This window comes from Glycine max, chromosome 6 (assembly GCF_000004515.6).
Source record: "Glycine max cultivar Williams 82 chromosome 6, Glycine_max_v4.0, whole genome shotgun sequence".
NCBI classification, from domain to species: Eukaryota; Viridiplantae; Streptophyta; class Magnoliopsida; order Fabales; family Fabaceae; genus Glycine; species Glycine max.
In genome coordinates, this window is record NC_038242.2 from 8183942 (window position 1) to 8328120 (window position 144179).

The 144179-nt window shown below is 30.9% G+C and overlaps 13 protein-coding genes and 1 pseudogene across 16 annotated transcripts; 5 read left to right on the forward strand and 9 right to left on the reverse strand.

The window, feature by feature from the left end:
- Positions 1 to 7102: 7102 nt before the first annotated feature.
- LOC100811162 (transcription factor MYB93) lies at positions 7103 to 8784 on the reverse strand. The gene is made up of 3 exons (XM_003527855.4): positions 8588 to 8784; positions 8343 to 8472; positions 7103 to 8146 (listed from the first exon to the last, which is right to left on the reverse strand). Exons 1-3 carry the CDS (start codon positions 8718 to 8720, stop codon positions 7390 to 7392), a joined length of 1020 nt encoding a protein of 339 aa, XP_003527903.1. The 5' UTR covers positions 8721 to 8784; the 3' UTR covers positions 7103 to 7389.
- Positions 8785 to 19869: 11085 nt separating this feature from the next.
- On the forward strand, positions 19870 to 23519 carry LOC100798370 (protein DETOXIFICATION 12). The gene is made up of 7 exons (XM_003526535.5): positions 19870 to 20201; positions 21554 to 22098; positions 22215 to 22301; positions 22441 to 22497; positions 22618 to 22856; positions 22937 to 23142; positions 23284 to 23519. The coding sequence occupies exons 1-7, from the start codon at positions 19956 to 19958 to the stop codon at positions 23344 to 23346; spliced, it is 1443 nt and encodes a 480-aa protein (XP_003526583.2). The 5' UTR covers positions 19870 to 19955; the 3' UTR covers positions 23347 to 23519.
- Positions 23520 to 25461: 1942 nt separating this feature from the next.
- LOC100526918 (signal peptidase complex-like protein DTM1) lies at positions 25462 to 26537 on the forward strand. The gene is made up of 2 exons (XM_003526536.5): positions 25462 to 25900; positions 26241 to 26537. The coding sequence occupies exons 1-2, from the start codon at positions 25653 to 25655 to the stop codon at positions 26326 to 26328; spliced, it is 336 nt and encodes a 111-aa protein (XP_003526584.1). The 5' UTR covers positions 25462 to 25652; the 3' UTR covers positions 26329 to 26537.
- Positions 26538 to 31865: 5328 nt separating this feature from the next.
- Positions 31866 to 35547, reverse strand: LOC100812227 (probable mitochondrial adenine nucleotide transporter BTL3). The gene is made up of 4 exons (XM_006581476.4): positions 34908 to 35547; positions 34535 to 34838; positions 32991 to 33458; positions 31866 to 32329 (listed from the first exon to the last, which is right to left on the reverse strand). Exons 1-4 carry the CDS (start codon positions 35315 to 35317, stop codon positions 32261 to 32263), a joined length of 1251 nt encoding a protein of 416 aa, XP_006581539.1. The 5' UTR covers positions 35318 to 35547; the 3' UTR covers positions 31866 to 32260.
- Positions 35548 to 40330: 4783 nt separating this feature from the next.
- On the reverse strand, positions 40331 to 41611 carry LOC102666313 (uncharacterized). Its single transcript, XM_006581477.4, has 2 exons — positions 41256 to 41611; positions 40331 to 41158 (listed from the first exon to the last, which is right to left on the reverse strand). Exons 1-2 carry the CDS (start codon positions 41478 to 41480, stop codon positions 40694 to 40696), a joined length of 690 nt encoding a protein of 229 aa, XP_006581540.1. The 5' UTR covers positions 41481 to 41611; the 3' UTR covers positions 40331 to 40693.
- Positions 41612 to 55806: 14195 nt separating this feature from the next.
- On the reverse strand, positions 55807 to 61182 carry LOC100799418 (sugar transport protein 5). Its single transcript, XM_003526537.5, has 4 exons — positions 60923 to 61182; positions 59189 to 59508; positions 57383 to 58012; positions 55807 to 56492 (listed from the first exon to the last, which is right to left on the reverse strand). Exons 1-4 carry the CDS (start codon positions 61059 to 61061, stop codon positions 56052 to 56054), a joined length of 1530 nt encoding a protein of 509 aa, XP_003526585.1. The 5' UTR covers positions 61062 to 61182; the 3' UTR covers positions 55807 to 56051.
- A 2875-nt stretch (positions 61183 to 64057) lies between these two features.
- On the reverse strand, positions 64058 to 68492 carry LOC100812771 (sugar transport protein 5-like; annotated as a pseudogene).
- Positions 68493 to 72679: 4187 nt separating this feature from the next.
- Positions 72680 to 75994, reverse strand: LOC100813309 (putative pumilio homolog 10). Its single transcript, XM_003527859.5, has 5 exons — positions 74676 to 75994; positions 74397 to 74559; positions 73490 to 73653; positions 72877 to 73132; positions 72680 to 72784 (listed from the first exon to the last, which is right to left on the reverse strand). Exons 1-5 carry the CDS (start codon positions 75992 to 75994, stop codon positions 72680 to 72682), a joined length of 2007 nt encoding a protein of 668 aa, XP_003527907.1.
- Positions 75995 to 79512: 3518 nt separating this feature from the next.
- On the reverse strand, positions 79513 to 82747 carry LOC100799950 (uncharacterized). 4 transcript variants are annotated; one of them, XM_041016387.1, is made up of 8 exons: positions 82597 to 82636; positions 82398 to 82465; positions 82137 to 82275; positions 81953 to 82026; positions 80924 to 81050; positions 80548 to 80820; positions 79748 to 80002; positions 79513 to 79622 (listed from the first exon to the last, which is right to left on the reverse strand). In XM_041016387.1, the coding sequence occupies exons 3-8, from the start codon at positions 82254 to 82256 to the stop codon at positions 79614 to 79616; spliced, it is 858 nt and encodes a 285-aa protein (XP_040872321.1). In that variant the 5' UTR covers positions 82257 to 82275; positions 82398 to 82465; positions 82597 to 82636; the 3' UTR covers positions 79513 to 79613. The 4 variants fall into 4 exon arrangements, with proteins under 4 accessions (XP_040872321.1, XP_014631808.1, XP_040872322.1 ...); XM_014776322.3 differs by having other exon boundaries at positions 79513 to 80002; positions 82137 to 82282; positions 82597 to 82747; XM_041016388.1 differs by having other exon boundaries at positions 79513 to 80002; positions 82597 to 82642.
- A 6133-nt stretch (positions 82748 to 88880) lies between these two features.
- On the forward strand, positions 88881 to 92509 carry LOC100813846 (uncharacterized methyltransferase At1g78140, chloroplastic; the record flags this gene model as incomplete). Its single annotated transcript, XM_014776937.3, has 7 exons — positions 88881 to 88970; positions 89429 to 89622; positions 89763 to 89874; positions 90314 to 90421; positions 90943 to 91084; positions 91281 to 91379; positions 92144 to 92509. Coding segments are annotated over 5 exons (645 nt in total), but the record flags the coding sequence as incomplete, so codon positions are not given.
- A 3064-nt stretch (positions 92510 to 95573) lies between these two features.
- LOC102666797 (uncharacterized) lies at positions 95574 to 97455 on the forward strand. Its single transcript, XM_014776938.2, has 2 exons — positions 95574 to 95917; positions 96012 to 97455. The coding sequence occupies exon 2, from the start codon at positions 96014 to 96016 to the stop codon at positions 97037 to 97039; it is 1026 nt and encodes a 341-aa protein (XP_014632424.1). The 5' UTR covers positions 95574 to 95917; positions 96012 to 96013; the 3' UTR covers positions 97040 to 97455.
- Positions 97456 to 100366: 2911 nt separating this feature from the next.
- On the reverse strand, positions 100367 to 102190 carry LOC102666924 (protein CLEC16A homolog). The gene has a single exon (XM_014776323.3). The coding sequence runs from the start codon at positions 101690 to 101692 to the stop codon at positions 100646 to 100648; it is 1047 nt and encodes a 348-aa protein (XP_014631809.2). The 5' UTR covers positions 101693 to 102190; the 3' UTR covers positions 100367 to 100645.
- A 19537-nt stretch (positions 102191 to 121727) lies between these two features.
- On the forward strand, positions 121728 to 125809 carry LOC100814381 (TPR repeat-containing thioredoxin TTL1). Its single transcript, XM_003527861.5, has 7 exons — positions 121728 to 123044; positions 123135 to 123327; positions 123586 to 123758; positions 124334 to 124667; positions 124758 to 124962; positions 125051 to 125151; positions 125247 to 125809. The coding sequence occupies exons 1-7, from the start codon at positions 122107 to 122109 to the stop codon at positions 125397 to 125399; spliced, it is 2097 nt and encodes a 698-aa protein (XP_003527909.1). The 5' UTR covers positions 121728 to 122106; the 3' UTR covers positions 125400 to 125809.
- A 5211-nt stretch (positions 125810 to 131020) lies between these two features.
- LOC100814916 (uncharacterized) lies at positions 131021 to 132624 on the reverse strand. Its single transcript, XM_003527862.5, has one exon. It carries the CDS (start codon positions 132412 to 132414, stop codon positions 131353 to 131355), a length of 1062 nt encoding a protein of 353 aa, XP_003527910.1. The 5' UTR covers positions 132415 to 132624; the 3' UTR covers positions 131021 to 131352.
- Between the last annotated feature and the right edge of the window lie 11555 nt (positions 132625 to 144179).

Consider the following 144179-nt stretch of genomic DNA (forward strand, 5'->3'; position numbering starts at 1 on the left):
ATTTTATAATTTTAAATAAAAAATTAAAAAATCTCATAAAACTATAGAAGTAAAAGTGGTAAAAAAATAGTTTTAGTAACTCTCTCAAGTAAATTATAGAGTTTTTTTTTAGAGAGGAGTGTCTTTAAGATTATTTTTTTAAAATGAGAGTGTTTTTAGATTTTTTTAAAAAAAATTATGTCTTTCAATCTATTAATTTTTATTTACTTGTTTTTTTAGAAAAATTACGTTAGTAATCAATATCTTAAAAATACTGTAAGAAAAACAAGTTATAATTTAGTAAATTACTCCTTTTAAAGTGGTGTACCAGTATCTTAACACATTATAAACATTTGTTAACATATACTCACTTATTTAAAAAAGATGTAAGTTTTTAGAAGAAATAAGTTAATAAGTTACTGAGTGGGTGTATTTTAAAATGATTATAATTATAAATTGCTAATATATATATATATATAATTATTTTCTTACAAAAAAAATTTGCTCGTGTTTTCCTTTAAAACAAATAAGTAGGTCTATGGTGCTAAATTCACACTTAATAAGATAAACATATTTTAGGATATAGTAAATGTAATATTTTTAGGATAGTAATTAATTCTAATAATTTTCTGTTATATAAGCTAAATAATTTTAATGTTTATTTATTTTTATTAAAAGGTAGTTTTCAAATTAGAATTGTCCGCAAAAAAATTGAAGAGGAATTGTCAAATTTGAACGACACCAAATACAAAGTTGGTAGTGACATATATTTTGGGTGGGTGTGCGTGTGAATGGAATCTGAGTTAAGAGGAACAAAGGCCCACAAGAAGGGGGAAAAGGCCTAAACCGAGTAGTCGGCTAATCCATATCTGATAAGTGATATCTCTGAGGCTTGTCGACTTGTTCTGTTGTTCCTTCCTAACGCCCTAGTCCCTAGTCCCTAGCTTTATATTCAAAGTACCCACTTGAGCTATCAAGGAAAAACTCCACCATTCTTGTTAATTAAAATGGAAGAGAAAATTAAGTTAAAGAAGAAGACCTTAGACCTCAACTAGAAATAGTGGAAAATGACCTTAGAATCAGATACGACTAATATTGATTGATAATGATCAAAACATATGTTAATGATATCTATCCCTTCACAGATATTTTCAAAACTGAACCGGAAATTTAATCAACGACACTGTCAAACTATAATTTAATTAATTGATTAAATTAGATCTAGGAAAGTTGTCTTAATGGTGGGGTTAAAGTAGTATTTATGAGATTATAGATTTTATTCTTATTATAATTATTATACACATAAAAAAAATACTGGTTGAATTTGTGGTGCAATAACTATTGAATGTAATCATATTCAAATTAAAAATATAATTGATTATATATATATATGGGAAATATGTTACATGAAAGTGATATGATTAAATATCAAACATATAATTAAACATAAAAGATTAAGATTTAATGTCATGCGATCGTTTAAAATCTTTTTAAAATATTATATGATTTTTTTATATTAAATCACCATGATTCGTGTATACTTATATGATTTGAATCTAATTTTTTTATTTTTATATAAGATATTTTTTTTTCTAAGATATATGTGTGAATAGTAATATATATACACGGCTATGAACTTCAACTATGGTCTTTTTTAAGTATTTAGTAATAACATGTTAAAAAAGTTAATAGTACTAATAATATATATTAAATTATGAAATTAAGAAAGCCTAGTTTTTCTTCTTCTTTTTGGTCAACGTTTATATTTATTTTTGTCCCCTAAAAGCGAATCTATTGTTTTCAAATTTGTCAAATCCATCCACGCATATTATGTAATAGATACTACTGCTACGAGTGCTGTGTATGGCCATTAATAGAAGCTATCATGAAAATATCATATATGGTTTGTCTACAAATAAGCTGATCCTCCATATTATGCAAGGTGTCGGTAAGAAGAAGCCATGATGGAGGGGGCCTCTTGCCCTCTAGCGTGGTTGTAAAAGGTTTTTTTTTTTGGACAAAATTGTAAGAGGAATATTCATTTCCTACTGCCTCTGCATGTCTACCATTCAGTGAAACTACACAACACAGCCAAAGAAACGATAGTAAAATACTACTACTTAATGTTGTAAAAAGGAAAATTTGAAGTTTGAACTCACATATTCTTGTATATAGATTGTATGAATAGAAATAAGAAAGATGGAAATAAAAGATAAAAGAACAGAAAAAAAATTATAGTTATATATCTATTATAAATAATTTATAACAAAAAAAACTACAATAAAAAATGTGACAAGAAATAAGGAGAAATAAAAAAATGAAGTTAAAACTGAGAGAGAAAAAAATACTAGTAAATTAATAATAACCCACGTTGTAAAATACGATTGATTGAAGACGTAGGAAGTACAAATGTGAGACAGCATCTTCTATCAGTAACACATGACATGCAGAGAAGAAATGACTATCTATAACAATCAATAATAAGAAGGTGGTTGCAGAATGGTTTTGTTGCATAGAGTATGTGATTTGATTCAATACCGGAGAGAGCGACAACGACGCGGCAGGCAAAGTATTTGTTCTCTATGAAGGAAACCAGTTTCAACAATTTTAACATTTTGCTTTAAGTACGATATCCAATATCATATATTATTCGTATTAATTAGCACTAGTATTAGAACTTAAATGTACGTTCATCGGATTAACTCCCTCTCCAATCATTATATATGTAGGCTAATAAATGCTATAAAATTTCACTTATTTAGTATATGTTGGATAAAATTAGTTAGAAGCTATGCATAACTGAAAATTGATAATTAAAGTTGAAAAATTAATTTATTTAATTATAAATATTTGATAAATTTAGTTGTTAAAGTAATTTAAAATTATATACCGACATAAATAATATATTTAAAAAATAATAAAAAATTGAATAAATATTTGAAGAATAAAAATGAAATAAAATATAAAAAAATAATATTTAGTATTTTAAAAAATATTATTTCAATTAATGTTTAAAAAATATTAGAAGTTACTAAAAAATATTAAAATTATTTTAAAAAATTTGTTTACGGAACAGTTTAACGAACTTCTCAACTAATAAAAAAATTAAAAAATAATTAAAATGACTTGCTCAACTTAGTCTAATTTTAAGAAAATGCTCGTCCTAATACGTACGTACGTAGCTCTAGCTAATTAGAAAGATAGTTCCTATATATAACCATGATTAACCTTAGCAAGTTAATTACTAGCATATTAGCTTTCCTTGTGTATTTTAATTAATTAAGTTTTATTCCTGCTTTGAAGCCTATCAGGTGGGTTTGGAAAAGTGTAGGCGATTCAGGTAACACTTACTCCATATTCGTTCTTAGGCAATTCGGAGATAATGATAGTTTAGTAATTTTTTACTTCAAAAATTGTGATAATGATAGTTTATTTCATTTTTTTATTTGTAGTATTATTTTCTTAATATGCGTATTATTGTACACCCCCAATAAGTAATATGCATAGTCTAAACATATCAACTATCTTAACCAGTTTTCAGACTCGACTTTAATCAGAGTCAGAGGAATTAAACATGAGATAAGAAAATGAAAAAAAAAAGATAGAGAAATTATTTTTTTATAGTAAGTTAGTACCAACATTTTTGTAAACATGAGATAAGAAAATGAAAAAAAGAAAAGAAATATAAGATAAAATAAGTAACGTGATACAGATAGATAAAAAAATGTTATAAATAATATTTCATACAAACTTATTGTATGAATAATATAATTCAAATAAATAAAATATAAAAAGATTACATTAACAATGGTAACTCAAATAAAAATAAACAAATAGATAACTAATATTAAAAACAATATTTTAATAAATTTATATTATTTTAATTGTGGATAAATGATAAAAAAAAAATCATATAATTGAAGTATTTGTTTTTTACAATTTTCTTTATTCTAGAACGTAGTGGCTAACAAATATAATCATAATAAGTGTCGATGTGTCAGTGGACAAGATAACATTGACATAGCTAGAGGAGGATTATTGATAACAAATGTAGCACATGCCATGTGGTCCTTCTTGGGTCGTACGGTGTCGATCTGTATATATACAACATGCATGTATTTTGTCAATAGTAATACAACAAGCAAGAATGATGACCCTAATCCCTTTCCCACGTGCACTCTTCCAGACACGCAAATTATGAAAATAAAGATGAATTATTGGAGATAAAGATAGAGTGAGTGGTGACGGGTGAGAGAATGTCGCAGCTTTTTCATCAAAATGGTTTAATTTTTTTAATTAATTATCAAAATGGATAAATTTTTAAAAATTATAAAAAAATAATAAGTCATGTCTTAAAAAAAACCACTTCATATAAAAGAAAATCATATTTTAAAACATGACTTTCCAAACTTTTTTATTTTATTTAAATAATTTGTAACTGTTAAAAGCCACAAATTGCTTTTAAGTTGCCTTGGACTTAACCTTGTCATGAGATTAACAAACAATTACTTTTAAGTTGTTAACTTTAAACATATATTCTCTGCAAAAGTCTCCAATACTTTTGAAAATGCATTTTCAAAATTAACTAACATAATTCTGAAAATGCATTTCTGGTAGGATTTTTTTTTCTTTGTATCTTACGCCTTCATCGATCCATAAATATATGCAAATAAAAAATACCCAAATCATACCCACTTCGCTGGAAATATATGTGAACCACATGCACCTTCGGCACGTCAAGAGCACTCAACTAAGGAGAAAAGAGAAAGAACGTAGCAAGGAAGTTATAGACAATTTGGAAATATTTAAAATTATGTGCAAAAAGTATTTATGGGTGCAGGAAGTAATTCACGATTAAACATAGCTTCCCATGTCAGCCCAATGCTACTATTAAGCCGTTATCAATATCTTTCGGGTCATATAGATCAAATTTAAGTAAGAATATGCGAAAGGAATGCAAAATTATAACCAAAAAACAAAATTAATTGCTTAGTGTAAAAGAAGTCACATGAGTTAATAAAAAAATAATTCTTAAAAATATTTTTATTTTATTTATTGATAAATGTTAGCAATTATGTTATGTTAGTGTGTGAGGACTTAAACTCAATTTTTTCATCAATCTAACCCTTATGTCTCTTTTTCAATCACCAAATCATCTTATAACTCTCCTTAAAATTAAAAATACTTTTATTTAAGAGTGAAAATTTTGATTTTTATAATACAAAGATAGATAATTGGTAATGTAAGGACCAAAAACACACTACATATGTAAAGATATAAAGATAGATAATTAATTATATAGTATTTTTATTTTTTTTTCACTTCCAAGAGAAACTGTTTACGAAATTTTCATGACAAATCCCAATTAAAAAAAAAAACAAATACTCTATAACACATGGATCTATAAGTTTGGTATAATACCACATAACTACGAGAATGGCTGTGCTTATTATGAATATGATTGTTCTAACTACCTTCTTTACATCATTTTCTTCATTGATGTTGCCACTCGCAGGACAGACATCGCTTCCAAGGCGTTACCACTATTTTTTTATTATACAATAATTGCCTATGTTTGTATATGCCATAATCCCCATCAACCAAACAGCAGCAGGGGTTTAGACGTTAAATTTTTTTATTTAAATTAACATAATTGCAATGACATAAGAATCTTTAAGTGGTACACAACGTATGGGGTAGGATTAGGTGGTGAAAATTTTCCCTACACTTAAAAATTAGGAGAGTATTGGAGGCGAACAAACCTAACCACATTGTGATTTTCTTTGCTACTTTGACAACCATGTGCCAAACTAGACCTCAATCAATCGAATTATTCAAGAGCCTTTGACAAGGCACACTCCAAAAAGGTACGATTAGTTTAATTACAAGTCCACTAGTAGTGCATTGACATCTGTTAGACATCAACTTCATTGCGAAGACTTTGTAATCTAAGCCACATTTTTTATTTCTCTTCCTCAAGGCTTAGCAGTCAACTTCTTAATGGAGAAGGAATCAAATCTAACTGCTCACGAGGAAAATTAATAAAGGACTTGTTTTACTACCTTTTAAGCAGCCATTTCCCTTTGTGATGGTTTCGGGTTTTGCTGCAATTTCAAAGATTTCCCAATGTAACTTGGATAAGCCATCATTAATTTACTGATTAATGTCTAATTAGTTTCTTCCCAAATGAAACCTCCCACTTGCTGTGTGGAAAGTTAGGGTGCTGCTTACGAAATAATATTTGGGGTGCTTAGGTCTTCTCAAGGTGTTTTTTTTTTTTTTTTTTTCTGGTACTCTTTAGGCTTAACACATTTTTTTCAAAGCAACGGGGATGAAATTTTCTCTGGAGATGACAACGAGCAGAAAAGCATTTTACAAAAGCTTCTTTTGTAGATTAGACTAGGAGATAATAATGTATTACTGCAATATCCTATTCCTAATGCTATTATACCTTTTCTGCGTACATATAAGAAGAACATACATTGAAAAAAAATGAACTAATTTATTAGATGGCCGGAGACGTACTATCTGTCTTAAATTATCTCAGAACATAACATATTTACACTCCAGATAAGGATATTTCCTTATTATCTAGCCGCATTACGGACCAAGCTCTTTTATGTTATGAATTGTTGACTGGTCGTAGTGTGGACTTGTTTGTTGATTTACGAGAGATTGAGACCTCAGATCTGTTTTGTGTATTCTGGTTTGAGAACATGCTTGAATTTTTGTCCCGTAAGTTGGAGAAACAATTCGTAAAACTTGTTTTTAATTTAATAGAAAAAAAATTAGCTTTTGCTCCACACCTGGAGCCTGGAGTACTAGTAATGAATGTGGACAGTGTTAGCTAGTCCATAATATAATGGCTATTCATGCTTGGTAATTCGGTAAGCATATGCTTAGTTATTCAAAGTGGAGTATATGGATAAATCATAAACAAAATTCACGGTTCTTTTCTGCAAGCAAGCTTATAGTCTAGATCTTCGGGTCTCATACTCTTCCTACACCATTTTTGGATTTTTTAAGTTTTCCCCTTCTTTTCCTTAAATAATTTACTTCGAAGCAAAATTATTCACCAAGCACTTCAACATACATTAAACTAACAAATGAAACGAAAAAAATATAAAATAAAAAACGTAAAAACAAATTTTATTTGAGCAAAGAAAATTTAGATATATAACTGCTGAAAACGATACTGTCATAGTGACATTCAAACTAGCTCGATGAAACTGTCCCGGAGTTATGTACAAAACATGTATTGATACGTGAATACGTATATATGTAAAAGGGCATATATATATCTATATGTACCTATACTAGAGCATATATATGGGCTAATTAATTAAGTGGCAAGAAGCAAACAAGGCATAACATGCACACACCATAATGGGACCTCTTTCAAATTAAATACTAAGATAGCTCATGCAAGATGGGGTCCTCAAAAAGTAGTTCGGACCAATAAGAAGAGGGTCCTCCTCCATAGCTAGAAGTGCTGCTGCTGGCATCTCCTGGATTGTTAGCTGAGGTCCCTATTGCATTTGGAGGAGTAATAGATGGAATAATCCAGGAAGAGTCAAGATCAAGCGTGTGATCCCCTTGACTTATGATTGCAAAGTTAGTACCTTGACCAATCTCACTATTCAAACATGATTGAGAGCTGAAAGAGACTTGTGGCTCTAAAAGGTGATGAGGTAGCACGTTTGGGTGGTGGAGTGGTTGAGAGCTAACAATGCCATGAGACAATGAGGCAGCAGGAGTATCATCAGCTGGTTGCAACATGACTGGATTCTCTTTCACATTGGAGATTGAGTTCAACAAACTGAAAGCTGCAGGTTCCATGTTGGTGGTGGCACTTTGGTCATAGGACTTGTTGGTGCTCAAGGAGTTTGAGGATCGGATTAGATAATGAAGGTATTGAAGCTTTGCCAGATGGACTGCCTCTGCTTGCAACCTTACAGCATGTTCATCCAATGTCTGATGGTCCATGAGGTCTGTCATGTTGGCCAAAGCTAGCAGATAAGGCAAGGTGGAAACAAGGTCAGTTCTAGGCTGGTGAGTCATTGGATCAAAGCCCATCTGAATCAGCTTTTTCTTTAAGTGAGTGTTCCAGAAATTCTTTATCTCATTGTCTGTCCTGCCTGGAAGGTGGGTTGCTATTGCTGACCATCTATTAAAGAAGTTATGTTCATATAAAAGTAATTAGTAATAATTATTAAAAAAAATATATACAATACAAAAACATAACTGGAACCTAAAAAACAAAAGAAGGAAGTCACAACAGTGCAAATAATCATGATTTGAGTAGGTTAAATTTGCAAGGAAAAAACTTAATGTAGAAAAAGGAGTTGTGGCAAGGAAAGTACTTGTTTCCAAGGATGGAATGGAGATGCAGAATTGTTTGCTCCTCTTCTTGAGAAAACTTCCCCCTCTTGATATCAGGCCTTAAATAGTTAGTCCACCTTAGCCTACAACTTTTTCCACATCTATTGAGACCTGCAAAAATAGCAAGAAAAATAGATGAATGAAGAAACGCTGAAAAGAGAGAACTATATAGTTGCTGCAACATATATAACTATAAATTAATTAAACCAGAGATTAATCCACAAACCAGCTAACTTAGGGAGGGCTCTCCAACTTCCATGGCCATGTTTCTGAATGTGTTGGACTAGTTTCTGATCTTCTTCGGGAGTCCAGGGACCTTTCTTAAGGCCATTCTCATCGCAGCATGGGGATCTTCCCATTATTGTGTGCTATTAGCTAGGTCAAAAGCTATTATCCTTTCCTCTGTTTACCACTTACCACCAAATTAAAACTGGGGGCTGGAGCATACTATTTATATATGCATTCTCATTGCTTTCTTCTGGTCCTTAATTATCTGGATTAAAATAACATTTCGCAATCTTTATTAGGACGATAAAAGATTTGACACTCCCATCTAGTTAGTGTGGAAACAACAAAATGTCTCGTACCTTGACAAGATTGCCCTTCAAGCAATGAACTCAAACGACGGTACCATTTTACTAATTAGATAGTCATGTATAAATGACAAAAAATGTTTTATGGACACAAAGTGTGTTGTTTGACACAGTGAGTGAGAGAGATAAAAGAGAGTATAGGTACCATGATAAATATACAGAATAAATTACACTAACTCTTAACAGATTCGTCAATTTTTGTTTTCTTTTTTCTACGCTTATATTAATCTCTTAATTGTTTTAAAAAAATATTGCATAAAACACTTTTCATATATTACACCAACTTTCTATAATTATTTGAAAAATGTTACATACTGTGCTTCTCATGGGAAGTTACCTTGAACATAAAAAAGTAGTTATATGCAAATTTTAAAAACTTAAGAAGGTGTATGCTCTAATATATACGGTGGCAGGAATTTGAGAACTTGAACTTAATCCTTTAATTTTTGTTTTGCAGGAGAGACAAAATTCAGAATCTAATATTAAAAATGCTGGGAGAGACTTTATATATATTTCATCACTTCTTATAAATGCTGGTATTGTTTTGTATTTTGAATTATTTAAATGAACTGCTAATTAATTTAATTGTATTCTACGATTTATCAGTAAATATACATTATTTGCAAACATCACTTTATACGCAATCTTTTCAGTTTTTACTTATACGTGCGTGGTAAATGATTGAGGTTATTTTAGACCTGTTTTTTTTAGAGGATTTTAGACCTGGTTCAATTGCTTCAGTTTTTTTTTTTTTTTGTGGAAATTCAATTACTTCAGTTTCGTACTATACGGAGTATAAAATGATTTTTTCTTGTTAATCAGTATAGCTATTTAGAGCAATAAATGTTTCCTTCGGTAGGCTTCCCATCTCTCTGTAAATTTTGAAAGTGAATACTGAATAGAATATACTGTAATATTTGTCCAAGCAATAATCAGGACAATTTGGTAATTATGGACTAGACATTTTTTTAGTTTCCATTAATATGGCACCAAAGTATCGTTAAAAGGACGAACTGCCAAATTAGATTACGTAACACGTGGCGACTGAATCCTTGTCGGAGGAACCCCTCCCATGCACGCAAAGAGGAGGCTGTTTCCCTATTTCGTCATGGTTTGCATGGTATCAAAAGACTCACGTCCTCTCTTCTTGGATTTCATGCCCCTTAAAGAATCATTCTCACTCAACAATAACATGTAAAACAATCTCGGAATTATATAATAATTGTTGTAAATCCAACTATGTACTGTACTAATAATGCTCAGTACAAGTTCTATACATGCACACACACATAAATAGAACAGTAAAATACTCTCTCGCTGTTATTTTGTACTATATATAATATATTAATTTCTTTTTGTTTTTTAACAGATATATATATATATTCCACACAAAACTATTTTCTTTAAAGTGTGGTTTAATTTGCTATTTTGTAAGAAACTAATTCTTTTATCAGACAGAATCCTATTTTGTATATTTTTAGTATACCAACCTAAATAACTAATAAAACAATAAAAAAATTATATATTATGGACTTTCATAACATCCTCATTCAAACTCATTAATGTGTGTACTGTGTATCTATGTACACGTACATAAACAATAAGCGCTCGCGATGCGCGCGGTATAAATATTTGAAATATTCAAATATTTATTCTTCTTGTGATCAGGAAATAAAACTGCACAAAAGTTAAAATTAAAATGAAAAAGTAAGAAAGAAAATAAGAAGACGTAAAAAAGAACAAGAAAATAAGACAATGAAAAAGGAGTGAAAAGCATTACGCACAAAAGTTAATACTGCACGCTTATAATTCATGTCTTGTATTTTAACTAATTAAATTAATTAAAGAAAAAAAATTATTCCATATTTTATATATAAAAAAGATATTATGAAATATGTAAGATCGGCATTTCTTGATTAGTTTTAATGTTCTGGTTAAAATACATTTATAATGTAATCATCACCATTCACCATATCAGAAGACACTCAATCGCACACCAAATCACATATGCATGTGTGTCTGGGTCAAATTGAGACGTAAAATATTATAGGCACATGATACACGACTTTATCTGAATATCTAAACAGGTAAACAAAAAAATCTACGCAAGTTGTTGAAAATAGTTATAGCTATATGGATAAATAAACTATATGAGTGAAAGAGCCTCGAGGTTAAAAGTCAGGACAAATCAAATGTACTGGTACAGAATACAGATAGCTGAATGCCTGAAAAGGACATAAAGGATGTGACTCCTTTGACTCGGAGGGTGGTGCAGTTGGAGACGTGAAGGAGAATTTGGTGCAGCAAACGCCCAATTTAATTTCTTTTTAACCCTTAAGACATTCTTTGCACGGTTGAGAAACCTTCAATGGCGTTTGTTGGAGATTTGTCCTCATGCACCCTGTTTTGTTGCAAATTTTCTTGGCCATGGTATAGGATCTTACACTCTAAAGCCGATACAGAGTAAAAGGTTATCGCTTAGTACAAACTAAGTGTTTCAAACGTTGGATAAAATGTGCAAATATGAAATATATATACACCTTATTTGTATCAACCAAAGTCTCACGATGCTTCTATAATGACACGCATTTACCTTGTATATATTTTAGAGCAGTAGCTCTGTATGTAGTTGGCTTAATATAATTGGCTCCTTATTTGTGTCAGACCCATTATTAATTTAATTTAATTAGGAAAATCATATAGGTTGTCAAGAATCAAACTTTAAATATGTCAACTGGTGACCCCATGTTGCTTCACACATAAGCCATACATTTTCAAACCTAAAATCTATTCAGTTTAATTATTAAGTGTCGACATCTATATGGAGAACCAAAGGGAGTTCACTAGAGAGACTATTTTTTCTTCTTTAACACATATTTCCTTCCCAATTTCTTGTTTATGTGTCACAAACCTCATTGTCTTTAACCCCTTGTAAATGCATTTGTTAGTTAACGATTCATACACTCAAAGACATTGATCTTTCAGCCAAAGGATCCTGTCGGGGACCATTTCTCAGAAGAGAAGGGACCAGTGATGTAAGATCAACTTTATAGTTTCAATATAATATCATCTTTTATTTCAGTGTCAGCTAAACAACTGATTTGCTTGCTGTAATGGGTTTCCAACCAATTCTTCCATAAAACGTTAAAAACAACTTCGAGGCCACCCACTTGGCTTATACTACCACAATTGCCACGAACCTATGTGTCTTTGTCCCCTGTAAAGGGCATTCTAAACTGACTTGAAGGACACTCTTCCAACTGAATGATCCGTATCTCTTTCCTTCTAATGCCTTGCAAAGGCTACGGTTGGTTAATTTGGTCAGAGACGCCATGGAAAGTTACTAATTAATGCAACTACGCTGAAAAAGACCCGCCATTAATTATTATAAAAATACATTAGACATGTGATTCTTTTTAGGAATATATATGTAAAGCTTAAATTTAAGTACGGGCTCTAAATTATAGTAATTTCTAACAAGATTTAGTGAGGGAAAAAAAAAACTTGATGGCATGAAAATGTAGATAATGTGTTTGAGTTACTAATATTTCTTGCTAGTTGTACCTACAGAGGGGTTCCTTGGTAATTTTCCTCCTACTCCGAATGCTGATTCTGTATGCCAAGGATAGGCTTTCCTTGCTCTCAATTTGTTAAGTACTCGACAGGTGAGAGATATTGGAAAAGGTATTCTGACGTTCAAGTTAATTATCAAACCAATGAGATAAACAGACGCAAACACAATGACTGAAAGTGAACAGTTGTTTTTATCTAGAGAATCTAATCATTTGTATACATAACTTAATGGGTCAAGGGATGCATGAGCCTTATTTGTGATTACTATCTCTGTAATCTGATTTTTTTTAGGTATACTAAGATAATTATTAGTTAATAAATCCAAAGTTGACTATATTTTAATGTGAGTTTTTATGTTATATTTATGTATTTTGATATATTTTATTTGGCAAAACTTATAGTTTGATAAAAGTTTGTGAAAAATAGGTGTTTAAGAGACTTTATGTGAAAAAAAGTTAAAAATCTTCTATTTTTGGAGTCAATTAGATGATCACGATCATGCTAATTTTATACAATCACGATAATTCTATATGTATGCGATAATTTTGTATGCTTGTGATCTACTTGCATCACGTATCACTTAAAGATTGGAAGGGTCCCATGTCAGATTTAAATCCTAATTAATGAATAAGATTAAGAGATACTTAATTTTTTAATTAAGGAAATATAGAAGGAGGATTTTCGCAAAACATTGTAAATAAGGAATGAGAGGAGAACTTCACATGAAATAATTGTGGTCTAAACCTATAAGGATTTTTTATTTCTTTTATCTCTAATAATGTTATATTGTATGTTGTTTAATTATTCTATGACTATGGTTGATTAAACCTCTTAGAATTTGGACTGGGATATAGTTATACTCATGTATTCTAATTCTTCTTTTGAATAAAGTTATTCGATGTTATTCAGTTAATTGTATCTTTCTATCACTTCCACTTTTATATTGGAATTAATCATTATGATTATTAGTTAATTGAATGTTTGTGACCACCTTCTCATAATTAACTGACCTATAGTGGATTTCAACATCGGTTCTTATAATCGATGTTAAAAATGATCTACTTTTAACAATGATTGTTTCCACATCGGTTCAAAATCGATATTGGATATCCAAAATAACCGATATTAAAAGCGCTTTAGTGCATGAATTCCCTTTTTACAATCTTCTTTGTTGTTCATCTTTAACCTTAAATTAAATCCCTAATGATCAATGCAGGATTGATTCAGGGAAAAGAGTATTCTCAGACCTTGACATAGGTTGATAATTGAAATAAGAGGTGTTAGGCGATTAATTAATAACTGAGAGTTTTTAATTAAAATAAGAATTAGGGGAAAAACAATACATCTGAAACCATAATCCAAAACACTTCTCTTCATACATATCTTTTCTTGAAATTGTTGTCTATCTTTGTTTTTATTGTTTTGAATGCAAACACAAGCAATCTTTAACTTAAGATAAAAATATAAAATTATTTAGTTGATGTAATTTATATTATTTGAGAACACAATTAATCTCTAAGATATGATATCCAAACTTTAGAGTCTATTATTTTTACTTTTACTACGTACCATACATCTCCTCTTAACAAATACATATTTTAAGCATCATTATTAGTTTGTCTTAATGTGTGATTCTTAAATGGGCCAAGTCTATATGGGCTGAGATGTTCCTAGCCTATTAAGAGTACCTTCAGTATGGGCTGAGATGGTTTTGATATTTGGTGAACCCAGGAATATTCAAGCATTCGGCCATATTGGTATATTAGTCTAATCTATGCCATGAAATAAAAAAGATGATGCATGTGATCAATGATGCAATGTAATAAGATGAAACATATATAAGGAAATAATGAATGTCAATTTGATATTTGTTGCGTTGGGGTGTTGATAAACTATCACTCTTCAAGAAATCAAAATCACCATTTAATATTTTCCTTATTCTATGGCAACGTGAAATTGGTGAAGGCAACTCAAAATAGGTTTTCTGACCAATATGAATACTCTCTCTCTTACAAATTCCCATAATACACCACTTTAAATTCTTTTTTTTTAATCTATACTTGTTTTGTATACAGGTAGGAAGTTGAGTTTCCTTTATTTTTTAAATTTAAATTATTAAAAAATATAAATATTATATTATATAAATATATTTTTAATTGGTTTTAAAATTATTTTTTTATTAAATTATTTTTTTAAAATTCTTTAAAGAGAAATATATAGATAAAAAAATAAAAAAATTGGATAAAATTATAGTATAATTTTTTAGTTAGTTTGTATGTAATTTTATAGTTAAATTTATGTGCTATTGATATTTTTTTTTGTTATGTTCGTTAATTAAAAAATAAAAAAATTAGTTAGTAGTATTAAAACAAATTGAAAAACACAGTGAAAAAATAATTGATACATATGTCTAATACAATAGACATAAAATTTAAAAGTGTGGTAACTAAGATGATAGCCAAGAATAATGAAACATATTAAAAAATACAATTGCAACGCAAATATGACAAAATTAATGATTTGAAATATGTTATGCATGATACATGTCTTCTTTTATTTCAGTTACTGGTTTGTTAAAAATAACCAAAATTTCTATTGGACAGAATCGTTTCCAATAGTTGGATCATGCTAACACCTTTAACATGTCTTCGTCATTTTTCAATTTTGTTATTTCATATTCAATTAAATTTTTTTAATACTTAGCATGACCTGATTGTCGAAAGAATAATCGTTTGATCAATTGTGATTCGTGAATTCCATAAGGGGGAACCCCTATAGGTGCAACTTGCTTGATTAAATCCTTGAGTTTGTCCATGTTATATCCCAAAGGAATGTCAAATCTTATTGGATTTGTTCCAGTAAAGGAGTAACCCAAAAACCCACCTTGATGTAGTATGTTTCATTTCCCGTTGTAATACATAATTGCATCATGAGTAGGAGTGATTAATGTAGCATACGTCCATGATGATTTTCAGAGTGAAAAAAGAGATTATGAGTTGTCTATTTCATGTCAGTTTTGTTGGTGAGACATTTAATTTTTTAGGGACGTGTATAAATTATAGAGCGTTGTCAATTTGGACTGTGATTTTTTCCTTGTAATTAATGCAGCAAACGTCCATGATAATTTTCAGAATAAAAAAAGAGATTATGAATTATCTGTTTCATGTCAGTTTTGCTAGTGAAACATTTAATTTTTTAGAGACGTGTGCAAATTGTAGAGTGTTGTCAATTTGGACTATGATTTTTCTCTTGTAATTAATGCAGCAGACGTCCATGATAATTTTCAAAATGAAAAAAAAGATTATGAGTTGTCAATTTCATGCTAGTTTTACTTATGAGACATTTAATTTTTAGAGACGTATGCAAATTGTAGAGTGTTGTTAATTTGAAGGAGTAATTTTTCCCTTGTAATTAATGCAACAGATGCCCATGATAATTTTCAGAGTGAAAAAGGATATTATGAATTGTCCATTTTATGTCAATTTTGCTGGTGAGACATTTAATTTTTTGAAACAATGTAATGTAAATTGCAAAGTATTGTGAATTTCGACAGTTATGTTACCATGCCACCTACTACAGTAGAAGTGGGTAAATTGAAAATTATTAACTTAAATTTAAACAAAAAATTTATTTCATTACGTAAAGTGATAACTGAACATGGACATAAGACACTATATGAAAACCTCAAAGTAGAAATAATTAAGACATGAATGATCCGTAAATTACCAATCCCGTTTGAATATTGTTTCGTGGGATGAAGACATGTTACTTCCTTCGGGCCCGAAAGAGGAGTCAGTACTATCATGGTTTTTTTTCCAATAAGTCTCGTATTCATCTGATAAGTCCTTAAGATTGGAGATTGAGTCATGTTGGTTGCTTGATGGGTTATTATTGTCACAGATTATGGCAAATAACTTCACAAATGGTAGTGATGGGTTGTTGTAAAAAATATTAAACATTTGTCGAACATCAACATCATCTCGCAGAATAAAGGATGTGTACATATAATATTGTCCCGACTTAAATATAGGGCACCAAAAGTGGAGATGTTGGATATGTTGTTGTGGTTCAATGTTAGTTTTTGGTGAACAAGTTCAAACAATTGTGTAAAGGTTATGACCTTGTTGACCATGAAAGTTTTTGTGTTGTTACTAACGAAGGTGGTGTCCTCATCAGTGTTACAGATTTGACCGTTGTAGTAAATATAAACATATGCAGTTGGGTGACACATTGTGATAGGGATTGAGATGAAAATTTGAAAGTGTTACAAATGTCTTTAGCTTTAGTGATATTTATAGAATTTGCTTATAGTTGGGTGAGTCACTAACTGTGCATTTAGATGAACGGGTAAATACACACTTAAATATATTTGTAAGGGTCCATAATGTGCAAATTGCAGAGTGTTACTGGTGAGACATCATTTTTAATTAAATCTAATGACATACATAAATTATATTTAGTAAAATAATAATATTAAATTTTTTAATTTTTTTACTAAAATAAATATATTATTAGACAAAATTTAGTTGGCCAAATCCGACTCTCAACCTGCAAAACAAAGTGTAGATTGGGAAAAAGAATTTGAAATGGTGTATTATGAGAATTTATAAGAGAGAGAGTATGCATATTCATCAGAAAACCACTCAAAATCGCATGCCTAGGGGACAAGAGCTCAATCAAATTCCAACGCTAGCCCAAGACCTTTACCAAGTATGGTGAATTTCCAAACCATGGACCGCCATTATATGAGGCCCAAAATGTCATGAATTGAAAGTCCTGTAATAGTTAATTAGGACGGTAGACCAACAAAGAAACATTAACTTGGATGGGCTCTGCTTTGTAGAGCTTCCAGGGTTTCAACTTTCAAGATCAAGGAAAAAAAATTTAAACAAGCGGAAAGAAACAACTGGTTCCCTGGGAAGGTAATTGTTTTTATTTTATTTTATAAGGGAGGGTAATTGGTATTGGCTATGGTTTAAATAGGATAGTATAATATATGTTCTCATACTCACATTTGAAAATTTTTTTATCAATGGTACGAATACACAATTTACATATTATTAGTGTAATTTTCTTTTAAAAAATTAAGGAGATCAAACTTTTAATTAAATTTAAAATATAATACAAATATTATGTTGGTATGGATACAGTTGGGGTGTTATAATGGCCATTCCCTACTATACAATTATATGATTAATTTTTATTTTTTGCTGAATAAGATTTTATGATTAATTACTCATACGTGGAACTAAACTTATTTGATAGACAAGTATTTTATTCATCATTAATAAAATAATTTTTACTCATACGTGATACCCGTGCGCGCAGCAAACCCACATGGCGATTTTTTTTTTTTTGAATATGGCGACATGCTTTTAATGGAATTGGAAGGAGAAATTATTGTTAATCTGAGTTGTCTCGGTCGTGAATTTTATTATTATTATTTTTCATAATTTATATCCTGTAAGCATGCAATACTTTCTTTCAAATTGTAACACAAGAAACGTGCAGAATTTTTTTTTCTTTTCATCGTTTTCCATTCTTTCAATTTTATTTATGAAGTAAACTTGTAAATTGTGATATTATAATATTATATAAATTATTTAATAGTATATGATATAAATATATGTTTAACTATTAATAATTTAAGTACGATGGAATTGATAAATTATAAACTAATAGCTTCACTTATTTAATAAAGATAAGATTAGTAATGAAAGAAATAAAAAGGCCGAGCACCTAACTCTTTAATTAACCGCCAATTAGTTGACTTTCTTGGCAAGTCTATCACGACAATAATTGTTGCGATGCATGGTTACTGATCATTGTTAGTCGTCACACCACTCTTTATGTCTAGTGAAGCTTACGCGGCGTGAGGCTCGCACATCACATGCATTGGTTGCAACTTGAACTCACTCTTATCATTCTATATATATGGATGATAGATGAAAAGGCCATTGACCTCTCCTTAACCTGCCATTTATAAGTACTCACCTTACCAATTACCATATCAACCAGCTACGCATAATCTCAAACATTCTAATTAGAATGTTTGAGATTTCGTAGGTACACACACATCCTCCTCCGACTACGAAACACAAAGACTATACAAATCTCCCAACATTCGAGGACTGCAACAAGAGCCTCCCCCCTTCAGGACCCTAGTCACCGAATACTCACAAGATTCATTTTAGAAAGAAAAACAATCAAAAAGTAAAAATAAAATAAAAATTTTAAAGACATAAAAATCATATTTATAAAAGTTAAAATTATATTTTATTATCAAATAAGCATTTACCTACTCATTGCTCATTATTTATTTTTGTTATCAGCAAGATTTAAATTTAAGAATTTACTTAAAGAATTGAGTTCGATGTCATTCGGATCCAGAAATGTTCAGAATCGAACCAAATCGAGACTAAAACTGCATATCAATCCAAAAAACTGCAAACCCTGGAAAAACTGAAGAACATAGGTTTGATTTGGTTTTTTTGTTTTTCTGAAACTACGCAATTCAATTAGGTTTCAATTTGACACACGAAAATCAAATTAAACTGAACCACTCTCATTAGTTTGATATATGACTCATATTAATCATATACATCTACAACAATATAGCTTTAAACTTACGTGAAATCACAATACTTACACTCAATTTAAATTTAATACTAAAATACTTAATATTTAGTCTCTCACTCTTCCCTTTCTCGTGGAACCACAATATTGCTTTTGACCATCTAGTATTTTGTTGTTGGAGATAGTTATTATTCAGTTTTTGTTTAATTATAATAAATTTTTTAAGCAATTTTTTAATACTCACTAGCAAAATTTTCAAACTGCAAAAATCAAACTGAACCAAACTATCAAAGATTGATTTGGTTTGGATGAGATTTCAAAATTAATCTAAATCGAATAAAATCACATGGATCGCACTTAATTTTCTTATTTGATTCAAATTAATTTTAAACTAAAATTATATCACTGCAAACAGCACCGCTACTCGAACCAACCATTGGAAGAAAAAATGAATATAAATGACATAGCGTATGATTCTTCGGTGAGTCTTAGCATGGATACGTGTTAAGTTTCCTCGTGGATGGAGATAACTAAATTGCGCGGTATGGAGTTATAAGTTGTTTATAACTAGGACGAATGTATCCTCTGCGTTGACTTGTTATCTATTGAATAATTGAGTTAAAATAACCAACAACTACAACTTGCTAGTACTTGTTATCAAGCGTTGAGTATTTAATTAAAATTATATATGAACGGCTCTAGATCGAGGCATCGATGGACACAATTCCATTTTGTCCCTGCTATATATATAATGGAGAGGCAGCGCAGAAGTTCTTTCATACAGACTCAGATATTTTTTACATTACACTCTTTGTCTCGATTGGGTTGTTAGTAGTAATAAGAAAGAAAAGTATGGAAGAGAATCTATTAGTATTAGCAAAAGGAAGTGGGGAGGAGCAGAAAGTTGCATGGGAAGGTTTGGGTGAGGAAATGAAGAGGATGATTGACATAGCAGGGCCTATGGTGGTTGTGACCGCTTCCCAGCGTTTGTTGCAGGTTGTGTCCGTCATGATGGTTGGTCACCTCAACGATGACCTCTTTCTCTCCAGCGCCGCCTTAGCCATCTCTCTTACTGCTGTCACGGGTTTCAGTTTTCTTGTAAGCTATATACTCAATCTTATGTTGTTTTACTCCAATGCTAAATTTGTTTTTTCCTGTAAAATTAATAAGGTATAGATTTCGTTGCTGTAAAAATTTTCATTTGATTTCGCTTCTCACAAAATTAAAATATATCAAGTTAGATTTGATTGACTTTCATACCTACATGACACTCTCATTCATATGCTATCAGTCTCTCATTGGTGCATGCATTTGTTACTCTCCTTGTGATTTATGGACAAATTGCAAAAGAAAACGCTGTAATTTTAAAAATAATAAAAAGTGAAGAGAAACGGGTGGTCCACCATCTCTGCTCTCTGCGCCGTCTTCTTCAGTACCACCACCTCCTTGTCCACCACCTTCATGGCGTAGAATTAGGTGTCGTTGTCACCGTCGTGGCAGAGGCAACAGAGGTAGACGGTGCCGATGCGGCGGAGGATGGCAGAGTAGGCGAAGTCGGAGGAGCGATGCGGCTTCACGAAGAGGCTCTCCGGGGAAGAGGAGGAGGGAGAGACAACTAAAGTTGGTGTTGCAAGCAATTTCGTTGCTCATTGATGTCCGTTGAGTGGAGGAATTCATAGTCTCTGATTTCATCCTAGAATCGCGTCCACCAACTCTCTCCATTAGCCTCCTGGAACCGCACCACGGCTCATAGAAATTATAAAGGTTGAAGTAAGAGAGAGAAAGAGAGAGAGAGAGGAGGAGGAGGAGGAGGAGGCATTTTTGGAGAAGGAAGGTTATGTGGTATTTATGGGAAAGGTGTGGTGGCAAAGGAATATTGTGTCGAATTGACAATTGGGACCGAACGTGTGTGGGAGGAAATGAGAGTGGGGTGAATTCTGGGGTGGGATCGAAGGTTACTCCATTTTGTTCCAGCTATGGTGGTTGAAGTTTGAAGAAGATGAGGAAGGTTAGGGAAAAGGGATTTAAAATTTTTGACAATTTCGGAGAGGGGTGGGGGTTTCAAAGCGGGAATTGTGACCTTTTTTTTTTTAAAAAAAAAAACTTAAGGATAGTAGCCGATAATTGGATCATTGTAGGAATTAAACATAGGCATGAAAGTCAATCAAGTCTAATTCCGGAAAAAATAATATTTTAATTTTAGAAGGATAAAAGCATATGAAAATTTTTACTGGAATAAAATTCATATTTTGATAATTTTATCTAGACAGAAAATATATTTTAACATTTATATATTATGTTTTGGTTGCATTTCTCATTACTTAACATCAATCTAGAGTGTTGATTAAGTTTATCTTTATCAACTATTTTTCACATGTTAGCTTGTTCAAAATCATCATTATTTTATTCTCCGAAAACTTAGTGCATTCTTAATTTGCACATGTTAATAGATGGGAATGGCTAGTGGACTGGAAACTATTTGTGGACAAGCTTATGGAGCTCAACAACATAAAAAAATTGGAGTGCAAACATACACTGCTATATTCGCTCTCACATTCGTTTGTCTTCCCTTCACTTTTCTTTGGATCAACATGGAAAAGATACTAGTTTTCATAGGTCAGGACCCTCTAATTGCAAAAGAAGCAGGAAAATTCATAATTTGGCTTATTCCAGCACTTTTTGCATATGCAATTCTACAACCATTAGTTAGATATTTTCAAATGCAAAGTTTGCTTCTTCCCATGCTTATGACATCTTGTGTCACTCTATGTGTCCACATACCCCTTTGTTGGGTTTTGGTGTTCAAGACTAGACTGAATAATGTTGGTGGAGCATTAGCAATGAGTATTTCAACATGGTCAAATGTGATTTTTCTTGGATTATACATGAGATACTCTCCTAGATGTGCAAAAACTCGTGCACCCATTTCTATGGAATTGTTCCAAGGACTTCGGGAGTTCTTTCGCTTTGCTATACCTTCTGCAGTGATGATTTGGTGATTTATCCTTCTGTCCACTTGAAGTTGTATATATTCATTTTATGAAATTATAAATTTCTTCCTTTTCCAAAAAACAATGGTATAATGTATTTTTTTTTTCATGTTGATTGCAGCCTTGAATGGTGGTCATTTGAGTTGATTATCTTGTTGTCTGGGCTGTTACTAAATCCACAACTTGAAACTTCTGTTTTATCCATTTGGTATGTTTGCTTCATTTTTTTTTCTTTTCAACATGTAAGACTTTTCTGGCCCTCCTTGCACTGCAACTCACGACCTAACAATTTTATGAGATTTTGTAAATTAATGTGGTCAAGCTAATTCTTCATCATTTTTCTACAGTCTTAACACCACTTCAATTCTCTATGCAATACCTTTTGGAATTGGTGCTGCAGCAAGGTGACATCATAAACATGTTATTTCTAAATATTTTACATGTCGTAAGCTATGTGTCTATCTACCTTAATTTGCACATATACCTAAACTAATTTAATCATCCATTTTCCTCTATGATTGTAGCACAAGGATTTCAAATGAATTAGGAGCGGGGAATCCACATGGTGCCTGTGTTTCTGTGTTGGCTGCAATATCTTTTGCAATCATTGAGACAACTGTAGTTAGCGGAACCCTCTTTGCTTGTCGCCATGTTTTTGGTTATGTTTTTAGCAATGAGAAGGAAGTTGTAGATTATGTCACTGTCATGGCTCCTTTGGTTTGCATATCGGTTATACTTGACAACATACAAGGTGTTCTCGCAGGTAAACTTTCTTCTTGTCTATTTACATTTTATATTGAAGAGAATTATTCTCTCAATTTGATTTACAATTCTTTGGCTTAGGGGTTGCTAGAGGTTGTGGATGGCAACATATAGGGGTTTATGTCAATATAGGAGCATTTTACCTATGCGGGATTCCAATGGCTATCTTATTATCATTTTTTGCAAAAATGAGAGGAAAAGGACTTTGGATTGGTGTACAAGTTGGTTCTTTTGCTCAATGTGTTCTACTTTCTACCATAACAAGTTGCATAAATTGGGAACAACAGGTATTTATCATTTAAAAGGACAATAAAATATGGAATACTTTGTCTGGCTACAATTTTTTATTTTGCTTGATAAAGTTGAATACCTTACTGGGGGTACCGCTCTAGGCATTTTATTTCGATTGCGTGGTCTTGCTAATGCAGACAATCAAGGCAAGAAAGAGATTATTTGGTAGTGAATTTTCAGCAGACGATAGACTGATATGAGAAGCCCATGATCAAAGGCCCATTCTCTAATGATGGTGACAGCTTTCCATGAGTGAGTCAAGTGGGAACTCAATCTTCATTGGCAGTTTGAAAGTAATGCTTGATGATATTTTGACTTTTTTCTTTATCTTATTGTTGTTGTTTCTCGTTAAAATAAAATAAAAATGAATATATGGAAAGCCTCTGAAATAAATGCATAATTTTTTAGAGACCAAAAAGAATCTTGAAGTGTAAAACTAAAATGCAATTTTGAAAGTCATTTTAGCTCCATTCAATAATTTTTTTTATATAAGAACTATTGAATTCGATACTCTAATATTATGAATGATACGCAAAATCGTCATTTCTTTTTAATGTTTTATTTTCTGGAATGAGTATTCATTTGTTTGTAAAATAGTAAAAGAAAATCAAGTCTCAAAATTTTATAAAGAAGTATTCATTTGTTGTCATAAAAAATTCTGATCCAAATGATTCAAAGTGGCAAGGCCAATATTGTATTGGGACTCGAGTGCTTCAATGTAAAAGAGTCTAAAAATATTGTAATTGTACATAAACAAAAAAGACTTAATACATATTTAGTTTATAGTTAAAAATAGTATGAAATGTGTTCTCATACAAATCTAACAAATATAAGCAAAACAAATTTAAAAGTAAGGGTCCTAATTTGTTGATAAAATTACTTTTATCTTAAAAGTAATTTTACAACTGTAAATCAAACATGTTAGAATATGTTTGCATAAAAGTTGAACTCAACCCAAAGGAACGTTTATCTAACGACCCAACCAAAGGATAGTCTTACTTTTTTCATTTTCTGCATATAGGAAAGTGTGGACGTTTAGAAAACAAATTTGTTTGCTCGTCAACAAAAATGTTGTGTGTAATTAGATGGCCTTTCCATCCAACCAAATGACAATTCATCTCCCTCCTACTTTTTTGCATTTGAAAACAAACTCTTAAGCCAAATCGCCAGAACTACATATTAAAGATTGATTTTATAATCTTGTAAACAAAATATACAATGCAAATAGAAGATTATTTCATCGAGTAAACGACGAGTCGTCAACTTGAAGCGTTTTTTTACCTGATAAAACCAAGTGGACAAGTCAGCATATATGAAAACATACATGTCACAACAAGCCCACCACAAAATAAGTGCATTCATACTTAACTATTTTACTACTGCTTATTTATACTAATTAAAAAAGCAAACCTAAAAAAAAAAATGCAAACTTCAGACTCCACAATAAAAAAATGCAAGAATCTTATCACGATATCTTACAAGTAACGACCATAAATATCAAGATCATATTAGTTCTTCAACACCAAAAAGATGTGTTGTTCTATATTTGCATTCTCAATGTTAGTGTGTTTATTACTCACTGGTCTCATTATAATTATTGTCCTGAGTTTACACATACAAAATAAAATTAATAAATAATTAAAAAATTAATTTTATAAAATTAATTTTGTTAGTATAAACTTATTTTTAATTTTTATTGTTCATATCATCGATATTATAAAAATATAATTAAAAAAATAATTTTACATTAAAAACTTAGAATGATAATTATTTTGAAACTATTTTTTTACATAACAATTATTATGAGACGGATGAAATACTTAAACTTATTAAATCTGACTAATCAGTCTTTTTAGAATATTAATTAAAAAATTAAAAGGATGAAATATTTATCATAGACATCATAGAAAAAGTTATAAAGAATATAATTTCATGTAAAAAAAAATATTTTGGTTATTTAACCAATAACTAGGGGCAAGTTAACATTTGCAAAACTTAGTTAGTTAACTACCACTTCATTCCTGGCCTTGATTACATTTTCATAGGAAAACAAACAATTTATTAAATTAAAGAATCATGATACTAACAATTACAACAACAAACCCAAAGACAGAAATTGTGAATTTTCTCACGTAAATAACAGTGTCCGAGAAAGTGCAGACATGAGCATTTAGCAAGAAGCAATATAATAGTATTAGGACCCGTCAAAAGGGCAAGTGGAGTGAGGAAAGGACATTAAAGAGAACATTTAGAGAGTAGAGGGAGCGTTGGGATTTCATTTAAAGCTGATACGCCTAACCAAAGATTAGCTCACACGCTAGTGTTGCCGTAAATCGCATAGTATAGTATGGAGTATGGACCCTCCCTTCATTTAACCATTTACCAACTTGAATGAAAATCTAATCCCAATCTCAAGTCTCTCCAAAACCAAGTTTTAGTTAGAGACTTAAGACTCTCCTCTATCTAACTTTGGCGGTGGCATTCACCACACACTCACTGACTCAGCATGGCAAACGACGCCGCTCTGAGAAGCTCTCTGCTGTGGCTGGCAGCAGTTATATTGGTGGTTGGAATATGCACCCACTCTTTGAAGAAGATGATGACCACCTATGTCTTGGGTGTTCTTGGGATTGCTGCTGTGCTTCTTCCTGATTGGGATTACTTCAACCGTGATTTCTCTCGTTGGCCTTATCCTGTCACTTCTGAGGAAAGGGCCAATTCTTCTCTTCATGCCCAAGGATCTGGTTTTCTAAGGTGCCCTCCCCTTCACTCTTTCATCAATACATGTAATATTATCCTATACATTCTATATGTTTTCCCCTAGGTTTGATTTCGATTAATCACTTAACAGCAAAGAAATTCATTTTTTTTTCTAATTATTTCACTTTTGAAAGGATCTACTCTATCATGTTGGGCGTATTATTATTTTAGGTCATAAGATTGGTTAGTCATAGCCCATAGGATAGGTGTTGAGAGAGGCTGATTAAATTAGTCAAGATTTGTCTAACTCTAACCTGACTTGACCTATGTATTAATTACTTGAATAATATATAAATATATAGATGAATGTTAATTGAATAATTTGACACTACAGGTTTGCGAATTCTCCTCTTAGGGTGATTGGTTATAGCGTGGTTTATGGATATGCCATGTACAAATGGTGGGAGTATGTGTCAACCTAACGAATGATCGACGAGTTTAATTGTTTAGCGCAGCAGCAACGTAACTGTTGGTTCCTCTGAATCCCAATTTTAGCTGTAAGCTTAATTTTTTTGTTGATTTAATTTGGAGGAATATCAGTGATTGATTGCCGAAGAGGTGCTTCGTTTTTCTGCGGAGTAGGAAATCAAAAGGGATGACGAAAATAAGTTCATCCCCTTTTGCGTCTTTTGATTAATTAGTATTTAGTAATGCTAATTAAGGAATCCTCTCTGTAATCCCAACTAGCTAGCGCTACATTTTGAACATAAAAGATAAACGCATTTTAAAAAATATACCGTAAAATCAAATATAATGTTTTAAAGTTATTTTGATGTTTGTAAAAACATTTTCATGTGATAAACGATGACGATGCGACGTGATTAGACGGAGTCTAGACATCATGACTTTTTTTTATTTTATTCTATAATATAGACATATTACTTTTCTTGTCGAGTACTACATGCTTTAAAAATCGATTAAATGTCAGGGCATCAAAATATAGTCACACAAAATATTTCTCAAAATTTTGATGATTAAATATTTGTTTTTGGCTGACAAAATATTTTTTAGTTATTTAGCATAAATTGAGGGTGCGACAAGTGTAAAAGTACCCCTTGATGAGGTATAGTCCTTTAGATATTGCCTTACCGCATGTTGTTTTCTTGTGAACATGAATGGTTGTTAACAGAGGAGCTTATTTATTTTTAATTAGTTTTGGAATTTTCAATAGGCCATTTATTTAAATTTAAATTTCATTATTTTTTCTATTAAACTTTAATGAAATTAACACTTGATAATATGTAAAATAAAATCCAAGTCAATTTAACTTATTAACAAAATATATCAATATTAATATTATCTAAGAGAAACATAGAATTAAAGAAATAAAAAATAAAAAATTAAGCATATTTTACATATTTTGTTTTAAAATAATATAAATATAATCATATTATATAAAATATTAATGATTAAGTTAAAAAAAATTATTAATATATAATTGTTAAGAAAATAAACATTTTTGTAGCGACAGCCAACTTAAACGGATTGTAATTTGTAAACATCCCAAGAAACACGAGCAATGCTATTTTTTTTTACCAATAATACTTTGGTTTTTATATAAGAGAGATAAGAAAACAAAAGAGAAAATTATAAAACAAATAATATAATAGAAATAAAGAAAGAAAAAAAGGAAGTTTTTTGTTATTACGAGAAAGAGAGAATGAGATTTTTTTTTATCACGTTGTGGATGTGTGAAAACGAGAAAACTTGTAATGTGTTAGAAGTTAGAATATTGGGTTTTGTCTAGTGAGTATGTTGTGTGAACATGATAATGGATACGAGAGTTAGGAAAACAAAAAAAGTTAGTATGAGAAGGAAAAAAATGTGCATTGAGCATTTTCTAATTTTAATTATAAGAAATTGGTGTAATTAAAGGTAAGAAAACAAGAATCTTCCAATTCATATTTACAGAATGCATTTATCTTTTGGATGAACCGAAAATATATATCTCTTAATCAAAAGTTACAAATTAATCTTTTGAAGTATCGAAATTCAATTAAAAAATGATAAATAATTGTTTTGATTTTTGAATGCAAAAAATTAATAATAATTTAATTTTTGAAAAATAAAAATTCTAATTTAGTCATGTGTAAAAATGTAACAATTACATGTGTATAATTTTATGATAAATTAATTCTTAAATTTTACCACGAAATTGATTTTTGAAAAATAAAACTTAATTTTTTTACTGAAAAAATACAACTTAATCTAAAATGAATATTTGAATATTATAACTTAATTATAAAACAGACTCACATAACTTACAAAAAATTTTATTCTTTCAGAAAAAACAAATTGTTATCAATTTACATATTAAGAGACAAAGTGGTCATTTACACAATAAAAAAATTAAATTCTGATCACAAATACTTTTCCATGCATAAAAATTTGACAACTATATATACTTTGATAATGCATTTGTGTAATCGTGCTGGGTGTTATTAGTAATAACTATCAAAATGTTTGTTATACTTTTACACATTCAAAGCATTTAATGAGAAAAAACACTTAATAAATATTGAAGAAAATAGCAGGCACTAGTGCCACAGTATTTCAGATACAGTACCTCATAAGTTATCATTATCTTAATGCCAACATTTGGGGTAGGGGTGGTAACTTTCAATGCTGGCAGTTTTCCAATCCATCGTCCAGCCTACAAATCATGTGCTAGTTAATTGAAATGAATAACATGCTCGAGTTTACAGTATACTTATAGTGCTACCTTATATTTTATTCAGTTAAGTTCTTTATTCATGATTAGATATGATGGAATAAAATAGAAAAATATTTTATTAGGTTATAGCAAGTTGTATTGTATAACAATAGGATGTGATTATCTTATTCTACTGCTTATTTAATTTGTCAGTGTATCATATCTTTTTATTTTAAGAAAACCAAGTTAGAAAATAATATTGTAAGACAATATCTCTCTCTATACAATCACAATATATATACACAATACTATATATATAAAAAAATCAAATTATATCGATATAATTCTATTAAAATTATATTCAGTCAAAATTGTTAATAAATAATGATCTTATGGCTTTTATTAACTATATATATGTTAATTTTTTAACAAATTTTAATTATTCAATTATATCATTTGATTTCATTTAATTTATTATTTGACTGATTTAACTTTTTGCTTTAATTATTTACAAAAAATACTAACAAATTAATTTTTAGTAATAAATAGTAGTAACAATATTAGATTTAAAATATTTAAATTATTCAAATGAATTTTTTTTATTCAAACAATATATATTAAAACAAATTTCATATTTTCTTGGATTTTATATATAAATTCCTTTCTTATATTTAATTATATAAATTATTACAAAGCAATTTGTTAATTTAAATAATTATAATATTTTAAAACTGATGTTATAATATATAATTTAAGAATTTATATAATTAAGCATAAACTTAAATTTAAATATTAAATTGAAAAATATATTAACATAGATTTTTTTATTCTCAAACTTATATAGTTGTTGCCGATAGGCTAGCTAATATGACTTTTAGCATTTTTGAAACTTACCGGATGGAAGAGATTCCATCTCAAATCTCTATTTTCTATTTTTTTTTTTAGTACATGGTATAAGGACAGATTTTGTTCATTCTTTTTTTATAATGTATTACTTTTCATTTAAAAAATATTATTATATACTTTTTAATCATTTAGTTATACACATACATAAATTAAAATTAAATATTTAAATCAACAGATTAATCTGTTCAAGAAAGTTAATTTGTTGATTAATTTTATAAATAATTATAAAAAACAATTAAGTAATCAATTAAATCAAATCATATGATATGATTGATTAAATAAAATTAACTAATTGACTATCACAAAAATACGTCAAAGTTACTCTATAAATCAAGATATTAAAAGTCGTAAGATCATTATCTATTAAAAGTTTAGATTTGATGTAACTTTTATAGGATTACATTCCGGTATAATTTAATGTCTCTTTATATATATATATATATATATATATATATATATATATATATATTAAAATTAAATTAAGAGATTCTTTTTTTTAAAAAATATATTAATTTAACGAAAGATTAATTTTATTACTCGAACGTAATTTATATATTATTCTATGTCAAATACAAGACACGATAACAAAAGTCCTGATTTGTTAGAGGCACTAAATACTGTATAGGATTAAAAGCTATTCTACATTTATCCTATCTTGGTTTTATCTTACTCTTATATCTTATTGTATTAAGATGCTTTAAAGTGAACTCCAACCCAAGACTTTGTGAGCCAACCCAACTCATGGGTTAAATGAATTGCAAAAATATTGACTCACTTTTTTCGTTGGTTGATTAGACTTGGCTCACTCTATCAATAAGTTAGGCCAATCCGTGATAACCGATTTTTATTTTCAATTTTTTTTCCTTCTCTGTTTTTATTTCTTATTATGAGTTTGTTTTTATAAATCAGTATGTTGTTGGATTTGTTATGTTATATTGGCTTAAATATATATTTTTATTTTGGTAGTTGTATTTTTTTAAAAATGTTTATGGAGTTCATTTTTTTTCTTAATCCTTGTCATTAAAAAGTGTCATCATCCAAATGTCACGTTAACAAGAACTAAAAATAAATATAAAAAATTCTGAAAACATAGTAAAATATTTGTAAGAAAAGAAATATTTAAATCTTAAATTAAATATTAATATAAAATAAATACATTATATACATATCTAAAAGTCTTAATATGAAATAACCATTTAAAGGTAGAAATATGGTAGGGTTTGATATGCTTGAGTTTGCCTTGGTTTAGAATTACAAAAGTTTGGTTTGGTATGTTGACTTGTTACGGACTAATTTTCAAGGATTGTTATGCCCTATTTGAAGGTCTAAATAAGTCTAAATTTATTTTAAAAGGTTTTACATAAACAGCAACTGTAACATTTGAACGCTTTAACTTGGCTTAGGCTTAAAAGGTATTCAAGCCTTATGGGTTTGTAAAAAATATTTTACAGATTAATGATCTATGTAAGATTCAAACATTTAACTTTAAGGTTATTAACATGACACTCTAACTAATTAAACTAATAAATTAATTATGCTACAAAATAATTAATATCGTTATATATAACACTAAAATTTCTAATATATATTTAATAAATATGTAAATTTACATAATAAATTTTGTAACAATTAATTTTAATCTAATAATTAATTTGTTTACATATATAAATTTTTATGAAACTATTTGATTTAAAATTTATATATATATAAAATATATTATTAGATCAAAATTAATTATAATAAAATCAAAATAAATTATTTAAAAGGTTGATTATGTATTATGGATTCAGTTACGGATTATGTAAACTTACAAATTATAAATTCGTATGTTTACCATAAACTTACGGGTTGCAAATCCGTAAGCTTATTCTTATGGATTACGAATCCATATCAACTTTACGAAAAGACAATATTGGAATTACCTATATTGTATTAGGTGTACCAACAATTTGACCGGTGCACAGAGCAATTGCCTGTTTCCAAATTCTTCAGGCACCATTGACAAGTTCCTTTCTCAAGAGGAACTTTTCTTCTCAAGTTAGGGAGCATGCAGTGAATTATAACATCCTCCCTGCCTTCACTTTCACATGAAAGAGCCACTTAAAAACCAAAATTGAGAAAGTCACTTATTCTAAACACTTCTTTCTCCCGTACATAGCAGTGCATTTTGATGGCAGCTAATAACTAGCTGAAAACCACCACAGCGGCAGTTTTTAACTTTCTTGATCGGAGTATATACACTGCAATCAACCACACAAATGAAGAAGTTTTCAATGGCTCACATAAAGCAGTGAGAGATCTCTTTCCAGATTTGGATAAACCTTTTTGATCAAAACCCATAATAACGTGCACTCACAAGTAGATGATCTAGTTAGGTGTCATGCACGCAATGCACAAGAATAATTGATAAGCTACGTTTCGGGTAGTAACTTATAAGTAATTGGACTTTGCTTGTACACCCCATGATAATGATCAAGAATTACTGCCAAATTGAAAGAAAAAAAAAACTAACAAAATTGTGTAAACCTAATGAGAATAGGATTCAAGATCTGGGAGTATCTAAATAAATTTATTTTCACTTTGCAGACTTGAAGCCTGGGTATATTGACTGTAGAGTCAATTAAAAAATTCTGTTACTACTGTGATCAGTTGTACGGGATAGCAGACCTGAATTATCCTTTCACCCTCAAAGGCAGACATCAAATATGATTACCATTCTGTAACTATTTTAGCTGTTTGCCCGTAAATCATGCCGCATCTTCTTAGCAGTATATACCTGGGAATCTGTTCATTGCCTACTCCACTTTCAGAACAATCTTCATGAACTCATAGACAAAGAAACTTATGGAAGCTGAAGGAAGCACCTGAACATAGGAAATTAAAATATGAAATTTATTAAACTTCTATGATCAATAAAAAGCAACCTTAAGCAGTATGGAAATCAAAAAGGAAAAAAAAAATGGCAGATGAGTTGTTATAATTTATAAGCTATATGAAAATAATGAAAGCAAACATGTATTAAATATCTAAATTTAACACTGAGGAAGGAAATCTTAAAGCAGCATAGATTTTTTTCGTTATGGTCCAATCCCTAATCTACACCTCCACAATAAACAGATAAACTGGTTTCAGTTTTGACATATTCAACCTACTGCCTACATCATGCACATGGAGTATTACAGTGGTAAATAATCCTAATAAAAATTGTAAAAACATTTTATATGCAAGACATTGCTTTGTTGAAAGAATTAGAGAAGGATGATGTACAAGCAAATCCAACTTACATAGTACAATGAAAAATGGAATTTAGATTATGTGAGGAAACAGAAACATCCCCCTCTAGATCCCTTAATCTATATCAATATTCTGTACATTAGAAACTTTAAGCATTTCTAATTTAGCAAATCATTATATGATGAATTGATTGAAAACCAGAACACAAGACTCCTGATACCTAGAGAGGGGACTCCAGTAAGCCCAGTAAAATACAAGTAGAGGATGCCAAGAAGTTTAGAATTTAAATACCTGTAATAAGCTGGGAATAAGTCCTGCATAGAGAGCTGGAATCCCTCCCTGTTCAACTATTTTGGCAAATGTTGCAAAGGAACTTAATTTTGTAGCCTGGACTTGCAATTGAAGTTGCCTTCTCACCACTTCAAATGGGTATGTAGCAGCTTCTGCACATGCACCAGCAATGGCCCCATTCAACAATGTCCTTACCGGTCCCAACTCAAGTTGGTCAAAGGCACTCAGTTCCCGATCCTGTTTATGCATATTCTGGATTCTCTTCATTCCTTCCGGTGAATGCAGATAAGCTGATTTCAGTATATCATATACACCATAAAAAACTGCCCCAGAAGGTGCCATACTTATAATTGATGGTACTAAACCCTTGTAAAGAGAAAAAAATCCTTCAGTTTGAATCATGTATCGGAAAGCACCAATTACACCTCCCAAAGCTTCTCCACCAGGTGCCACCAACTTGGTCCGGATCTGTAAGGAATCGCATAGTAAATTTTTCTAAGTGACTACATTGCAAAATAGCTAAATGTTTATGCTTCTGTTTCTATTAACTCCAAAGCTTAATTTTCTTTTATATATGATTCAAGTGTTCAAACTGATATGGCCATAAAATGAATTTCAATACTCTCAATTCAGCTAATTAAGAAAACATAAACAGACTAATTTACCACATGTTGCACCATTTTCCAACAAGTCAGACTTAGAAATAGAACAAAATATGTCATTAAGAAATTACTTGAAAGGGCACATAAAATGAATTTTGATACTCTGAATTCAGCTTCTAACATGGCCTTGTATTTCCTAGACAGGGACCCATTGTTGTATCTATCATTCTATCTCTACTAAAATGATATGGCCATGTTAGGACTTAGGAGCTAATCTGGTAGGATCCAAGTCAAAATGAAATCAAATTATGCCAATTAAACTTTTCTTTTTCATTTAACTTTATACATAACAGAGAAAAATATTCCGGCACAATGGAGCACATCTAGCTAGACACGAAGAAAGAACAATCATGCTTTACTGAAGGACTACATATATATATTGGTGGGGGGCTGGGGGTTAAGATTTACATCACCAAAGCAATAAAATTACTAGCTTTTATTTCTTTCTCATATTATTCATTTGTAGTGATGCCATATCCAGTCAACCAGTCCAAATGTTTCATTCACAAAAAAAAGTAAAAAAGAAAGTTAAGAACTTAAAATGTTCGGTTGAACACATACAAATACAGATATTCACACTGTGGCCTGGAGACTGTAACACAGATAACAGAAAGGTTGCTATTTAGTTCCTAAAACTGATTTTTTTTTTTCTTCCTAAAACTGAAAATGACAAACAGTTAAACACTATAATATTAATAGGAGTAGTTGAAACTTGAAAGCTAACCGGTAGAGGTTGAGCCTATACAAAATTATGAATTCAGAGACCTCTCGATCAACGTCAATGCATAAACTAGTGTCTTAGCTTTACTTTTCACATGCATTCGAGTTTATTCAATTGGGAATGCAACAGAGAAAACGAACTACGAAATCATAATAACATACAGTGTCAAGTGGGAGGCAAATAATGGTAGCAGTAATCCCAGCAGCAGCACCAGCAATAAACCTCTCAAAATTGGTAGTTTCCTCATTCCCAGAGAATCTAAGCAGCTGCTTTCTATAAGTATCGTAAGCACAAAAATTAACCGCTTTGAATGGAGCTGTCCGCAGAATATTTACGAGGTTCCCCTTCCAAAACCCTCTCAACCCTTGAGAAGAAGCTATTTTGCTAATAAGCTCGAATATGTTCCTCTTCTCACCACGAACTATGTACTCCAACTTAAGCCTTTCAAGTGGAGCCACACAAGTTCTGATAAAACAAAACAAACAAATAAATAAATAAATAAATTACCAATTGAATTGGTGAAATTAAATATACCTAGAGACCATAGCGGCTATAGCACCAGCCCAGAGATGTTTGGTGGTGTTGACGGCATTGCCTCCTCGTACCCTAACCTCTCTCTGCTGAACGACACCGTTTGAGGTTGTCTCCTGGTCGGACACGTGTTCGCCATTTTGCAGTTTGGGTTCGGTAACGAGATTTGCACTCGGCAAGCTAACTGATAGAAAGCACGCTGCCGGAACCCTTCTCCGTTGGCGGCGAGGATTGGATTCGGAAAAGGGAGTGGCGTGAATCTTGAACGAAATGGAACGAACGAAGGAATCGGGGATTTTGGGGTCGAGAAACAACCCTCCGGGAAAAAAACCAAAATCGGGAATCGGATTGAAGAAAATGGGAGGGGAATGTTGATTTTGCTGCTGACAGAGTTCACCTGCCTGCATTGCCATTCTCAGAGGAAAAGGATTTTTGCACTGTCTTACATTGTTATTTACCAGGAATCCTAAATTAATGACAGCTTACAAGGTTGCTACTTTCTTGCCAAAATAAATAAAAACAAAATAATTTCTCAAATCTCAACTCAATTTTCCCAATAAATATCACCAATAAGTTTCAAATACTACAAACAGTACTAAAAATTTAAAAATACTACAAACAGTATCCTCTTTCTTTTGTTTCTTAGCAGTTAGCACAGAGAAAGAAATAATATTAAGTATTAACATTATCCCTTTATCTCCTCCTAGTTCCACACTCGACTTCTTCTGTTCTTGTTTCTTTAAATACAAGTGATTTTCTTTTAAAATGTATTTTTATTTAAATTAGAAATATCCATAATATGGTAATGTTAGTTCTTTCAATAATTTTTAGCAATTAAAGGATTTGGAATAAATTTTTATAATTAAATCAAACATTAAATAGAAAAAAATATAATTAATTTAAAAAATTATTAAAAATAATTTCACAATAAGAATATAAATTATTAACAAATATATTATTGACTAAATTAATCAAATTTCTTAAAAAACATCATCTAGTTGAAATAGTCTCACATATAAGAATGATGAGTATATTTTTGTATAAAAGATTGTTATTCATGATTCTTTAACAAATAAATGTATTAAAATGTTAGTAATACTCCAGGTCTCATTTTAATACATTTATTTTTATTGATCAAAATTTATTAAAAATATAAATTATAATATGCATTCATGTGATACCCATAAATTATAATTTTCAATAAATTTTAATTGATAAAAAATAATGCACTAAAAATGTATTTCTAACAATTTTTGTTTTAAAATACTCCATCTATTCATTTTTAATTATCATATTTTTAAAATATTTTTACTTTCTTATTTGTTCCTTTCAAAGTTCAAGATAATAATAATTCTCTTTTGTCAATTATACCTTATTTTTAATTAATTTACGCATATACATTTATTATTATGAAATAGAAATAAAAAAGAGTAAAATACAAAATCTTATAACTATTTTATTATAATCAAAGAAAATTAATTATATTTATTGATTTCTAGTAAAAACCTTAAAAGACAAATAAAAAATAACATAGGTAGTGATTGTTAATATTTTTTAATATATTAAGATTCACAAATAATTTTAAAAGTGTTATAAAATAATACAAACTAATAAAAATTACTGTAATATTTTAGCTATTTTCTTATAGTGTATTATCTACACGAGTATATCATGACATTTTCTTTAATTCGCAGGTGTTGTGTTAACATTTTAAACTTTTTTTGAAAAGAAAAATATATTTCAAGTTTCTTTGCCTTATTAATTAGTTTCGGACTATCCTTTTTGCTATCTTCCTACCGAACGCATTAATGAGCTTTTGTTTCTCTTGAAGTTTTTCTTCTTGATACCTCTTTTATGAATTATTTTGTCTCTTGACTTAAACGCATAAATGATCGCATTTTTTTTTCCTTTTTAAACCCCCAGTCCCCTTTGGTAAATAGTAAGTTTAGGATTAATATAAAAAATATATAGCAAGTTTAGGATAAATGGTTAATTTAGTTTTTGAAACTGTCATTAATTTATTATTATTATTATTTTAATTTCTCAATTTAACAAAATTAAAAAATCCATAAAAATCATTTTTATTACCCAATTTAATCTAATTGTTAAGTGACTGTTTTGTAAAGGAAGTGCTTATGTGACATACTCATATGGTACATGTCAATGTGAATACATGAATGACACCTGTTATATGAGTGTCTGTCAGGTGATACAAGTTCCTTAAATTTAGCTCAATGTCACCTTAGTTGGTAAAATTATAATACATATGATACAATTAAGTTCCTTAAATTTAACACAATGTCAACTTAGTCAATAAAATTATATATACACTTTAATCCCTCAAATTGTAACTTAATGTCATTTTAATATGTAAAATTATAACTCAAATGTTATTTTATTCCTTAAAATTTAAATATATATATATATATATATAAACAAAACACTTCAGTCACTTCCATTCTCTTGAAGGCAAATTTGAGTCTTATGGACATGCAAATATAGACCATAGCATTTCTTTACTTTTTACAGTTATATATTTAGTTCGATTTCTATGATCTTCTAAAGAAATCAAAATATCAAATGATAATTAAACTCGTAATATTTAGAGAAATTAAATATAAAAAAACTAGAAAGAATCATATGGTGGCAAAAAATATTTTATATGCAAGACTCATTTTAAAAAACTACAGTATAATATATATATATATATATATATATATATATATATATATATATATATATATATATATATATATATATATAAAGATATCAAACAAGAAAATTACTAATTTAGTAGAGATAAAACTTAGTCATACCTGTTTTGGGGTTCATATGTTAGAAATTAAATCATACGATGACTGACCTATATAGGAATTTCATGTACGTATTAACCGTAATACTAGATTACAAACTCTCTTAAATTTATGTTTCTACTTTACGTACCAATAAATCGTTGAAGATAGTAGGTAGACACAATTATATTGAAATATCTTTCTCTGAAACTCGGAATTTGATTCTGTATCCTTCTAACTTTTAACTAGCTACTAGTCGTACATGTTTAACAATACAAATTTACAATCAAAAGAGACATCCTCAATTCTGAGCAATTCGACATTAAAACAAGATTAAAAACAAGCTAAGCTATGCTTCCGAGATATTGGAAAAGGAATATTAATTATCTAAAAAAGCATATCCAACCTGACTTCAATTATTCGGAAGTTTTCTTAATCCTATTAATTAGTTGCGCAGAACACATGATAATGCCTGTACTTATTAAAGCAAAATTCTTACTATGCCCATTTGTTCCCGGTTTCATGTCGGCAATCACAAATCTCCCATATCAGCATCTCTTATAATCATAAAAGTATTTCCAAAATACTCTAAAAAGCAATCATACTCATCACGAGTTAATTAGTTTCCAGCTCAAAACAATGCACACTCTTTTCAATGTCATGGTTTATTATGAACTTGGTATTCTTAACTAATAGCGTTTGAGGTTGGTGTTTTCACACTCCTACATGGCTTTGAAGCCTGAAGATATTTACTTTCGAAGCGTACGTGTTTGCGAAGTTGATACATTTGGTTTTTCAAGAGTTTCTATTTCAGCTAGCTTACATGAACAACATAGTTTTTTATTAATTGCTTCACATCGTATGGAGGGATATAATTTGGTGTTTGAGTTGGTGATGGTCATGATTGAGTAAAGGAGTACTGGCACACCTTCATCAACCTTCCTTACAAGATTGTGCATAGGTTGTTCTTTGTTCTGAAGAAGATAATGTATAGTGTGCTATAAAGGAGGATGGTGCAACTAAATAAATCATATAACATTAAAATGAGACATTCGTAATATAATACGACTATTTAGGAAGATAAAATGTTCTCGTTATATTTATATATACGGATCAAACAGAAAATTTATAAAAGAGAGATTAAATGAGAAAGAAAACTACGTAGACAACACTTGAAAAAGAAACATAACCAGTTCCGCACCATGTTTATGTCATCAAACCCATCCTAATGGATAGCATTGTTTGAAAACATGCACAGACCTAATAAATTGATATTATAAGAACTGTCCCCAAAGTAAGAGATATGTTATAACCGACACATAAATATCCAAGTACTAGTAGGAATAGCATTAGCTGCAGCCACGTATTACACCATTCGTTCCAAGCCACTTTTATGTCGAATTACCTTAGGTCAAAGGAATATCCTAACTTCACATCCAAAAAACTTATCTCTACTCTTCGCAGATCTCCTCTTACGATGAAACATTTCATAAATGCAGCTGACATGGTAGTTCCATCATCCGGGAGTTTGTGAATTGTATACCATAGAAATATGTTTTTTCATGTGGATTATGTAAGGATTAATTATGTATGTACCTGTCTCATCTACATCTCTCCGTCCCTTTTCCTTTGCATTTATGGAGCTTAGAACGTAAATGAGCATGAGGCTAGCTACACTGAAACGTTAATGTGCATTCAATGGGATTTGGTTCCTCAACCTAAGAGTGCATCTACCCTTGATTTGAAATTAAAGAAGCTTGACTCGATCACTTTACATTATAGATAGATATAGATGCATCTTTATTTACTTTATACACCTTCTCACCTTTAGACAAAGCAAATCCCATGCAAAGTGGACAAAATGCACTATGGACATATATATTCTATTTAATGTATTAAGCCATTCGACTTTGGATACTGGTTAATTAAGGATTCGGGTAGTTTGAAAAGAACAAAGCCACACTACTATAGATAATTAATTTGACTAAATTAACGATTGAATTTGTTAAAACTGAAGTGTGAATGTTAGATAAGTTATAGCTCCGGGGACTACTTATATATGTAGAAGTTAATAATGATGCCACCAACTTCTGGCTGTATGTTATATTTCTTTTTCAAACCTACTATTAGCCATCAATATTGTAGAATTGACGGATCTTCATCTGCTTTCTTTGTAGTCTGCAGATCCTATGAATCGAAGTAATCATCTAGATTAATTTTAGGGAACTCAATTTTGTGTTATGTATGCAGCAGATCATTTTCTTGATTATTTTTCTTGCAGGAGCTCCTCATTTCGTAAATGTGGTTATTTCACTTATTTGTTATTACTTACGTATCGTAGATTTTTGGCTTTTGGAGGGAGCAAAAAGAATTAGATCACATCTTATTTATCTTGGAAAAACCCATTAATTAACTGTCCCATAAAATTAACATGAACACTACCATGAAATTAACAACCTATGTTACACAAAACCGAGGTTTCTCTTGTTTGAAGATTGGTTACCCTGCAACATGTCGAAAGTGACCCTCTTAAGGGAAACTCAGTGATCGTTATAAAGAAAATAACAACAGTGATCAAATTGAACATTAGTTGCAACGAGAAGAAAAACGCTAATAAATTAAGAGCCACCATCATCCATAACAATGGGTTGTCTTGTTTCCAAATCCTGAAAGTATGTACCGAAATTCAATTCTGCTCTGGCAACATGGATGGGTTTTGGATGATCGAGAATGCTATGTACATATAAATATATGATGATGGTATACCAGGTTAGCCTCTACGGTACCCACTTATTCGCATTCGTTCTAACAATCAAATTAAGTGCCATATATTTCGTAGAGCTAGATTAATTATCACCCCACCGTTTTGAACATACACTTGAGGAGCTATATTTGAAGAACTTAGGATATTCAGAGGGAAAAATAGAAGGATATACGTAAGGTCAAAGGTGGAAATTTATGTAGTATTTGATTGACGTTCCTGATAATTTTGAAGAACTAGCAGAAGAGACTGCACCTTCTCTTCAAGAATTTTGAAGGGTTCTGATCTGGTGGGTGCATGAATTTACAGTTAGGACATGAAGGAGATGACTTGCATAACATTACCAACATGTGGCAACGCATGCAAACTGTTGCAACCATCTCTTTATAATCATCTTCAGATAATGACAACCATGAAGGAGAAAGAATTTTACCATCTGAATCTTTCTTATTAAACTTGCTTGGTTGATCAGTAAACAGATCCTCACGTAATTCTCTCAAACCCCCAGGGGAAGAACGAGAACTCTTTTTCTCATTCATGTCATAACCATAGCCTTCTTCTTTCTTCCTCGGTGATTCACACGTCAAATTCAGCTCAAGGTTTAAACTCATATGATGATGAGAAGAAGGTGGTTCTAATTCGGGGCTTCTTCCGGGGTTCTCTGTTGTTGTTCTTGTGTTACACAACTGTATCTGCCCTGACTACACAGAGAAAAAAAAAAGTTAATTAACATGAAGATTATGCCATAGTTGTGGCTTTAACTTTCAACAAGTTTTGAAAGAATAAACATATATATACCTGAATAGTGAGGTATTGACGCCATTTATCTGAAGAAAAAGGGGTCTCAGGGCGAGGCTCTATATCAAAGACGGATTTCCTCTTCTCTATACTTGTTTGATGATCCTTGAAGAAATCTTCGGCAAATGGCTCTTCCCACTTTCTCTTCTTCGATGATGCTTCGAATTCTGCATGGATTTCTGGCCTTGGAGTACTCTCGGTAAGCGGTTTGTGAAAGGAGACCATGGCTTCAAAATTAAGAGTGGTTTCACCCTCAAAACTAAACCTTGGCAGTTTCTTTTCTTTGGGATAAAATGTAATATGAGACTGAGGTCTTTATATAGGACGAGCTTCCCTCGGACTTGCGAGTTATAACCGCAAAGGAGAATCTAAATTTGAAGATCGAAATAGAAGGACGATGCTTATGTAAACGTGCTTCCAAGTTGGCTTCTCATTAAATGCACAGCTTCAAGCTTGTACTTAACGTCTTGGACGTGATGTAAAATAAAAATAAAATTGTAATCATTGATCACTTACGATACTTTATTTTTTGAAAAATTATAAATGAACATCTAATAGATTAATTGACACCTAATAAAAAAAGATAAAGGAAAAAAATATAATTTTTATAAGTAATATGATTTAATATAAAGAGGAATAGATAAAAATGAAAAATATTTATTAGGCGTATAAAAAACATAAATATTCATATATTATCACACTTTATTTTTGTTATCTCATTTTTATTTTAATTTTTTTTCTCTTTTTTTATCACATCAATTAACTGTATCTATTTAATTTTCTTTTATCTTTTCTATTTTGTTTTTTTTATCTTGTCTAGACATTAAGACTCTTTCACAGTCCTAAAAGCATTTAATTTATAAACAATATACTATTAATGAATGAGATAAATACTTATAACAAAACGGTCAAATTTTATTAATAATTGTGTACTGATAAACTAAACTTTAATTCTAACGTGTGGATATTTCCAATTTCAACAGAATTAAATGATACCTTTAATTCTAGAAGAAATAAATATCTGTCATGATTTCAATTTAATATTAATGAAAATGAAAGTATGCATCTTTTATAGTTTATTGTTTGCGTATCTCGGAATTTTGAATTAATCAAAATTCATTTTTTTAATAAATTGAAGAATTATGAAAAAAAAATACGCTTCACTTCATTTTGTGGCAGAAAGAAAGAGAAAGACCATGAAATTTTAACATAGGAAAATAAGGTGAAAAATTATTGTAGTTTTTTACAAGATTAAAATCACATGTTTCTTTTTGTGTCCTCTTCCCAAATTTCCCAAGAGAAATAGAACAAAACTTAGTATGCATTGACCATGAATCAAAATTAGAGTTTTATTTTGATAAATTGTACATGTGTTGTTTCGAAATAAAACATTAAATTTGATTGAAAAATAACAAAAGATTTTTTTTTCTATATTAAGGGGATCAGAGTAATAGGTAATTTTAATGAATTTAAATAACTGGAAAAACCACGTCATCAACTAGAACATGTACTAAACAAATTATACGCATAAATTTTGTTTAATTATTTGTACTTAATAAATTAAAAAGTGTTATAAAAAATAGAGTATTTAAAAAAACTAAAGTATAAAAAAAATAGTTTTAAAAAAACATAGTTTTATTTAATTGCAACCAGAACTTTCTTAGTATGGATGAATTAAATAAAATAAAACAAATTGGGCCAAATATGTTGAGATGAGGAGTACTATAAAAGCGAAGCGAAAGGCAAGAGAGGAAGTTATGAAAGGCGGTGAGAAGGGGAAGAAGAGAGGTATGGCATGGTCATTAATGTTGTGAGTGTGTACAGTTGAATGCCAATGAATAATAACTCCAACTTCCGCAACTTGTTCACTCAAAAAACTAAAATCTTTAAAGCACTCAACACCCTCTTCAGCCATTAAAACGAACCACGCCATAGCCAGAAGAAGGGCTTTAAAGGCTCTCAACACCCCTCCCTCCCCCATTAAACCAACCAAGTCCTATGAGTTACCAAAAAAAATAAAAGCCAATTTAATGTTCCGTTCCCTTCTCTCTCTCTCTCTCTCTTCCAAACAACCGCTCCCCCATTTCCTTCAATTCCTCTCTTGACATCACCCTAGTTATATATGATGACTTCCTCGCTAGAACTTGACAATTTTGCTTTAATATCACTTACTTCCTTGTAACATCCGAACGATATATCGTTTTATACATACTACAACAACTTATAGTTGTAGGAAACGAACCCATACATTCGTGATCAAAATTAATAGTACTATAATAATGAGTATAACCTTTTTTCGAATCTTTATGTCTATCTCTTTCTCCATACACATTAATTAAATAGTAGGCTATGTAAAAAGAGTAATTAAACTTTAAGTCAAAGCACTATTGTAAATTTACTGGTGATCCCAGTCTTTGATTCCCACAAATAAAGTTTAAACATAATTAATTTGTTATATTCATGAATTGGTATTTTAGTCCTTAACCGAGTACTTTTTTTTCCTTTCAATTAATTTATGTTTTTTTAGAAAAATAATATTAAATTTATTAGTTTTTTATATTTTTATTTCAAAATTATTCTTTTTTTTTCTCTTTATCCACTTATTTTTTTTATTAATTTTTAGAAAACAAATAATAAAATGAAAATATATAAGAAAAACATAATTAATACATTTAAAATTAAAAAATAATATTATAAAAAAGGATAAATAAATTTTTTTATAAAATCTTACAATTAGAAACAGAAAAATAATAACTTTGGGTCAAGTTGTTATATGATCACAGAGTGGAAAAAGTATGGCTTCACTTCATGTAATACATGCCTACAGTATTTCATGTACGTTATCCATACAAAATCACGTCAGAGGACTCTAATTCTCATTATCATAGACCATACGTACATTAAGATAATCAATCAATCATACAAACTGAAATAAAATCTTTTCAAACAGTTAATCATTAATCTTAATCCTATTTTCTCTTCCAGTTGTTTTATGAATGTTTCAATTCAGATTATACAATCAAGTCACTGATTCAAAAAAGGAAAATGTAGATGTGACAAAACATTTGTAATATATATGTTTGCATGTTTATAGGAGATTTTGGGTTATGTTTCTATACATGGAAAGTCGAAGAGTATACGCTTCGCCTGTTAGGTTTTAAGGGGTGTTCATTGCTTAATTGCACCAATTACGACTAAATTTGTTGACGTGCCATAAAAAGTCTACGTTGCTATTTTAATTTTTTTTAGGAGAGAAAATTGGATAGATGAGTTCCCTTAGCTTATCATTTTGGTTGCTAATTCCAATATGCTAGAAAAATACTCAAGCGCTTATTATTCGTTGAGATTTTTAGACATTTGATCAGCAAAATGAGTATTGAGATGATATATGATTAATAGTTTAATACTGAAGCTTACAGCAGCATATAACTCAAATCAATTAGTTTGCTACTTGTGAAAAAGTGATTGGTCAATTCAGTATTATGGACAAAATTTGGATACAGTTCTTTGCTTTTTAGTGCCAAATACTTATTAGAATTAAGTTTCACTTAGTTGGTTCAGTAATAAATATTTACATTAAAAGTTAACATATTTTTGAGATAAAACTCTAATTCTAACTATTCCATGTAACAATACTAAAAACGGAAACAAAAATTTATCTAATATTGAAGTGTCTGAAGAGAATTACTACAGTAGGTGGCTAATATTGACCCAGAAAGAGTGAAAAACAAGATTAGAAAATGGGGTTAGGGGCCTAGAAAATGGGGCTAATGGAAAATTGAAAGGGAAAAAAATACATACAAGAAGCTATAGAAAAAAGGGTCCCAACTACCAAGCCATTAAAAGCATTGGGAGATAGATGGAGGGTTCCATTTCAAGTAAGTCCACCTGCCTTCATTAAACCTCCTTGAATTCACTTAAATGCAGACTTCAACAGCGACCAAATTAAAACAAGTCTGTTTTCTTTCTTCTTCATTATCAACGACAGTTTTCTTCTGTTAAATGCCCCCAACCCACCCTGCCTTCCCTTCATTTATGTTCCCCTCTCCCTTCCTGTTTCAATCACTTCCCAAATACTAGAAACTGTCAGAATCTACTGAGCTACCTTAGCTCCAATGCAGCACAATTACCCATTTCCCGTTCTCCTCCTTCACTCTACCATTACCACAGCATACGAAACAAGCACTTAATCTAGTAGTGATTTTGAAGAAGAATTTATACCCTCGTGTAACTTTTAGAATAAAACTTAGATACAGATTATTGATTATAAGTATTTTTGGTGATGTTTTTCAATTATGCTAATATTTGAAGCAATTTTTGTATTATGTTGTCTTAATTCTGTATATAAGAAAGCACGTCGATTCAACTATACAACAATTGAAGTTTAAACTTTAGGTTCATCAGTAAAAAAATATTTACTAATAATATTGAAATAATTAATTCATCAAAACTAATAAATGTAAAAAGTAATTTATATTTCTTGTAATTAATTATGACAAAAAAAGACACATTTATTTTCTATATAAGTGACCAAAAAAATAATTAGTGGAATAAAACTCAAATTTTAATTGAAAAATAATATATATATATATATATATATATATATATATATATATATATATTAATTACGTGACGTGTAATAATTAATTTATCACAACATTAGGGACAAAAATACTTCTTTAAAATATTTGTGGTCTTCGTCAGTCTTAAGTATTTAGTTGTATAAATATTTAAAAGAAAAAATTTATTAACAATTATGATTTTATCTTATTTAAACAAGACTGTTCAGTGGATGATCTTCTACGAAAAAATTAAAACACTCACTTAAGATGAAGACACAAATAAAATTAAAAATTAAAAATTGTAATTTATATGTTTATAAATACTAACAATATATTAAAATCAAGTCTTTAGCATAAAAATAATTCAATTAAGCATCTCTAATTGGATTAATTTAATTAAGTACTTATTGAAAAAATATTTGTAACGCAAGTATTTATGTAGTTATTTTTATAATAAAAAAGAAAATATAATTAAATTTTTATTTTAAGTTTTTTCATAAATTATCCTGAAGAACTTATTTAAATAAATTTCAACATATTATAAGTTATTTTCATAAAATTATGTAATTTAGTCTTTAGTTTTAATGTGATAGTAAACATTGCATACTTATTTTAAAATCAAGTTTGATGACTAAATTTATCATGATTTGACCAACAAACCAATTAATTACTTTTGATTTATTATTTATTTTACAAGATTTTTTGGCTCCCATGCACCATGATTTCATCGTGTATCCAAACTTATGCTTACACAGTATAATCACCGTCCTACTAAATTTGTAATGAGAATCTTGATATACATTCTTTCATCTTCGATCTTCTAAAAAGTTTGAGGGAGCACGGGATGTTACAATAAATAAAAGTATTATTTCATTAGACAAAATCGGTTGTGGATCACATATAAATAATCACCATATCATGCATGCATGTCTTTTATAACTGAATATATTTCCAAAGTCTTCTACATCATTTCTTCTAATTAAACTTCATATATATATATATATATATATATATATATATATATTCAAGTCAATAAAAACTTGACTATATGCTCCTTGCTTTCCTCCAATACCTGTCCATCAATGCAACCAATTCAATTTCAAGGACAAACAATATATGAAACTTAATTTCTACATTACCAGTTTGACTTCATGATGTTTGAGCCTTTGATCATTTATATTATATATGTCAGTTTGAACAGTAACTTGAAGCTGGTCAGTGATGATCTGATGGAGGTAGCTGAGACAGTTTGAAGAGGTCACAAACTCCTGAATATGTGTTGGGACTCATTGTAGTTTTTTGAGCGAAATTACTGCCATAGTTGTTGTTCATATACCTTCCCGCACTCCCATTAATCCCTAGAAAACATATTTTATGGTCTCTTTTTTTCTTTATCTTAATTGTGCCTTACATAATTAATTTAATTTGCATTATCAACAATGATAAAAAATTTAACACGATATTTAATTTTTTCACTTTTTACTCAATGTTGTACTCCAAGACAATGTATCAGTTTTCTCATGCATAGGCTTTGATGATATGTAAGAGTACGTGGAGACGGAACCATATATAGATGAACAACAGGATGAATAAATGAAAACTATTCGCTTTGAGTATGATAAAAATGTTATGTTGGATAGGTTTCTATTTTGCACAGGATCATGTGTGCTCAGGAAAATCTATCAGGGGTCCCATTTTTTCTTGGTAAATTTACGTGTCAAGGGTGGTTCATTAGTTCATAGGCAAAGTTCTCAGTCTGGTTGGTGGAGTAATGATTAGTGGAGTAATGATTAATAGTTATTGTGAAGGAGCTATGCATACCATAAAAATTAAATGGACGACATTTCATGCTTAATTGTTTATACTACAATCAAACTTGTATCTATCCAGCTGCAATCTCTAGGACAATATTTGGCTGACCTACGGTACTAAAACTTCATTAAAACGGATAATGTAAGTCATGAAACTAGCAGACGAAAAGGATAAGGGTGATTTAATAATTAAGCAGAAATAACTATTTCCTTCTACTTTTATATCTATCTATATATATAACTTTAATAATTAGGTTTAATTTTTTGTATTCTAAATTTCTTACTTATTTGATATAAATATAATTTAAAATGATATGTTTTATAAAGTTATTAGTCTTAACTCTTAACTATGCTTATTTAGTGATGAATAACTTTTACAAGTTGTTAGTGACTGAATCATCACCAATTTACTTTCTAAAATTGTAATAATTGGTTAAATTGTTAATTAAAATTGGCCAATCTTGTTGCGGAGAAGTTGGTTAATCAAACTTGGTCCCGATTTTGTTAAGAATGAGTTTCTTAGAAATAAAATGTCTCTTGCATTATAGATTTCGTTAAGTTGCTTTGAATTTTGGTATAATCTCCCATTTCTTTGTATTGCTCTTTTTCTTCCGCCGGTTTAATGTTATTCAGGGCAGGTGGCTTTTGGGGTAAGGTATCCTTTGCTGGGAAGGCCTCCTCCTTAGCACATCTCAGCCTTAATTTATATATAAAAAAATGCTTGAAATTAATAAAATGACAAAATTATCTTTGAAATTCTAGATTGTCAATTAATCTAGTCTGATGCTTAATTAAATTGTGGTACGTAGCCAGTAAAATTGGTTCATAAAAATGAAAAAGGCTAATTTACAGTTTTTGCTTCCTAACATTTAAAATTTTGAAAATGTTGTCCTAACATCAGTTGACTATTCCTACTTAAAAAAATTTGTGCATTTTGTCCCTAAAATGCAATTAAGTGCGTAGAAAATGGTAAAAGTGACTAAAGAAATATTTGCATCCTTAATCCCTTCCTTCTCCACAACCACCATAGCCCCTAGTTTTTTTTTTTTTTTTGTTGAAGGTTATTTGACTTGTTTAATTGCTGTATTTGTTAATTATATTTTTTTATTCTACCATTTGTACGTTTATATTTATTATATAAAAAAATATTAAAATTTAAAGGTGATACATAAAACATTTATTACATATTTTAACCTCCGAATAATAATAGTCCCACAAATAAAAGGGTGGAAGATGTATAAATAGTCCGTAGATAATAAATGAATTTAAATAATGAAATAATTAATATTTAATAAATAAATTTATCATCTTAACTTTCAACATTTTTCATTCAAATATAAGCCTATACTTATGGATCAAAAGTACAATTAATAAATAGAGTCATGATACATAAAACTAAATAAATAAAATGATTTAGAGCTTTGGTGGCATTAGATCTACAGAAGGATGGGGTCAAAGCTTCAAATTCTATCTCTAACACTTTTGCCCACTTTTAAAGACTTGATTGATCTAGGGTTAAATGCACAAAAAATTGAAATTAAAAGGCAAAAAAGTGCAATTAAGTATTTTTAAACTTAGATATTCGCTGAATTTAAAAAAAAATCCCTTGTCGCGTCAATTGTCACGCCAGTGATAATGTTAGGATAAAATTCGCAAAGTTATATAAAATACGTGAGGAAAAAGTTGTGGAGGTATAATTCACAAAACTTTGAAAATTAGAAGCAAACACAGCAATTAAGTGTCTTTAATGTCTTAGACCAATTTGAACAATTATTCCATTTTCAGAAACCAAATTGATGAGCAACTTATAATTTTAGGAACCATTGTGCTACCTTATTGATTTGAAGGATTTGACTATTCATAACAGTTTCAAGAATTAAATTAATTGATAATATACAATTTTATGCATTATTTTTTCATTTTTATTAATTTTAATGAGTGATTTGATCAATTAATATAACTTCAGATACTAAAATAGTAATTCAGTCCATTTATACATGCATATTGCAGAAACTAATATACTAGAATAATTTCGGATAAAAAAAAGCTAGAATAATTTCAGTATGCGGAGTACATTATTTATCCAAAAAATATAGATAACCTCTAGATCTATTCCTACCGTACTAGGAACCCAACAGAAAACGACTAAACAATTGCTATTTTTATGAGCATACAATTAATGGCCGCATCGCTTGTTGTTTGTTGAATCTAAAGTCTAAACGTCAAGGGTTGCTTTAAATATCATGATTTTTTTTTCTTAATTGCATTTTTGTTCTTCATGAATTTCATCTTTCAATTCATTTTCAAAAATTTGATCTCACTATTTTTTATTGTTTAATTTTGATTTTTTTATTAACTTAATATTTAACTAGAAAAAAATAACATCTAATGACTGATATTTAATGGAAACACTAATATGACACTCTATGGCATTATCATGTTAGCATTTTTATTCAATATCGAATGTTAAGTTAATAAATGAATCAAATTTTTGCAATTAAAACACATAAAAAGAATTCAAAATTAAAATAGCAAAGTGATTAAATTAAAAAAAAGTTATAAAAATATTAAAATTAAGAAAGTAAAAAGATTAATGTACAATTTTTTTGAGGGGATAATAAACAAACCAAATATGAACATCTCAACTCTAGTTAGGACTGGTCCAACAACACTGACAGGGACTTGAAACAAATTTGATAAGGAAAATTTTGACTTATGCTAAACACACCTTTCACTTATACTTTTACAACCCATTCCACTTTTATTTTCCAAGTATATCCTTTCTTTTTCTTTTTAGGGAAATTACTACACCCCCTTCTCCTATGCAACAGAAGACAAAACCTAAACCCCCATCTCTGATGTCTAGGATGACCCACCCTCACAAGGTATATCCGCCGCGAGCCGCCAGAGGTGATTTCCGGTGGGGACGTTTCTCCGACGTGCTCCCTCAAGAAAGCTGGAGTGTTCGATTAATTAGGATTGTTTTCGAGATGTATGAGGGAGCATCATGGGAATTCCTACACTGGAGTAAAAGAAAAAAACCAAACAACACCACGTCTCCATCTTCATCTGCTTCATCCTCACGACGTCGTCAACGTGTTTGCGTTCACTCTCCTTCAACATCGTGTTGCTTCATCTCTAATTATGGATCTGGTTTCGTTGTGGTTTGCGGTGAGTTTCATGGTGGTTTCGTTGTGGTCCGCGTGTGTTCGCGGTGATGGGTGCGTGCTGGTGGCTTGCGTTTGTTTGGGGTGGGCTCGTGGGGGTGGACGGTGGTGGGTTTCGTGGTGGCTTACGATGGTGGGTTTTGTGGTGGTTCTCAATGGTGGCTTAGTTAAAATCAATCCGCAAAATACACCAAAGAAGGAATAGTAAGCTATGTGAAGTGGTGGAGTTCGAGATTTCATGGCTCACCCTTGGTTTTTTTTCTCCTTCCTTCTTCTTTATCACCACCGTGCCGACACCGGCAACCACAGAACCAAACTCAACACTACGTGGCCACGATGTCCGTTCGACGAGCGAGCGCAGGCTTTGCCTTGAACCTCGACAGAAGCTTCAACGGGTCCAGGTCTGGAGCTTCTTTGATTTTGTCCCCATTGCCATTACCGTCATTTCTTACGGCCCTCGCTTCGGCGTTATCCGCCAAAACAACGTCGTCCAGGCTCTACCGTGTCTGGGCAGTTTTGACTTTGTTGTCGTTACCAGTTATGGGTTGACCGACTGTAGAACAGTGGGTGTTCATCTTTTGATTTTTTTAATTTAATACACATATCTCGAGAACAGTCCTAGTCGAATGCTCCAGTTTTCCTTCACAATGGGAGATTTGGAGAGCTCTTCCACCCTAGCCTGTGTCGAGAGAGTACAAGGGACATAGAAGGGGGTACCCTAACTTCTGGAAAAGGACAAAGAAAGGATATAATTGGAAAAATAATAAGAGACAAGAGGTGTACAAGTAAAGATGGCGTCTTTAGCCAAAGCTAAAATTTTTACTTTAAAAAGAAAGAATTATATGTTGGTTTTTTTCCAACATATATGATATTTTTGTTAATATTTATGATTTTTTTTACTTTATAAATATTTTTTATTAGTAGGCCTAACATATTAACTTTAGTTGTTTTGCTTTGAATTGAACGTCTATCAAGATCTTTTTGGGAAAAAAAAAAACTTCCAAAGAATTGTTTTATGGGAAGGAAGATCGACACTAAGATCAAGTAGGTTACTTGGTATCACGTTTTAAAATTTGATAGACAATGACTTCCTACACTCCCTAGAAAACTTGAATTGACAAATATTTCCTTCCCTTTCCTTTCCCTTGCGACGCAGCTCTGAACCCCTTCTTGTTTGTGCGTTGCATCAGTATCTACAAGATCTCCATCCCTAGCCTCCTTCTTAGTTTTGTTCGCATCTAAAATCCATTTCCCACATCAGTGTGTTGTTACGGAATGACGAATTCATACGGTTGAGGAGGTTTAATAGTTTCCGGATTGCATAATTCGAAACTACTGATTTTGCTGTCTAAAACATCTGGTCCAGAAAACTACAACTAATCGAGGATGTATTCCGGAATATTAACAATATATTCTAAAACAAGCTTTCTGGAATACATTTCAGATTAACTTTGTAGTTTTCCGGATTAGGTATTCCAGAAAGTCTAAAAAGTTAATCCGGATCATGTAATATATTCCAGAAACTCGAATTCTGGAAATATTGCTGGTGCCTAAAAATTTAATCCGGAAATATTGATGAGGCATGTTCACTTTTTCTCAGGATCTCTCTCACCTCTTAAAATTTGGCCCTTGGCTTTGAGGTGCGCCTTCATTGGCTACAAGTAATACGAAACATTTTGCATCATGTGGGAAATGGATTTATGATGACAGTGCCGCAGGGTAAATGTGATTGTTGGAAGGCATCAATGAAACAAGACCACATGGATTTTTTGAAATATAGTATAGAAGGGTTATAGCTAGACATACATAGTTGGAAGGTTTTTTTATCTATTACTATTATATACTCTGTGTCTTATATTTACAGTGCAATGGAGGTGGCGGTTCAGAGCAGAGCTGGTGTTCGGAGCTGCGGCGCAAGGAATAGAGAAGGGAAGGAGGGGCAATGAAAAGGGAAGGACATATTTGTCCATTCAAGTTGCCTGTAGGGTACAGGAAGAAAGAAAGGAGACGCAGGAGTACTTCCCAATTTGATACCATTGTTTTTATTTTTGGGCCCAGCCCAACTAATTTACCTGTACAAACCCAACTAACGTAGAATGCTACCCTAATGCATGTATTGGTCTGGGAATGTTCGCAAGACTCTCTTGCCCATGAACAAATATTAGTTACGGATAGAGCTTCTTCCCAAGTCCTTGTTGACATTTTATTGACAGATATAGAAGACTATAGTTAGCTTTGCATTCTAATCCAACACGAGAAACTGGGAGCGGACATTAATATAGTTAGTCAAATAATTTACACACCACCCTTTACTGCTCAGTGCTCAGCAACCCATTCTAGGCTATTGTCTTTTTGTCTTTCGAAATGGTTAATTCAAAATATATTTTATTTTTTTTACTTCCAAAATAATCAATCCTAAATGTCAAAAAAACATTCTGAAAAGAATGCAGGACACAGCTTATGAAGTACAAAAAGCACCATTCTATTGTGTATATTGAACTTTTGAGCTAGGTAACAATTTTTTTTATTATTATGTTCGAGTCTGAATCAGGTAAGATTTAGATAAGGATTTCAGACCTAAAAACTTACATTGAAATCAAGGTTTCATTATATTGTGTTATATATTTAATACTTATTGCTTCAATTGTTATTAACAGGTGCGATATTTTGTTAATCAAGTTTTATGGATGAAATGAAAAACCTTTTTAACAGTGTCTTTACCCAACCAATTAACAAGCACCCTTGCAATTTTTCGTTTGTAAGAAACTATTCCCACGATTTTGTGGTTTAATTAAGGACAAACATTTACTCTTATATTGTAATATTTAAGTTACTGCAACAGAAGCATCGTTATGCTTATATTACATGAAAATAACTCTGCTGAAAAAAAAAAAACTCCAAAATATTAAGCTCAGGCAAAATAATGCTATTGAAATTGCTATCTAATTTCTTGATTGAAACCTTTACAATGTGACGGACCGAGCTTGTATAGTTGTATCCTATATGTACCTGGACAATGTTATTCTATTTAAACGTCTTTACACACATTTCACATCTCTTTATAGCTGTCAGGAATACACTATATCATCATTAGCCTGCAACTCCTGTGAGCGTGTGTGTATACAACATGTTAATGAATTTAAATTTGATTGACGAGAACTTAATTAATTTATGCACAAGACGTGAAACAATGAAGACATCATAACCCTGTATATATCTTCAAAGGAGCTGAGTTGTCGCAGTAAAGAAAATTAAAATAGATGTAGAGCTGATATACTGTATTAAACTTCCCTGACTCACTGACTGGACCTGAAGTTCCATGCATGCATACAAGTGATTATAATGCTCATGAACCACTAGCCTTAGTATATACGTACTATCCAGTATCCACGATGGAATTTTTTAGGAAACTAAACTTTGAAGCTTTAAAGCAGCTAAGGAAAACTCTTGAAAACAACTCTACAATATTTAACTAAAAATATGTTTGGATGAAGAAATTTAATAAAATAATTCAATTTTTTAAAGAATTTTAATTATTTTTTAATTAAATAAGATGTTTGGATAAACATTTGAAAAGAAATTAAAATTTGAGTATTTTGATCAGAAATTTTAGTTAACTTAAATATTAGTATTTTAAATTCTTTCATTTTATAAAAGAATTTGAAATTCTTTTGTGGGTCTCTGGAAATTATTCATTCTTTGGGGCTATCTTTGTGATTGTGATGTTGTTTTGGTTCTTCAGGGTTAGGGTTGGGGTTAGGATTAGGGATTGGAGATTTATTATTGTTGAGGGAGAGGTGGGAGAGGGGGTCAAGTTCGGAATCGAAGAGGGGTTGGATGAGGAAGTGGCGAGAGGAGGGGGAGATGCGGGTGATGAGGGGCTCCGGGGTGCCGAGGAAGGGGTGGCGGCTGGCGAGGGGGCGAAGGTTGGAGACGAAGGGGAGAGAGGAGTCGAAGTGGAAGCGGTCGACGTGGACGAACTGGCCGAGCTAGAGGCGGTTGGAGAGGATGAGATCGGTGTCGGGGTGGGAGAGGAGGACGTAGGTGGAGTTGAGGGAGTCAGAGAGGTTTAAATAGAAGCCCTGGTTGGACCAGAGGTCGGAGTCAACGAGAGCGGGGACAATGCCGATGACCTGGAGGAGAGGGGAGCGGTGGTCGCCGGTGACGTAGGTGTTGGTGTTCATGGCCTGTAGCATTTTCAGGAGAATGCCTGGGATGAGGGAAGCCATTGCTATTGCTCTGAGTGAGTGAGAGAGATGTATCAATAATCTCTTTTGAATAATATTAACCGTTCAGGAGATTATTTTATTAAAAAAATTATATTATTCAGTTGAAAAAATAATATTAACAGTTAATTTATGCTGAAAAAATAATCTCCTCAACGACACTTCCTCTATTGAAAAAAATAATTATTTTATTAAAAATTGTTTTATTAAAATATAAAATTTTGAAAATAAAGAAATTTAATTTCTTTATTTAAACACAAAATTTTAAAAATGAAAAAATCTAATTTTTTATTCAAATACAAAATTTTAGAAATGAAAAAATTTAAATTAAAGTATTTGAAATTCTCAAAATTTAAAATTTTTTAAAATTTTAAATTTGCTGATTCAAATACACTCTAAGAAAATACATATATAATTTCTTGATTGAAACCTTTACAACGTCGCAGGCGGAACTTGTATCACTTAGACAACTACCATAGACAATGTTCATTTAAACGTGCATATGCACATTTCAGTTCACATCTTATAGCTTTCATGAATACGCTATATATATTGGCTGCGCCGTGGGATCTAATTATCTTAATATAAAAAATAGGGTTGACTTTTATTGATGTAAAAAAATTAACATGTGTAATAAAAAAGTATTAACATGTTTAAAAATATTGTCGAGATATTTTAAAGTGGGGACCCTCCCGTATTAAAGCTTGAATTCCTCAATCAGATTTTGGTGATACACAATGAATTTAGATAAATTTGATTGACCCGAAACTTATATATGCATCAGGTGTGAAACGATGAAATGCTCATAACCCTACCTTCAAAGAAAATAGAGGCAGAACATATATTAAACTTCCCTTATTGGATCAGCGTCATACAAATAGTTATAACTAGATAAATACAAATATGATCATAGAAGAGTTTATTATGATAGAGACATTCTACATATACACAGCACCTTATATCTGTAGGAGGGAAAAATCAATGATTTTTAGCTGTTTTTTACAAACAAAGTGATATTATATAATTTAGTTCAGGGAAGATTTTCTTGTGCAACTTCTCCTTTAACAAACCGCCGCCAAAACCAGTGTTTACCCCATATGGTGTACATTGACTCCAAAGGAATTCCTTTTGTCTCTGGCACGAAAAATATAACGAAGATTGTCATCACTACAATCCAACCCGCATAGAACAAGAAGGCTCCAAACTTGAAGTGGCATAGCATTGACAAGAATGTCTGGGATAATATAAATACGATTATGAACTGCACACCAACAGCAATGCTTTGTCCAGTGGTTCTGATTTTTAAGGGGAAAATTTCACTCGGAATTAGCCACGTCAGAGGCCCCCACGACCAACCAAAACCTGCCGAGTAGCAACAGAGTAGCACCAACACCACAATTGCACTACCCTTCGACATGTCCTTTGTACCATGAACACCAGTCACCACTGCTAGCAAAATTGACACCGCAATCTTCATAGTAGCAGTCACAAAAATTATTAGTAATAGTGCTACACAGGTGTCAAATAATAATCCCAATAAAGAAGTTACAGAGACATTAGACATATAATTCCTAGAACAATTATATTTTAAACACTATCAATATTTTTTATTTTTTTAATAATAATACATAAATTATTTTTTATTTTAAACACTCATTCAACATCTTTCATCTTTTCTCATTTTATTTTTATCACATCATAATTCATAAAGACATAAACTCTATCATATTTATAATTTTTTCTTTTTGTTAGTCTCTTTAGTCTCTCTAGATATTAGATAACACATTTTGTATCTATCAAACACTTTTCTTTATTTTTTGTCTATCTCTTTTCTTATCACATAATAAGAAAATAATTCTTGAACACCTATATAATGACCTTGAGAGAAATAAGAAGAAAAAAAGATAAATAATTATTAAGAAAGTGATGATATTTAGATACCTCAAGTTTACAAACACCCAACATTAACAAATACTTTTAATTTTTCTTTATCTATCTCTTCCTATTATATATCATAAATCTTATTAATTATTTATCTCTTTTAAGGTGTCTAGACCCTTTGGGTGATAAAGAATATTAATCATTTTCATTGATAAATTTAATGATATAATATGATATAAAAAGAGATAAAAAAAAGAAATATTCATAAAATATTTATAAATATCATCAGTCATTCACTCCAAGTCATATTAACTACCATGGCAATTTTTTTTTCTCACTAGGTTTAAATAACCTATGGAGTGTACAAATATATACATGTGATTCAATAAGAATGATAAGTGGTATAACTCTTAAAAATATGTTTGTTAAAACAACAAACTCCTAGGAATGGACTTAAAGAAGGTAAATAATTTTGCTAACCTGGCAAATAAACATGCATATGCCACCAGTTACGAACAAGAACCTTCGACCAAAGCGATCAACAATAGCAGTGGAGACGAGGAGAGAAACAAGGTTGACTGCTCCGAGTATAATGGCGGAAAGTAAAGCGGCATCGTGCCCTAAACCCACTGATTGAAAGAGGTTAGGAGCATAGAATGCGACGATGTTAATCCCTGTCATTTGCTGAAAAAATGGGATAGCAATTGCCATGACCAAGTGGGGTCGATACTGCCTCTCAAATATGGTCTTGAAGGGTTCCTGCTCCACGGATTTTGCAATTTGCGACCACTTAATGAGTTCTTCCAATTCGGGTTCAACATCGATGGAGGATCCTCTTGCTTTGCGTAGGGCTTTTCTGGCTTGCTCTATTTTGCCACGCTCAACCAAGCTGTTGGGAGTGTCGGTTATGAGGAAGGCACCGATTGTCATAACTGCTGCAGGCACCACTGCAAGGCCGAGAGAGACACGCCACCCCCAAGTTTTCTTCGCGGTTCCGAAGTTGATGCAACCTGCAACCAGCACTCCAAGTGATAGGAAGAATTGGAAGCCTGTGTTGAAAGCTCCTCGCCATTTTGGTGGTGCGATTTCAGAGAGGTACAACGGCGCAGCCTTTTGCCAACATCATGTAGTCAATTAGTAATAATTAAAAATGACTATTAAGAAAATTCAAATGAAGCCCTAGTGTTGCTCGATTGATAATTATTTTGAATTTGTGAGAGAAAACTTAAGTTTATTCTCACTATAATTCTTATAGAGAAATAAATAATTTTAAGCATGATTAAGTGTTAAATTAATCAATTCTCAATCTCATAACCGCCAAAGATAAAAACTTGTGATTAAAAAATGAAAGGAAGACTTGTTCATATTTATTTTTCTAGTTTTGACTTTCTTTAATTGCGGCATAATTTAATTTGTGCTTGTGCTTGTACGCTATAAAGACAATGAAGTGACGAAAGGTTGGACTCAATCCGTTGTTCCTTTTATTATTAGAAAAATGGTTTGTGGAGATGTTATTTTGAAGTTATTAGATGTCCTTACTCCTTATATCACTCGTTTCTAACATTTTGGTTGTTATAAAGTGAAGGATAAGAGTACCTAAATTATTATATACTAGTTCGTCTACGTTTGGATGATTGTGGTGATTCTATTATTTATATATGTAAGATACTTTATCTCAATATAAAATGGAAAACCAATGGCCTACTTGTTGGATTATTCAAAGTAAAACACTGAATACTGACGAGCTCTTGCTTATTTCAGTTATTTGGTAGTATGAATGTGAATAGAGAAATCGCATTTTTACAACCATTTTCTATTATTGTATTCACAATTAGAAAAATGATAAACAAAAGTTAAATAAGTTATGTGATGGAGAAAAATTAAATAAAAATGTGTAAGAATAATAAAATTAGTTGGAATATGTTTTCGTTTAATTAGGCTTCCTAGAAGATGGTAGTGGGATAATTTTGTGTCCCACATATTCTTATGGCGGGAGCGGGACTTCCTCTATCTATGACGGATGGGACCTGTTACTAAGGTGGGTCTACATGGTGAGTTTCTGGCTAATTGCACTCATTAAATATTAAATTCATTGTTTTTAATGTAATGTAATATATATATATATATATATATATATATATATATATATATATATATATATATATATATATATATATATATATATATATATCATATGTGTTTAATACTAAAGATATAAAGCACCACGTACGATTTGAGTTATTACCAAGTAATAATAGTGTATGAAATATGTATGTATTGACTCACTTGATTAGTGAAACCAACTCCAAACCCGAGTAGGATACGGCCCAAAATGAGCATAGCAATATTTTCAGCACCTCCATTAAGGGCACCACCAACAACAAAGATGACACCACCCAAGATGATGGTGTTTCTCCGACCCAATACCGCCGTGACTCGACTAGCGGCAAGAGATGACACTAATCCGGCAAGGTACAGAGAAGATGTAAACAATGTTAAGACTTGACTGTCATACACACAGTACATGTTTACTTCAGTGCTAGCAGCCTTTCTTAATATAGCTGGAAAGAATTTTTCCAGAAATGGTACCATTGTTGTGACACCTCCTGGAAAATTTCAACATTTTCATTCACAGAAAAGGGTAAGCTTTACACATCCAATTTATTTAAAACTTTCTATAGTGCATAAATTTAAGCAAACATTTGTTTTCTTAAAGTTGTGAACTGCGATTAAAATTAAAGGTTTGTTTTAGCATGTTTGGGACAACTTTTTTTCACATTTATGCTGTTTTTGGAGCATTTTAGCTATATATATAAAAGCAAAATGTTTAGAAAGCTTAACTTAAATTTGAATAAAAAAAACTTTTTTTATGAAAATATAAGTTGTTTTAATGAAATTAAAATTTTGTATAATTATTTTTAAATTTTTTCAGTTTCTTTCATATTCTTTTATTATGTAAAAGCTTTTTTTTTTGTTATATACAAACGATAATCAAGATAAAGTATTATTTAAATAAAAAGAACGTTTGCCTTGCAAGAATAATAAATTGAGTCGGGATTATGTTAATTGCTTTGAGTGAACTGGCTTCCTATCATTTTCTTTCAAAAAAAAAAAATCTTCTTATCTTTCAAGCAAGATATTAATTAAGTTTGAATCTTATAAATAAAAAATAATTAAAAAGAAAGATCCATTAATTATGATTAATTAAACGGCTGAATGAAAATTAATTATCAATAAAATTATTTAATATTTTACTCTTATAATATAATATGGTGAAAAAATTGCCATGCCATAAATAAGCCATGACTCATTTATTTTGATTAAACACCAAAGTTTCATGCTTAGAAATTACTTCCACTAAAGTATACCTGTTATTATCTATATAAAAAATGCCATTTCCCCCCTTGTGGAAACAGTACGCTCCTTTTGGGCAAAGAATATTCATCTTAAGTAAAAATTTACTAGAAACTCTTAAAACATAAGTGTACTGTTATTTCTTAAAGTTAGCTATAACTAAATTTAAATTTTACTGAAATGATTCAAAAATTGCATCTACATCTCTTATGCTATGAATTATTTTTATGCATTAATTAACACCCTTATTTTTAAAAAAATAAACACATGTTTTTGATTTGCAAACACATGTTAATTATTTTCATATACAAAAAAAACACACCATACCAGACACCCTTATTAAAAATAATAAAATACGTATCTTCTTAGGAATGTAAATATAATTTCTAAAATAAGTAAGATTCAGATGTAATTATAATATAAAAATAGTTTTATAGAAAGCCCATATAATTATTCTTAAATTCTACGAATAATGCTATTAAAGAGTAAGATCGTGGTATCTCCTAATTTTGCTATATCTTTTTCTTCATGATTTTCAATCATGTGCAACCATAGTCAATTTATCGGTGAGAACTTGTAGCAAACTTCTTAAGAGCAAATATCATGCTCTTATGGTAAGAAGCTTTAATTTAGAAAGGGATTAAGAACAAAAACAAACAAATTAACCTGAAATTCCGATGTCATATCCAAAAAGGAGTCCACCGGATGCAGCAACGATGCAAGTGATGATAACTGAGAGCGTTATCTTGCCAGCAAAGCCATTGGCTAATGGTGATGAATCGACAGGAACCACCCCACCGGCCATTTTGAAAATGAGCCTCTCTCTGTATATCTGCTCCTCAGTTACTAAGCAGCAGCAGCTATATGCTATATATATATATATATGTTTGTGTTACTCAGTCTAATGGGCAATGGTGCTCATAATAATGAGAGCGTGGCAACTATTTTATAGGCTAAAGGTGGTGTTGTTTGGACGCTGTCTAACGCAATTTGCCACAAGTGGAAGAAATGAGACATGATTTTTTTTTCCTATAAAAAAACTGCCATTATATATGTTGACTATCTTGTTAATCGTACAAGGCAACGTTAATTAAATTTATTTATTTTAGTATTTGTTCACCATGATACATTCTTTTAGCTAAGCTTGACTGTATACTTAAATAAGTACGGCAAACACACGACATGCCATGTGATAACAATGACTTGTTCAATCTTTTACTTATCATTTATTTGTCAGGTAGTAAATGATTAACTCTTCATTCTTTTGATATGGGGAAGGATATGCTACTATTAGAAGTATAGTACAGAAAGTCTTCTCAAGCACAGTACCCTAATGTTTATTAAATTGAACTGCAAATAAAGGATGCCAATTCAGGTTAATTTGTACGTGGATTCAAATTAATAATTGTTGGTCAAATTCAAATTCAGGTACTCAACCCTTATGCAGTAGTTATGCAAGCTGTGTTGTTCATGTATAAATATTAATTATATTTTTTAAGCAACAGTATTAATTTATATTAAAGAGTGTAAATTATTTATTTACTTAAAAAATATGAATGATTATTTTGAAAAAAAAGATAAACTTAATTAATTACGATAACTTTAAGGCTATAGCTGGCCTACTTCATAACAAGTTGGATTGCGACCAAGTGTCAATTTTTTATTATTATTAGCAAGATGTATGAAATTAGATCGAAATCATTTTCTAATAAAAAATTGGTGATAAAAATTACTTTTTGACAAAAAAAAATTTACGAAAAAAGACAACTGTTAATGGAATGTTATCGAGTGTAACCTCTATTGAAAGCTAATTTGAGAATAAATCTCGATAATTTATATTACTATCAAACACGATTTAATCTTGTATAATACCAAACTGCATTAACCGGTCCTCCAGTATCGTTTGGTGTAAGATTTCATAATAAATAATTTCCATAATGAATTACGAATGGATCAGCGGTCCACTCATAGTACGCATCAATCAATTAGACATTAAAAAATTGTGCTTGATTTTTTGTAACATTAAAAAAAAAACTGTTTACTTGGTCACGTACAATAATATTTTAACAAGGAGCTGCAATTTGCTGGTTTTGCAAAGCAGTCACCTAACCTAATCTTCCAAAGTCAGAGCTGTAAAAAGACAGGCTTTACGATAGTTATGTGAAGGGCAAAACTTAAATAGAATAGTGTAAATATTGTTAGTATTATTAATTAATTAAAATTGATATTTTATTTAAATAGTTACTGTAAAATGTTGATGTTAGCTTTCAAGATAAAGACGCGGCAGCTACTAAGCAAGGTGTGATGTATTGCAGATTTGGACTTGGAAATAACACTGACAACAATAAAGTAAAAAAAATAAATAGAAAAGAAACAATAGCATGGCTTTCTTACCGCGTCTGCATAACTGGTGAGCTCAACGGTGGTAGAAATAGTTAGGGGTGATATGGCCCAATCCGGCCCGTTAACTCAGCCCAGCCCGAGGTTGACTTGGACCAGTTTGGATTTTAAAAATAGACCTAGTGTTTTTCTTAATTAGGATGAGTTCGTGATCCTTATTTGATATAGTGTTTAATGTTTTCTAAAAAATGAAATTTTTTTATTTAATAATTAATATTATATAATAGAAACAATTATCTAATTTATCAAACCCAATAAAAATAATTAGATTAGTTAATTTGTCATAAATTTTAATTCTATTTTAACACTACCCTTATCATTAAATGATTTAAGATATGATTATTTTTTAAAAGATAATTTTCAACCAATGTGCCTTGTTTTTTTAATAATTCAATAAATACTCTTACTTTTACAAAAAAAAAAAAGAATAATTATTATAAGTAAAAAAGAAATTAAGCAATAAAATAATTTTATATTTCTTATAATTAAGATAAAAAATATTAAATTGTGTTTCTTATATATAAGAACAGATGTAGCATTTTGTATAATTTGATATTATATTTATAATAAAATTATTTATTTTAAAAATTATATTATAAAATATACCTTAATTTATGTTTATACTTTTTACTCTTTGATTTAACTATTCACAATGTTGAAATTAGTATTTCAAGTCAAAATTTTGTATAAAAAGACCAGATATTATCCCATACAATTTTAAAAGATCAAGTTATCATTTTATTAAATTTAAGAACCAATTTAACTTAATATTACAATTTTTCCAGGATGATTCACTAACAAAAGGTGACAATTGATTCCAGCGCAAGAGCATTCTCAATTTCTCATTCGAATGGATGAAGTATGGACTTGATGCATCAATGACTTCATTAACAATAGCCTCTGCCATGATCCACCTTGGGTATGGATCCGAAGATTCTAAGAATGGAAGATCAGATAGAGTGACTCAGTGACAGCACAACAGTGTCCATAAGAAAGGATTTCTGATACCATTTCAAGGTGATCGTTAGCATGATGAGAAAAAAAGAGAGAATTGAAGCCGTAGAAGAGAGAATAGAACTAGTATGTTATTCTATAGAAGACAACATTTCAAGTACATTTATAACCGATGAGATTTATATCTGAGGAGAATAGTTATTTCTAACCAACAGGGACTCACAGGAAAACTAATTGTGAGTAACTAGCTACTAACTAACTCGGTGAATAAACTAGCTAGATAAACTAAAATTAAAGTGATGTACTTGTACATATTTATTGTGGTAGAGTTAAGTACATGTCCATGTCCAAATAAAGCATCATAGTTGTAAGCAGGGAGTGGCAATGATTGATTATCCTCTTTTGAGACTTACAAACCCAATCTACAGAAGGGAGTGCCAAAAATGTTCATGGGAAATTATCTTGCTTAACTGCTCCTTCCACAAACCTACGCCAAAACCATTGTTTGCCCCATATGGTGTACATTGACTCCAATGGAATTCCTTTGGTCTCGGGCAAGAAAAACATAATAAAGAGGGTCATCACTGCAATCCAAACCGCATAGAACAAGAAGGCGCCGAACTTGAAGTGGCATAGCATTGTCAAAAATGTCTGGGATAACGCAAATAGTGATATAAACTGCACCCCAACTGCTATGCTTTGTCCAGTGGTTCTGATTCTTAAGGGGAAAATTTCACTTGGAATTAGCCAGGTGACAGGGCCCCATGACCAACCAAAACCTGCATCATAAAATCAGAGTAGGACCAATACCAACATTGCGTTACCCTTTGATATGTCCTTTGTACCGTGAACACCAGTCACCATAGCTAGCAAAGCAGACACGGCAATCTTCAAAATGCCAACACAAATTGTCCGGTTAAGAAAAATTAAATCAAGCTGGAAATTATCACCGCCTAACTAGAAGAGTTTAGAAGCTTTGAATTCAAAGATTACAACTCTTACAGTCAAAAGTTGCATAGCTTTACTACACTGATATTTGCTAGATTTTACTAGAGATAGTTTTACTCATGCATGGCACGTCATTGACTGTTTTTACTTCTTAGGCACTGAATTAGTTATATTTTATTGTTATAATATGCCTATAAAAATACCTCCCTGTACTATAATATGTGTGTGGAATTAGTGTGAATGAATTAGTGAAATTATAGAGAAAAACTCTTCCTCCTGTACGGCTGTACGTGTCAATTCTTTTCTCTCTTTTATCTGTGTGAGTAAGTTGTGTGTTTTCCCACAGTTAACACAAATTATGATTTCTAATACTTTAATAATAATCATAAATTAGCTTCTAAAATAATCAAAATAGGTTATAAAATACTTAAGTGTCTTATTAAACACACGGATGAATGTAATTGAGATAAATCACGTTAAAAAATAAACGATTAATATCCTTTATTTGTTTCATAAAAAAGGGTGTCATCCTAAACAAAAATATACTTTGTCATTTTCTATTTTTTATACCAATTATATTTATAATTGATATAAAATTTATTTTTTATACATTGATTATAAAAAATAAAAAATTACATAGAACAAAGGACAATAAATATAATTTAGAATGACGTCTCCTGTATAAAAGAAAAAAAGTAATATAAATTGTTTTAATATCATACCTTTTGGGTAAGAAAAAATTACCAGTTTCATCAAAAAGTTGCTTTAATTAATTACCTGACAGAAAATTAAGCATGAGAATGGCACCAGAAATGAAGAAGAACTTTGACCAAAGCGATCAACAATAGCAGTGGATAGGATGAGAGGAGCAAGGTTGACTATTCCAAGTATTATGGTGGAAACCCACAGACTGAAAGAGGTTAGGAGAATAGAATGCGACGATGTTAATCCCCGTAAGCTGCTGAAAAAGTGGGATATATAGAAATTGCCGTGATCAAGTCTCTCAAATATGCACCATAGATTTCGCATTAATGAGTTCTTCCAACTCGGATTCGACGTCCATGTGGGACCCTCTGACTTTGCGCATGAAAAGCGTTTCTCGATCTGCCTTGCTCTATTTTACCGCGCTCAACCAGGCTGCTAGGGGTGTCGGTTGCAGGGACCACGGCGAGGCCGAGAGAGAGTCGCCACCCCCACGGCTGATTCGCGGTGGCGTAGTTTATGCAGCCGGCGGCAAGCACTCCGACTCCTAGGAAAAATTGGAAGCCCGTGTTCAAAGCGCCTCGCCATTTCAGAAAGGTACAGTGGCGCAGCCTTTTCCAAATTAATGCAACATTATACCATTAATAACCAAAATTATGAAATACAGTGGTACTCCCTCCCGAATATAAAAGAAACAAAAATTTCTTATTTTTTCTCTCAAATATTAATTATTCATGTCTTATTTAATTATATTATTTTTAAAATATTATTTATTTAATAAGATTAAAGATTTTTTTTTTATGTTCGATATCAAATCCAATAAATAAATAATCTAAAAAAAGTTTATTTTTTAGTTAAAAATAACATAATAATATTAACTAATTTTTTTTATAACAAGAAAGATGGAAAGAGTACTAATTAAGGTGCTTACAGTCATAGGTGATGGTTTTTACCTTTTTTTTATTTATTTTGTGTGTGTATATGAACAGGGTATTGGTGCTTAAGGTTGGGACTGACTAAACACTAGCCAAGTAGAACTGTTGCATTAGTATTTAAAAAATATTTGTGTAATTTTTTACACAAAGTTATATAAAAAAATTAAAAAGAAAGAAAAGTGTGAAATTAATAAATTATTATAAAAAAATAAAGAATAGAAAATATTATAAATAAGTACTACTTATGTAAATCATATTATTAACTCGATCTATAATTTTAGTCTAAATTAAGAATGTATATGCAGAGGTAGACTCACTTGATTAGTCAAACCGACCCCAAGGCCGAGAAAAATAAGACCCAAAATGAGCATAGCAATATTTTCAGCAGCTCCATTAAGTGCACCACCAGCAAAAAAGGTGACACCACCCAACATGATGGTGTTTCTCCCACCCAACGCCGCCGTGACTCGGCTAGCTGCCAAAGATGACACTAATGTCAACACTTGGCTGCCATACACACAGTACATGTTTTTCGCACCAGCTGCATTTCTCAGTATTGATGGAAGAACTTTTCAAGAAACGGTACCATCGTTGTGACACCTCCTGGAATTTTATAACATTTTCGTTAAATTCACCTATCCACTTCTATATGAAGTAATATTTGTTTTTTCATCAAATCGTTAGCTGGAATTTAAAAAGGTGTTAACTGTTGGCTATTAAGCCACACTTTAATTAATTAGTTCCTGGGCACGAATACAATCAAGAGAACATATTAGTTATACTTTATTTTTTCATAAAAAGAGACAGAAAGAGGGACAAATAACTTTTTGTAAATAGTATTATAAAAATACAAGATAAATAATATAATAAAGAAAATTTAAAATAATATTTGAAAAAAGTATGAAAAAATAGTATATAAATAATATAACTCTTTAATTAAAGGTCATGCAAATTTGAAATACAACAGCGCTATCATCACCATGCTAAGACGCTAATTACTGCATGCATATATCACAAATTTAAAGACAAAAAATTATTAAGCGACCATAGACCGTGTGATCAGTAATTAATTATCACATTACGAGTAATTAAATGCTATTATTATTTTTTGTAAATTAAAAAATCAAATACATGTCACATAAATATTAGTCAAGATCATATAAACACTTAATTGGTGGTCCTAAATTATTTTTTTTCACAAAACACCCTCTTATAACTTCATGTGCCATTTTCCATTTGGAATTTGCTGACTGTTGCTTTCCATCATAGACTTTTTTTGTTTTTTTTTTTTAATTGACTCCTTGACGAGCCATAAATAAGTCATCTTCTTCAATATTAGTACTGTACAGCTTCAATTATTGTTATTAAACGGCAAAAGGTTCCATGTCTGAAAAGGACGTCTTAAGCCATTTCCAATCTGAAATTCAGTTTTTAATTTTCTTGTCCTTTTTATGGAAGCGTATTATTATTGGGCAAAACTTGATGTATGTTGGACAGTTATCCGGTAACGTACAAATTGGTTAGAACTTAGAGAATTGATAGCAATCTCCATAGCAACCTCCAGGAGGAACCAGAAGTTACACCAGCCAGGCCCACAAGGGAGATCACCAGGCCCAAATACCTATGCGATCACGTGACTTGAAACACATGTAGCACGTGAAGGTAGTTACTCGTAAGCACGTGTATAATAGACGCAAGTTGTTAGAGCTGTTAGGACCGTTATCACGGTTATGACCGTTATACATGTATCATCACAGTGTATATATACGACAGCACCATAATGAATAAAGCATGCAAAAATATATTCAGCCCAATAGCTGTTAGTTCCCTCGAAGAAAGAATATTCTTTTTTTCTCTCTCTCTCCCTCTCCTCACCTTCACCAAACCCCTAACAAGAATTGTATTAGTAGTGAGAGAGAAATTGTACTTTTTGATACATAGAGAAATTGTATGTACACTATATAACTTTATATACAAAAATACTGTATAGTAAAGAGAGTCATTGAAGAAGAACTAAATTAAGAAGAGAGAGACAGTAGTAACTATTTTCTTATACCGTGAATCTTGTAGAAAGTATTGCAGAAAATTGTTAGATATTCTAATTCTGGTAACACATTTAAATATATATATAAGAAGAATAAAAGTAGAAAAGAATACTTAAGGAAACAGATTAACTAACAGGGAAAAAGAAAACTTGAAACTCCAATGTCATATCCAAAAATGAGTCCACTGGATGCAGCAACGATGCAAGAGATGTCAACTGAGAGTGTTATCTTGCCATCGAAGCCACCGGCCATTTTGAGCCCTCTCCACTGCTACTTGGACAGTTCAGTCTAACTCTGTAGAAGAGACCACACAAACCAAGAGCGTGGCAACTAATTCATTTATAGACTTGCAGTTTGTGACTGTTTTCTTCCCAAAAGAAAATGGCCCCACATGAAAGAAACAAACCAATTTCTTTTTTTGTTTATATCACATCTATTTTTCATTTATAAATGTTTTAACCAATCAAACATTTGTTCAATGATAAATTTAAAAAAAAAACTTCAAAGTTTAAAAACTAATAATTTAATAGCATTTATCTTATATTCAAACTATGATGGAGTAATAAAAGCATTTGCTCATTTGAATCATTTATCTTTTTTACAAAATAGATAATTGGTACACATTTGAATCATTTATCTAAATCTATTAAAGAAAGCATTAACAACGGATCAAAACTGTGGGTCAACGCACTTGCCTTATCAACTGACCATAGTAGTATTTGCGTTTACTTGATCACGTATTCTCCTTTTTTTTTCGTTCTTTTTTTAAAAATAAGAAGCTTTGCCGGTACATACTAGCAATTCGATCACAACTACTCACCCGACACTTATTCATACTTTATTCAAAGCATGAGAGCTAGTTACGAGATCAGACTTACGATATTTACGTGAAGTGTGAACAGTCAGTCCTTATACAATTCCAATATTCCAGTTACCTCTTGTTTACTTATGCAGCACCATTCATATTAATTCCTAATCCATGATTGATACTGACAGGTGACAGATAAATACTACAGATAGAGATGTGAAAGAAAAAAATTAATTAAAAATTCAAAAGGAGCAAACACCAGACACATTTACACTAATGAATCATGAGTAATCACATGAAACTTGACACCACACTTTAACTTAAAACCTTAATGTTTGTTTTCTCCTCCCTTATATAGTGTTCAACTTTTTCTCTTCTACTCAAAGTGAGATTTCATCTTACATTTTTACTCTAATAATGTCATGAGTTCAATTCTAATTAAGATATTTTTTATTTTTCAGTTTATTTTTTTTTATGTAGGTGTCACGTTTGACTTTAGATTAGTCAAATGAAAGGATGAAAATTGTTTATTTTTTAAAACAAAGAAATTAAATGTCTTGATTTAAAAATAGAGAAAAAAAATTGTAATTTGGTATGTGTGTGTTGTGAAATTCTTGAGGTTAATTTAATTGTTCATTATAATTGTTGCTTTCATTTATTATATTGAGTGATACCTTAAAGGTCGAAATGTTTTTGTAAATACTCTCTATCAATTACGGAAGGAGACAAACATGAACCCAGACGCATACGGCTCGGCCCCCTCAAACTTCTTTTATTATATATATAATAACATTTTTTAAAATGATTAATATATAATAAATAATAATAAATATATTTTTCCAATAAAAATAAAATAAAAAAATATGCACTAGCAAGTAATTTTTCATTTTTGTTTTCTAAAAAAAATATAGCGCATTTAAGATAAAGAATAATATATTTTTCTTTATTTAGAAAATATCCGACCCCTAAAACCCCATAAATAATTCAAATTGTATAACAACAATAATCAATTTTGGCTCCAATGGTTTGTAGTACTTATTTTCATAACCTGATTTGGGGTTAGTTCAAGTTAACTAACTGTCTCACTTAGAAGGAGTAAGAACTTTGCACTTTATAGTAATCTTTTTCCTATATAATGCATGTGCACAATGAAAAAAATAAGTTTATATTTGAAACTATAATTGTTACTAACACATTTTAACGTGCTTTTTGTTATTTGATAAATTTTATTTAAAAATATAACAATGTGCAATACTTTGGTCTAGGAAATTGCTGTTTTGTAGGGGGGAAATTTCGTGAAAAAAGTTTTCTTGCGTCTTGCACGAACGTGTATTTCCTCAAAAACACATTTAACGTATTTTTTTAAGTTTTTTACTAATATTTACTTTAAATAAACAATAGCCATTCACGTAATTGTTCGTGTGTTTCGTGCGGTCTTCCTTTCGTGCTAAATATATATAGCACTGCAGCACTGCTGTTTTGTCTAATAATTTTTAATTACGAAATTCAGAAGAAAGAAACTCTATTTAATTTTTGTCCTTCCTCGTTGTGTTTCACGTGAATAAGATACTACATCTCCATCGCTCTAGCTGACATCGTCAATGCCTCAACAGTCATAGAATCAATAGATAGTAACAATGTACAAAGTGAGGTTAGTGAAATGGAAGAAGCAAGAGAACATAAATTAGGATTTGGAATCAGGTTAAGTGTGTGAGAAACTACCTTAAGAGGAATTGAGAATGTGCCTTCCTAGGAACATGAAGCTTAGTTGGATTATGACCAAAATGCCCTTGCTTATTTGGGTCATTGAATTTTTGAAAACCCATTATTTTAAAGTACCAAATAATAATTCATTTTTCAGTGGATTTTACATATTGTAGCCTATTTTAGAAAAGCAAATACTTACTCAATTTGTACCTTTCTTGATTGGGCAAAGTTTATTTGGAAACAAATAAATGCAAATCTTTGATAGTTTGCCATGAATCAAAGTTTTTTTAAAAAAAATTGCTTGGTTGAATATATATATATATATATATATATATATATATATATATATATATATAATTATATATATATATATAATTATCATGTTATTGATATAAAATATCTATCAATTTTATTGATAATTAATTTTTTAAAAAAAATCTGACTAATAATCTTTAATGAAATTCTTTTTTTCCAACTAATTTTTTGCATCGATTAGTTTCAAATTAAAATTGAGATCTTATTTAAAAGAATTTGGTATCAAGAAAATAAATTTATTTGTTATCTTTATATATTATAATGGTCTTCTAGAGAGTGAAAAAGTTATTATATTGATATTTAGGAACAGCTATATAATATTAGTATATATTTTTACTATTGACTTATTGATATAAACTTTACTATAGATTCTATTATTATTGTTTTTATTTTTTATTATTTGTGTGTAAAAAGAATATGACCTCACACGGGAATTATTTATTTTGATATTGTCATTGTAGACATTGTGACATAATGAGTTCAAGCATGAATTATTCGTCTTGATATTGCTGTCACCATAGCGTGTGATTATTGGGCTCACGCCTGAATTACTTGCCAACAACCCAACTTCCAAATGATTAGGCATGAATTACTCTTTTTTTAACAAATTGAAACTGAAGTGCGTTTAGAAGTTGGGGGGGCCTGGACAAAAAGAGAAGACGATTTTCTTAATAAAAAATCAATTTGATAACATATTAAAATAAAATGCATAAAATAATATTTTAGCATAACTTTTGAGTTAATATGTGAATAAACCTTAAATTTAATATCAAAATATTCAACAATATTGAAGAGGAGCAACTTCACACTGAAGTTACTTATAGAACAATCCATCCTCTTCGTTAATTAAATATCTTCCTTTTCTTTTCTTTCCAATATCTTCCTCGTGAATGCCCTTAAAAATTATATGGCTTTCTTATAAATCCTTATTAGTCACCTTTAATTTTTTTTTCCAACCACTCCCGAATTGTAACTGTATTTGAGGTAAAATTGTCAATGATTATAGTTCAATCACCAAAATATCATTGTCTATCACCCAACGAGATCATCCTTCAAATTAATTGATATCGCACTAGGCAGTACTCAATTTACTTTTGTATCACTAATGTTAATAAAACCTTCTAAACATATTAAGCTGGACATAGACACTCAAGTAGCTTCACATTCTCAAGTTACAAATTGGCTAGCTACTAAATATGACATGTCTAGAAGTATTTAGTAAGATTATTTTTCGTAACTTAGAGAAAGGCTTGAAAATTTAAATCATTTTGATTCAGAATTATAGCAACAAAATCTACATTATTAGCATTTAGAATATAAAAATGCAATATCAATAGTTTAACCTAAAACCATTATTAAAAACCAGAATCTAAAACATATAGATGATCTAGAAACGTGAAAACATCACAAGAAACGTGTCATACATAACACACAACAATAGCACAAGAAGATAATACAAGGCAAGCTGCAACTAAGTCTTAAACTTCTAAAAACAAGGCTTGCCTTTTAGTTCGTACACAGACACATAAGAGATACATACTTAGACTAGCAGCTGACTTAGATATAAAAATACTAATGAGAACAACAACATATATGACCATTAGAGGCATCACTTCTTAAGCAGGTTTCCTGAAAAAATCCTCTTGCAATATGGACTGGTGCACAACGTTTTGTGAAGACGAACAGCTTCAGCCAAAGATGCATGCAGAGGCCCCTGCGTCACATACACAATCTTAAATAATTAGTAACAACTTTAAAGTATCATGACATGCTAGTTGTGCAAGAGCTATGCATTATTTTCCAAACCTTTGTAAAAAGTAGAGCAGATTGAATGACATAATTGGCATATTGATCTTGCAACAACTGTTCAAAGCGAGGAACAGACAACAATTCTCGAACTATCCTTGATCTGCTGTCTCCAATATGCTGAAGGCATTTTTCGACCACATGACTGCTGAATTTCTGTGTAGACAACATTACAAAGTTCTCTTTGAACTGACTAAGTAGTTTGGCTGAGACAGCTGCGGTATCCGACTCTATAACATATTGAACAACATAATTTCTGCAAGAAGAATTTGTGAGAGCTAATTTAATTAGAAGTATAAATAAATAAATAATAAATAATCATACATAAGTATGGCCAATTCAACGTCACATCACAGTATGGAGACCAATTATAGATACTGAATCTCTTCCTAACGTAGCCAACAAAATATTTAGAACTAGCAAAAAATAATATCCAATTTAAAAATAAGCATTGGAAAGATAGATTAAATATGAAACTCAATGTATCATTTACCACAAACTATATCTATTGCATAATTTTCTATGAATAATAACTTAAGAATGAGTGTCCTTATGAAACATAAAAGTATGAAAAGTAAATAGACAAACTATTATATCAAATGCATATTATTACCCAAATGCATCCTGAGCCAGGAGAAGTCCATGTTTGCATATTTCTGTGACCAGCTTATCTCGATTCTTTCCTACAGAGTGGTGAATGCAACGTTGCAATACAAAACATCCATGCTGATGAGTAGCTATTTCAACACAAAACTTCACAGCAGCATCAAAAATAAACTGCCATGACGATAAAGAGAAATGATAAGCAACTTCACAATTTTGTTTAAACAAATAACAAAAAGAATATGTCGACAACAGTAGTAAGCATAGAGAAATGTATCATGCAGAAATTCACCAAGTTGACATTGGATTATTTGTTTCATTATTAGTATGCAAATGTTCATACTATAAGAAATTAAACATGAATTAAATCAGCGTTGAAACATGTTTCTACAACATGAATATCACATGAATGATCACCACTGCATGCAATGTTGATTAAATACAAGTTTGTGCCAGACTATTAGTCAAAATAAGTTGAGATGGATATGACATCTTAATTAAGATGACATATTGTAAGTTTGCTTCATATATAAAGAATAGTTAAAAAGCTACCCTACCTATTCCTTCTTTGAAATACTCAAGCAAAGAGAACGGGGTATAATACTAATTCCCATGCTAGGCACTGTCAAGGTTACTACTATGATATGTGAGTGGTCTAAAAATACTTTTATTTTCTCTAAGATGAGGATCATAGTTGGTCAGAAATGCCTAAACATAGAATGGTACTCAGAAACCCTCTTATTCCCACTTTTTGATTCCAATGAATACTGCATTGCCACAAACTTGCATCATAATGTTAATAAATTCAAATGTTCAACAAGTACAAAAGAACAAAACACAGGTAAAAACAAGAAAAAAAAATGGGCAATAAAAACTTCAAGGAGAGAAAAAAAGTAAAAATGATAGGAGTGCTATGCCTGATTATCTTGACAGCTAAGGCATTGCAAGCAACGTTGAATGAGATGGTTTCCATTCAGATCCTTAATAAGATCAAGAAAACCCGGTTGAATGGCAGACTTCACCAATGAAACTTGTTCAGTGGAGGTGAGGGTCTCGATCAACTTCTGCACCACGCGTGTTCTGTAGCAGTGAAACCATTAATTAACTCAGTAAACAAACAAAACAAAAAAAAATGCTTGTTTAGATATATAAAGGCACGAACTTTTAATTAAATGGCAGGAAATATATATACATACCCGTGAGTATTTAAAGAGACTCTAACGAGCTGGGCTGGGTGATTGGTCAGCATGAGCACAATCTGCAGCCGTTGATCATCGGTGCAAACATCGAGCAGCTTCTGCACCAGATAATTCCCGAAAGAGTCTATCATGAGTTCAACAACATTCCCAATGATTCCCTCAAACACCATACAAATATCTTGGTAGGTCCCCTCAGCCACCATCCGCTGCAGAAAACGACAACCATTTTGATCCTTTGCCATGTTGTAAATGTAGCACTGCGCGTCAGGCACAGAATAAAAATCCTGCAGCATGGGCACTGATGAGAAATCACCACCACTTCTTTGACCAGAAGGAGCAGCAGCAGAAGAATAAAAGTTCTTACGAACAACACTCCGACCCACACCATGAATTGCATCATCATCATAACGAGGACTCCTTCTGTAAGAACCATACTCATTCTCAAAGTAGTGTTTTGCATCTCTCCCTTGTAGGAAAACACCATTGTTGTCACACCTAAACGCTGCAGCAGGGTCTTCCCCGATGATTCTCCTAGGAGATAAAAAAGGGGAAAGTTCAGCTTTTTCTTTTGCAGCAACGTAATAATGTGATGGGGTAATATTGGCATTGGGAGGATATTGATACGGAGGCGTTATCTGAGAAAACCTAATGGGGCTTTTGACTCTTCCTCCTCCTCCTCCGAGAGACTGTGAAGCCACCGCGTAACGATCACCGAGAATCTGGTAGTTATTATCACTTGTACCCTGTGGCTGCCTCCTCCTCTGATCGACGAGGTGATGATACACGTGATCATCTGGGATGGGAAAAGTGTAACCTTTATCGAATAAACCCGCATTGTTAACATGGGGATGATAGGGGAGGGTTCGGAAGGTTCCTGTTTCATTGAAACAAGAAGCGTAAGGGTCCAAACCCATGTTGGTTTGGGTGTTGTTAACATGATGACGATGATATGGGAGGGGTCCTGTTTCATTGAAATAAGAAGCGTAGGGTTGGAAAGGCATGTTATGATCGGTTTGGGTTGCATGATCGAAGAGGTTGATTCTGGAGAAATCGTTGGCGAGAGAGAAATCATGAGCCCACATGGGGTCTGCTGGGTCCAACCGGAATCTGGGAGAGGGAGGTGGTGGTGGTGGTGGTGCTGGAGAAGGAGAGAGAGGGACCCTGGAGATGGGGGACCCAACGGCCACGTGGTCAGGGTGAAGGAATGGTGATGGTGTTGTGGGCGCATTGGCAATCCCAACGAACCTCGTTTCTGCGTTTCGTTTGTTGTTGTCGTCTGACATTTTCAGCATTCTGGCCGTCATGGGGGAGTCCATGATTCAGGGTTTGTCACGTGAAAAAGTGGGACGGAATTAGAAAGGACGGCGGGTACGGCAATGAGCGTGGCGTAGCCTATGAATCTGGTTTTGATTCCATGGGGATTTGTGAAAAAAGATAGAGTGAGAGAGGGTTTTTGATTGTGAAATTATGACACTACTCACTGACACAGTGACACAGGTTTAACAAAATCCGCAGCCACGCCTTTCACTCTTCCAAACCTACCTCTTATTTGCATTTGTATTTAACCTGGTGGGATTACGGAAAAATTACCCGATTTAATCTTTTATTTTATCTTTTCCGTGATTTGATTCTACCTAATCTAAGCGAAGTCGATTTGAATTTAATTTAATCTTTTTCTCTTCTGTTAAAACTGGTCAATATTTTATATACTACTAGTAAATAATAAAGTTTATATTTTGCTCTCATAAAGTTTAAAAAATAAAAGGAAAATAGCAAATTCCTCTCACAAATTTATGGTTTGCAATTATCTGCCAATTCATTAAAACATGGGTTTGAATGTGGCAAAAGTAATAGTATGTATTATATTACTATAAAGGAAAGTATGATATACAAGCATATAAACTTATAACAATAAAAAAATTAATGGAATTATTAGTTTATTTAAATAGTAATATATAATTAAAGTAAAAAAAAAATAATGAGTGACATGCTAATTTTATTAATAAGTTTCCGCATAAAAAAATTATAAATAAGTTTGCTTTTAAATTAACTTGTAAAAGAGAAATACTAATGATATTTTTTTTCTAACACTTTTTTATTGATTGGGTTGAATTTATTGAAAATTATCAATGGGTCTTACTTCTTATTTAATTATCATCTCAATATTAAAAAGTGAAACTCACCAATGATATTGTTTTTTTTTTTAATCATCATCTATATATTTTGATGCATGAATCACCTAGCTACTTATATCTTTTAATTTATCTTTTCAATCTCTAACGTTAAATTGAATTTCAATAATATTTTAAAAGAAACTATCAATAATTGATCGGATGTTGCTTATGTGGGAATGTGCCACCTGAACTTGAAATCGGGGTTGAAGATCTATGGTTGTTGGTCACAACAACCAATAAAAAAACTCAAATGAAGATGAATATTTCACATTTTGGAGTGTGCAAAATTAATTTTATATAATTTATAAATGAGTTTTTCTAGAATGTACATGCATGCACAAGTAAAGAATGCTATTGCACTAATTAATTAATTTATTTTACTATTTTGACTTAATGCTAAATACTAACTTATCCTTTTAATTCCTTAAATTTATTTTAAAAAAATATCCCTTCATTAGCTCTTCTGCCGTAATTTTCTCCTATTGAAAAATTCGATCATGTCCTTTAGTTGCCAAAAGTTCTAGAGAAGGGATTACATTCTCGATGGGCTTTCCGGTTGGGGTATTCACCATAGGTCAACTTATTACTAATATCATCTAATTCAACTCAATTATATTAAATTAAATTTTTTAAGTATTTAACTTGAATTCGATCCAAATTAAATTATTAAATTAAATCATTCATAATTTATTTTTCTTTTTAAGTTGTTATTTTTATCTTTGTCTTAATTTTATTTATGTTTTCTCATTTTAATATAATACTTTATTTTTATATAAAATAAATATATCATATTAACATTGAAATCTTTAATTATTTAGTCAAATATTGTAATAATTTAGTCCCTTTTGAGTGCGTTTAATCATTATATATTTGTCAAGCTTTCGATAAAAATAAATTATTATTTTTAAAAAAATTAATTTTTACAAAATAAAAAATAATTTTTAAAATTATGCAAACCCAACTTGAAAATATTTTCCTGAGTGGGGTTACAAATTTAGCAAACTCAGACCCAACCTAATGAAAATCCCCTACTTTCCGAAATTCAATGGAGATGCAGAAAACAACAGTCCAATCTGCTCTCGAGCCCAAAACCAATTGGAATGTATGAACTGTGCCTTGACCCATTTTCAGATCATCAATTGTATAGACATTGAAACTGAATCCCTATCGGGTTTGTTTATGCTCCCGGAGACATTAACTCTTTAGTTCTTTTACATTCATTCGGCCTTGATCCAACGGCTTACGAACCATGTTGCTTCCTAGCCGTTGATCAAGGATGAAAGTGGGAAAAGCGAATTCGAAGACTACGGCACCGAATAAGGAGAACGTGAAATGTATTTGACTGCAAACGATAGACAAGGTGAGGGAGGATATTTTCGATCTCTTGAAGGCAAAAATTGATGAGAACGTGAAATGTATCTGGGGTTATAATCTTTGTTGCACTTTTGACTTCTACATCAAAATTGTGATTTTTATTAAATTTAAATATATTTTTAATCTCTAGGAAAGGAATGAGTTTTGATTTTAGTCTATAGAAGATTTTTTTTTTTTTTAATTCCTCTAAAGTTTGAAATCACTATTGTAATCCTTATAAAATTAGTAAATGAATTCATGTTTTAGTTCTGGTAAAAAAAATATTTTCATCCATAAAAAATTTAAAATTATTAATTTTGATCCCTAATATCCATTTTAAGATAGATAAATAATATTTATTTTAGTGATTTAAAAAAAATTGAGGTGTCCCATGTTGATTATCACAAATACTATATGTCACTTGGAATAGTTGCTTGAAAAAACTTTACAGGACCAAAATCAAAACTCATTTTAAGTAAACATATATTTAAGCCTTTTGATTATTACGAGAATAGTAGTTAGATGAGAGCAGACACAGCTAAGGTAAGGTAGGCATTATTTCTTTATTTGGGGATTTTTGTTTATGAAGAGATTTTACTATTTGGATTCATGATTGTAAGGTAGTGAGTGATTGGTGAGTTTTAGACTTAAATATAAGTGTACTATGTATTTCTATGATGCTTCCGTGAATAGGTGAAGCGATTGCAAATCAGGGTAATGGGAATGTTCATGAAAAGGAAGATAAATTTATTGAAGGTGGTCTCAAAAGGGTGACAACGAGAAGAGCAGTTTTTATGGGACTCACTTGACAAAGGATATCAATCAATAATAGGTAAGCATATTCAGAAATTACAATGCGCTGAAGAGGCCGAAAGAGAAAAAAATTATTAAGAAAAGGAAGTGTATTAATAATAAGGGACAGTAAATACTACTAGTAACTGTCTTATAAAAACATGAAACTCGTAACCACTAACCAATACTTAGTTTGTTCAGTTATTTTTAACTAGCGTTTTCCTTTTTATTTAATTTCTATTTTAATTTGCTTTAAAGATTTAGTGATCAAACAATGTTTAATGCCTGCCATAGGTGTATTCACGAGAACGTGGCATTCTGAAGCCTTTCCCTTCAAAGCAAAGTTATATGGCCGGTATACGAGTGTATTTTCCCATTCCCTCTTTCCCATTTGAGTAAGTGGAGAATCCTGTATACCAGCCAAATGCCCAAATGTATCCATCCAAAAAAAAAAGCAAATATGAATGCAAGTCAATGTAGACTTTAAAGCGACTATTGAAAATTGAAACACATGATCAAGTAAACAGTTCAAATCACTTCATTAAAAGCAAACACAGGAAATCACAGGATTATGGACATACAACCAATTAGCAGATGGTCCTTTTTGGTCAAGACATCAAGAAACCTAAAAACACCAATTCCCAAAACCCAGAATACAAGGTCAAATAATATAATAACACAACCCCACTAAAAATTAATTAAAACAAAACAAGACGGTATGAAGATGAGTTAGACCCTAATAAATTATACCAAGGCAATGCTGCTCTCGCCACCAGGTGGCTTCCGTACACCACCTAGGTAGTCTCTAGCTTCTACCTTCCCATCAGCAAAGATGTTACTGCCACTCATCTCTCGTAGTTTGGCCCCGCTCAACGATTTGTCAGCAGATGAAGGTGGTGCATCCCCTTTGAATATGTCATTCCCTGAAAGTTCTGCAAATTTCTTGTCATAGATCTTCTTTGCTGTCTTCCCAGCAGAGTTGGTATCGCCTTGATCTCCATCAGCCTGTAAACCAAGATCACATCACAAGCCACTTATTTAAGATGCACAAAGATTGATAAATGTTACAGGACATCAACATGTGCATTATGCATGAAGAACATCAGCTTTATAATTCCCCTGCAGAATATGAACTATACTCATGTTGAGATTTCCAAATTATGTCCACAATATGATATATTCATCCTATAATGCAATAATTTCAGTTTTTCTCCTTTGTAAAATCATTGCACTGGTGAGATGTTTGTCTGAACAAAGTCCTATATGTTTTTTTGCCTTTCACATGGAGTGTCCCCCTGCTGAGCATAGTACCTAATTTGCTCTATGATACTTAAGGCAAAACGGTTGACTCCTCCCAACTAGATTTGCTTCATCCACAAGGGGTACTATGCTTAAGGGGTAAATTTGAGTTGGTAAACAAAATCTTATATGCACTCTATTAGCCCGTAAATGTTATTGAAGCATCCAAATTCTAAATTTACAGGTGGGAGATCAAAATATGAAAAGTATTCACCAAATAATTCAGGTTAGCAACTAATAGTGGTGCATACATGACGTTCTCCAATGTCTATGCTTCCTTTCAACTCCAGTATGCGAGGAGTTATTGGCCTGGGTTTGATTTCTGGTGGCGGAGCAAATATGTCATGACCGCTAAGCTCCTTGCACTTTGCATCAGAGAGTTGCTTTTTCAATATAGAGTCTTCACTTTCCAAAGTTCCACTTAGCTCACGCTGCTTGGCCACCTCTGGCAAAGAAGTGGGCTTTTTTGGAGAAACATTCTCCTCCTCACCAAATGAGATATGGCTGATTCCAGAAATCGCTTGCTTCATTTCAACAGTGAACAATAAAAATCAAAGTTAGCTGAAATCCACTGTAAATCTATTATCAATAAAATATGTAAAAACATCTTAGTTCTTGTATAAATACCTGATACATACGTACTCCAGTCTTATTTGGGTTGGCACTGCCATCTTCTAAGGCATCATCTTCTCCATTGGCTACAAATATTCCACTACCAGTTATCTCCTTCATCTTATAATCCGAACAAGGCTTTCTGGAAATTCCACACTAGATAAATTCAGATGCCACAGAATATATAGACAGAGCAAAATTGATCTAGTATTCATAATATGATTCAATAGTTGAGCTTGAATTCATTTCACTCTTGTCTAGAATCACATGATAATGTAGGAACAAGAAACTGAAAAATACATATAAGAAAAGGAAACCAATATTTTCTCTTTTATATCCTTCTTTACACGCTCCAGGACTGGGAGAAAGGGAAAGGGAGACAAAAGATAGATGAATAAATGGTGTTTCTTCATTCTGAGACAATAGATAGTTGGGTCTCTTGAAGTGATATGACTCATTTCCACAAAAAGGTGATGCTGATAGCTCACAATGAGGAATTATAGCATACATGCACAGAATAAGAATGAGTGCTAAAGTTGTGGGTTTTGCAGGTACAAGGAGGAGAATGAAGATATCTTGAATTAAATTTCACATAACTATTTTAAACCAGCGCAATGTTGTAAATGTGAGTTCCCTACTCTTATGGCAAGAATGGCGTGTAGCCAAGCTCGACCAAAATATCTCAATTCACCACTTTATTTTCTAAAACGGAGAAAGGTTTAATTAATAGATCCGATCATCCAAATCCAACAAACTCAGCCAATTTCATTTGACCCTTTTCGAACATTCGCTTCTAATAAGGTTGATAATGTGCTCAAATTGTCAGAATGTGACCAGAAAAAATAATCAGATTATTGATTTCAGATCAATGGCACAAACAAGCAGAGGAAGAAAAAAAACAAATTGTGCCAAATATTTTGGGGGAAAAAAGGGAAACAGCTTCTTTGCAAATTTCAAAGGCTAAATGTTTCAAAGTTTTATTAATGAAACATCATAAAAGTTGAATTTACAGGAAATAATGAGAGAGAACAGAGCAGATCTCACCGTTTATTTAAGCTCTCGACCTCTTCATCGGTGACCTGACCCCCAAATACCACCTTCCTGATCCCATCCGACGGCTGAAATTCCACAATATCAGCAAAAAAAGAAGAAAAAACAGGTAAATAAAATTTAAAATCACCTAAAGAAGAAACCAAAAAAAGAAAAGAAACAGTAGACTACACTAGACCTGGTGAGAACGAACGGCGGAGGAAGGATGAGTTGGGGAATGAGAAATTGGTGTTTCAGGCCACGTAAGCAGATCTGCAGTTGAAGTGTGTGGCTTCCTCACCGGAGTGCTTCTCTCCATATCGTTCAGCTACAATACCCTGCTCACTGCTCAACCAATTAACCCTTATTACTCATTCTTCACTTTGGGCTCGTCCCTTCTTTCAATAAATATACAAAAAATGACAAGAAAAATAAAATGGAGGGGGGGGGGGGACCGTGCCTGTTGTTCCTTATGTTAATCTCGAGCGCAGAAATGACGACGATGACCTCTCCGATCTCCCAAAGATTCTTTTTGTTTGCTCAATGGTAGAGAGAACAAAAACACGGGAGAGAAAGTTAATTTTATTTATATATAAGGATATAAGGACAAGAAAAATGTTATGCTGGTAGTAGTAAGTAGAAAGAAGAGAGAGTAGTACAAAGTAGAAGCTACTCTTCTTCTGTTTCAAAACAAAGCATACGCCAACCACGCACCCCCACACCACCTCTTTCTTATATAACCCCCCCTTCCTTGTTATCTTTCTTTCTTTTCTTTTAATTATTACTATTTACTCTCTATTCCTAAATTTTGAATCTCAGACCGCCTTTGAGTACTTGTATTTTGTTATTAGGGACGGTAAAGCATGTGCGCCGCATGTACCGCCACATGTCGGTTGTTACAAGGGAGCAAACCAAAATTACTTCTTTACCCCCCTCAACCCAAATGCCAACGTTGTCCCGTTTTTTCTTTCCTTTTTTTCCCTTACTCAAATCACCCACCCCCACTTTGTGATGATGATGATCAACTCGATTGATTTTTTACCTTTTTTTCTTCTACTACTAAATTTAGTCAAAGATTAGCCACATAAGCCAACTGCTACCGAAAAGCTTTAGTTGATGTAAAAGGAAAATCATGTTAACATTTGTGGACTTTTTTATTTATAAAAAAGAAAATACTTATTTCATAAACATTTTTTTCATATAAAAGTTGGAAGTGGAATTTACTTATTGGTTTAATACTGGATATCAATTTTATTTGTAAAAAATTGTAGCTACCTTTTTTGGAACAATAATAACTGTGAATTGAAATTAAAAAGGCATATGTGTGGTTGGCTAATGCCTGATGGTATTCCTCTTTGGCACGAAACAATAATGGGGGATGCTCTTAGGGATGTGGGCAAATGGCAACTGTGCTGCTAAACTAGTGGGTTCTACATACAAGCAGTACACATTCCATGGGATCAGATATCTCGTGATGTTCATGTGCAAAAAGTCAAGGTCTGCCAACTAATATGTGACTTTAAAAAAATATATATTCTTAGGAATGGATAGGGGAGCCATTCAATCAAGTGAACCTTTTTTCCAGAATAGTAAGATTGAGCTTCAATTCTCTTTATTATATTTCACTGAATCAAAAACCATTCGTGGGACACAAGCAAAAAACATGAAAAGGCTTCACGTGTGGCAAATGGGCATCTCTCATCAACATTGTGATTCATAATTATCGACTTGGTGCTCTCAAAGATGAAAATCACCTCCTCACATGCTCCCTACAAGCTTTGCTTTTTCAGCTTTTCTTTTCCTTGTTTGCCAAAATATTCCAGTCGATAATAAAATAAACAACATTGGGACCAAACCAAACCGAAGAAGGGAAGCGTAACCACTAGTGGTGAGGGCATTTTCGTCTCAATATAATTTAGGTGATTGTGGGAATGCAACGGTATCCAACCTAACGATAAAGTTATCCGTTAGAAAGCAAACTCCAACCGGCTGTTTGTAGCACTTATTTCCGGAATATTTCAAATTTCAAAATTATTTTGCAACTCAGTTACAAAAATGCTTTTTTCTTCTTTCAAAACATTGTTTAGGACGCGGATAGTATAATCGCACCAGTTTAAAATTTTAAATTAGGTAAATTATAACATTTGGAACTACTTTTTGACTTCTTGGATCAATTTTTATGAGTATTAATGTTACATAAAATGTAAAAGGTTTTGTATTTTTTTTTTATTCTAGTGGAAGAATTCAATTTGGGTTACTGAATTTTACTTGTAAAAAAATGTAAAATCTCTTCTTCTTCTTTTTTTTCTCAAATGACATTAAAACAATATTTTAAAAAAAGTTCTTGAAAGTTTCTCTCCTAAAACTCAATCTCCAACATGAATAACTCTTGAGTAAGAATAATAGTAAATTTAGTAGACTTTATTAAAGATGCTCTTATAAAATATTTGCAAATAAGTTAATTTGAGATTTTTCTCATAACCTCTCCAATTCAAGTCGTGACCTTCAACTAAATTTAAATACTATTTGAATAGGATTACCTCTAACTAAGAAAATTTGTGATCTAAACTAAAAAAAATATTTTACTAACCAATGTCTTAGTTAAGGAATTGAAAGAAATAAGTATTTATTGTAAAAATTGTATGAGAATATGAAAAAAAAGTTATGAAAAACATAATTTTACATGTTTAAGTAAAAAAAAATCTCTTTTAATTCATTAACTGGCTAACATTTGAAAAAAACAGGTCAAGTATATTTTCAGCTATCAGTATATCTTGAAAAACAATTTTAACCTATATAACAATTTAATCCGTTTTAAGTCTAGTATTTATTAAAAGCGGGGTGGTTTAAATCCCTATTCAACTGAAAATATGTATTTTTGATAAAGTAGAGGGATTAAAATCGTATCAAACAAAAATTGAATTGAGACATTCTGAAGGACAAAACAAAATTTTTTCCATTCAAATTTCACAAGTATTTTAACTTGTATATTGTATAATTAAATTTTATAGTAAATAAATATTCTTTAATATATCAAATATATTGTAGTTAATTTTATAATGAATAAATATTTTTAATCTGTAAATTATATTTTTATATTTATAGTGAACAATTTAAATTATAATATAAGGATACTTTTAAACACTGACATTAATTTTTAAAAAGGTTATTGGAATTTAATCTAAAAGTATAGTAGACAGTTTAAAACAGAGAAAAATTAGATAAAAAATAATTGTCTTGATAAAGATAAAAAATGACAGTTTGAAATGTTTGAAATAATTTTTTTCAATTAACCATTGGATAAAGTGTTTTTTTACTTCCAATATTAGTATGAAATATTCATCAATTTTATCGATAACTAATTCTTATAAGAAAATTTGATTAGTTATTTTTAGTGAGATGTTCCCTCTTAATTAAAGTTTTTCATCAACAAAATTCAAACTTAAAATCTTTTTGGAGAAGATTGATTTTAATATCATTCAAATCAATAATTTATTGATAATCTTAAGATAGTGTGTGAAATCTAAAAAACAAACTAAGAAATTAATAATAATATTTGGTTGAGAGAGCGAGAAAACTGAAAAGATCACTTTTCAATGATAAAATATTCATATATTTTAATCTATAGTATAAAAGTACATAGTGTTATATTTTTTCAAAATATATTTTTATGGATAAAATGTTTTTGATTCTTATATTTTTGTTGAATTTTATTTTAGTTCTCAAAGTTTTACACCGTCCAATTTAATTCTTGAATTTTATAATAAAAAAGTGATTTTAAACCTTTAGGCATTCTCTCCAAAATTTACATGCTTTTTAACTTCAAGTTGTGAGAAAAAATTAACAATACGTTTCTTAAATAAAGAAGTTTGCCATTCTTTCTCTTTTTATATCTTTTTTTCTTTCTTCCACTTCATACATCCCCAAAGTAAGTGTGCATTTATCAGGGTTGATCACTTGATCATGAAGAAACGATTGTTGGTTTCGATCGACGTACCATATATAGCCATATGTTTAAGACTTTGAACAAGGGTCTTGGTTTTTAAAGGAGGGATATATATATATATATATATATATATATATATTCGAAGCATAGGTTTACATGATTATATCAAGTTTGAGGTTTGGATTTAAGTTAGTAAAATTTTAGGCCCAAGGAAAGAGTGGACAAGAAACCATGTGTAAAAAAAATATGAGTATATATATATATATATATGCATGACATCATGTCCCACACTTTAGTGATAACCTAACTTGAAGCACACCCAACTAACAAAATTGAAGGACGATTCCTTAAAGAAGCCATAAGGTCAGTCTTCTACTAGGTTTTTATGACTCTTGATTTCCCTCCACCATCTACCTCTGTTATAATAATATATAAAATTGCCATTCATCTGTCACCATCATTACGATCTTTAGATAACCGGAAACATAATAATTATGGATGGTTTTGTACGAAGGAGTCCAAGCTGTATGTTCAATTAGAATAATATACCTTGAGTCTTTGGTAATTAATTAGCATCAATTTCATCTTATCTTTGCTTCCATTTATCTGCAATAAAGGCTTGCCAGCTGGTGAGCTTTCATCCTAATTAACTGAAGAACTCACTGGAAAGTCTGCATCAGGGTCTGGTAGTGACACCAGAAAAGCTTGCTCAGGATGGCAGCAAAATTTTAAAACTCCGTTGTGAAAATGGCACGTCATATTTGAAAAGCTTGCATTTCTGAATCACTTAGCTGGTAAGCATATAACTATCATAATTCTCCTCAAGCTAACTTCTTTATTCTAATACATTTGCTACTTAATTTGCTTAATCCATTACTGACTTCAATGGCGAAATTTTTAGAAGTGTCACACCCCTCCGTTGTTCAACCACAAAGCAGAAGAAGAGAGTATCAAAGAGAGTAAAAGCCACGTATTTAGATCCACCTCAGATCCAACGTAATATTAGAATTTGAATTAAATTTGTGAAGAAATATGCATTCACCATTAGTTTAGGCGAGCCAATATCGAAATGAAGTAGAATTATCAAACATAAATATTAAATCAGTTTGATAGCAGGATGGTGACCAACAAAAATATTGCTAGTTGCTAGTGGTCCTCCATGTTTTAATTCATACACCGTATCATATTAATCGATATTTCGAATTTTGTTTTTAAAAATATTGCTTAATTAGTTAATTATCAGTTTGGTAATGTTTTAGTTGTTTTCATTTCGATTGCGATATAGCAAAGAGATTCGGTAGAGATAGGTTTAATTTAATACGACAATAAGTGGATAAAAACAAAAATAGTTGTTAGTTTTCAACAATTCTCTGTATTGATTGGTCCTAAATAGAGGTTAGTATAGATAAATATATACATTAATTTACATCACTAGCACATTATTATTATAACGCACTAAGTAGACATCAATTAATTCAAAACAACAATGATTTAAATTAGATGAAATCCAAATTAAAAAGGGGCATTAAGAACTTATATGTCGGCAGGAGGATGAAGACGAGACAGACAAACAAAAATCTCGAATAGCCAAACTCACCAATCACAAAAAGACTGAGTTCAAAGCAAAGACCTGTTATGTTCACCGCACCAGTTTAAAAAGGAAAAGGATTAAAATAGTGAATAAACGCTAATCGTGGGGCTCGAACCCACGCCCACCACACTTATTTGGAAACAAAATAAAAAAAAATATTTTTTTATACTGAAAAATATGTCTTTTCAAATGATTACCTTAAATTTAGTTTTAGTCAATTAAATATATTTTAATATAATATTAATCTAACATAATCTCATCCTATCAAGGAATGACATAATAGATAAAATATTATGTTATCAAACATAATCATTTATGCATATCCAAAATTTTCACGTCATTAACGTCTAATCACTCAATTTCCCCCCTCTCCTTCCTCGTCTCCCTCCTCTCCTCCCTCTTCTTCCTCATCTTTCCTTCTTTCACCACAAACCCAAACTACCCCCTTCTTCGGCCACCGCCTCTCCTCCATCCCACGCCATCAACTCCTTCTCCACCCGCCTCAGCCACGATAGCTTTACCAGCACGTGTTCATCAGGGATGGATCAAGCAGCATCGAGCTGGCACTAGCGCGTCGCGGCGGAGGACACACGCTTTCAAGTATAAACATATTTAAGAAAAGAAACACACCCACCTTAGGACTTGAACTCACAACCACAAGATTAAGAGCCTTACGCTCTACCAACTAAACTTGACGGATAAGTTAAAATTAATTAGAGGTTGAATTTATTCATCCACTATTTTGGCATGCATATCGGAAATTTAACATATTACATGCAAGCAAACTAAATTGATCTTTCTACCATGAAAGGACTAGTCAAAAATAATTTTTTCATCAGTAAAAGTGTTTTCTATATTTGAACTATGATACCAAACATTTAGTTTATTTTATAAACAACTTTTTTTCCTAAAAAAATAACTGAAATCTCAAAATTTTAGCTTTCTCATACATAATAAATTGTATAATTTTCAATTAATAGTAAAGAGTTTGTTATAGAATATATTCCTAGCCCCTCTTTTTATAAATCAAAATACATGATTTAAAGTGTAAAACTCTCACTCTTTTCACTATGTCAATTATATATATTTGTTCAAATGAAAAAGGCTTATTTATACGAAATGCTTTTAGTAAAGATGCACAAATTCTTTGTATTGCACCAAAGCAAGTTTTACAGCTTTTCAGGCATTCTAGTTACCTTTCTTTTACTTGATTTAAAATGCTTTAGTCTTCCTTTTAATCGTGTTCCTACATTTGATATATCATTTTTCAGTTTTAGCGAATTTATTTACCAAGTGCTAATAATGACACACTACTGCTTAACAGTCTAATTTGTTGTCTAAAATCCTATGGAGTTGAATTTGAAACTAATTTGCCACTTTTACTATGCATACTGATTGTTTGTTGAATCAGGGTGCCATTGATATCATTTCTCCATGAGAGGGGCTGGCGTCAAACATTTTCTGTGTGGGGTGGTTTTCCAGGTCCTGAGAAAGAGGTTAACCAAATGTCTCTCTTCCTAATAAAAATTCCCTCTTGATGAACCCACATTATATATTTTTTATGTAATTAATGGTTTCTCATTGACAAGTTCTGTTGTTTATCCTTTAGCTTATTTTTTCTTCATTAAGCTACTATCCAATTGGAATAATAGTCATTCTTAATTTAGAGTTTACTGGAGCATCATCAATTATATATAAGTACTTAAGTAGTAAATGCAAAGTTAAAACTTAATTATTTGCAAATAAAAGCTACATATCCTAATAATTGAAATAAGAACTTTAGCTTGTGAAACTCAGATAGTTTACTCGCCTCACTGAGGAAGCAAGAAGTATTGTCAGGAAGGACATTGAAGTTTCTTTGAAATACTAATGAATATGTCTTCTATTGTGTTATGTACTTTTATTAGAATTATCTTTAACAGTTAATCATGCCTTCTACTGAATTTGACTGCAGTTTGAATTGATGAAGGGTTTCTTAAAGCCAGTATTGGGTGGAAATATCATTGATGCTAGTTGTGCAAGTGGATTATTTTCAAGATTATTTGCAAAAAGTGGACTGTTTTCTTTTGTTGTTGCTCTAGACTACTCAGAAAATATGTTGCAGCAATGTTATGAATTCATTCAAAAGGAAGAGAACTTTCCAAAAGAGTACACAGTTTATATTTCTAAATTAAGTAGAACATTATTTATCTACTTTTGAATTCAAAGTTCTAATGGAACTATTTAAGCGATACTTTTATTCATATTACAATTACAACTATATTTAATTTTAATATTTCTGTTTTTAGGAACTTCATCTTGGTTAGAGCAGACATATCTAGGCTCCCCTTTGTTTCCAGTTCTGTTGATGCTGTACATGCAGGTGCAGCTCTCCACTGTTGGCCTTCACCAATAGCAGTGGCTTAGGGAAAAATGTTTGGATTTTGAAGAAAAATGTTTCATTTGTTGAAAAATCTGTGGCAGTGGCTTAGGGAAAAATGTTTGGATTTTGAAGAAAAATGTTTCATTTGTTGAAAAATCTGTGGCAGTGGCTTAGGGAAAATCGTTTAGCCATGGTTTTTGAGATGTTTACAATGTTTTTATATTAATCTGAAGTAGAAAATGCAATCCCTAAAGGTTTATGCAGTATTGTGTCAGCAACAACGAAGAGCATGTTTCATACTTCTAAAGATGCTAGCTGATTAAAAATAAGCTTCTTCTGCGAGGTGGATAAATTACTTCAGCTGATTTTTCACTTTGCAGTATGCATAGTTTTGCCAGATGGTCATGCCTTGCATCACTCTGCTCAGTCTGTAACTTCACTCTTTTTCTCCATAATTTGTATGATCTGTTTTAACAGGTTGCTGAAATAAGTCGTGTTTTACGACCTGGAGGTGTATTTGTCGTAACCACTTACATGCTCGATGGGCCTTTTTCTGTTATCCCATTTTTAAGTACACTACGGCAGGTATAAAATTTTGAATTATATTATTTATACATTTTCTATAACACTTCCTACAGTATTATTTTTATCTCTATCTCCATTACATCAAGTCATCAACCATTTTATTCCACACTTTTCTGTCTTCTCTTTGTTGTAAAACAAATTGTATAAATCTGTTGTATAATTTTGCTTTCTCTAAAAAAAAATTAGCTTGAAATTCTTGTACAAGTGTTGGCATGCTGTCTGAATTGATAAACTCAGTGAGTAACAAGACTTATTTTGTTCAGTTGTTTTTTGTTGCTTTTTTCTTAATTTGGATCTGTTTGGTTATCCATCTTAGGAAGTTAGCATTAATTTAGTTCCTCGATAATACGAAAAGAAATCAATTTAATCTCAGTATTTCGTTTGTGCATGGAAGAATGATTTTGATTTCAATTTCCTGGAAGCATGATTTTGATTTCAGTTTCCAAGACTGAGGGATTAAAGTATTCTCAACTCAATCTTCCTATAAGTTTTGAATAGTGGAATATTTGTTCGCGTGTTAGAATGCAAGGCAAGTGTCTGGGAGCTACATCTTTCTCTCTGAGCGTGAACTTGAAGATCACTGCAGGGCATGTGGGCTGGTTGGATTTAAATGCATTAGAAATGGGCTTTTTGAGATGATCTCTGCTACAAAGCCCAGTTAAGGTTTGAGTTTCCTGGTGCTTTCTATGCTGCCTTCTAAACACATTTTGCTGAAGCCTACATTTCTTTATATAATTTTTTTAATCGTTAGCAGATAAAAATGCTGCATGTTGATCTGTTTAAATTTGTAATTTGACTTGGTAATATAAAGTAGGCTTCATTTAGAGAAATGATATTTATACATAAATTTCTGCATTAGATTGCTCTCATATGGGGAGTTGGGAGGATGAACTCCACGAATGAAAAATGAGGAGTTATGACAGATGATGAAAAGGGTGTCCAAGTCATAATGATATATGTAAATATCCTTACCCTTTCTTCAACTTTTTTTTTTCTTAACTTCTTTTAGGATTTGATTCATATAACACAAAATCATTACAGTTCTGTCATTGGAGATCGTAGTAATAAGGATATTCTTTACCATCAATGTTTTAAACTTCAGATGATCTATACTTGATTAAATTGCATTTAAACAAGGGAAGTTTTCCCCTCAGTAAGCTAAACTCTAGGCCAAGAGAGACTCTTTTGCCATCCTGCCCGTGTGATTCATAGGTTGATGATTGACCATTATGGGTCATTCTTACAAACAAAATATCAAGAATATGTTCTCCTTAAACTTGTTATTCCTAATATCAAGTTAAGGATAACATGACACTGGTATGCTTCATAGTAATTTTTTATTATTTAATATCACTTTTAATTCATTAAATTTTATTTTTATTTTATTTTTAGTACATTAAATTTTAAACGTTTAATTTTGATTCTTTAAATTTTTTAAAGTTTTACTTTAATATTTTTTTTTATTTTCCGTCCAAAAATTTAACACTCTGTTAACTTTCAAATTTTGAAATAATTAAAGTAAAATAGTGGTTGTTTTTAGTAGTCACTATATTTGTTTTTAAAAAATAAAAGCTACATAAATCTTGATCTCCTCGTTCCTGAGTTTTCCAGATTTAAGTTTTGTTTTAATGGAGATCTTCATTTCCGCAAAACATGTTAACCCAACTCAACCCTGAACCCAACAACACAAACACCAACATCATTAATCCATCTTCTCTACAGAAACAAAATCATCAACAACACAAGCGGACTCAACCGCGTCGAGGATGGTGGTGCGAATCCGCGAGGACGGTGGTGCGACAGAGATGCAGCGACTCGCGTCCAAGCCCAGTCACCGCGCGTGCGCACCATCACCACCCAGATCCACCTCTTTGCGCGCGAGGCGTGCACCCACCGCCGCATCAGGAGCAGAGGAGAGGGTCGTAAGGGAGAGAAGAGGGACCTCACTGTTCAACGCCCGTCAGAGCCCTTCCACCAAGTCCATCCTCTCCAGTTCCCACTATTATTTTTAATTCTGAGAGGTGCTTTAGTTTTTGGTTCATGGACAAATTGGTTCTGTATTGGATTTTGGATTTTTAAGAATGACTAAAAATCATGACAACATTAAAATTAATTTTTCTTATAAATAGTATTACACTACTAAAATAAAATACTATAAAAACTTAATATAATAAAATAAAATGATTTTGAAATATAATAAACTAAAAGTGACATTTATTTTTTTTATCATAATACTCACTAAAATAATTAATTATGCACTTATTATTTTCTAGTTTGTTACCAAGTGTTTGTGAAAGATTAGTATTGAATAATTATAATTTTTCTATATTTTATAAAAAAAACAATAAAATAATTATAATTCAAACACATTTAATGTAGTATCTTATTTAACTTATTTTAAAGAAATAATTAGTTATTTCTATTGATTTTTTAAAATTTTATTTTAAATAATTAAGTTTTTTTCTTCTAAATTTAAACATGCATTTATACTGTTGTCACATATATATATATATATAAAAGATTATTTTATCTAAATATTTTAGTAATACATTTACTACTTTGTGTGTGTATTTGTATAATAATAATAAAATAAAAAAACTTGAGAGCAATAATAACCTGGGGAGAAATAAGTGACACAATTCCCGAACTTGTTTTATTTGTTTTACTGACCAAAAAGGACAACATCAAGGTGGCAACCATGGAAGAGAATGGAAAATATAAAAGAAAAATGGATTTTGAAATTAATAGAATGAGTATCTTTGAAAATCAGAAGAATAGGACAAAAACAAAAGTGAAAGAGAACTGATGCCTACTTATACCCCGCAGCTCAACAAATAGCAGTTCAACAAATTTTAATGGCTGTGCCACTCTTACTCTAACATATATAACATGACACCGAAAACTGAGAAAACAGAGTAGCGCAGAGGAGAAATTGAACGATAAAGTTGGAGGGGGAGGGTGATCATCATTGCTAGAGAACAAATTCTTCTCTTTTTCACTGGCATGGGCCATAATGATTCCAAATGGGTGAGACTCACATGTCACCATGTCCTCTCACTGTGTGTCCTCTTCTTCTATTTTCGCCTGGCCTAATAATCAGTTTTTCTTGTTATCTTTGTCAATATTTTTCTTCTGCTAAAGTTGTGATTGATTTAGAAAATAAAAATACAGAAAATAGAAATAACGGATTTTTTTAAAATTAAAACAGAATATAGATTGTGTGAAACTACGATAAAACTCACAGTATCTTCTTAACTTGCTTGAATCATAATATATAGGTAAATACTCATTCTTTCTACTTCGGCTTGTTTTTAAGTATTTTTTATAATGTTATATTTATAATGATTAATAAAAAGAAAAATAAAGATTAAATTATATTTTAGATACATAATCATTTTAATTCTTAAATATGTAAAGCGTTAACAAATTCGTCCTTAAATGTGTTATGTATGTTCTTTCATTATCGATAATGGACCAAAGTTAATGAATAGATGAATTTGTCGTACTTTTTTCATTTTTGAAGATTAAAATTTGAATTTTTATATTTCAGGAACGAATTTGTCATTCAAGAACAAAAAATGACTATTTATCCTAATATATAAACTACATTGCACATTTATCTTTGTCAATAAAAAAAATATAAACTATTATATCAAAAATTAAATGTAAGGGTTATTAATTCATAGCATTTTTTGGTAATAATTTATGTAAATAAGAATTTATTTTTATTAATTCATGCTAAATAAATAATTTAATTTAAAGAATTTTAACAGGACTTTGGAGGATTTCGCGATGGGAAAATGTCAACGTTAATTTGATATTCTTTTTAAAAAAATTTCACGAAAATCTTGTGCTATAATAATTAATTTGTGAATGAACGGTCCCCTCGCTAGTTTTGGGAAGGATTTGCGACGTTAAAGTTCCATTAGACAGATTAGTGACGGAATGGTTACCTCGCTAAAATTATGGATCACTTTAGCAAAAAAAATTACGAAGGGATCCCTCCTAAATTAGCAAAGGTTTGGAGAGGGAAGTTTGTTTTTGCTAATCCCTTGTTAATTGCAAGAGATTTGCATGGAAATCATTAACAGATATTATTAGTAACAGTATGTTCGAATTCTTCAAAAAAATGGTAATAGTGTTATAAAACGTGTTAGTTACATCTCCAAATACCAAAATCATTCTCTCATTCCCTCTCCTTTGGATGATTGATGCTCCACAGCTAATTAAGGGGTGATTCGGTTGAAGATAAGAAATTACTATTCAAATAAAAAATTTCGAAAAATAATATAAATCTCACATTTTTATCATATATATTATTATTTTCATTCAAATATTTATTTTTAATTCTTTATTATTTCACACAGCCGAACCACCCTAAAGAGTCATGTGGCAGAAGTGCAGAACTCATCCACTCAATCATTTCTTTGTTTACACACAAATAAGCTTCCTAAATCTTGATGTTTTCCCAAAGCAATCAGAAGAAAAGGGTTCTGCCGCTCATCAATGGTTTAAGATGTATAAATGATAAGATTTTATTTTAGAGAAAAATGGTGATTAGGAAGTAATAATATAAAATAATTTTACATACTTATCCAATTATAATTTATATCATTAATTTGTTGATTTTATAATAATTACTTTAGAATATATATAAATGATAATTTATAATTAATTAATATTATAAAATCATTTTATATCATCTGCCATTATAAAATCATTTTAAATTAAATATTTTCGATAACTATTCCTATTCTCGTACAATTTGTTTTATCTAAAATATTTAATTCTATTCTTTTCATTCATACTTATTTCTTTCTTTCAAATAATATTTTCTATTTTTATTTCTTAAAAGGCTCAAATATTTTTTTTTGTACTTATAAAATTTGTACTTCTTCCTAAAAGATTTTTTTTATCTATTTTTCGTATCATAAAATTATAATGTATTATTTTTTAAATTAAAAATTAGTTCAGATATTAAAATATAAGTATATAATTTTTTTACATGTAAAACTCAACATAGTTCCATTTATCAACGCATGCCCACATCCTTTTCGGCTTTTTTAACATTTACAACCCCCTCCCTTTCTTTCTCTCACCGAGTCACGGTCCTTCTCACATTGACATCGAGTTTGACCTGTGACCAGCCACCGGCAACTCTTTTATATCAACTCCAATGGCGACCCCACCCCTACACTCTCATGAGGATCTTCTAAAGCCCTCTTTTTTTTCTGAGCACAAAGCTTAAATAACCTTTCCTCTCCATTCATCAGTTCCTTCTTTTCCTTCCCTCAAACCCTAATTCACGCAAAAAGCCAACGAGATCTACTCCTTAGTGAGTACCTCCTCGTAATTCACGCCCCACACTGCCCTCAATCCTTTCCCAATTATGCATCATAGTTAAGATCTACATGCATAGTTTCCTTTTTCCATTTTCCAGAAGACTGCTTTCACTATTGGATTTCGTGGAAACTTGATCACCAAACACGTAATTAGGTTCTCAATTCCACACTTTTTCTTACTACTTTCAAACCTCTTCTAGTATCCGTAGCACCTCGGCTTAATTAAATTCTCCTCTTTTTTTATTAAGCAATGGACTCTGGTAACAGTGGAAGCATCTCTTCTAGCGATGATGAATATGATTCATCCCACGCCGATCCATCGTTCCTCAATCATTTCGGTTCCATCTCTCACCCGCAACAACCATCTCTTGTTCCTTCTCATCCCTCAATGTTTGATCTTTCCTCAAGCTACTTCCACGCTGTCGTCTCACAATCCCACCAAAACCCACATAATCACTTGTTTAACTTAGACTGTCAAGACCAAAGATCTGAACCCAATCGCACCCTCCCAGAAAGCCTACCATCTTCGACATCAGCAACACCAACAACAACAAATCAATGCCTGTTGGGTCACGACAACATTAATGATAATTCAATACAACAACTCCCATCATCTCCACAAACCAACAACCTCGTACGCAACTCAAAGAAACGAAGCAGATCTTCAAGGCGTGCACCCACCACCGACACCAACAACTTCAGATCCATGGTTCAAGAGTTCACCGGAATCCCTGCACCTCCCTTTTCATCTTCCTTCTCTCGACGCATCCCTCTTTGCCCAAACCCTTTGCTTTCAACAACTTCATCGAGGACCAGCTTGTTACACAACAAAAACAATATCAATGTTTCTCCTAATAATAACTACCAACTACTTCCTGATCTATCTTTACCCTATCAACCCCCACCACAGAATCTCATACAAGATATTCACTCCATTCCCTTATTCCACCCTTCTCCTTCTCTTCACTCTCTTGTCCCTTCAGGGCTTGCTGCAAAGTCTTTATCCACCATGCCCACACTTGATGCGCATGATCTGCTGGGTGCTCATGAGCATGTTGTTTCTGAGGGCATGTTTCTGAGGAGTGACGGTGATGCAGGAGGGATAAGAGACCCGTTTTGGTGCTTAGATCATGGGAATAATAGTAATTATGGTGGCTGCAAGCTCAACATGTCGGTTTCTGCGTCGAGCAGCTTGAACCGTGAGAAGAACTTGGAGAATGTTGGTAATGCAAATGGAAATTCCCCTAGGGAAGGTACCGTGGAAGCGTGGATTTGATCTTCTGATCAATATGATCTCGCGTGGGGTGTGAGGTAAACAGTATACTAAACTTGTGAATCATAGCAGCGTGGAATTTCAGATGCTGCAATGAATTAAGAGCGTAATCATGATGATGCTGATCATAGTGGTCTAGCGTTGGTGGTTAGCATTTGCAGCTATCATTTCTTTTTTGTTTTAAATATTTTATACGAGTATTGTTCAGAATAGTAGATAGCTAGAGTGAGATTAATTTAATTATATAGTATATACTCCTTTTATTTGTAGTTGATGATCTTATTGTCTTTTTCTTTAGGATTAGGATCTAAAATGAATATTGTTACAGGAAATTTAATTAGTTTCGCCACATGATCGAATACGCATGATTAGATCTGATTATTTAATAATAATTTAATACTAAAAAAAAATATTATTAGCCTCTATTAGATTTTTTGTCCAATTAAAATTCGTAAAATTTTATTTTGTTCCTGGAAAAAAATGTGTTTTTTTCATAATAAAATTTAATTATAGTGTGTTATTTGTTTCATCCATCCGGAGTAAGATTCAAATATCTAAACCTACATTTATAATTTTTTTATATCTATTATATATGCATAATTTATATAAAAAATTATTATTGTAAGTTCAAATAAAATCAAACTTTGATTAAGACAAAAAAAATGATATATTATAATTTTATTAGACGAAAAATGAACAAAAAATTTTGTAATTACAAAATTAGAACTTTATCATTTTTGTAAGATTGAAAAACATATTTTTAACGTTTTATAAATCTTAATACATTGTATTAAATTAAAAATGCATTTCATAAATAAACTAAAATTCAAGAATATTATAATCATTGTTAATCCTAATTTTAATTTAATTTTTAAATTTTGAATTTTGTTAAACAATATTTATAAAAATGACGTGTCTCGACTTTGATAATAATATTTTTATTATTCCTTTCTAAAATTTTGAACAATTTATTACTTTAATTATTTCTATTTAAGTTAATAGAATAGTTATTCTCAATGATAAAAAAATCCTACCAAAATAATATATATATTATTCTCTTTCTATTTATAATTTTTCAAAATTTAAAAATATTCATGTAATGTACAGTACCTTAACGTGTTTTCTCACATGAAATTAAACTATTGATAGAATAATGTCAAAATGCACAACTATAAACATATATCTAAACTAATCATTATAAATATCCTTTTCTTTAAATTAGCTAGCGTTTTGAAGTTAATTTAAATGTAATCCATTTTTAATCTGATATCAGAAATAAATACTTTTGATGTTGAGTTGAGTACAAGTATTGTAAGGATTACTTGTTTTGTATAACTATTTATATATATAAATCACACTTTAAATACTTGTTTAAGTTTCATACTTTTTTAGCCAATGTGGTTCGCATTTAAATTGTACTTTTGGAGTAATTTTGATGTTGGGTTTTATATATATATATATATATGAGACACTAAGTGGTTTAGAGATGCGTAAAATATATATTCCTAAAGGATAAGTGTATTTTATGCACTATTGAAAATTCAAAAGTCTAAATATCATATTCTACAAAAATTGTGTTTCTAAATAATTTAAATCACATAAACTAAATAATTTTGAGTTTTTATCTTTGAGTTTGGAGATTGTTTATGTTTGTGTTTAAGAAAATAAAACTAAGAACAAACAAGCAACAGTTTCAAGGAAGAGATATGTATGGAAAAAAATGATTCAGATTATGATTTCGTATGTATCATTTTTTTCTAACCCTATTTTAAATAAGAACTCAATTACTAATTAATCGCCTACTAATTTAAGGGTAGGGATTATTTTTAATTATTAGTCTATGGTCAAGGCTTGAGAATAGTCTTCCCTTTAAATCATTATTGCATTGGTCATTTGGGATTTGATTTAGGGATAAGGATGAATTACAAAGAGGTTTGTAAAAAAAGAATTTATGTCACTAGTTTGGTCATACAAGCTTTATTAGTCCTATCATACTACATGTAAGTTAGTGAAAATGATCACTAACACACAATTAACTAATAATTAGAGTGATTAATTCCAATCAATTGAATAACATAAAAAAACTTTATTAAAAAGAGAAATTAAAATACGTGAATACAACTAAGTTCTAAGGAATTTAATCAACCATGATTAAAAAATAGTCAAACAACATATAAAATTACATTAGAAATAAAAGAGATTGAAAACTCTTACAAATTTAAACCCCAATTATTTTCTGGTTGTCCTTCTCAAAAGCTGTTGTTGTTCATAAATAAATAAAGCATAACCTAAAAATTGTCTCTCCACTCTATTCATACTACTGTAATTAAACTGTAGCGTGAAGGTCAACATGTGCCATGCTACATGAGCATGAACCCTGCTCAGTAAAAATGCTCAAATTTTCCTCTTTCTTGTCTCTTTTTGCATGCTTTTGTCTCTTTATTAGCTTTTCTGCTCAGCTATTCACACTTTAAAACATACCTATAAGCTTTACAAACAAAATAAAGTAAAAAAAAAAGATAAAATGAGACGAAAATTGAAGTCCAAATAAAGTCGGTTTTATCATCTAATGCCTACCACATTGGCTAAACAAGTAATCCTTACAATAGTTAGACAATGCATGATTTATAAATTTTCAAACATTGTGCGTGTGGTGATTTCACGTTGTAAAATATGTTTGATTTCAAATATTTTTCACATATTTGATTTGATATCAGAGAAGAAGCCAAAATTAATTATGGATTTAAAATTGATTCCAAGTTAAAATAATTTTAAGTATTTTTTACGTGAGATAACAAAAATTATACCAAATTTTACTTCAAAATTCAATTCAATAAAAATCATCCAAATATAAAACACATTACTTCAAAATAAATTCTAACCCAAATCAATTTTACGCAAATCAACTTTATTTAAAATTAATTTTATCAAAATTTATCCAAACACAGCCTAGGTGATTATAATACAACTCACTTTGAAAAGAAAAACGTGATCGATTATAATTTTTTTTATACTGCATCTTAGTATTATCTATCATAAAACTCAAGTTACCAAGTGAAAACACAATTTTTTTATATTAGTCTCTAACATTTGCGAAGCGCATTTTTTTCCCTCATTATTAGGATTTAGTTACCAGTTCTCTTTGCAATACTAATGAAAAAAAAATGGTTCCCAATAATAATAATAATAATAGAGATATTAGATTGATTCATTATTAAATAATCAGATCTAATCATGCCTACGTACGATCATCATGTGGGGGAAACTAAGATTCCTTTGATAATATTCATTTTAGATCCAAACACTAAAGAAAAAGATAATAAGATCATCAAACACAAATAAAAGTAGTATATATATAACTACATAATATTAAATTAATCTCACTCTAGCTATTTACTAATTAATAGTCTCAACAATACTAGTATAAAAATTTAGAACAAAAAAAACAAAAACAAATGATAGCTGCAAATGCTAACCACCAAACACTAGACCGCTATGATCAACATCATCATGATAACGATCTTAATTCATTGCAGTATATGAAATTCCACGCTGCAATGATTCACAAGTTGAGTATACTGTTTACTCTCTCACACCCCACGCGAGATCCTATTGCTCAGAGGAACAAATCCACGCCTCCACGGCACCTTCCCTAGGGGAATTTCCATTACCAACATTCTCCAAGTTCTTCTCATGGTTCAAGCTGCTCGACGCAGAAACCGACATATTGAGCTTGCAGCCACCATAACTATTATTATTCCCAAGATCTAAGCACCTAAACGGATCTTTTCTCCCTCCTGCATCACCGTCACTCCTCAGAAACATGCCCTCAGAAACATGTTCATGAGCACCCAGCAGATCATGCGCATCAAGTGTGGGCATGGTGGATAAAGACTTTGCAGCAAGCCCTGCAGGGACAAGAGAGTGAAGAGAAGGAGAAGGGTGGAATGAGGGAATGGAGTGAATATCTTGTATGAGATTCTGTGGTGGGGGTTGATAGGGTAAAGATAGATCAGGAAGTAGTTGGTAGTTATTATTAGGAGAAACATTGATATTGTTGTTGTTGTGTAACAAGCTGGTCCTCGATGAAGTTGTTGAAAGCAAAGGGTTTGGGCGAAGAGGGATGCGTCGAGAGAAGGAAGATGAAAAGGGAGGTGCAGAGATTCCGGTGAACTCTTGAACCATGGATCTGAAGTTGTTGGTGTCGGTGGTGAGAACGGTGGTGGGTGCACGCCTTGAAGCTCTGCTTTCGTTTCCTTGAATTCGCGTACGAGGTTTGTTGGTTTGTGGAGATGATGGGACTTGTTGTCGTGAAGTATCATGAATGTTGTCGTGACCCAACAGGCATTGATTTGTTGTTGTTGGTGTTGCTGATGTCGAAGATGGTAGGCTTTCTGGGAGGGTGCAATTGGGTTCAGATCTTTGGCCTCGAGAGTCTAAGTTAAACAAGCGATTATGTGGGTTTTGGTGGGATTGTGAGACAGCGTGGAGGTAGCTTGAGGAAAGATCAAACATTGAAGGATGAGATGGAACCAGGGGTGGTTGTTGCGGGTGAGAGATGGAACCGAAATGATTGTGGAACGGTGGATCAGCGTGTGATGATGAATCGTATTCATCATCGCTAGAAGAGATGCTTCCACTGTTGATAGAATCCATTGCTTAAGCAAAAAAGAAGAGAAAGCTTAGGGGGGGTACGGATACTAGAAGGGGTTTGAAAGTAGTAAGAAAAAGGGTGGAATTGAGAACCTAATTACGTGTTTGGAGATGAAGTTTCCACGAAATCCAATTGAGAAACCTGGCTTCTGGAAAAAGAAAAAAAAGGAAACTATGCATGTAGATCTTAATTATGATGCATAATTGGGAAAGGATTGAGGGCAGAGTGGGGCGTGAATTACGAGGAGGTACTCACTAAGGAGTAGATCTCGTTGGCTTTTTGCGTGAATTAGGGTTTGAGGGAAGGGAAAAAAAGGAACTGAATGGAGAGGAAAGGTTATTTAAGCTTTGTGCTCAGAAAAAAAAAAAAGAAAAAAGAAAGGGTTTTAGAAGATCCCAAGAGAGTGTAGGGGTGGGGTCGCCATTGGAGATGATATAAAAGAGTTGCCGGTGGCTGGCCACAGGTCAAACTCGATGTAAATGTGAGAGGGGCAGTGAGAGAAAGAGAGGGAGGGGGGTTGTGAATGTAAAAAAGCGTAAAGGATGTGGATATGCGGTGTGAAATGGAACTATGTAGAGTTTTACTCCACTACCCCATATATTTAATCTCTTAAAAATATACTCCAAGTAAGTCATATATATTTGCTAGACTCATCACATTTTTTTAAATATTACTTGCTTCTTTTTTTTCTATATATGGAATAACTTCACCCAACTGATTCACCTATTAAATGATAAATATTACTTACTTTGACTCTTGTATAAGTCTTTAAAGATCTCTTAGAGAAAACACTTTGATTGATTAAAGGAGGATATTGTTTACAATTATTCAAGACCGCGATTCCTAAGCAATGTCATACTTTTTATGTACCAAAACAATAACCTTAGTTAAGGCCGGAGGGAATTTGGTAGCCTTCATTTGACACCTTCTAACATTAATATTTTCACCTCAAGTTATGAATTATTAGGCTTATTGTATTTGAAGTATTTGGTATTGATTTTACAGTTTTATTCTTAAAAGACGTCTCAATAGCTTGATAAAAGAATATTTATAAATTATCATTGATCTCAATTATTAAACAATGCTAGAATTTTTTCAGTGTTGCAAAACACTTAGCATACAAATGAAGTAGGAAGATGTTGTAAGAGGAATTAGAATTATTCAAAGTCATCATAGAAATATGATAGAAGACACTAATACACATTTTTTGGTTAAAATTTATCAAAAAATATAAAATTACATATAAATGAGATTTATTAAAAAAAGAAATGAAAAATGATTGTGATTTCTAATAAATTTCAATAAATAGTTGAGTGTAATTGAAAAAAAAAACATGTTAAAGAATTAATATGTTGCTACCCTTTCTTAACAAAATATACCTTAGTTTTCATGCACTCTTAATCAACTAATTAGAAATTATTATATTATTTTAAAGTAGTTATTATAAAAGTAAAAATTAAAATTACCATATATAACAATATATGATAAATGAATGATAGTGTATATTCTAATTAAATCCAGTAAAATTCCAATTTAATTAATTTACATTCTAATTTTATTTTATATATCTATTTATTTTTCTCTTTTATTATTATTATTATTATTATTATTATTATTATTATTATTATTATTATTATTACAAAGTCTTCTTTTATTATTATATCTGATTATATTTACGCCCAAGAGGAATGCAAAATTATCTTTATTAATGAAAAAATATCATTTAACAGCCCATTAATTAATTGAGGTGAATGTGTCACCTAAGAAAGAGATAAAAAAATGAAAAAAATATTAAATGTGATATATAATAGGTGGAAAATTACAAAAAAGAAGAAAAAAAGATAGAAGAAAAATAAGAAAGAGATAGAGGAAAATATAACATGCATGTGTAAAAATAAATAATTAATTGGGATATATATATATATATAGAAAATAGTGAAAGAGAAAGCTGAACCGAAAGAACCATAAGGCAAAGCAGGGTTATATAGCAAGCACTGTAGGGGTAAGCTCAAAAAACCAAGAGCATTACCTACTTTGCCTTTTCAAATTATACTATCATTTTCATGCACAGTGGCTGAATATTATTTGAAGAACCCAAAAAACGGTTTCATCTGCTAAATACTTCCTCTCGTATGTTATTTGGTGTGGGTGGAGAAGAAAGTATTCATTGTCAAAATTAAAAATCCCCACTTGGCGTGGTGAATGAATGCTTAATAATTAACTTTTAGCATTGTATATGAGGGGATGATTGAGTTAATATACTAATTAAATTTATTATTATATGTTAAATTGGAGAATTAACTTCATAGTGATTAAATAATGTTTAGATACTTACTAGCTAATCAATCAATATTTTATATGTACATTAGAAATGAAGGTTTCTTTGATTTTCTCACTTTCTTGTTCACTCTCATTCATCTGAATTTACATTCATGTAATATTTTAACATCTAAAAAAAACTCAATTAATATAGTTGAACTTAAGGAAGATTTGTCGATTAAAATACTATATTCAGTTATTATTATGTTGTAACTGTTTTAGGTTAACAATAACTACACTTCCAAAAGTTTAATGAAACTATAACTAATATTTATCTCTCTTTATTTTGACTTTTCTTGATCCCTCTCTATACAATTAGGAGATGTTTGTATCAATGAGAAGAGTATATGGTGTTACATTATCATATAAATCAAGGGTGGTTTATGTGAGTTAGAAAAAGGGAGAGAGATCGAGTAAAAAATTATTAAATATTGAGAAAAACAAATGTTGTCCTATTTTTTATACCATTATTCGAGTTCAAATTATATTTATTGAATTTATAAAAAAATTATGTTATTTTGTAGGTTTACTTGCTCTACGGTCTTGCCGATATCTGAACTTTTATTAAATTTTTAATTAGGTTTCTACTTTTTTTAGTTTTAATTTAGTTCTTGAATTTGTATTTATTTTTTAATTAAGTCCATATGTTAGTGATAGGTCCAACAAAGACCTAATTAAAAAATAAATACAAGTTCAAAGATGTAATTGAATCCAAAATTAGTTAGAGACCTATTTAAAAATGACAAATAGTTCAAATATCTAATTAAAAAAATATCAACCTTTATAGATCAATATTTTCATATCTACAAGTCAGTATTCTCACTTTTGCGCGTTCTAAATTCTACATGGATTCTTCAACCAATTTAAAACTTGATGGGATTATAATTATACCAACTTTTAATTAAGTCTTTGAACTGTTTTTCATTTTTAAATAGTTCTTTAAACTTTGTGTTTTTAATTGAGTCCGACAGGGATCTACTTAAAGAATAAATATAAATTTAGTGATCCAATTCAAAAAAAAAAAAAATCTAACTAAAATTTAATAAAAGTTCATGACCATAGAATCGTTAGAATTTTTTTTCTAACGTGGGTGTTACATGCGATGATTAAAGTTTTTCAACTGATAATTTTATTTTGCATGATAATTTCTGACGGTGTAATAGTTTCAATATATTTTGTTTTATTGGTTCAAGTATTATGTGAAAATTAGTTGAAATAATATCATAATTTTAAAATTAGTTAAACATTACATAAGCACTACAAATAAAACACGCATTCCTCTGTAAATTACTTTTGTTAAATATTTAATAACTACTAATAACTTATCAAATGTTAGGTAACAAGAAAAATAACCTAGTAAGAATAAACACCTCCTCCCAAAAGTCAAGATTATCAATAATGAGGACAACTCATGCTTTTTAATAATTGGTACACAAGATTACCAATAAAACCCCGGGCATACTCGGTACTAAGTTTGCCACAGTAGTCAGTACTAGGTAGTAGTACGCAGTACTATCTATTTTCCCTTCTTTAATATTTACTGACTAACTTATTTCTTATTAATATGACAAATTATGAATTTATATTGTGCATGAGTGCTTGATGTTTTCCCAAGCTTGAGTTTTCAATATTTGCAATTTAATTTTATAAACACTACAAAAAAAAATTAGTGAAAGAAAATTTGTCATTAAATATTTAAAATTAGACGACGGATCTCATATAGTGTTTTAACTTTTAAGAGGAAAACATTGTTCACTAAGTACAGAGCTTTCAAATTGGATTCAATTGGATCATTAAATTTATATTTATTTTTTAATCTCATTAGCTAATTAATTGTGTTGAATCTCAAAATACGTGCTAAACTTTTATTGACTTGTTTCATTATATCCTAATTACCTTATTGATATGAATGAGTCTAAACATCTTCAAATCAGATCAATAAAATCCAACCTAATTATATTTCATTAAGTTATAATGGATTGGATTCGAGAGTCAAATGTCACTAAAACTAATGATACATTACAATTATTAAATTAGTATAATAATCATTGAATTACCATACTTATTTTATATTTTTAATTTAACCGTGTATGATAAGTTTTTTTGGTTTATGCCCCTTGGTTTTGAATATTATATTGAACCTAGACTATTTAAATTCAATTTGGATGGGTCTTTTAAAGCGAAAAAATAAATATATTAAAACCCTTGTTTTTTTTTTCATAAAATTTTGAGGCAATATCTTATAGAAACTAAATTTCTTGTCACATAAACCAACAAAAACTGACAAGTAATTAAAGAAATGAATCGTATTTATATTTTATATCATAGACTAAATTGAGAGTTACTTTTTGTGGGTCAAATTACTATTTTGTTTAAATATAAAATAAGTTACTTATTACTTATTAGGGTCGGTTTTGTGATGAGTGATTTAAATAATTTCATAATAAGATTTTATATTCAAAAATACTTATCAGCATTTTACAACATAAAATATAAAATAAAGAATTGATCATTCTCCATTGTAATTTCCTAATAGCAAAAATCTCCTAGAAAACATAAGGCCATAGACGGGAGCTATGCTACAAGAAGTGGGTGGGTTTAGATTCGTTGGTCAGCCAATAATTCTATATGTGTTGACCAGGCTAAGAGGGTTAATGTATCCCACGCCCCTAATGTTGCATCATGGACCTCTCATTATATTCCAAAATGTAAATTTATCCCTAAATGAACTTTCTGAAACGGAATGAGAGCTATGATGTAACAGCGAGAATGCATGATATATAAATGTTAGCTAAGAGACTTTCTTGATTACACTTGGGGCTTGAACTTGAAGCCCACAATTACGATGAAATAGAGGACATCATTATTCTATTTTGGGCTTCAAACATATTTGTGTGCACACATTAGTATTACGGTGCACTCACCATTTTCACATTTTTCCAATTTTGTCTTTATTTGTAAGAGCCATACGGATGTAGTTAAAATTAATGACTCAAGAATTAAATATCTGACTTTCACGTTATTAGTATAACGCTCTAAGCAACTGAGCTAATGAATCAATTATATTATAAAATAAATAATGTTGTTATACATAACACTAAAATATTTTATGTATATTTAATGCGCATGTAAATTTAAATAATATTATGACAATTAATTTTGATATAAATCATACGGATTAAGAAATTAAAAAAAAAACCAAAAAATCAATATAGATGAACTTAGAATTTTATTTTTTTAATTATTAATATGTTAAATTACTCATTTGTTCATTAAATTTTTTTTACTATTACAAAATTTGATATATATTAAATTTTGTAATAGTAAATATTTTTTATATATAAAAAAATATACAAATTAAATAATTCATATGATTTATTTTAAAATTAATTATCACAAAATTAATTATTTAAATTTACATACACATTAAATATATATTAAAAATTTTAGTGTTATGTATAACAACATTATTTATTTTATAATATAATTAACTCATTAGTTCAATTAATTAGAAGACTATACTAATAACATGCTAAACACTTTCATAATCATTCAACTTGAAACGTCCAGATATTCATTTCATCAGGGATCGTATTGCACGTGCCATTGCCAAGGCAAAGATTATTATTATTTCAGAGCAGGTCAAATTCATTGCATTCATTCGTATGCGATCAACTTATTGGTGGACGAGCAGCATCGATCAGTTTATTTCTAATTTTTAGAGCAATATTTTGCTAGCTTTGGACCAATCTAAACTTGTTTCCTAACACACATTGAGATATAGTAAAAGATAAAGCTATTTGTTCACTACAAAAAAACATCTTACACTAATGAAAATATGTTTGATTGTTAAGCTCAAGATTTGCATAAGGGAAATTATTAAACCGTTAAAATAGGAGTCTACATAAATAATATAATATAAATTTCAAATAGCAATCAAAATATTATTTGTTAATATGATACTTTGCCTCTTATCCTACTAAATTTGTTTTATATTTTTTTATCATATTATTAGGACAAAATAATTATTAACTTTATCGATAACTAATTTATGTCAAAAAAACCTGATAATAAAATATATTCTTCCAACCATTTTTATTATTTGTAAGACTTAAATTTAAAATTTTATTTAAGAAATTCAAATTTAACAACATATTAATATACTTAAATTTAAAATTTTATTTAAGAAATTCAAATTCAAATTCTACAATTTTTTATTAAATTCAAATAAAGTATATACATTAAACTTAACCATTATTTTTTTAAAATTGAATATGTTTTTAGTTCATCAAATATAGTGATATTTTTATTTTAGTCTCTCAAATCAAAAGTTGATTTTTTTAGTCCTCAAAAATGATAAAATACTTTTTTCTCCCCATACAACATTAGTGTATGTCAAACATGACATATTGAATGTACAATTTGTGGCGGCTTTTAGCATTACAACTTAATTTTTAATTTAAAATTTAAAACATGCCACAAATCACAAAAATAAAATAAAAATTGCAAGAATCAAATTCTTAATTAACCTTGTTCTTCATACGCATTTCCTCAAACAACTCTCGTGCATAATCCAACCTACCACTTCTCATACATAGCAACCTCATTCTTTGTGTTACAGCAACAACATCAAGCTCCTCGACGAGCGTCAGATTCTATGTTTCATGTTCTGCACCTTGTTTTGTTTGTATAATTGTTTGATTTTTGGTGTGGGTTATTCAAGTTGGAATTGCTTTCTTGATTTTTGGTCAATTACAATTATCTATTATTGCATAATTTTATAGTTCCTCAAGAAAATTATTAATTTTATATTTAAATTAAAATGTTATTTTGATTGTAAATTTGGTATTTTCTGAAATTGATAACAAAAAAATAAGGCACTATTATTTTATTTGAACGTAAATGAAGATTGTGAAATGTCAATATTTTGATACGAGGAAAACGTACTCAAACCATTCCATTCTACAGTAGTTGCGACAATTATCTATGTAAAATGATTAGTGATATGATACACTAATACTTATCATTTTTAAATTTTTATTTTATTTTTTCTATAATTTGTAGCAATTAAAAGGCATCACAAATTGCACATTCAATATGCCCTGTTTGCAACACATTAATGTCATTTTAGGAGAAGGACTACAATAAAACATTTCTCGTTTGAAAGACTAAAAAATACAAACTTTAATTTGAGGGAAAAAAAACATATCCCTAATTTAAAGGACTAAAAACATATTTAAATCATATTTTTTTAGTATAAAATTTTGTTATAATAGTTCACTATAAAATTTGAATGCATTTTATTTAATTCAATTTTAAATCATATTTTTTTAGTATAAAATTTTGTTATAATAGTTCACTATAAAATTTGAATGCATTTTATTTAATTCAATTCTTATTCTTATCAGATGATTTTTTCTTTCTTCCTATTTTATACAAACCGTGGGTATCCTCACCAAGATATAATCTTATTCTAATTAGATAGGATTTATATGAAGAATAAAACATATTTTAGATTCAAATTTGAAATTATTCATTAAATTAAAATAATTTCATATCAATTGATGTAGGCAATCATTGCTATAGTAATATAGCAAATTCAGTCGCTATAATATACCTTTTGAATGAGAATAATTGAGCTCACGCTTAGTTTTTTCCTTAATATTGTTCCTTTATTGATGTTCTTTGGATAGTTTCTGTAGTACGGCCAAGTTGTTTTGTAACATCAAGAGACTGATATTTACCCTGCATAACGCCCCTCAGCCCGCACAACTTTGCCAAAATATCGTAAAGATCCAGCTAAGGAAAGGCTTCATATGTAATCCTCTGCATGTGATACATGAGTCACGGCATTACATCAGTTAATGACGCAGAAATAATAAAAACAAAAACCAATATTTACTTTTTCAGCTAAAAGGAAGATATATATAAAATAAAGGGCACAAATGGATACCCAAACCAATTACAAGATCAAGAATAGATCCATGAAAGAATGATGTAGCATTAGTGACGGATCCTTAGAGGAGGTAAGAAATAATTTCTAACAAATTTAATATGAAATTTTTTTGAATCCACCACTGGAGTTACTCCTTCATTAACAAAAAAATAAATAAATTCTTGCACATTTTGTGGGAACAACTTTTATATTTAAATGAATCCTATATTCTCTTTCACCAAGTCTGATTGCTTGTTAATAACAACTTCAAATATGTTATTTTCTATTCATTAATGCTTAATAATTTCTCAAAGTTTAATTGTGAACACCATCAAATTCTATAATATATATGGGTTTTTAACTTATCCTTTTTTTTCCAATTTGAAAAAACGTCAACTGAAAATGCATAAGCCTATTTTTGTTCTCCAATATCATGTCTCATAAGATAATAATACAAACAAAATACAACATCTTTTGATACACTATATTCCGACCAATTGTTAAATTTTGAAAATCAATTAAAATTAAACTTTCGAAATAAAGTTCCAAATTATCGTTTTGGAAAATCATGCTCTCTTGGTTGACAAGGTCCTTTTTATAAATAAGTTCTTCGGATGTTATCCGGATCATTTGGATGATAACATGATATTTGTTTCCTCTCTCATATGAGCAGGATGATTTTTCAAATCAACCTCTAAGAATCTTTTTTTCAAGATGATTTTAATGGTGTTTTGGAATACCTTTTTAAAAAACTTTCATTTTTAGCACACTACAAAAAAAGCTAATTAAGGTAAAAAAAAAATAGAATAAAGCTAATCTCCCTATTGCTTACAAATAAAACCCCCTACACTATGTTAAACCTCCTCAATAATTTATATTAAAAATTTAAAAAGAGTAAAAGACTATTTTTTGATAGAAGTGTTGACCCAATTTCACAAAAACTGTAACTCCGTAACTCCGCAGAGCCTCAATGCTACCAATGCACACAACACACACGTCCATGAATGAGACAAGTGTGATTCTGTGAACATGAATAACTAAATAAGTTTAGAAATTAAATCTAATTAGATTTAAGGGAAAATGAATAAAAAGTGTAAGTGAGTGACAAAGTGATTTAGGATGAGAGAAAATAGTGTTTGGTTGTTTTGAGAATTGGGAGGATCAGAGAAGTAAGGGACGATTCACATCATAATCAGATGTGTGTGTTAAGTTAATAATTTAATGTGTGACACGATGTGCCCTATGTAGAATGTGGTGTGTGTTTTTGTGTTACCGTAATAATAATAAGAATTGTGCTAAATGATTTAGGTTTGAACATGTAGTTTTTATATTGAATGCCTCATGCTTGTTTGAGTTTTAGGTTAAAAAAATTTAATAGAAAAATATATAATATTTTTTGGGGGCAATATTTTTATATACATTAACAAATAAAAAAAAAATCCGGTGGAGGCAATTACAGCACTATACATGCATCCACCAATTTGTACCACCTGGTGTCTGTTATTCGGATACATTAAGGTTTGCTTGCTCTTTTTTTTTTTTTATAATAGTATTAATATGAAGTAGTATATTTTGAAAATAATGAAATTCAATCATATATCAATTGATTAAGAGACAAAATTACTATTACCTATGTTAATCGTGGTTGGTGTTTTTTCTCTTTTTGTGTCTCTATTTCATTACAATTTCATATATGTATTTTCTCTGTCTCAAAATAATTATCATGTAAAAAAAATATCTCAAAATATTTGTTAATTTTATCTTTTTAATGTGATATTAATTATTTTTTTCATTCATTTCCCTTATAATATAAATGATGAAAACTAAAATTAACAATAAATTAATAACTATAAAATTAATTATGCAAAATTGTTATTCATATTTATTTATTTATTTATTAATTTTTTATATGTGTAAAATAATTTAGAACTATAATTATAATCAAATAAAGGGGTAAACATATAATTTATTTTTTGGGTTATAATTTAAATCTATTACTGCTAGTATAATAAAACATGGTTATGGCTCTCCTAAAAAAAAATGGTCATGGCTAGCTGCACATGTGTCAACATTTAATATATATTTTTACTTTTTCTGCTTAAAATACATTATTACCTTTCTTTGGGAAATTCTTTTGCAGGGATTTCTCATAAGCTTTCTTCCACACGGATCTAATGGTACGTACGATCGAAAGATAACGCAATCCATGCAAGTATTAATTTGGGGTCAATGTATTCGTCCAGAGAGAAAGTAAATACGTACTCATTCCAAGTTCAAAGTATGATACTAACTTTAACAGAGACGTAATAACACATGATCCATGTGAAAGGAAAAGCTAGTTAGCAGAAATCGAGCATAAAACATAGTAAAAAATAAAGTACTATTAGCGGCAGAATCAAGTCTGTCTGATAGAATTGTTATTCTCATTTGTGTATTAAAAGAAATTCATTTCATTTGACGTTGTTGATTAGGAATTACCTCGAGAAGGATGTCATACACCGAGTGATTGATCATTTTTACAATTTTTTTTATTAATATATGTTGTTTCTAAAACAAATTATTGGCATGAATTTACTTTGATCAAATTAGGGTAAAATTGACAATTTGAAGACCTAACAATCCAGAAATATAATAAAATATTTTGAATTACGGCTTTATCATGTTAAAATAAAGTAGTAATTTGAAATTGTTTATTTGTTACGTGAGTATTTAATAATTTGAAATGATTGATTCGTTGATATAACTATTTACAATAGCTGATATATGTGTAGCTCGAGTCCACAATAAAAAATCGTAAAATGTATGAATCAACACCAGTTCAAGTACACGTTAAAACAATATTATGTTTAGCATTGAAACAACAATTTGTATTATGTGAATTCTTTGTTTAACTAATTATATATATGTTGGTTTTTTCTCTTATAATTTTTCCTTCCATAACCCTTTTTTTGCCTATATAATTCATATGCCCGGGCCCACGTAATCTAGCTGTTATTGCTCAAAATGGAGTTAAGCATATTATTGTTTCAATATTAAACATAATGTTGTTTTTAAGTGTACTTGAATTAGTGTTGATTCATATATTCTATAAATTTTTATTACAGACTAACTATACACATACAAACTAGAGTTGCAGTAGTTATATAAACAGTTTCAAAATTTTTGAACATTGACGTGATAAATTAATAATTTTAAATTGTTATTTTGTTTTAACGTAATAAAATAATAATTTGAAATTAATGATGTGTAATATCACGTTCAGTAGTTTAAAATTACTAATTCATCTTTATTGTTGACTGTGAAATCTTCAAATTGTCAATTTGCCTCTTGATTTTGACACATATCAATAATTTATTTAAGGAAGAACTCATTTTGATATAAAAAATTGTAAAAAATAACCCAAGGATCAATCACTCGTCATATACAAGTGCAACTAGCTCGAATATCTTTCATTGAAAACTGAAATGCTTATTCAAAAATGAACTGAAATACACACTTAGCTTATTAAGCGCCAGCCAAAGCTTAAACTGGAAGTCTGGAAGATAGAGCAGCTTTCTAGTGGCCTTGGATCACGTGACCTGCTCCACCTGGGTTTTCTTTACGTAAAATATTGCATGTGCGTCTCTGCAACTGCAACCCGTACACTATGCAATAAAGTTAGAAGACTTCAATCCAAAGCCTTACCTTGCTTCTTTTCATACCCTCCAAGCTTCGAGCCTAACTTGGATCCCAAGCCTATGCTATGGCCCCAGGGTAACAAGTGTCAGCCCAATGTAACCATCTAGTTCTTTGTGGGATTCCAACGTGTATTGCCAACAAATATTCCAATTGTCATTACTCATTAGCCAAAAGTTTTAGGCTTTTAGATCTAGCTAGAAATCATATCTCCTAGTTAATTCTTCTCATTCTTTGGATGTATTTTTTTCTTAGATTACTTATTTATATAATAACACATTCATAAAACATTATTATCATTTTATTTCTATTTATTATATAAATTATTTTGGACCAGTACTACTTTTTAGAAAATTCAGACCCAAAATTAAAAATAAAATCAATATGTTAACTGAATACCATCAAGCTCAATAATTGATTCATAAGAACCAAGTCCAATAATCTTTTGGTACTACACCAATTCCAATACAGTTATCAAACACAAAATATGATGTCAAAATTCATTAGCTAGGCACAATGAAAATCACATTATTTACCACCTATAACTGTTTCTAACGCCTCATCACGTAAGAATCCCTACTATAACATGTAGGCAAATATATAATATATATAAATATAGAATATATATATATATATAGGTATATTTACTAACTTTTGCATTATTATTCCCCTCTTGCATTTACTGACTTGAATGTTAGAATATAATTTACATTAATAGAATTTGACTTGTGCCGAACATAAAAGACTTCATTCAAATATTCCACCCACTTGATCTGGCATTGAACATAAATAGCTATATCATAAACATATCATCTTCTCTTTCTATTAATTTTCGCTTTGGAATTAGTTGTATGATTTTTTACATAGACTTTTTTTGTAGAAATACAATTTAGCATTTCCTTATTAAGTAATACATGCTAGGATTATATCAATTAAAATAGATCATTTATTTAATTTCAAATAAAATTTAAAGTATACGTTATTTTATTATTTCTATATAGAAATAAATTAATTCAGCACATACATAGAAGTGAAAGAGATAAATCTTTACCTGCAAAATTTTTCATTTCGTTAAAAATGCATGCATAGATTGAGATCTTAAAATCTTTAATATTTTGTTTTCTTCGATTTTTGAACAAAATGTCATTCAAATAAAATATAAAAAATAATATATGTGGATTTTTTAATTTAAATGTAATTTTGTAATATCAAATTGAAAGCAAACAAAAATTATCTTTTATAATTAGGTTCATATAGGTTTGCTGTTTGTTATATTTTTACTTTACTTTTATACGATTTTTGTATTTTAGTTTCTCGATCTATTGTACTTGATAAATGTTTATTTTTGTATGATAAATAAAAAATATTTTAACATACAAATTATCTTATAAATATAAATTAAATTAAATACTTTTTTCGTTCCTAAGTTTAGTTCTTTTTTCATTTTCATAATTATCTTTTTTTTGTTTTAATTTTTACAAAATATGTTTGTTTTATTTTCTTCCAGTATTTTAGATAGCATTATGAGCAATAAAAAATACTCTCTAAAGCACTTTAATAAAAAAAACACATATTTTATAATGACTAAAATGAAAAAAAAAATTATAAGGATGGAAATTAAAAAACATTAAATTACAAGAATGAAAAAGTATTTAAACCTATAAATTATAATAAAAAAAATATTTGATTATATAAATTATATTTTAGATTTATAATATATAATTTAAATTGTAAAAATTATTTATATTATCAGATCATTCTAATTAAATTTAAAATTTATATTGTATTGAGAATTTCCACACAAATGAGCCGATCACGTTAAATACATATTTTACCTTTTTTTTCGTGGAGCATAGCATTCCACCTTCACCAAAAGAAAAATAGCATAATGAATTTCACAAAATTGTTATATATGTCTTAAATTATTAACTCTAATCATTATTCTCATACGTTCTACAAACAGACACATGACACACGCAATGCACGCATGTCAAGAATTAATTTATTTTGAAAATTAAAGGACCTGTTTGGTTTAAAATTAAATTAACACACACACAAAGAAAAAGTAGTGACAGAAAAAATTCAATCACTAAATTCAATTACTAATTTAACTTATTGATTTTTTGTAGTTATACAAAAATTTTGAAAACCAAATATCAAGTGAGATATGATATTTTGTAATCATGAATAAAATAATAAATAAAAATTTGATGTATATGATAATAAACCAAATTGTGAAGTATATGATAATCATAAAGATTAGTTCATACTGGCACGAATACGTGATTGCGAATAGCGAATTGATGTGAGCAACGTGTGGAATTTCTTGAAAACACACATATTTTAATATTAGCTAGCTGCTAGCCAGTCCACATAATAAACTCGATCAAAAGAGTCACGTAAGGTTAACATATCTAGTTACTATAAACAAAAGGAGTTTTGATTAAATAGCGATTATTAATCGAAACACCTTGATGACGTCTTGATGTGTCATGAGGTCTCGATTAATTATTTAGTTAGTGAATATTGACACGTGCATCTTTTTTTTTTTTGTAATTATATATATGTTGATGATAGCCCAAAGGAGAGATCGACTGAACGTCTTTATAGTTTATATGGTTCAGAAATCAAAATCCAATTTTTATGATTATATTGCAATTCAGCGTTTTTAATTTGTGATTGCACTGCTAACTCTCTGTTTAATAAAACTTTGGTGTTGGACACCTCAGCGGAATTGATTTATAGAAAGAGATAGGAAGAAGAATTAAGAGGTTTAGAGGGACTCAGCAAATGCATTAAGTGAGTTGTTGATTGGTTCAATGACTTTGTGTATGAGACTAAACAAATAGCAACAAAACCTTCACCTTCATATATTCTAATCACTCGTGTCTTTTCCTCCCCCATCCTCCTCTCCTACTACCCCACCCCTTTTTGTTTACAAATAGACCCACCACAATTATTATGGTGGCCACCGACGACGGTGCAATATTCTTGTGTCGTTTTGTTGCTTACCGTGTATATGTTAGGTTTGAACAAGGAACTGCCCTAAAATTTATCCATAAATTTCTCACTTTGTGTTTTGCGCATGGCCGTCGTATATGGGACTGTGGGGTTATATTTTTTTTTTCTGGACTAGAAATCACAAATATTTTTGAATTCACCTAGTTAAAGACTAATTCGGCCTGGGTTTGTCACAGCAGGGTTAGAATCTGTCTCTCCTTGTGTCTTGTGTCTGGTTATAGATTTAAAAAATGGTATTATAACATATCTAGGTTTTGTTTTTTTATTAAGTGAAATTTTATATTATACGTACTTTTTATTGTATAATCAGCATATAATTTCGTTAGATGATAATTAAATTATGCAAAATATTGAGTATAATGTTTTTACTAATAATATTTCACTTATTTTAAACAACCATCCTATAACTAATTTGAATAAAACAGTTAATACTTAGTGCGATATTGTATGCTTTTATTTTTTATTTTTTATTTTTATGTTTTTCATATACACACAAAAAATATATCTCAAAATCAAAATAGATAACTTTGTCGTTTTTATCATTCACAAAACATTTCCCTTTAAACAAGTGATAGAATCTTGAAGATGGACATATATATGATCGTCGTAGAACTTTGACTACTTAATTACTCTGTTGAAGGGGTCGGAGTGTATGCGCACGTGATCCTTATATGGATACGTATTGTTCACTGAATCAGTTTGTCCATTGTGTTTCTCTATGTTTTTTTTCCCTGTCATCAGAAGAACTAATTGATAATTAACATTCTGAGAAACATAAGGTCTTCAAGCATTCAATTCTGACTCTCATCTCGTACAATCAAATACTTTCAACAAATAATTAAATTCAAGCCGGGTTATAAATGAGAAGCATCACTAGCAGATTCTCGAGTTTGGTTTAGGTCTTATAATTAATTTTAGCCATAACTCATCTAGTTAAATCATAAAAATGGATAAAAATGTAGCCACTTCAATTAATCAACGTGAACACAATTTTGACACATTTTTTTGTATAATAATAATGTTCGTTCTTGTTAAACCAATCCCTAAATTCAACATGAATGATGAGCCACCAAAACGTACGTACACACGTCATAATTCAATTAGAGAAACAAAATCTCACTCAAATCTTACTTTTTCCCCCCTTTAGTTTTTATATATAGTACTACTAATAACTAAAAATTTAGTTGTAGTAACTAGTCTAACATTCGTTCAGCATTTCATAGTTTGAAGTTTGTAATCTTTTTATGATTACACTCTGAAATTTGGCGAAGCAAAGAAATAATGCACAGTTGGATTTTAGTCATAGTGCAGAGTAGGAAAAATCTTGATAATATATGGTGTGCCGTCTGTTGCGGGGTGGTGCCAAGCATTTAGAAGCCGGCACCGACGAACAGTACACGAGACAGGATGTGGGTAAACCCTATGACAATTCCTTCAGATAAGATCTCAATTGTCTCTAATTGGTTGGTCCCAAATACTACTTTCTAACTAATGAAAACGAATGAACTAACTCGTCCGCGCCTCAATCTCGCACAAAAACAATAGGGAAAGAAAGAATCTTTACCAACCTCCCAAATATTGGAATAGATAGGAAGGTGGCAAAAAGTTACTAAAATGGTTTTTGCATTTGAATTAATATGTGGATGCATCTTCAGACTCTCTTCCTATTTTGGTGGGGTCTTCTGGCCAAACAAAAATTATTTGCTTCCCAAATTCAATGAAAAGAAAAAGAAAAAAGAGTTATTGTGCAAATAGATTAAGAAAGAATGTATGTAAAAGTTGAATTTGAAAAAGGGTTCTGTAGTTTGCCTTGGCAACAAATCAAAAGAGTCATCATATTCAGCGATATTACCCAACCTTGAGCTTTTTTCAATAGGGGGAAGTTGTTACCAGCTATTATAACGAAGTTTGTCATCAATTCTTACCCTCCAGGTAAAGATACAAATATACAATCATATTTTATGGTTCGGCCAACGTGTCCATTATATCAATTCAATATTCTTCCCACAACTAACCCAGATTTTCAAATGGATGGCTAAGCTATTTTTCACAACAAAATGAAAAGGGTCACTTTAGTATGCTAACTAATTAATTGTTTTCCGTGATTAGGAGAATCATATATTTGCTTTTCGATGCTTTAATTCTGGTCAAAAAGTGTTGTCTCCCAACTTACACGTAAACCTATTTTTTATTCCATATATTAATACGTAATTATATATTTGTATTGAGTAAGACTATACTAGAGGAAATAACAAAGCTTTGTCAAATGAAGAGATTTGTGTAACAGTTCACACCCAAGTTCTTCATGCTTCAAACTGAAGTTTCATACCTAGCATCTACTATGGCTGTTTCAAAGTCAGTGGATATAAATATACCTACCAAACGTATACCACACATAAGAAAGATGATCGATTAAACACAAGAATTTCTAAATTAGCGTAACTAATATTGAGAATTGTGGGGCCACAACTGATTACTCTCCCTCTAAATTGAAAGTGTGTTTGGATTGACGTTTTCAGTATTACAGTATACATATTTTTATTTTATTTTTGATGTCAAATTAATTGAAAAACACAAAAATTACATGTAGTAGCTTTTTTTTTTTTTTTTGAGTCGGATCAATTGTTTCACAACATCAAACCATACACACCAAAACGCCTTTAGTAAATAAAGAAACCGTGATAGCTATAATTGTTTTTTAAGGGAGCAACGTGTGATTCTCCTTTTTTTTTTTTATGTCAATAGTTTATGGTTATTAAAGTAAGGACTTTTCTATTTCAACGTAAGGACAAGTCATTAATCATTAACGGATGTTTTAAATAATCAGCATGGTTCTAGCATAACTAAAAGAAAACCACACTGAAATTTATCTCATCAAAATATTATTTTATAAAACATAATTAAAAATAGTGGATGTCTTAAGATTCGAAACTTGTGATCCAGGGGGACGAGATTATCCTTTCAATAAAGCAAACACGTCTAAATTTCCAATTGTAGTGAGGCGCCCAAGATTGCCTTTCTTAATCGTTAGAAACTTAATTAATTTCTCGCACTTTTTATTAAAAATATTTTTTAATATATTGAAATTAATGCACATATATATATGAACCATCAATCATATTTAATAATTTAAAATTAATTATATCAAAATTAATTTATCCAATTTCAAAACAAACAAGTTCTATATATCTCCTGTTTTTTTAATATGGTTTTTCTTCCATCAGAGAGGAACCAACAAACTACTTAAACCACAGCATTCTTAAGGAATATTCCTGCCTGTTGTGAGATGACAACAAATTAATTAAATAAAATACTTCTAAAAATTCTTGATTTATCAAGTTTATATTATAAATTAAAACATTTTTTTAGGATAAAATGATATATATCTTCATTAAAACTTTTTTTAACTCCACACACACACAAATATATATATATATATATATATATATAAAGAAAGAAAACTTATATTTAGGTCATCCAAAAAGGCGAGTGGGGAGTTAAATTAATGTGGAACTTCTTAAATATCGTTCAATCTCTTTTATAAATTTTTCTTTATGTTTATGGTAAGTGGTTTCGCTATTATTTATTATTTATATTTTTAATCATTAAAACGATATTCTTAAAATTTTCATTTATATAAATGTTTCTTTCTTCCACTCAAATATCAATTTTAACTATTTTAAATTTTTAATATTTATATTAAATCTTCTTGTCATTTCAAACCAATGCTATATAAACTTTTTAATCCTTTTTTAATTAATAAGATATTCTCTTTTTGTCTAAAAAAAGATATTAGCTTTGAAGTTTTATCTAATAAATATTAATTACTTGTATTAATTATTTAATTAATTTAGTTTTATACATTTGTCTCATAACTTTAAATATTTTTTTATTTATATATTTTTACGTTTTGTCCAAATTTATTACAAATAGACGTACGAAAAGCTTGCTATTTCTTTTATAAAAAAGAAGGTCCCGAGAAAACTAGGTGCCACTGGCACTTGATAAGACGATTAATTATACTCTGTTCATATATTTTTATAAACCCATATATTAAAACGCCAAATACTCTTCTATTTGGTCCTAATGATAGCGGTATTAGACTCAATTATTATCATCCAACAGACCTTTCCTTTTAATTTTGAATTAAATTAAGTTAGCATGGGCCCTTGAGATGGATTGAGGGTACATTTTAACTGATTGATTCTAACAGATAATACAAGTCCAAATTAACTCTAGAAATAATAATTTTCTATATTAGTGACATCACAGACATATACTTACGTGGTGATTAAAAGTTATCTGCTTTGTGTTAAAAATAGACAAGTAATTATGGATCGCCATGGACCATACACAGCATTTAAATCCGGCGGATGCAATACTGTGAGCTGTAAATTTTTAAGCTCTGTCTTCCTTTCAGCACGTCTGATTCGACTTCCCTTTTATATTTTAATTTTAATTCTGTTTCAAAACATGTGGTAAAAATGTGTATTTTTTATTTTACTTATTTTTCGTATAAATATGAGTTCAATTTCTAATGTTACTAAAATCTTGTTTGAGAGACACCTCTCTTATCTATGAATTAATTATTTAAATAAGTTTATATTAGCAGTTTCAATATGTCATGGACACTTTATCAAGTAATATTAAAGATAACTCTCTGTACTACTATATTTTTTCAACAAAAAAGTTTTAAAAAAAGAGCATTTTTCTTATAAGAAAATTTTAGGATTTTTTATGAGCTCTCGTTTTAAAGGTAAATATTAAGGAATACCAAACCTTAGTTGTTAAAAGTTTTAAAAGAAAAATTATTGTATTTAATTAAAAGTAATTTTTTTTTGTTTTCAATGTTTTTCAAAAAATATTTTTAATTTCTAAATAATATTTTATGAATCTTTTTAATAGACTAAATCTAATGCACAATTTATCATAAAAAGAACCACAATAATTCATCATGAGGTATACTAGTTATAGTTTAAAAAAAATGTCTCTTTTCCCAGCAGGATCATATCCTGTTAACAACAGGAGATCTAAGCACGAATTTGTGCCTTTATATATATATATATATATATATATATTAGCACTTCAACATACCATCAATAAAATTGTAATGATACAAATTCATGCGTGTGTTACTATTCATTTGAATCGTCGACACTTCGCACTGTCTTTCTAAAGGCTTCAAAAAGAGCTCAAGTAGGTTTCTTGGAAGCCACTCTTGAAGCCTACTACTACGACCCTTTATATATATCCACCACAAACGACACGTCTTACATAAACTCCATCACATTGAAGCCACCACTTGATGGTTTCATTTTCATAAATTCTCAAATTTCTCTCAGCAGCTTCTTTGTACTCTTCCTTGGCTGAGCTTCTTTTATTTTAATTTTCTCTCTAAGTACACCCACCCAGTTTGTGCTATATACTTGTATTTTCTCTATATTATTACACTGATCTTGAAGAAGCATGGCAGAGAAAACCAAGAACAAGGTGGAGGTTCAATTGGGTTGCGGTTTGATGGGAAGAATTTTCCATCTCAAAACCAATAACAGGACTAGAAAATCCTCTGTTCATTCACTACCCGTGAAGGTTTGCAACAACACTGCACAGCAACAGAGGGATCAGGCCAAAAACGAAGCCAAACCCTCTCCAAACCATGAATCAAATGTTCCAAGAGATAGCTCCATTGGAACCATTCCTACACTGAAAGTGGAGCAGAATCCAGCGAGAAAGAGTAGCTCTAGTCACCGTGCACCTTCAGCATACCAAAACACTCAAAACGGGAGAGCCTCGGACGCTGCAAGAACCTCAATTCAACGAAGCCACGACTCAAATGAAGAGAGTAAACAACAACAGAAAGAGCACGCTGTTGTTAACTCTCTGGAACTTGCTAGGATAAGTACAAGTGCTAATCATCATCATCATCAAAACAACGAGACGAAATCCCTGGCGAAAGAATTTGTGTTACCAATCACTGGGAATTTGCTTGTGAATAGCAGCCCAAGAACTAGTATTACCAAGAGCAAAGAGTTGAACACCTTGTCCGGCTCCTGTTCTTACAACAGTAATAATAGTACTAACAAAGGCATGATGGGGAACATAATGAGGAAGAACAGCGACGAGCTTGCGCAATTTCGGAGTCCGAGGAACGGCAGAGTGGACCCTGAGGTGTTGAAGTCCATGGGGAATGAAGCGTACAAACAGGGGAGATTTGAAGAGGCTTTGACTTTGTATGACCGAGCCATTGCTGTTGACTCAAAGAAAGCAACGTATCATTGCAATAAGAGCGCGGCTTTGATAGGTTTGGGAAGGTTTCTTCAGGCAATTGTTGAGTGTGAGGAAGCTATCAAGTTGGAGCCTTCGTATGGCAGAGCCCACACGCGTTTGGCAACAATTTATTTCAGGTACTCAGCAATAATTATGGTGTATGCTTCATTCAATTTGCCATGTGTTTTGGTGTTTCCTTAGAGAATTGATAATTTGATTGTATGCAGATTGGGAGAGGCAGAGAAGGCACTGAATTGCAATGAAACAAGCTCATGTGTTGATTCGGTACTCGCTTTCCAAGCTCAGGCTCTTCAAAATCACCTTAGCAAATGCACTGAAGCTCGGAAAGTCAAAGATTGGAAAGTTATATTAAATGAAACACAGGCTGCAATATCCTTGGGTGCTGATTCAGCTCCACTGGTTAGTTTCCTTGGTTTAACGTTTTTGTTTTTGAGGTTTCTTTGCTACGCCTAAACTTTTTGTACTCCAACAATTTTATTTTTTTTTTATCATTTTTGGATCGAATGTCACCTAATGTTCCATAATAGATAACACTCCGAGATGGGAATCCTATTATTCCACTTTGTTTTTATATAATAAGTGCCATAGTGATTGATTGATCAATAAGCGGCTATGGTATGCCTTTCGCTGATTAAAAAATGATTATGAATATACCAGGTCTATTCTTTACATACTGAAGCCCTGCTGAAGCTCCTAAGACATCAAGAGGCACACGCTACCTACGAGAAAATGCCAAAATTTGACCTTGATTCTTCTAACAAATTATTTGGCCCCGTTCGTAGTGCTTACCTATTGATGACAGGCGCGCAAATTTACTTGGCAGCCGGCAGGTCGGTGAAAATGCTTTATTTTTATGATGTTTAACAGATTATTCAAACATGATTTCTGTATTTTGAATGATATGTAAAGAAAGTCCACCAATTAGAGAAAAAAAGGACATGCAGATATTTTAGAGCAGGCTAAATAGAGTAAAGTGCCAACAATCGGGTTTCCCATTTCATAATTCATTTTATAAACTTTAGTGTGATACGATGACGATGAGGTATATATAGTCGGTACTTGGCATTTATGTTGCAGTTTCACTTGACCAAATTTTGTATAATATGCACCAAACCAATACAATATATTAAAGAAATACTAATAACATATTCTCTAATACATTTTTTTAGGACACCCTTGTTATTTATTGAAAATTATAATTTTGTGTGAGTTTCACTTCAATAAAATTTGCATCGATATAGTATGATTAGAAAGAGTGTGTTGTTAGTACTTTTACATAAATTATTATCTTCCCCTGCTATTGGTTGCTTTGATTTTAATGATGGTAGGTGATATATTATCTGAATCTAATTAGTAATAATGAACGAATGACCCTAAGTTGCTTTGCGTTTTTGTGTGCTGACAGGTTTGAGGATGCTGTAACAGCATCTGAGCAAGCAGCTAAACTAGATCCAAGTAATTTTGAGATGAATGCAGTGGTGAGGAGGGCCAGAGCAGTGACATCAGCCAGAATGAGTGGTAACTTACTCTTCAAGGCATCAAAATTCACGGAAGCATATGCTGTATACAATGAAGGACTAGAGCATGATCCACACAACTCAGTTCTGCTATGCAATAGAGCAGCGTGTCGTTCTAAGCTAGGTCAATTCGAGAAAGCAATTGAAGATTGTAACGTAGCACTTATAATTCAACCTAGTTATAGCAAGGCTAGGTTGCGGAGGGCAGATTGCAATGCCAAGGTGCTTTAATTTCTACTTCGATACTAACTTGTAGAATATACTATTATACTTGTTTTTTAGTTAATAATTATTTTTTTGAACATATAATAGTTGGAACGATGGGAAGCTGCCATTCAAGACTATGAAATGCTATTAAGAGAAAAGCCAGGGGATGAGGAGGTGGCAAGGGCTCTGTTTGAGACCCAGCTCCAACTCAAGATGCTACGCGGTGAAGATATTAAGGACTTGAAATTTGGCTCAAATTTGTTTTTCATCTCAAGCAATGATCGGTTTAGACATTATGTAACATCACCTGGTGAGTAATTTTTGACTGTGCCTTCTAGCAAAATTATATTCGGCATTGCAAATAACAAACACTGACCAGTTGTGAACAAATTGAACAGGGATGTCTGTGGTACTCTTTTGTAACAAGGCAACCCATAAGCAAGTGTTGTTGGTGTTGGAGCAAACCTGCAAGAGATTTCCATCAGTTAATTTCCTTAAGGTTGGTAATTTTCAATGTTATAGGCATTGTGCCCCTATATTCTTAATAAAAACTAGTTACATTGTCTCTTACTTATAATTGATTTACGATTTTAGGTGGAGATTGAAGACCATCCATACTTGGCAAAATCAGAAGGTGTGAACTGCATCCCAGCCTTTAAAATATACAAGAATGGATCAAGGATTAAAGAAATTCCAGGAAACAACCACGATTTGTTGGAAAAATTAGTTAAATTATATAGCAGCTGAAGGTAATCACACTTCTTCGAATCACAACATATAGGAAGAGACGAGGAAGGTTAGATTTTTAAGAATGGAAAGGAAGATTGCCAAAAATAAATCAAGCTGATTATATCTGCTTCATAAATTTGGTCACCTTGCTTACAAGACAGAGGAAACCAGAGACGAAACATAGCATTGTTAAAAGCTGTAGAAAAATGTATAGGAAAAGTGATTCTTTGTGTTAGTAATTGACTTTCTTAATACTTTTGGATGTTTGAGAGGTCTTTAATTCCTCACATTCAGTGCATAATGGTTTGGAAAAACGTAAACTTTTTTTTTTTGGTTGTTAGATAAGTTATGTATTCTTTACAGGAGTGATTATTTAGGTTGTCATTCTAAGTTATGAGCAATATAGTAAAAGAAACACGATTGTTTTACATTACAGAAACTCTATTCAATTATAGATCTTTCAAGCTTCATGGTTCAAAGTTGAAATATATATATTGCTTTAAGTCAATCCAACTTTAAAATCAAGTGGAGGTTGGTTCAAACTTCAAAATGGTTTAGTGGCATAAAAGACTGTCCACTCCGCCAGGGTAATTGACCGTAAATTACTGATTATTTGCTTTCTTTTTTGTCGGCACGGATTATTAGCTTGAAAGAGCACTAAAGTCTAAGGTTTAAACAAAGAAAGAAGTTGAAACATTCTTCTAATGTGTTTTTGATTAATTTTGAGAAATAATCATTTTTTTTTGTCAAAAGTAAAATAACAAATAATTATTTCTTACTGTTTCATCACTTTCATGGTATCAGGTAACTTTATGGAGTAAAATTGATTAGCGTGTAGTATTATTAAATACACTATTCAAGTGTTTATGAGTTTTTCCACTTAAAGAGGGCACCACCCAAAGCATGCTTAGGTATAGATTTCTTCCATCCGTTATGAACTAATGGTTTCAAAGCCATTCTTCGCCGATTATGTAAATTAGAGAAGTGTGTGTCTCAGCCAAAATAGCCAATCGGTGCAGTATATAATATTTATTGTTGAAGTGGTCCAACGCTTGTTTTTATGAGAAAAAAATTCTATTTGTTTCACTGTTATGAACTCATGCGAATCGATAAATCTATTATGGACCAAAGATGAAATCTATTTTGGAAGAAGGGAAAGGAGGATCTGTTTTACAGTTTAACCTAAAGTTTAAAAGCGTGGGAACTGGGAAAGGGTTTGTCAAGTTTGTGGACAACTTATTATTCTCTTGGGTCCGAGGACAAAATAGATGTCTGAATTTTCGTTATCACATTCAAATTCCCGTTTAATTAAACGAACCGTCATTATGAAAAAATATCTTAATGCTTGGTTGTTTTTAGGAAAAGTTCCGATTTCCGTGTAGAATTTTTTTTCTTTCTTTTTGAAAGAGTATTGGAAGTTATTATATGCTTAATTTTAAAATTAAAATGTTTTTACAGACTCGCTTTTAAGCAAAATAATTTCATGTTAGACTAATTTTTAAAGAAACTTTAATCCAAATTCGGATACCCTTAATCGGTAAGAAAGGTGAGACAGAAGTCTACCAAAAAGTTAAAACGGAGTCAAAGTTACATGATGAGTGTGGGAGGGAGACGTATGAGAAAGATTGCACCGTGGATAGTAAACTTATGGTGATATGATATTATACTGTGAATGTGATTATTCTAATTAACGCCTAGAGTGTGGGAGTTTGGCCTACTTTTGAAATATTGATTGATAAAAACGGGTGACGTTAACACTGTTTTTATAAGAAAAACAGAGACTGAAAAAAAAAAAATACACTGGAAGGGGCGTTGACATGTACTGATGATGTAAAGACATGACAAAAGAGGTAAGTGAAATGAAAATAATGTAAATAAAGAAAATAAAGCATGCATGTAGATAATTGACAACGCACTGAGTTGGTGAGAAATGAATTAATTCGATCTTTGAATCGAGCAAAGAAACCATATCTTTGAATGACATTGACCTTCTTTAAATTCAGGAACAATTCGTTCATGACATAGAAAGAGAAAATGTTGAAGGAAGTGTGACATTTGGAATTTAAGTTTTGAAAGTGTGAAATTTTTTATGGAAGCTAATTTTCAAAATGGGATAATTTTGAAAAAAAAATATATTATAAAAAAAATACGAGAGGGGTGCATTAAGAAAAAAAGGAAAATAAAATGCAATTGCCCACATTTTTCTCTTTATTTATTTATTCCATTGGGATCTTGGAACAGAAGATTTGGGCTAAGAGTCCAATTATGCTAATATAGATTTAAGCCCAAACTGATGAAAGGTTCTGTTGAAAAAATAATAATTTAATCACATCAAAGAGTTATATAGTAAGTTGATAATGTTTTATCTTATTGATAATAATAAATATTATATCTTATTGATTCCTTAAACTTACAAATATGATGGACACTGAATTTACAAAAATTGTTCACTTCGATGTATAGTGTATTTGGATTGGTGGTGAAAGACTCAAAATCATATCATGATGACATTATGAAAGAAACTTGGTAGTAATTCTGTGTTGTTTTGCCTTCAACATGAAAAATCTGAATTGATTTTAATAAAAGTAAAGACAAACCAAACATGCTAGTGTTTTTAGAACGTGTTTTGTTTCGCAGTGGGAATTATGAGAATTAATTTTAACTTCAGTCAAACTTTACTTGTCTTGATTTTATTGCATAATTATGCAATTTAAAACATAAATGAAATTAGGAAATTTGACAAAAATCATCCCATGCTCTTCGTGCATAACATTTGTGCACTAAAATTCGTACAAAAAATCATCCCAGATAAATGTTTAGTTATTGTTAGGTAAAATTGATTTTGCATTAAAATCTTGGTTTGCTAAAAGTAATAAAAAGTAATTTTTGCATGTTAAAAAATTTGCACTAAGTTATATAGCAAACTTGCTTTCAATTCAAATATAACCGTTTGTATGTAGCGGACAAATTTACAAATGCAGTGATTCCATTCTGTGATATTTTTTTTTTTGTCAGCTGCATTCTGTCATTGTAGATATGCATTATGTAGTGACCAGTCAGAAACAATATCACTTCAGGCGGGACGAGAGAAGTAAAGACTAGATGATTTTGACGGAGACTGCGCAGTCTAAATTTAATTGTTTATTTGAAAAATTACAATCAATAAACGTTTCCATACTCATTTTTTCATACAATATATCCATTAACGTTGCATGGCAACTCTTGAGTTCTGATAATATCAAACAAATTCTACCTTGTGATGTGTCCGGCGCGACCATGAATATTTTTCACTTCAAATTGATTGTCTCAAAACTGAATAATAATATATGAATTGTTTTTCACTTTAAACACTTATACTCTCTTCTCTTTCTTTGTTTCACTGCAGTTAATATATAGATGAAATGTGACCATGAATATTTTTTATATTACAATTCAACTACAATGATCCTTAGACCTTTCAGGAAAAAAGAAGAAGTAAATAAACCCTTGGCCATTTAAGTTAAGGAGACTGGAGAGCCAAAAATTAAAGTACCATGTAGAGTGAGAGGATTGAAAACACCTGAGATAGAAAGGAAAAGACAAAGCGTTCACTAGAGAGACAAAAATACCCTGCCAGCTTGCATATATCACATGTGCCTATGCCTAATGAGAAGGTTACTCAAAAGTCCAATAGTTAACGCTTCAGTACTCCTCAAAAGGGCAAGGGATTTGTGTTTGTAGGAATGGCTTGGAATTAGATGCCACTGACACTATTGTCAGGATTCAACACATTTGAGAGGATTCTCAAGTGTCCAACAAATATTCTCCAGCTGACACCTCTTTGTATATAGAAAGTAGGAAAGGTGTTGTTGTTAATAGGCCCTCCTGCCTCAGAATTAAAAGCATCACCACAACATTCAGACCCAGGGCCACCCCACACCTGAAAATCCTTTCTTTTTTTTTTTTGGTATACACTTCAGCAGCCACATGCATTTAACACACATAAATAGCAGTTTCTAAATGATACTAACACACGGCAGTTACCTCACATTGGTTTAAATGTCTGTGTTTACCTAATTATATCTAAACCATGCTGTCTTTTATTTTGAGTGAGTGTATTTTCAATGCTACACGTTCAGTCTTAATAAATAGTATAGTAAAAGAAATAAGTAGTTAAGTGTCATGTCTATATCTATTGAAAATATATATATGTGGAAATTGGACATTCAAAGATGTCATATAGCCACATCAGTCAATTGTCTTGACTCTGTTCTAAATCCAGGATCCGCATTCAACTCGACTCATCAAGATGACTGGACCATCCAGTAGCATATGCAGAACCCCGCTTTTGCAGTAGTCTCTTTATTATTAATGAACCGCAAAACTATGAGAAAGTAGATAGGCTTTAACTGCCATACATGATGCAGAGTTATGTAAACCATGTGCGACAGTAACGCTATTTGTCCTGCTTCAGAGTTCTGATGATGTCTAGATGGACGGTACAATATGCCAATATGAGGGCTTGATTTCATGTAATGTAAGCTTCTTCTTAACACAGTTGATGCATGTGAAGCACTTAAATTTTGGCAATTGTCCCCTTGCACTTGGGGGTGTGCTTGGGTTAGTTGTTGATGCTTGTTTTCATACTAAATTATTATTTGTTATTCAAAGTTTATAGTATTGCGATATTAATCTTTGAAATTAAAGTTATTTTAAATAAATGTTAAGAGATTTTGTTGACATTTTTTTCGATTCCTATAAATATAAAAAAAAATATTTTAAAAATAAGTTTCTGAAAATGTACTATCAGTAACATTAGTCTACCCATATTTTGGCAGTACTTATTTTTTAATGATATAAAAATAATTTTATTGCTTTATGATTTGATTGATTGTGGGTTTATTTTTTTTTTTCTGAATGGACATGAGCAAGCAAGCCCAGAACCAAGATCAAATAAGCAATTTACTTTGATGATAAATATTCAAATTATTTTTGGTTTTTTATTCATCTTTTTAAGAATTATATCGTTTACGATTTGGGATTTTTGTTTTTACAAAAAGATTTTAAAACTCATTTGACCTCCCCTTGAGTTTTATTAGCCATTTGGTTGACAATTTTAACTTAGGTGACATACGTTAATTAATCTTATGTGGCTTTTTTCACATTATTGTCCCATGGTAACCAAGTTGACCCGTTATTTTTGTCAATATGCCTACACAACATAGAGGAGTTTGTATGACCAATAGTTTTCCACTAACTCGCCTAGCTCAAACATGAGTTTGATGGATGAAATTTGAGTAAATATGCACAATGTTTCTCTGAAATGGATGCGGGTTATGTTTAAGTCCAATGCTTACATTTTTTTACGAAGTATAAGTATTTTGAACAATTGTTATTAATACTATAAAAATCATTTAATACATATTATGAACATAATATATTATATTTATAATAATATTAATTATTTTTAAATCAAAAGCAGCTAGACACGTGAACGGGGGCTGGCTTTGCGGCATCCATATCAGGACATCAATTTGGTTGGAGTACAATTTACACATTGACCGTAAATGAAAAAGTTAAACACATTATAAATGAAAATAAGACTTTTAAATCTAATTCATTTATATCCATCGATTGCATAACAAATTCTAACAAGAACGTAGATGACAAAGGACAATTTTGCATTTGTTTTAAAGAAGAAGAAAAAGGTTACACATGCCTTTGACTAATAACTAGATCTACACGAGAGTAAAAAAAGATTCATTCACGTGCATGGCAGCAAAATATGTGACGGGAAACTTATACAAAGAAGAAATCAGAAATTAAGCTGTACAGGTTAACAAACTTGAGTAAATAGCAGAAGCTAAAACCGGGATCTTGATATTAAATTTACCAGTTTATCACACCAAAGTAGTAGTATTTCGGGGGCACAAACTCGTAGAAAAAAGTAGTGACTCGTAAAAGAAAATCGCAAACGACGATCATGTTCATCTCATCTTTTGGAACTTCGACTCCTTGACATGAGATCTCTGATCCCTCCAACAATCCACGTCTCTTTGGCAATATCAGAAGAAATGTCGTAAAAATCAGAATCATATCGCATCACCACAACATTCTCCTTCTTTCTCTTGTCTTCCTCCATCAACGACTTTAAACTCTGCCCTTTCTTTTCCCCTTTTTCTTTTTCCTTTTCTCTCTCTGCATTCTCCTTCTCTTCTTTTCCCTGTTGTTCTTCATCATCATCATCATGATCACCACCTTCCCTCTCTCTCACCCAACTTTTTGCCGGAGCAGACCTACATCGCATGAGCAATAATGCATTCGGAGGAGGAACAGACACACTTTCCTCCTCATTACCATCACCTCTCTCTTCTGTCTCTTCTCTCCGGTTGTTGGTCTGATTCTCTTGCTGCAACACCATGAACCATTTCGACAAAACAGTTTTCGATGCCTCGTTGTCGCTTTCTTCCACGCCCACGTGTTTTTCTTCTTCTATGAGTTCAACTTCGACTTCGTCTTCATCATCATCCTCGTCTTCTTCGGTGGCAATGTCGGTTCCGGAGAATGACCCGAAGCATCTCAGGTCGAACCTTATGCTTCGCAAACACGTCAAGAACTGCATTATCTCCTTCTTGAAACCGAGCGTCTCCGCCCAGCTCAGACGCTTCTTCTGATTCTTGTCAGTGTGGATTTTCTCTATCTCCTCCATCACCGATTGCCAGCTCCTGCACGCAGTCGTTTTGGGCCGGACCTTTATCTGACCCGCGCACGTCACTTTCGGGGAGGTTGGTTCGCTAATTTCGGAGCCCATTGACTTCGTTTTGGGCCATAACAGAGGACTGGCTTGTCCTCCGCCGCCGCCGCCGCCTCTGGAGAACGATTTCTTGCGGTGGTGGTGGCTGTTGTGGTGGCGCTTGTTGGGCTCTGAGGGCCGGGCCGGGCTGCAAATGGGCTTGGGCATTAGCGTAAGATGAGCCCGAGAAGGGAAACATACTAATAGATCAGCAGAGGGTGCTGCATGTGCTAATGCCTTGCCTTCTCTTCCTTTTATCATTTTTGTTTGTTTGAAGTAAGAAATAGCAAATAGCAATGGTGGCGTTAATGTCTGGGGGAGGGGGTTTAAAAGAAAGGAGGGAAAGCAATGACAGCTTATGCAGTTATGCTTTAGACTTTATCAAGGTGTGGCTTCTCTTTTATCCATGGGTTTGTTCAATTAATTCTTATCGCGTTGCTTTTTGGTCCCCCCCTCCCCCTTCTTTGAATTTGGATCACGGGGGATTTTTATTTTAAAGAATTAAAGGTAATTAGATGGAAAGCCAAAGCCCACGAGACTTGGTTCATGATCCAATCATGGCCACACCTTGTGAGCCCATGCCAGATGCTATATGTTTTGCCATGCTCTCCTCAACCTCAACTACCGAACCACCCCTCCTTTGGAACCCACACCTTTCTGTGAGAATATTTAAAGAAAGGAAAAAGGGCCCCGGTTTTGAGATCATTGCTTTGGGATCAGTTTCAACTCAACTTCCACTTAATTGCTTCGCAAGCCAAACTGCTGCTGCACCATCATTCAACTCATGCCTACAAACAAAAGCCTTGATAACAACAAAATACTGATGATAGCATTTTAGTTTTTTTTTAATAAAAAAAACACATGTATTTTCTAGTAGAGGCAAACTCACTCATACCATAGTATTATATTTTGAGCGATAAAATATTTTCTCTAACTATTTAATATTACATATTCAAAATTTAAATATGAAATTATTGATAATTACAAAATTTGAGTTAATTTGATAGTTAATTTTGTTTAAGAATGATTACAATTTCTTTAATTTACTATTGTTTATAATGAAATAATAAAGAAATTAATATCTTTACCGTTTTTAAATAGCAAGAAGTTAAAATAAGAAGATTTCAAGTGTTTTGGAGAAAAATTGATGCAAAAAATTAAAAGAAAAAGTCTTGAAAAAAAATTTGAAGAACTAGGCAGCTCGCTTAGCGCACAATTTAGGTTTAGCGCATACCCTTGCTAAGCGGGAAAGCTCAATCTTAGCACGAAGAAGGCTCACGAGGAAGTCCAAAAGCGCGCTCAACGTAAAGTCAATGTGAAAAGTAAGCTATCGTTGACCTATAAAAGGAGTAGGAAACAGAAGGAAAAGAAACCACCCCAACAACTCAGAGCTCTTTAATGAATATATCCTAAGTTTCAACATCTCTAATAGAGGAAACCCTCTCTTTATTTTTTATCTTTAAATCTCTTATTTTTTTCTTTTAAATCTTTATCATCTTCTATCTCTTTTTATCTTCTATTTTAAATTTGTTGTATATGAGTTTCTTTAAATTTTACATTTAAATTTCTTATCTCTTGCTTGTAAATTGAGTTTACATCAATTTAAATACAAACAAAATCTTTATGAATTTGATATTCAAATTTTTAAGTATTTATTACTTAAAACAATTTGGTGTAATTATCAATAAATTAACAATTATTAGTTAAATTAAAATAATTTCAGGTCAATTGATTTATGCATTTCATAATGAATGACATTATATTAGTCATTCAAGAATAATTAGAATCAAATTCATGAGATTTCAAATCCTAATAATTTTATTTGACTAGGAAAATGTGTTTAAAGTGAAAAATTCTAATAAAGAGTTCAGTCAAATTTTCTCACAAATTAGAGATTAAACAAATTGATAGATATGTGTACTTCTAATATTGTAAAGAAAAAAGAAATTAGTTCATTAAGATTTTGTTACCCTTTTCTTTATCTTTGTTGTCTAATTGTCTCTTACTTTTATCATAAAAAAGTGAATATATGTAAAGAAAAAAAAATATGGACGTGAAATAACTGTATGAATGTGATTTGACCGCAGTGATCAGGAGTTTCCTTAGGTCTAGGTTGTAGAAAATTTTGAAGTACCTTTATTCTCACTCCTTTTCTTTTCCTCGATCCGGAAAATGTTATGTTGCAGCCGAACTAAAGTTATTAAGGTGTGAAACGGGGACTAATTAAAGTGAGGATGTCATAATGAAGAGGGTAAAGCACTTGAGAGCATGGGAAAAATGGTCCCCTCTAGTCATTATGCAGGTAGCACTAGGATTATAATTTTATGCTTTACCAGGACGAATCACATAATACTCTTCATCTTTATGATTTAATTTAGTTGTCATCATGATATGGAGATCTTCCAGACTTCTATTTACATATTCGATGTGGAATCATATAAACAAAGCGAAATAAGACTTAGAAAGGTAATGTAAGGTAACTTCATGAACTGATACACGTGTCTCACTCTCAAATATTTACATTTCATTTTAAACATATATCCATTGGATTTTGAAAAGTTAGTGCAGCATCCTTTTTACATGAAATTTTAATTGCAAAACTAACAGTTTCTAGCAAAATCTGTTAAATTCAAATTTGGGGGAAGGGTGACATAAGAGATTCAAACTTCCAAAGAAAAAAGAGACATAAAAAGGTAACCAAGATTCTGAAGTAGGCAAACTTTAGTGAGAATTTGCAATCATTTTGACCATGTAGGGGAAAAAATCAGCGACTCTTTCGAAAGACCACACAGCCTACACCATTTCTGTGTTGCTCGGTTCATCAAGTAAAAAAGTTTTTCTGTGTCAACAATTTTGCGTTGCGACACATGACAAATTAAAACACTTATAGAGTCTGTTTAAAAACACGGAGAATTTTCGCGTTTGGATGCAAAAATCCTAAAGCAACTCGAGTATTGCTTCCGAATGCTGGTTAGGTTAAACTCAACTCCTTCGCAGTCTGAAATAATTAAGATTCTAGTTGCGGCATATGGTATAAAGTTATGGTTAAAAGTGTTATATGAGTTTGAAAGTCAATTATGTCAAGATGACCCCAAGAGCTTATTTAAGAAGACCAGATCAAAGAAATTCGCAGTCTCTTAACAAAAAAAAATGAAGAAAATTTCGAAAACAAAAAAGAGTTCCTCAAAAATTAATTTCAAGAGTTTGGACTTCTACTTTTTTTCTTCTTTATTTCAAAAATCAGAATTTAAGAACACATCATCTAAAAATAATAATTTAAAAGAAATTTTGAGAATAGAACTTTCAAACAGCTCAAGTTTAACTTTATAATTTTAGTTTTAAAGTAACTTTCAAACTAAAAGAAATCAGGCAAAGTGCTACTTTGGAACGTAATATATAACGAGGTCTGAGTTCATTCTATTTAGAAGACGCTAGCTAGTGATGCATGTGAGGTTGAGGAAGTCATTTTCACACAACATCACGTCAAATAGGAGTGTGGAAAAGGAAGTAAAAAAGCGTCTTCTAATTGTGTGTATATTCGGCACTGTTTTGGTTTTTCAGAAGCTAAGACAGATCAACTTCTTACAAAGCCATTTACCATGCAACCGAAGAAGTAGTTGGCTATGAACATGAATCATGCGATTTAATACCCCAATTGATATTGAAACATCTGGATTTAATTCAGCTTGTTAGCATATCAAGATTCTTCGCTTATGCAGTTTGCACATGGATTCCAATCATCTCATAAGAGCCAACTTATTTAGGACATTTTCCTGTTAATACTCAATTACGTAAAATTCTCGTATATAATTTATTTCAAGAATCTGTGTGTGTGTTTTAAAAAAAACGAAAGGAGCAAGACATTTTATTAATTCCTACTATACTATGGATGCAACGAAAGATTAGAAAACGCATCTGAAAGATCTAATTGATAATTCGATATCAGTTAGATATCCATGCCTCTTTTAGTAGTTTAACAACAATGTGCTATTAAGTGCATATTAGCCGATAATTTTATTTTAAAAAAGTTTTGTTTATTTTTAAAAGATGCTAAAAAAATATCGAAACAAGGTAGTCCAAACACATATATAATAACTCTACTAATAATGCATGCTGTTCTTAAAATGATATCTTCGATAAGAAGTGTAGTGCAACAATCGTTTTCACATGTACTTTTTCTTGGGTACATCTCTATCTCTAAAATTATAAATTTGAAACATTTTCTATTACTAGGTCCCATAATCCATTTACTTATTGTAACATTTCTTTAGGAAAAGCAAGATGCTTCGTATTTGGGCCATAATGCCACTGGAAGCCGAAGGAAGGGAACCACTTAACCAAATTAGGCTTAAAGATTTCAATAAGTTGGGGTTCGGTGAGCGGTGGATACCAACATAAAAGAATAAAGGTTTTTAATCATTATAAATATATTTTCTTTTAAGTTTTGTAACACGATGTGCAATTTCTTTGTAAATCATTGTTAATAATCTGGTAATCTTATCTAAATCATGAAATCAAAATATTTTTTTAACACGTCAAACCATTTTTTGGAGAAGAAATCAATCCAATTAGAACATTAACCAACTTAATCAGTAATTCAACTGCTAGCTAAGTTAAAACGAAAGAATTAGACAAAAGAATGCATGTTTATGATTTTCAAACAACTAAGTTTGACCTACTAAACACGATTTCCTTGTATATAACTTCTCTCATTATCATTTTTTTAAAAGTTGTATACAAGGTAATGCAGATCTTTTATTTGGAGAATCAGACTAGAGAAGTGAGAGCAAGGAAATTTTGTTATATTTAATACATAACGTCTAAAATCGTAGTTAGAAGAATAGATTTTACTATACTATGAAAAATCCCATTTCAAACAGGATTATCTTCTATAAAAATATCCATACTTTAAACTTTAAACTAAAGAATACATAAATTATAAATGAAACAGATACCCATTATCTGCGAACCTATAATTCAATTAGAATTGAGTCAATTGACTTGTGTGTTTAAGATTTGTGTATAACAACAAAGTTTGATTAAATAGAAAATAATATATTTTATTTTCACATTTTCGTTTACAACTAAGAGGGAGAGAAAAATATAAGATAAGATAAATAATATAATAAAAGAAAAAATATAATTTTTAGAAAGACATTATAAAAAATGTGTATAAAAATAATATAACTCGATAAAAAGAAAAACTATATTGGCGCACCAAAAAGAAAAACTATCTTTGATGCTTGTTTAAGGTTTGAAGTGTTTCATATTTTGGGGTTTTTAGGGAGATATTTTTTAAGAGAAAAGTTATTTAAAATTTGTCGTGGTCTTGGGCTCATGAATGAATCCTACAAAAGCATTGATATATCCGCTCTCCCTCTTTACTTACACACTTCTCTTTTTAATTTGTTTTTAAAAAATGCAATCCCCTAATGACATTTCCTGAAAAAATTATCCACCCCAGAAACCTCACACAACCCCCACCCCATTCTTATTTCAATACCCTCATTCTTTAACACTTCCACCATCCCATCAACATATCATCTCTAATCCAGCAACCAGCGAAAAAAAATTTAAAGACTAATTGGCTATGAATAAAAAAAGGCTCATTCCCAAATTTTCTTCTTTAAAAAATATAACCCCCTGGAATAAAGTGTAGTGCAATCAAGAATATTGTACATTTGTTTTTTCAAATCAGTGATTATTCTCTAACTATGGCAACGGGCTCACGACCAAGGAAACAAAGGACAACCAAGATCTGCTCGTGACCTTGAATACGAAGAAATCGTAGAATCTCTGAAATCCTTAACCGTGCGAAGAGGAGGAGAAATTTGGGATTCAAATCGCGTCAATCGATCTTTCACAAGTTGGGGACACAGTGGTACGAAATTGTTGGATTTGTTAATTGGCGGGAATTGTTATAGTTTGTTTGATTCTTCAACTAATGTAATATAGCATAAGCAAGAGAGATAAAATAGTGGAGAGAAAATTTGGGTCTCTTTAATTTTGTGGAAAGTTTGAGGCTTTGTGCTAAAACTTGATGGGATTGTTGTCAGGTTTTAAAAGAGGACAATTTTGGAAAACAAAATGAAAAAAAAAAAAACAGTGTGTAAGCAAAGAGGGAAGTGGATATAGCAAATGCCTCCTACAAATCCTTTACTAAGGCCTGGTACTGTTAAGTGTATTTTTTGGAAAACAAATTAAAAAGGAGGTGGACAAGCAAAAAAGGGGAGTGAATATAGCAACAACTTAATTTATTAGACCGTTTAGATCCGATGCCTGGTACAGTACACTGTACACTCTGGAATATCAAAGATATAAGCCGAAGCTTATGGGCCATTGGGCTTTCAAGTGGAAATGAATACTCAATCCCCAAATAATGACCCAAAGAAAATCCCTAGTTTGGGGAAGAGATGCATAAAATTGGAGCAATGTTACAAAAGAATCCCTTTTAAATTTGATGAAATCGTGAGGGTTCCTGAGCAAAATATTAAATTATTATTTTAACATGTATATTACAAAATATAAATATTTATTTTTATATACTTGTTGAAATTTATACTAAATAAATAAATTATATTTTAGATTTATAATGAATAATTTAAATTGTTATATAAAGTTATTTTTTAACTATTTATAATTTTTTTCAAAATATTAAAATTCAATAAAAGGCAAAGATAAAAGATGATAAGTTAAAATAAATAAGCAGTTAAGAGATCAAGAATACAAATAATGATAAAATGATGAGATAGTTGAGAGATTTTTTTTAGATAATAGTTGAGAGAATTTTTTTACTACTCGAGAGAGTAAAGAGAAAGAAAGGCCAAGCTCCCCAAATTGTACATTCAAATTTATATATAAGATTAAAATATACAAAAAATAATAATTTTTATACAATGAAAATATTTATTTGTAAAGATTAGGAGTATTTTTTTATTAAAAATAATCATGTTTGAGTTCAAGTTGGATAAGATTATTATTATAAATATGAAAAATTATCCCTCAACAATAATAATGAAATTTGAAGTATGACCTCGTAAAAAATTATTTAAACTCCCAGCCAATAAATAAGTACTAACCTATTTTTAAATTTATAAATATAAACAAATATTAAAGGTTACACGAAATGATGATATTAATATCCGTTAAGGTCGGATGAAAAATACCATTGGTAAGAGTGACAACACATTGGAGTGAGAATAACGAGCTAAACCGAATTTATTGAAGTCGAAAAAATTCAACTCTCATGATCTAGCTAGTAAAAGAATCATTAATTTTTAAAAAGAAAGTATTTACTTTCAGAATCTGAATTATGAAATGTTAAGACTTTGGCAAGTGCACCAAATCGTGACAAGTAGTAAAGCTCGGAAGTCTGAGTGTCGTGTCCGCAGGGATTTTATTGCACTTATTCAATACCTCTCAATTTGTAAGTGGGAGTAAAGTAGTAAAGTAGGAATGAAAGTAGGAATAGTAAAGAGTGCTATTACTAAAACAAATAAGTAAAAGGGAAAACAATTGATAGAAATGGCAAGACCAGACAAACCCAATTGGCCTACGATGCATGTAAGTATGATATTCATTACCAATGAAATGGTGTTAGTTCTACCCACATCTGTTGACTACTTGTCCCTGATGCCTCACGTTGACAAGCCTATTTTAACTACCTATCTCCCAAATGCCTTTGCGAAGATTCAATAATTAAAATGCGTTAAGATTAAGTTCTAGATGTTGCTTAGATGCATGGGCAGTGAGTTATCATTCTATGCCTAGCAATGCTAACCCAATGATTCTTTTCTTTAGATGTTCTATTAGGTGTTACCCTTTCCCAAGCGTATAACCCCTAAAACTGATACATGCATTGAATCTTAAATATTATTGAGAATTACCCTCTCCCGAGCGATTAAAACCCAAAAAGAGATCTAAGAATGAATGCAAGAATAAAAGAAAAGAAATAGAACAGAAAAACCTGGAATAAATTCCTTTGCATTGATAACTCTTGAAGCTCATTGTACATCGTTGGCTTTTTAGGCCTGCCAGGCCCTAGCTAGGGTTTAGCCACTCATGGCCATTTGAGGGCTTACAACTAGGGATGGAAGAAAGAATAGGCTAACAAAACAAAGAATATAAAGAGGGAAGAAAACTCAGGCTTGAAGTACTGAGAGTGATGCTCTGAGATGGGATGAAATTTCCTTGGGACTGCCTCTCTATTTATAGTTGCTGAAGTGGGCTTATGGGCCTTCGTAGTCGCGCTCAGCGCCACATCTCGCGCTTAGCGCGTTCAGATCGTGCGCTGGGCGCGCCATGCACGCTGGGCCTGTGCTTCTGTTGGATCGGGCGCTGGGCGCCTAGCTGGGCTTAGCGCGCGTAACGGTTTCCACCTTCGTGCTTAACGCCACGCTCAGCGCCTGTAGTTAGTTGCTCGCTTAGCGCCTGATGCGCGCTTAGCGCCCCTATTGGATTGGGCCTGCTTCAGAATTTCTTCTTTTTTCTTCCTTTCTGTGCCACTTTTGCTAAATGCAACCTTATTTTTCGTATCTGTAACCAGAAATTCAATTAAATTAATTTTCTCACTTTTAATTACAAATAACTACTAAATAATTAATTTTAAGCCAAAATTTGACTATTTAACTCCTATAAATTCACAATTATTTAGCAGTTATCATGAAAGCACTATGATTAATTAGACAAATTTATCTTAAATTACACTTTGTAAATCTTTGTCTAAAAATTGTTGAGAACATGCTTATGTGGGATTACTGATGTATTCATCTCCGGTTCTTCGATGATGCATGCTTGAGCTAGCCTAGTCGATATTAGATTGGATTTGTTGTTTTCTTGATCACAAAATTCCAAATGTCATTGTCCAACTTTTCAAACTACAACCAAAACGTATGCCAAATTGCTAGTGACCGACATTATAAATGAAATGTAGCATAAAATATCAGCTTTTTTATTTTTATTTTTGTAGCTACTAGGTTCTTCCCCCCATACCTTTATTACTTGCTTTAGCTTTATTTATTTAAAAAGTTAGGGAGCTTTCAGCTTTGTGCTTTGGTAGGTGTTAACTCTTTCGAAGATATACTTCAACGGCCGCAAAACTTTTTAACAAATTATCTTTGGACTAACTCTCCTTGTGGGCTACTTTGATAGTACCAGACCACTGTGCGAGTGTGGTTTGCAACACTTTTGAGCAATGATTAGTCAGTGACTACAACCTATCGCCGATAGAATATAGATTAACAAATTGAAATCAATTTGTTGTCTTACGAAACTTGGAAGAAGCTCTGTTTATAACAACTTACTCCTACATAGTTATTATCTTTACTTTTGGCTGGGGTTTAAAGATGTAAGAATGCAATTATGATGGCAATGAGGTTTCAAAATTATGATATTATCATTATTTTGGGCGCAATTATTATTGCAACCCGTAATTTAAAGAACTGTTTTTTGGTCAACACAGGTGTCATTTTAGGACAATCCGATTTGAACTGAGGAATAAAACTATGCTTTCAAGTTTCAAGTTGTTACATGATATAATTAGAATTTCAACTTGATAATTGATGTAATCAATAAAGGTTCGTATTAAAGATTAACATAAGATTATTAAATAAAATTCCAATGCTGATAAGAAAACAATCTTAAAAGCACTTAAAAAAGTGGTAAATTTAAAACCTTAATTGTGAAGATGCATGTCTATGCATAGAACACGATGGTGTGTCAGATTTTTTATGTATCTCAAGCAAAACAGCTTTAAAACTTGGAAAGAACCTAACTTACTCGTTAAAGGATAATGCATGGGACAAAACAAAACAGAAAAGAAAAGAAAGGTTTTAAAATGCCAGCTTGCAATTATAATTTAGAACAGCTGTGTGTGTCACTCTCATTAATTGGCAAGGACAGTGTTATGGTAGGAAAAGCATTCAAGTTTGTGGTGGACTATGTTAGCTGTATTGCGGCCAAAAGGTTGAAAACAGAGGCACGTATTATTAGCTTGCAGGGAAGAACTAGAGCCTCCAGATGTTGGCACCTAATGATGAAAGAGTAGAAGAAAAAACCATCGCAATGGCAATAGATAAATATTACAGAGCCCGTGAGTTTTTCTGCCCCCAACAACGTGTCTCAAAATAAAACAGTGGATGCTTTGGAAGATCATCATACCAATCCCATGTAATGTTAACGTTGTTGATGCACATGCTGATGTAAATTTTCTAAGAAAGCCACGTTCAAGAAAAAATAATCTATGTACTAATTTAATTAGCTTGTTCCCATCAAATATAAACAATATTTAATAGAATTTATATTATTAGTAAAAATATTCTTATATATTTCATGAATTTAATGCCTATATTAATTAGCTAATACAAAGTCTGAACAAAAAGACAGCCCCCACAAGGTACAGATATTCTTATGATATATCATAATATTAATAATTAATAATACGATACATTAATGATATATATTAATTTAGGTGCTTATATACAATATATTGTATTAACAATTTTATTTTGGATAGACAAAATTTATATCAGTCAGCTATACGTACGATTTTTTTATTTTTTTGGGTATATTCGACCCTTGTCTAACTATTCACGCACTTAAAAGTCAAATACATTATTAGAAAATAAGACGGTCATAGATAAAATTATCGTTATCATTGTTTCACGTTATTATAAAATTGCTTCTAGGTGGCATTCTAAGACGATCATAAAGAACCGTCTTAGATTTTGTGATGTAAAAAAAAAATTTCGTTAATTACAAAAATATCCTCGCATAGCATAGATAGTTCTAGAGAACCGTCTTAGATTTAGTGTCGAAGAAAGATAATTTTCTAATAGTGATAATAACCCGGAAGCAACTATCTTCTTATTAGGATCATTAGGAGTAATGGTTTTGAGTTGTGATCGACTAATGATTTCATGTCGATGTACGTAACACAATATCATAGCCTTTCGTTCTTTCACTTCACCCCTCTATTCAATTCTTGTATTTTCTTGATCATTTTCTTGTTTCTAATTATTTTCGCCGTACGTGATAATCTTAATTGGATCACGTAAGCATGTATATTGGCTAGCATACAATTAAACGCACAATCAAATAAAACAGCTTCTTCCTTTTTACATTCTCATCATTTGCCATGTGATATGAAGTCATTCAAAGGTTTAAGTTCTTTTTTCAATTGAAGAAAATGTTTATTCGTATATATGGAGGATATTTTCTTTCAATTATTTTGTTTGTATCCTAAATTTACATAATTTATGGTGTTGGTTCATTGACATACCCCAACGGGGTTGCTGATTTTCCTTTTCTCTATTAATTCTTGTATTTTCTTTCAATTATTTGTGTTTCTATCCTAAATTTACATGATTAAACTATGGTGTTGGTTCATTGACACACCCCAATGAGGTTGCTTGTTTTCCTTTTCCTTCTTCACCACACGTGGGTTGCTATAAACTCTAAAGAAGATTTTTTTTTCCGGCGCGAACATTTGGGAATATAATAAACTTGTATATTCTTTCTACTTCTATCATAGTTTCATATAAGCACGTGGTGAGTAGCGAGGGCTAGGAACTGTTCAAAATGCGTTTCGTCGGCATATAGGAATTGTAGCCTGTCAGGCTGTTAAAAAAGGCCAAGTCTCGTCCAATGTGTGTGCTCTTGTACGATCAATAGTGTTGCTTATATACCACATTATTTCGTACATTAAATCACATCATATTGAAAAATCTTGGAGCAAAGCCAATCAGGGCCCGTTATTACTTTTATATACTGTAGCAGTGGGGCTGGGTTTCAAATTCTGCAATGTTGTTGGAATATTTTTATTTTTTACACTCAAGTTAAAAAGTCATAGGTTTATAATTTAGAATAATTTATCAAAAATTCTAAAATCTACAACATCTTTAATTATTAAGGATTAAATAGAATATTTAGATTGTTAGTTAATTTATTATCTCCTAATAAACCAACATAATATATATTCATTTAAGTTTATATTATTTTATTTAATTATCTAATAAATTTACTTAATT

Coding starts and splice junctions, on each gene's coding strand:
- LOC100798370 (XM_003526535.5), top strand. CDS start 19,956: ATGGAAGAGAATCTATTAGTATTAGCAAAAGGAAGTGGGGAGGAGCAG. Junction 20,202..21,553: donor TCACGGGTTTCAGTTTTCTT/GTAAGCTATATA, acceptor ACATGTTAATAG/ATGGGAATGGCTAGTGGACT. Junction 22,302..22,440: donor ACTTCTGTTTTATCCATTTG/GTATGTTTGCTT, acceptor ATTTTTCTACAG/TCTTAACACCACTTCAATTC.
- LOC100814381 (XM_003527861.5), top strand. CDS start 122,107: ATGGCAGAGAAAACCAAGAACAAGGTGGAGGTTCAATTGGGTTGCGGT. Junction 123,328..123,585: donor GTGCTGATTCAGCTCCACTG/GTTAGTTTCCTT, acceptor TGAATATACCAG/GTCTATTCTTTACATACTGA. Junction 124,963..125,050: donor ACATTATGTAACATCACCTG/GTGAGTAATTTT, acceptor CAAATTGAACAG/GGATGTCTGTGGTACTCTTT.
- LOC100526918 (XM_003526536.5), top strand. CDS start 25,653: ATGGCAAACGACGCCGCTCTGAGAAGCTCTCTGCTGTGGCTGGCAGCA. Junction 25,901..26,240: donor CAAGGATCTGGTTTTCTAAG/GTGCCCTCCCCT, acceptor TTGACACTACAG/GTTTGCGAATTCTCCTCTTA.
- LOC102666313 (XM_006581477.4), bottom strand. CDS start 41,480: ATGGTCTCCTTTCACAAACCGCTTACCGAGAGTACTCCAAGGCCAGAA. Junction 41,159..41,255: donor GTCAATACCTCACTATTCAG/GTATATATATGT, acceptor TTCTCTGTGTAG/TCAGGGCAGATACAGTTGTG.
- LOC102666797 (XM_014776938.2), top strand. CDS start 96,014: ATGGACTCTGGTAACAGTGGAAGCATCTCTTCTAGCGATGATGAATAT.
- LOC100814916 (XM_003527862.5), bottom strand. CDS start 132,414: ATGATAAAAGGAAGAGAAGGCAAGGCATTAGCACATGCAGCACCCTCT.
- LOC102666924 (XM_014776323.3), bottom strand. CDS start 101,692: ATGGATTCTATCAACAGTGGAAGCATCTCTTCTAGCGATGATGAATAC.
- LOC100799418 (XM_003526537.5), bottom strand. CDS start 61,061: ATGGCCGGTGGGGTGGTTCCTGTCGATTCATCACCATTAGCCAATGGC. Junction 59,509..60,922: donor ATATGACATCGGAATTTCAG/GTTAATTTGTTT, acceptor GAAATTTTCCAG/GAGGTGTCACAACAATGGTA. Junction 56,493..57,382: donor TATGCATGTTTATTTGCCAG/GTTAGCAAAATT, acceptor GCTACTATGAAG/ATTGCGGTGTCAATTTTGCT.
- LOC100799950 (XM_041016387.1), bottom strand. CDS start 82,256: ATGGAGAGAAGCACTCCGGTGAGGAAGCCACACACTTCAACTGCAGAT. Junction 81,051..81,952: donor GTCGAGAGCTTAAATAAACG/GTGAGATCTGCT, acceptor TGGAATTTCCAG/AAAGCCTTGTTCGGATTATA. Junction 80,821..80,923: donor CTGGAGTACGTATGTATCAG/GTATTTATACAA, acceptor GTTGAAATGAAG/CAAGCGATTTCTGGAATCAG.
- LOC100812227 (XM_006581476.4), bottom strand. CDS start 35,317: ATGGCAATGCAGGCAGGTGAACTCTGTCAGCAGCAAAATCAACATTCC. Junction 34,839..34,907: donor ATAGCCGCTATGGTCTCTAG/GTATATTTAATT, acceptor TTGTTTTATCAG/AACTTGTGTGGCTCCACTTG. Junction 32,330..32,990: donor TTATTCCCAGCTTATTACAG/GTATTTAAATTC, acceptor TCCTATGTTCAG/GTGCTTCCTTCAGCTTCCAT.
- LOC100811162 (XM_003527855.4), bottom strand. CDS start 8,720: ATGGGAAGATCCCCATGCTGCGATGAGAATGGCCTTAAGAAAGGTCCC. Junction 8,473..8,587: donor AGCCCTCCCTAAGTTAGCTG/GTTTGTGGATTA, acceptor CTATTTTTGCAG/GTCTCAATAGATGTGGAAAA. Junction 8,147..8,342: donor CATTCCATCCTTGGAAACAA/GTACTTTCCTTG, acceptor CTTCTTTAATAG/ATGGTCAGCAATAGCAACCC.
- LOC100813309 (XM_003527859.5), bottom strand. CDS start 75,994: ATGGACTCCCCCATGACGGCCAGAATGCTGAAAATGTCAGACGACAAC. Junction 74,560..74,675: donor GTCTCTTTAAATACTCACGG/GTATGTATATAT, acceptor TCACTGCTACAG/AACACGCGTGGTGCAGAAGT. Junction 73,133..73,489: donor CTGGCTCAGGATGCATTTGG/GTAATAATATGC, acceptor TTCTTCTTGCAG/AAATTATGTTGTTCAATATG.